Source organism: Prenolepis imparis, unplaced genomic scaffold (genome assembly GCF_030444845.1).
Source record: "Prenolepis imparis isolate NDT839.2.m4 unplaced genomic scaffold, iyPreImpa1.0 SCAF_1, whole genome shotgun sequence".
Classification (NCBI taxonomy): Eukaryota; Metazoa; Arthropoda; class Insecta; order Hymenoptera; family Formicidae; genus Prenolepis; species Prenolepis imparis.
The window spans coordinates 21,850,388-21,976,425 of record NW_028141159.1 but is presented as its reverse complement, the minus strand read 5'-3'; the positions used below and the strand labels follow the sequence as shown (position 1 = coordinate 21,976,425).

The window sequence follows — 126,038 nt, the reverse complement described above, 5'->3', positions numbered from 1 at the left end:
CATGTAATTACTTTTGCAATGAATGATTGATGATAATTTATTTTTATCAAAACGTCGAAATAGTTAGATCAAAGATTTGCCTGTCATTTTTGTTACGAATGATAATATGTGATATTTACGATTGTGTTTAGCAGAAAGAAAAGATAAAAAAATAGATCAATGAAGTTTATATACGTTGACAATCAAAACTCGAATTTTTAATTAACGTCAAGTAGTTAATCGCGTTTACACGTGTTAAGTATATGATGTAACGATAGATATTAGGACTAATTATGGCCGAGTCTCTTGGACCAAAATCGATTGTTTCGCTAAGAAGACCGATATAATAACGACATTAAAAATTACTAAATTTATCAAATAAACTTAGTTTATCAAATTAATTTACAGCAGCTGCCAACGCATCGAGCATTAGCAACTTCCTTGCCAGGTTCGATTTTAATCCTTTCATTGCTTGAAAATATTTTAAACTCGCGTAATATTGCAATATTGAAATATTGCATATATGTATATGTATATAAAATATAAATAATATAATAATATGATACATAAATATTAAATATAAATAATCTATTGTAAATTTTTTTAATGTGTTAATATAAAATCTCTGGAATATTTTATATGTATTATACATTACACGATTATTTAATTCAGTGCGAACATAATTATTTTAAACTTAACAGTCAATAAACTGTCTATCTGTTAGCTATAATTGTATATTTATAATATGTATATACTTTGTCCGCGATTAATATTTTTTGACAGAAATCAGCTGATTACTGTCAAAAAATATTAATTGAATTTAAAGTATTAAAACATATTAGTTTATTTAATTCTATTTTGGACAAACTGTCAACCTGTTAAAAAAAAAAAAATAAAGCAATTGTTCTCGTTAGACCATAACTTTAATACTTTGTTAATCTTATAATATTCGTTGTTACGCGTGAAGTAAGAAATTATTTTACAACAAAAATGAGTTTCGAAATTTCAGAGAAAAATATAACCTACTGAATTAAACTCGCTAATGTAACGATAAACATTAATTTTATATATTTCTTTAACTTTATATACTGCTTAAAAATTTTGTGTATTTTTGCAACAAAAATTCAAAATTCGCTAATATATTAAGTAGGCTGCAAAAATAATTATATATTAAAAAAAAATGTAATAATATTTCGGGCTAAACATACAGTTTTTCTGATTCTTTATTCGTAGCAATTTTTTTTTGTATAGTGAGAAATTAAAAAATTTAAAAGTACTATACAAATAAAGCACTTTGCATCTTTTGAAGAAACAACCAAAGATAACGAGAATATATATATGTACAGGTATATATATATATATATATATATATATATATATATATATATATATATGTTTGCACACACAAACAAGAATTTCGGATTACAACGGGTCCTTCAAATTCTGACTCTTAGAAAACTTCCTTTTCTATATCATAAGAGATCATAGAAGTGTGTGTACTATATTAGTACATAATATTATAAATCAAATCACTACTCACCGGCACGATGCGCAGCGAAGTTGTAGCACACAATGTCAATCTGTAAAATATAATAAATGTATCTAAATTAAAATATCTAAAATAATAATATCTATATATATTATATTATTAATAATATAAAATATAATAATATAAAATACTATCCTCGATAATATCTAAAATAATTTAATATTTCGAAAATTAATTATTGAACGCAATTAAATTTTTTATTTATTTAAACAGATATTTTTAAAAATGTCAAAAAAATTTTTATAGAACTTTTTATGATGTAAATCAAAATTTGATTTTCTTATACATAAATAATCCACATTATTATAAATTTTTTAAACAATGTTGAGTAAATGTGCAATGTAAAGATTTTTTTAAAGCTCACACATTCTATATATTTCATGATAGAAAATGAATCTGTCACTCGAAAATATTGCCGTTCTTGTCTCATTTTATAAATAAAAAAATAGAACAAAAATGACAATTCTGTCAAAAAAGCAGATTTATATATAAAATCTGAGTTTCAAAAAATCGGAGAAGACTCTTATATTAGACATTTAATAATCACTTTAATATATTTAACAATGCTTTTTCGATTATAAAAATTTATTTATTATAAGATTTTATTTTATTTTTTAGAGAAAGAATTACTCGGACAATTGTGTGTGTCATATTGACACAATATATTTTATTAGATCTGTTACCTTCATTCCCTTAAATTAATATTTGAGACGAATATATGTATATTTCAAATGATTATACATATGATGATACATTTCTCGGCACTCATTACTTTTACTCTCGCAGGCAATATTTATTCTCGGCGTTTTTATTTGTTTCGAAATTGCGGGGAAACTATTGCGGAACTATCGGGTTACCGACGCGATGAATTGTATACGAATAATATAAAACCACCGTTCCATGTTTCTTTCGACACTTTCGAAACTATAAGCGTTTAACTTGCAGACATTTATTTTCAATAATCTAAAATCGTAATTCTCTCTATGCGATGACGCCAGAGATTTTTACGACCGATAATATCGTATCGTAATATTTATGATTACAGTGATCACAGTATTAATTAGAGATTCTGTTTCTTCGACACTCGTATTTTCTAAATTGACTTGACATACATGTATGTGTACATAAAACGTATGAATATAAAACGTATGAATACATGCGTGTGACTACGTATCATGTTACATCGAACACGAGATAAGCGATTCTTTTGAAAAAGAAAACAGAAAGAGCAAAATTGAAACGGTGCGTTCAAGCACCGTATACTATCTTTTTTAAACATTCAGTCACACAATCCGATAAAGTAAGATATATTACGAGATTTTTAAACGCTGCACAACTCACGTTTTATACGTGTGTGAAATGGATAATAACTTTTTCATCTCTGGAGATTATTTAATTAGTCATAAATATTTTGCATACGCAAATTATTGATTACGCGTATTAATGTTTATCATATTTATACGTTATTCGAAATACGTTCAAAAATATAATCGTAATATAAATTATTATAACGATTATAATTGATTGAATATTACATTAATTATAAAACCGATTTCATTTCCTCGATGTTCGTAATGTTTGACGGCGATTAAATATTTGCCGAGTACATACCTCTTAAATATTACAATGTAGAAATTGTATTTTGCACATATACAAATATTTATATTATTATAAAATATTCTTATGAAGTATTTCAAAATATAAAAACCAAAATATTTTACATTCATTATTATACAACAATGTAAAATTTGAATCATTACCGCGAAGATAAATGGATAATCTCACAAATAATAAATGAAAAGTTAATAAATTCAAAATTATATTTACCTTATCGTTTCGCCATTGCCTCCGACCTCTCTCTCTCTCTCTCTCTCTCTCTCTCTCTCTCTCTCTCTCTCTCTCTCTCTCTCTCTCTCTCTCTCTCTCTCTCCGCGCCGTTCTTTTTTGGTTGTGGCACTCACTCGAAACACTTGCATTCGCGTTACTTTTTTTCGTCCGCGACGCGCGGCGACGCCCGGGCTTTAATTATCACAATCTTCGACGCGTTTCGATAAAACGCGAGAAACGCGAGAGCTTATTCGCGCGCGACCGATGCTCCATTCTCGCGTCGCCGCTGTTTTCAAGGCTAACTTCTCGGAGAGCCTTATCGAACGAAGATGGCGACTTTCCTCGCGACGCACTCTGAAGTCGCCGATTCATCGCCGGGCCACGAAAGTACGAGTATCAATTAGTGTCTTTACGCCGTTAATTATCGTATAAATCCGATCGCGTGTACCGACATCACGATCACGATCGCACGCGCGAAATTGATCTCGTCGGCCGGGAATAAATCGCGTAACGGTTCGTTTATTACTGATGCCAGTTACGGAACGTGCAACACATCGCGACAAGACGAGCAAGTTGGAACGGAGGGGGTCGGCATCCCCCTCCACTCCAACTTGGCGATCTTGTCGCGACGCGTTGCACGTTCCGTAACTGGCGCAGTAAACGTACGCGAGATTCTCGGCCGACGAGATCGTATTTATGCGATAATTAACGGCGTAAGGACACTAATTAATACTCGTACTTACGTGGACCGGCGATGAGCTAACGACCGTTGATCACGAACAATGCGGAAATGCGTAAGAGGGCGGCATTCTACATAGATTGTGTTCCGAAATATATTCATCAAAGTGCAGCACTTGACCGACCAATCAGAGACCGAGGATCTCTTTCTCCTGATTGGTCAATCAAGCTCTTCGCCCTAGGTGAATATATTTCTGAACACAATCCAGCTGCACTCTTGTACACCTTCACATCGTTCGTAATCAACGGTCGCACGCTCGTCGCCGGTCTACGAAAGTACGAGTATTAATTAGTGATAGTGTCTTTACGCCGTTAATTATCGTACAAATCCGATCGCGTCGCGTGTACCGACATCGTGATCGCGGTCGCACGTACGAAATTCATCTCGTCGGCCGCAAATCTCGCGTAACGCGTTCGTTTTCTAGTCGCAATTTCGAGACGCGCAGTACGCCAAGGTCGAAGTCGGGGTGGGGGGGGAAGGGTGGGGGGAAGGGTGGGGGGAGCGGCGTACGTGCGAGCTCGCCTCGCCGACCCCTTCCCCCTCCCCCCTCCCCCCTCCATTCCAACTTGGCCGTCTTGTCGAGACGTGTTGCGCGTCCCGGAACTGGGACCAGTAATAAACGAACCGTTACGCGATATTCTCGGCGGACGAGATCAATTTCGCGCGTGCGATCGTGATCGTGATGTCGGTACACGCGACGCGATCGGATTTATACGATAATTAACGGCGTAAAGATACGAATTGATACTCGTACTTTCGTGGCCCGGTGATGAATCGGCGACTTCAGAGTGCGTCGCGAGGAAAGTCGCCATCTTCGTTCGATAAGGCTCTCCGAGAAGTTAGCCCTGAAAACAGCGGCGACGTGAAAATGGAGCATCGGTCGCGCGCGAATAAGCTCTCGCGTTTCTCGCGTTTTATCGAAACGCGTCGAAGATTGTGATAATTAAAGCCCGGGCGTCGCCGCGCGTCGCGGACGAAAAAAAGTAACGCGAATGCAAGTGTTTCGAGTGAGTGCCACAACCAAAAAAGAACGGCGCGGAGAGAGAGGGAGAGAGAAAGAGAGAGAGAGAGAGAGGTCGGAGGCATCGGGCAACGGCGAAACAACGATAGGGTAAATATAATTTAGAATTTATTTAATTTTTCATTTGTTATTTGTGAAATCATCCATTTATCTTCGCGGTAATAATCCAAATTTTACATTATTGTATAATAATGAATGTAAAATATCCTAGATTTTATATTTAAAAAAATACTTAATAAGAATATTTTATAATAATATAAATATTTGTATATGTGTAAAATACAATTTCTACATTGTAATATTTAAGAGATATGTACTCGGCAAATATTTAATCGCCGTCAAATATTACGAACATCGCGGAAATGAAATCGGTTTTAATTAATGTAATATTCAATCAATTATAATCGCTATAATAATTTATATTACGATTATATTTTTGAGCGTATTTCGAATAACGTATAAATATGATAAACATTAATACGCGTAATCAATAATTTGCGTATGCAAAATATTAATGACTAATTAAATAATCTCGAGAGATGAAAAAGTTATTATCCATTTCACACACGTATAAAACGCGACAAATTGTGGAGCGTTTAAAAATTCTCGTAATATATATCTTACTTTATTTTATCGGATTGTGTGGCTAAATGATTCTTTTTCGAAAGAGTCGCTTATCTCGTGTTCGATGTAACATGATACGTAGTCACATATACACGAATTAGCTCGCTCGCTGTTCGCACATATATATGTACTTATACATATATAAAGTGGTCGAGCTCGGCTACCGAGAGTCCCCCCCCCCCCCTTCCACCCTCCGCCTCGCACGAGTCGAACTTTTTTAGAATAGATAATAAAATTCTCCAGTTTAGTCTAAACTATCGCGAGATTCAGATTGCACTTTCAGCGATTCTCATCCTGATTATAACCGTCGTATTATTTACGCAATCGAGTGCGTAATAGTATCGAGAGTGATCAATCAAGTTTCTAATGAATATAGCAACGGAGTTTCAATAACTATAGTGACTAAAACTATATTACACTGGAACAACAGTAGTTCCGCGATAGTTTCTCCGCAGTTTTGAAAGAAATAAAATTGCCGAGAATAAATATTGCCTGCGAAAGTAAAAGTAATAAGAGTGCCCAGAAATGTATCGGGAAACCGAAAAAAGTGATATTGTGATAAAAGTGTGCATGTCGCGTAAGAACAGAATTATATTCATCATTGGAATTAATCGCTACAGTTATAATTACACGGTATGATACAATTATAAGGATTACTTGTCTCTCAATACATTCAAATCATTATTTTATTTTATTGAGAATAAATATCGTCTACAAGTAAAAGTATGCAATATCAGGTGTATCGAAAAAAATATCGGGCGATTATTGTAGTAGACGAAATATTATGTCTATTTTGCTCGCATTTTTTTCTGCGCTTTCTTTCTCTCTCTTCCTCTCTCTCTTTTTCTCTTATCTCTTTTTCTTTTTCTTTCTTTTCTCTCTTTCTTTTTTTTTTCTTTTTTTTATTCTCTTTCTATTTCGCTAAATTATTTGAATATACATATATTCGTCTCAAATACTAATTCAAGGGAATGAAAAAGTAACAGATTTAATACAATATATTGTGTCAATATGACACACAATTCTCTCTCTAAATAATAAAATAAAATCTTAAATAAATAAATTTTTATAATCGAAAAAGTATTGTTAAATATATTAATAAAGTGATTATTAAATGTTTAATATAAAAGTCTCTTCTCCGATTTTTTGAAACTCATATTTTATATACAAATCTGCTTGAAAGAATTGTCATTTTTGCTCTATTTTTTATTTATAAAATGGGACGAGAACGGTAACATTTTCGAGTGACAGATTCGTTTTCTATCATGAAATATATAGAATATGTGAGCTCCAAAAAAATCTTTACATTGTGCACATTTACTCAACATTGTTTAAAAAATTTATAATGTGCATTATTTATATATAAAGAAAATCAAATTTTTATTTACATCATAAAAAGTCCATAAAATTTTTTTGACATTTTCTTAAATATCTGTTTAAATAAATGAAAAATTTAATTGCATTCAATAATTAATTTTCGAAATATTAAATTATTTTAGATATTATTTTAATTTAGATACATTTATTATATTTTACAGATCGACATTGTGTGCAACAACAACTTCGCTGTGCATCGTACCGGTGAGTAATAATGATTTGATTCATAATATTATGTACTATAGTACACACACCTCTACGACCTCTTATGATATAGAAAAGGAAGTTTTCTAAGAGTCAGAATTTGAGGGACCCGTTGTAATCCGAAATTCTTGCTCGTGTGTGCGAACATATATGTATATATGTATATCTATACATATATATATTCTGGTTATCTTTGATTATTTTACATCAAAAGATGCAAAGTGCTTTATTTGTGTAGTACTTTAAAATTTTTTAATTTCTCATTATACAAAAAAAATTTGCTAAAAATAAAGAATCAGAAAAACTTTATGTTTAGCCCGAAATATTATTACATTTTTTAAAAATATGTAATTATTTTTGCAGCCTACTTAATATATTAGCGAATTTTGAATTTTTGTTGCAAAAATGCACAAAATTTTTAAGCAGTATATAAAGTTAAAGAAATATATCAAATTAATGTTTATCGTTACATTAGCGAGATAGTTTAATTCAGTAGCTTATATTTTTCTCTGAAGTTTCGAAATCTCATTTTTGTTGTAAAATAATTTCTTACTTCACGTAACAACAAATATTATAAGATTAACAAAGTATTTATGGTTCAACGAAAACAATTGCTTTATTTTTTCTTTTTGAAACTAGAACAACACAAGCGCGCGCTAAAATAATAGTATGTAATATAAAAATGTAATAAAATAATAATATATATTTGAAATAAAATGTTATAGTACTTTAAACTCGATTATAATTTTTTGACAGTTATCAGCTGATTTTTGTCAAAAAATATTCGAGTTTAAAGTATTGTAACATATTCTTTATAACATTATTATTTTAATTTTTATAAAATTTTTGTTTTAAAATTTAATTAACAAATTAATGTTTTAATCAACTGATTTCTGTCAAAAAATATTAATAAAGCGTTAATTTGTTAGTTAAATTTTAAAATAATATATATATATATATGTTATAAAAATTAAAATAGTAATATGTTATAAATAATATGTTATAATACTTTATATCCGCGATTAATATTTTTTGACAGAAATTAGCTGATAACTGTCAAAAATATTAATCGAGTTTAGGGAATTATAACATTATAACACATTATTTGAAACATTGTTTTAAATGTTATAACCTATAATTATTTAAAAATTTATATAGCAAATTAACATCTTAGTAATATTTTTTGACATGCATCAGCTGATTAAAGCGTTAATTTACTAATTAAATTTTAAAATATGTTATAATAATTAAAATAATGTATTTTAAATAAAATATTATAGTACTTTAAACTCGATTAATATTTTTTGACTGTTATCAGCTGATTTCTGTATCATTCTTTTTTATAAATTCGAGGAATAACGCACGCGTAGTGCGCGCTTGTGTTGTTCTAGTCCCTTTCTAAAAAAAAACATTAAGTCGATTCTCGCAAGTATTGTTGCCTCTTTTTCGCGATGTTGATTAACTACCTCGATTTGCGTTGTGCGTTATATTCATATTCATCGAGAAGCTGTCATCGCGAGGGTTAGCAGTTTAACAGTTTGTCCAAAATAGAATTAAATAAAATAATATGTTTTTAAATAATATGTTTTAATACTTTAAATTCGAATAATATTTTTGACAGTTATCAGCTGATTTTTGTCAAATAATATTAAATGCGGACAAAGTATATATTATATTTACAACATATTATTATAATTAAAATAGTAATATTTTGTAAGTAATATAATATGTTAGAATACTTTATATCCGCGATTAATATTTTTTGACAGAAATCAGCTGATAACTGTCAAAAATATTATTCGAGTTAAAAATATTATAATATATTATTTAAAACATAATATTATTTTATTTAATTTTATTTTGGACAAACTCAAACTGCTAACCCTTGTGATGACCTACTCGATGTTATGTAATGCACAACGCGAATCGAGATTGCTAATCAGCATCGTGGAAAAGCGACAACAGTATCAATAACATGCTTTTTTTAGAAAAGGATAATTTTTTTAATATGAATAATCATTAATTTAAAACTGAACTAATGAAATTCTTAAAGTATAATTAACGAACAATCGTCAACCGAACATAATAAAAAATTAATATAAAATGCTTTTTTTATATATCATATAAAATTCAAATAATAAAATAAAATAAAATTCTAGAGTTAATTTTATATCTATATCAAATGTTAGTATGATGTATTATTGTTTCGTTAATGCTGAAGGAGAGCTTCGTTCTCTCCGATTTTGCCGAAACTTTATACAATATTGTGTATTTTTGTGCGTAAAACACGAATCTATAAATTAAAATCCGGTTCCCCCAAGGGAGAGGAACTTACTGTAACTTTTTTCTTACTTGAGAGCGCCAATTTTAATTTACAGATTCGTGTTTTACGCACAAAAAGACACAATATTGTAAAGTTTTGACAAAATCGGAAAGGACAGAGCTCTTCTTCAGTATTACCGGAGACATTGATGAAACACAAATTCTTTCTCGTGTAAATTATATTCACAAACTGAAATTATTATTAAACGAGCAGTCTTTCAGTATAAAACTTTATGAAACTGTAATTTCAAAAATAACAAATTGTATAAGCAGCTTTGCGTTGTTGATTAACTAAGAGCAATCGCAAAGAAGACAATCCCTCGGATTCGCATGGAATTTAATAAAGATAGAATATCTGTTTGATTTAAATATCTGCACTCTTATAGACACATGCATACAAAACCCCATAAAACCCCTATTTCGGAAAAAATATACTTTTATAGAACAAGCAGAGCCCTCGTCATTTCCCGCGAGTTTTCCCTCAAGTCTATTCCCGGGGATATATTCGCCGTTGATAAAATCGCGCTCCCTCGGAATTACCAGCCCCAATCTGCCGCGAAATAAGGGTTGACGCGGAGGAGGGTGACGCGGAGGGTCTCGAGGATCCCCGCCGAGGGGTTGGTGAATTCGCCTGCGCGAAGCTTTCCGCGGTTTGGAGGCTCGCCACAGGATGGCGACGCTTCTCCTCGAGCGACAGGAAGTGCGCCTTCGACCCCTGCGCCTGGGCCAAGGACGAATCGGCCAATCGTGGCGGGAACGGCGAGTCCGAAGTCCGGGTAATTTCCTTCGCGAATTCAAGGGCGGCGCGACCGCCATTTTCGCCGACTTCGATCGGTGACTTGTCCGCGATTCTGTGGCCGATCGCTACAAGATCATCGAATCTGATTAATTTTTTTATATCCTTTATGACTTTGAAATACTTATTGATTTCCATTTCTTTCACGTTAATGAATTCTAAAAGATTTCGATAGGTTTAATTTAATTATAAAAATTGAACTCCTATTTTGTGTAAGTAATAAAGAAACAGGTTCCTAGAGGGTTGAAAGAAGAGCTTTTGTAAAACTATAGACTGAATAACTTGAAATAGAAAGCGATTAATTAAAATATTAAAATTGATGTTAGATTGAAAATTGAGATCCAAAGTAGGAGAAAATTTTCGATTCGCGAGTACGCATCGTAATTAAAATATCATAATCGATTAATGCAACTAATAAGTGCATATGAGATTGCATGAGATACATTTGTGTCGAGCAATAATAATATTAATTTGATAATTAAAATAAAAATTATTAATTAATAACGAGATCACCGAATCTGATTTATTTTCATATTCTTTACGACTTTAAAATACTTTTTTGATTTCTATTTCTTTCACGTTGATGAATTCCAGAAGATTTCGATAGATTTAATTTATAGAAACTGAGTTCCTATTTTGTGTAAGCAGTAAACAAACAGTTTGCCACTTATTAAAGAGTTAAAAGAAGAGCTTTTGACAAAATTATAGATTGAATAACTTAAATAAGCGACTGCTTAAAGTATTAAAATAGATGTTAGATTAAACATTCAAAGAGATCCAAAGTAGGAGAAAATTTTCGATTCGAATATGCATCATATATTAATTAAAATAACGTACTCGATTAATGCCAGTAAGTGCACATGATATTGCATGAAATGCATTTGTGGGGGGGGGGGGGGGCGAACAATAACAATATTAATTTGATAATCAAAATAAAAATTATTTATAAAAATGAAAAAACTATTATATTAATTAATCATAATTATAAATCATTTATTAATTTATTAATAAAAAACTATATTATATTAATTAATCATAAAAAATATTAACAAAGAATCACGCAGGTTTGTGAGTCGTTTGCGATTTTTTTCAAAAGCTCGTGCATGATTCGATGCATCTATATCCTCCGATCGTATATTTAATATCCCACTTGATCTCCTTACAAGAAGAGAGACGTCGTAAAATTTAAATGAGACATAACACTCGACGTACGACGAGATGTTATCCGCACAGCCTCCGCTGGATGTCTCTGCACTTTTATATTAAACTTTCACCATTGCTTTTTTATTTATCTTCGCGTCTTCGTCCCGACGAATTTCTCGAAAACGTCGAAATGCGTCGACACGTGAAATCTCCGTGAAATCTCCCTTTCGTCCTTTCAATTATGCAGATCCGTCCTGCACCGACAGCGAAAGAAGAAATGATTTACATATCGCGAAAATATGCATGCCACAGGGATGTAAATCCATAAGCGATGCCGATGACGACGTTGAAGTTTCGCATGAAAGGGAAAAAAAGAGGAATCGAAAGGAGATCGCGAACAAAGGTACATCGAGCGAGAGAAGATTGTGGCAAAGGCTCATCCTCTGGGAGGAAGCCCTCCAATTAGCATGAACGCGGAGACGATAGATTTAAACTTTAAACAATTCAGCCGAAACCGCAAACCGGATCGAGTGGGATTCGAGAAGTTGCAGCGAATGAGCGAGATACTTTTTCTACGGATGTTTTTCCTCGTTGCTTCTCTTCTCCAACTGAATGCACAAGTGTTTCAAACTTTTTTATCTTTCTTTCTCGCAAGTGCGGATACATATTAAATAGAATTTAATGGTATAAAATATGTTAAAGTTTATCTATCACACATAATGCGATAAATAAAAAGACTTAAACATATACTTTATATCATTAAATTCTATTTAATATATGTATTTGAGAAGTTGCAAAAAAAAGAAGATAAAAGTATGTTGTATATGAACAAATTATTCTCTCTTTTTTGACATAAGCAATTAAAATACAAACGGTTTGTAAACTTTAAATCTACAAATATTCCCCTCTAATCTTGGAGATAAATATAAAAAATAAGAAGATTTTAATCCTCTTACGTAATCATTGTTAATGTTAAATTAATTTCGGAAAGTAAAGGTAATCCAAAGAAATATTATTTAATTAAGCGTCTATTCCGGTAAAACGAGATAATAACATATTAGCTTTATTAGCTTATCAATTTCGTAATTCTTCTGACATTTCAATTAATTTGTCCGTAAAAATTACAAAATGTTTACACAGTCACAATTCAGATTTATCTCAATTTTTGATGATTTAGTTTGCGATGCAAATACGAGTGAATTAAGAAGGAGTAAAACTTTATTAATCACATAAAAGCCGACATATACAAAGATCTGGAAGAGCTTCGAGATTTTCAAGAAATTCGGCTGCTTGACATCTGAGCATTCTTTTGATTCTATGCAACAAAAAGAAACATCTCAAAACTTTCTTTTATATTTTTAATATATGTATTATATATAAATATATATATTATCTATATCTCACATATTATCTTTAGATTTATCACAAACATTACTTTTTCGTATAAAAACGCAGTCATTTAGGTATCTATTATAGAAACCAGCAATGCAAATATCTTGATAACTCAAAAATGTCATTACATTAAAAGCATAGTACTGAAACCGATATACTATATAATGTTTTGGGTTGCAGAATATGTAAATTTTTACTTAATAAGCATTTATTAAAAATAGTCTTCTATTAGATTATATAATATTACAAATATTGTCTTAGATTTTTTTCTCTTGAGCAATTGATTTTCTTTCGAACGTGACCGGAAATTGAGATCTGACAGATCTCAAAACTGACATATCCACCTAAAACTACAGGAACATGATATACGTATATATGTAGAATAGAATAGAAATCATGATATAAAAGGGAGATTAAAATAAAAATAAAACGCACAGACTTAGATCACACATGGTATGAAAAAAGAATTCCGCTATTTATATAAAAGACGAGGAAACTCTTAAAGAAAAGAGCATTTTCGGGCCATTCTCGAGCCATTTGCACCAGGTCCGGGAAGTATAGGGGGTGTGTCGATTGAAAGGAAACTCTGTACCCTCCCTCTATCAATTCTAATCAGAATTATCACGCGTCATCGATCTTCCGTAGAACGGAGGGGCGGGGGAGGAAGGAGGCGACCCCGGTTCGATCCCGAAACGCTCCCTCCCTCTCCCCCGCGCGTAACGATCGGAGCTGTCAGGCGCGAAACGTGAGTCGCGCGCGCGACTCGTCGTCGTCGTCGATTGTTATTATTAGCGCGAGCAAGCGCGGTTGAGAATCGCCAAGCACAGACAACTGAACGGGACACCATGGCCGGCGGTATGCGATCCTGCTGCCGCGACGGCTGCCAGCATCGACGGCGTCTGCGTGGCGACAGCTGGGCGTGCCATCTTGCACGTCTGCGTCCGGCTGCCCATGGTACCAGGCGAGCATAAACCGCCCGAACAGAGGCCCGGACGTGGAGTCTCGTGTTTAGAGCTCGCCAACTGTCTCATCATCATCGTCGAGGAGAGAGGCGAGCCGAGCCGGCTCACCTCCTCGTCACCAGCTGACACCAGCCGTGCATGCGCGCCCGGTTTCGCTTACGAAACGTGAGAATTCGGAAATCCATATATGTAGGATGCACGGATGTCCGCAGGAAGGGGGAGAGCAAGAGCCCCCTCTTGCCCCCTCCTGGAATCAGCAAAAAATTGAGCATTTACTCTCTCTTTGAGTAAATAGTTTGGAACTTACTTGCACATTTAATATAAAAAAATAACAACATAAAAAAAATTAAAAAGGGAACGAAAAATTTTAAAAATTCCCTTTCCTCCTGGAAAAAATCCTGCAGACACCAATGTATATACATATATGATATAATAATCGATCAGTCATATTTTCGTCGCTATAAATTGCATTTTGCGGAAATTATTATTCGTCGTCGTAGTATCAATCTGAGATGAGTGGGATAGAGAGCATTTCGTGGAAACGAGATAGATAGTTTGGATCTGATAGAGACGTACAACGTCATTAGGGAATATGTCTACCTCTTTCTCTCGCGGGAAGAAAGGAAGCGCCGAGGGCTGACAAGAAGAAGAAGAAAAAAAGAGCATGTGACCTCCTCGTGGAATCATTATAAGATCAAACCGGTGCTGCCACTCGGGTCGGGAGAGAGTCACACTCTCTCTCTACCGTGTACCGTGTACGGTAGAAATGAGGAGAGGGCCTGTGTTAGAGCGAGGTCGCAGGAACGGCAAGAGGTCGTCGAAAGCGATCGACTGGGACCTACGAATATGGCTATTAAGGTCTCGCGAGAACCGTCAAACAAGAAGGAAAGCCCCCCTCCCTTTCCCTCCCCTCTCGTACCTCTATTAGCTGCGTGAAACATTTTTAATGTTGACGAAAAAATTTAGACATATAAAAAAATTGGAATTTTCTTTCCAAGATTGATAATCTTGTGAAAAATTCAAAGAAACTCTAAACTGAGAGATCGCATAATAAAAATGTTACATATATACATATACTCCCTTATATATTACTTGATTTATCTGAAAAATTGATTAAATTAAAAGAGGCAGAGTCTCTCGCGAGACTATTATTAAGATGATGTTCCTGTTAATTTTGTAACCAGCCGAGGCTCGACGCTCTCAGGAATATCGCTAAATATACACTCGCGAACGTGCGATTGAACTCCGAAGCGAAAGGTAGCCTCGCTAATATATGGAACGGCAGCTTGGTGAAAAATTGACGCGAAGAGACCGAAAATATTAGTCTTTCCCCCGTTCGCTAGAATTCGAGAGAGAGAATTCGCATCGACAGTTTCACTTTACGAACCGTCGTCGTTCGCCCGCGAGCTGCGAGATGGAAAATTAATTCCCGGCGCATACTAGAAAAAAAAGACGCATATACATATATCGCGAACCCCCGCGCGATCGATACCCATCGACAAAGAAATTCGCGACCCATTTCACCGCGAACCAACGAACAAACAAACGGCGATTTTCGATCGTTGCGCGCATAAATTACAACCCGGAAATTTGCGAGAAAAAAAAAAGAGAGAAAGAGAGGAACGAAGAGTCGAAGACGAGAAGCCGCGAGACTCTCGAAGAGAGAGAGAGGCCGGTTTACATATCGGTTTACGATATTTTTACGCGACCGCCGACGACGACGACGAGGACGAGATTTTCCCCGGCGGCTGCAATTTTATCAAACGTGTCGGTGCAGCAGCAGCAACGGGGTGTCAGTGACCCCGTGGCCAGGGAGGTCGGTTGCTGCACCACGGCAGGTATATAGGAGAACGCGAAACCGCGGCCGCTTGCGCGCGAGTGTAGATATCGATTTGCCATCCGTGTCTGCGTTCGATGCAGGAAGAAAAAAGGAACGGAGTCTCGGGGCCGGCCTCTCCTTGACGTTCGCCGATATCGGCCCCCGCAAAAGTCCACCGTTTATTCACTCCGACGAGAGTGAGCCGCTTCCTCTCTCTCCTTCTGTCGAGAAATGTCTCCTTCACGCGGCTCCTTCTCGTCGTCGAACTCGCGCGAACTCGATCGAGGATTCGCTCGATAAACAAAAGATATCCCGCCTGTCGCGAATTTAAGAATCTATAACAGAAACGGACGATGGATGATGGGAAAACGCTTATATGAGCATCCTTCATTATTATTATTACACTGTTTAACAAAAAAAAACACCGGAACGAGAATAGTCGTTTCTTAATAGTTTTTTGAACGCTGAACACGAAACCAAATTCGGATTCTACAAGATTCTACAAGATCCTTACGGAGACCTTCGATCGGGATTAAGTCGAGCACGGAAGACGACTGTCGAACATGGAAAATATAAAGGTCCTTCCTTCTTCCTTCCCCAGAAAGTTCAATAGCTATAAAAATCCTGGAAACGCGATGTCGCCGCACGGCGCGTGCAATAACCATAAACCGGAACTTCCGCTTCGTTTCACTCGCTGAATTACTATAACGCGTCGTGTCGTTCACCATCTCGTGTCCACCCTGAGATAAGTAAACCATCTACTGACTCGCCAAGATATATTCACGATATTTGGCGACAAATCGAAACGAGCTCAATGTTATATCTTGAAGTAGCTGGTGGAAAACAAATTTCACTTATTTCTTCATAATTTAAAAAGTGTCTATTTAAATCGCGACGTTTAAACTTCTTTTTCTTTCTATACCCAGTCGATGAGATTCGGAACCACCGAAAAATCAGGGGCTCTTAGGTTGATACAAGGGAGAATAATGAAAATTTAAAGGAATTCTATAGATCGATGAACTCGCTGTGCAAGAACAAAGACGGCCTTGCTAGCTCATGCGAACCGAGGAAAGTCTTAATGAAGTTTCATGGGAAGAAGGAATCGTCTTTCTCTTTCTCTCTCTCTCTTTGTCGTTCGCCGACTTGTTCGCGGCGACTTGTGCGATTGAGATTTCTGCAAGCAGGTGGTCCCCCATAATAAATCGTATTGTAAGCGAGAGATCCCTCCGGGCAGCCACCTGCGAATCGATATCGACGACGACCGGTCCAAGGTGGCCCCCGCATGCAAATTCGGGGAGAGTGAGAGAGAGGAAGGGCAGTCTAGTCTCTCTCTTCCTGTCCTCTCTTTCATCTTCCATCTCGCCTTTTTTTCTCCCCGATCTCCCGGAGTGTCGGCTTTGCGAGGACAGAGAGACTTCTTTCCGGCCGGTTATAGAGTGTCACCACGATGAGAAACGCCTTTCGCATCCTTTTCCTCTTTCGGGCTCCTCGCACTTGCCGAGATTAATTCGTTAACGGATTAAAGAGAGTCTTATCGGGTTTTATTACCTCGCTTATTTTAGCGTTAAACGCGATTAAGTTCTTCTTTCTTCTCGGATTTATTTATTTTACGTGAAAATCGTTTATAACATTTTGTCTTTTCACACCAAGTGTATATATAATGAATAAGCAATTAGGAAAATTAAGCTTTTCTTTCTCGAATTAGATGCTCTTATTTGTTTGATCGCGATGAATGTATAGTATACAGTTTTACATAAAATATCTATGTATTATTGAAATTACAGATATGTAATCGTACACTCGCGCATCTTTAATATTGACAGTAATTACCATAGTACCTGTGAGAATAATATTTTATTGATTTATTCATAATTAGGCATTGATAATCCCCGAGGCGTTACAGGAATTAAAATGTACATTTGCCTGTAAATGAATTAATTGTAAATCCGACATACGCGAGAGAAACGCACGCGGACACATACATATATATCGACAATGTAATATTCACTCGTCGTGTACGATAATAACGACGCAAATGACTCTGATAAATCTCGAAACCGATAACCGATCGACGATTGGCAAGAAGACCTTTTAACTTTGTCTATCACAACGAAATTTTTGCTGACAATTAGTACAATAGATTACTATAAGATCATTAGATTAGTATGAAAACTTTATCTTTTTACCTGCCAATTTTAGCAATAGAGAAATATTTCCGAGAAAAGAAATATCAGAATTTGTATATTCCTGTCAATTTATTCATTAATATATATATTTCAATCGAAATATTATAATTAAATTATATTTCCATATTTAATCATTTTAAATCTCTGTTAATGTTATATTAATGTGATTTTAATATACTTTTCTTAAATCGGGATTAATTCCATCCGAAAGATATTTTATATTTAGATATCAATCACATGTAAAATCTCCGATTTAAAAGATTAAATGAAAAATTGTCTTTAAAAATATTTTATTTTTTGAATAAATAAGAAAAAAATGTTATTTTTTTTCCTTTGAGCTCAATGGCACGACATTTTCGATCGCACACGACGCGAACCTTATTATATTGTGATGAGAAAACAACAACACACTGATCTTATACAAAATTCTGATTCGTTTAATGTCCGAAAATTACGCAATTAATTATGCGCGTCTTCACATCTGTTACTGACAATGAGTAATTCATTTTCTATGTCTCGAAATTTACTCTTAAAAAAATATGTAAAATTACTTACTCGAAAGTATCGAAGTTAATTGTTATCACTTTTCCGCGATGCTTATTCTTTAATGTGTGTATGTGATTTTATTCATATACGCGAATTTGATTTGTTATATAAATCGTGCATTAATTCGATTTGTTTATTTGAAACTTTTTTTTATAAGTCTTATAAAAGTTTGAATTATAGAAAAATAGTTATTCTATTGTATGTATATCTTCTCATTATTATATGCATCGAAAATAAACCTTAATATGTACAATAACAATTTTTGGAAATATTAGTTATTTTGACGCTACAATTTGGATTCTGTGTTACAGATCAACTTAAACTGACGACCCTGACAATCTGCTAGGAGGAGGAGATCTTGAGGAGGCATCGGGCATCGGCGGAGCAACCTAAAGGTGAATATTCGTTATTTGTTTATTAATTATGATATTATATATTATGGCGTACACACTCATTAATTCGGTTTATTTATTTGAATGATTTAAACAAGAGAGAGAGAGAGAGAGAGACTCAGAGAGAAAGATAATATAATTTATATATAAAGCTCTCTCTTATAAAAGTGTTTCTCTATTTTATATTAAAAATTTAATTTTAAGATTTTATAACATTATTCCATATATATATATATATATCTGTGCTTGTTATTTTATTCATTGGATGTAAAATTCGGCGTGTACAATAATAATTTGTTGATATATTAATTATCTTCGGTATTACTATAATTTGGATGTTATATTTGTGTTACAGACAACGTAGCTTCGATTTCAATAACTCCGCTGTTACACATCGGTGTCGGTGAGTGATAAACCTTTATTTAATTTTGAGGTAACGGATTTGTAGAAATTATAGATTGTAGATAGGTTCGTTGCCTCAAAATGGATGAGTTAAAACAGATTAGAGTAAATAACTTTTAATAAGTTCTTTCGATTACATTGCATCTATTGCAAAAGTAAATTATAAATTATAAAATAAATTATAAAATATAAATTAAAGAAGATTAAGAACATTTTTTTAAATTATAGATTTTCTAATTTATAGATTATCTAATTTATTGAATAAAGACCGCCATTTTTTTTAATTATATATGGTTACTAGTCTTACAATCGCGCGCCGATCTTATCCTAATTTTTTATAACTCATCCGTCTATATTCTAGAATTTTATAGTCGTATAATATATGTAGACTGTTCGCTCTAACAACAATGGCTATAATACTCCTACGTTCACCGCGGGAATTAATCAACCGCGTAAGCTGATAATCGCTGATTCTGATAATTATAGATCGCGTCTAGTGTTTCCCGATAGTTTCCGTGATCGCATCTCGAATCATAATACGACAGAGCGTTTCTCACCGCTACCTTCCTATTCGAATTCTGCTGAATAATAACAAAGTGATTTGATGATGCAATAGCTATGTATCAACAAACGCTATATCAACACAAACGAATCGAATACCGCGTGTGATAATTAATTTGTTATTACTACAATATAAATATTCGGGATATTCTGTATTCCTTGAATTTCAAAAGTTAACTAATTAATAAAGTAATTAATTGCATCGTGACTTTTCGACTCGAATAGGTAGCGAAAGCGATACGTCAACTCTCTCCTCTCCAGTCAACATACTATTATTAAATCCCTTAAACAGCACATGTCATGGATTTTAATGTAATTCTTGATCAGAGATTCTGTACAATATAAAATATAATAAAATTCCGCGTACAGATGGGGCTCAAAAGCCATATCGAAACGAACGATCGCGCATTTTCATACATCCGTTTTCAAAGAAAACGCGTTCGCGAAGGTAAGCCGCAAGAAGCGAGCGCTCTTGTGGTCGATATTAAGCCGCGTGAAGAGCCTGTGCGGCGCAAAAGGGACGAGCGACGACGGCGGCGGAAAGGAAAAGAAAAAAAAAAAAAAAAAAAAAGAATCCCGCGCGGTGGCAGCCGGTTCGGCGAGTTTTTGACCGTCTGGCGCTAACTGTCGGGGCTCTCGGTATCCACCTTCGCAGGTACCATAGTGCCGTCCCACACGTCGTCGTTCCACTCCAACCGCGCGCGGGCCCTTTCACGGACCCTTCCGTCCGTCCCCTCTCCCCCCGTCCGGATCCTCCGACCGGACGCGCAGGACGCCCACGATTCGCGACCACGAGCTCCCCGGTGTGATTTACGACGCTCGCGTGCGCGCATCATCCGCAAACTCCGAAATGATCTATTCCGCCAGTCATTATTATTCGGTTAAAATCGGTGAGCGGTTAAAAAGAACGCACGTTGTTTTTCTGGCTCTTTTGCAGGGAAATCTATTATGTAACGTATAGAAAAAGTATATATAGAAGTATAGGAGAGAGAGAGAGACAGAGAGAGCGGAAATAAATAAAATTACAATAATAGAAATTTATTATTAATAATTAACATTAACTCTACTATTTTTATCTTAATTATTAAAGTTTAACAATGAAAAAGTAAGATTAATAGAAACTATTCAAAATTAAGAAAAAAATATTTAATATACATATATGTTTTATTAATATATGTTTCAATTATATATATTTCACTATTAATCAAAATTTGATATTATTTATAATTTCAATTTACTAAAAGATTTAAACGTATATAAATATTTTATTTAAAATATTTATGCAATAGTATAAATCATTAATCATATATTTGTTTAAATTATTAATTAAATATTTATATAATTAATATAATTATATAAAAATATTTTTTATCTATAATAAAACATTTACATATATGTACATAGTTATATATATGTGAGATATAAATTTATAGCAACATTTTGTTAAAGAAATATCTGAGTTTTTGATTAAGAGTCTTGTTCATTTTTTATAAATTTATCATAAAAGTAAAAAAGTGTTAATTTCGAATTGGAATAATTCGAATTTTAATAGTTATACGTGTTATCTCCCTCTCTTTCTTCTTTCTTCTTCTATTTGTGTGCGTATGTAAGAACTTCTTTCAAAAACTAGCAATGCAAAATAAATAGAAATTTTTTAAAAACTATATCTTGTAAATATATATGATTATTACTGATTATTACTGAACAGTTAAATTTTATTACTACAATCAGTGGGACATATCTAAACAATAAGACATAGAAACAAGTATATGAGCATTTTCATTCGGATTTAATTCAGTTTAAAAGAGTTATATTTGAAGATTTACAATATTCGTTGAAACTTGTTAATGTTTCTGTGATTGTATATAGAAGATATGAATGCGAACAAGCATATGCATAACACGAAATTCACATTGCCAAATAAATATTGATAAATACTGCAACACACATTTCATAAATTTAATTAATTGAACGATAAATATGATATCACAAGTACAATTTTTAATTGCTAATGAACATGCTATACTATATTATATGCAGTGCGCTCCGAAAATGAAAGCGATTCTCTTATTCGTCAATCTAGACACGATGCGCAAAGTAGCGATCATTTCTCGAAGTGATTTTGATTATTCGATTGAAACGAAGGCAATGCGTTACGTAAAGTTTTTAAATTCGATTTTTAACATCGCAATTTGTCATATAATTGTATGAAATTTAATCGACAAGTATGAATATTAAAATAGAAAAATCGTGATTGAAATATTGTGATCCTCATGATACGTCTCACGATTTATCGGTGACATGCCGAATTTTCTGACATAAATAGTCCACGTGGAGTCATCGTGCAATGATCAAAGTCGCTCGATTCTCGATCCAATAGAAAAGTCGACTCGCAAAATATCTCTTATTGACGAAACATCGCGTTTTATTGGCGTTTCCGATTCTCTATTCGTATCTTTTTCGCGTCCTTCTTGCATTGTCTCTACTTTTTTTAAAGACGCTCGAGCGATGTCTATCTGTCATCGAGGTTTCTTATCGCGGTGATTTATGACTCTATTTACTGACTCACACACAAATTTATTTTATTCACTTTATTTACTCACACACGCGATTATATTGTCGGTGTAGTCTCGAGCATTCGCGTTTTGGATTTTCCATTCGCATCCTTCTCTTATTTTTTTCGCGTCCTCACGTATCTCTATTTCCTTATAAGGCTCGAGCTCGAATTCAAGCATCGCGAGGCTTTGACGAAATTCGATACGTAGATAAAATCTAAAAAAGATAATTTTTTCACAACTTTCAGTTGCTTAGACGTCGCAAATCACACTTTGAGGTGCGAAACTACATTTCGAGTTGTCATTGAGTTTCTTATCGCGTGCAAGTGATTTATGTCTTAATTCAGCTACTCACACAAATTTATTTCATTCATTTTAGTTACTTAAATACGCGATTATAACGTCGATGCAGTTTCGAGCATTTTCAATAAGCGTATTAGGAAATTAATGTATACACATCATTGTCCTTAAATTCTCAACAGTAAAATAATATTTTAATTGACGTATATTAATATTAATCCGCTAATGATTTTTATTCGTTTGTATTTTTGAAACATCCTATATTTTTTTAGAAAATATTAATAATTAAGTAATTTAAATGATTTATTAATAATATTGTTAATTTTAATAATATTAATATTAATAATATTATTAATAATTTGAAGACTAAGTATTTATATAAGTAACTCGTAAGTGATGTTACATAATATCTAAGATATGATATTTGCTATATTTTTCTGAACCACTCTATGCAAACAAGTGCATAATATAAAATTATTAATAAATATTGCAGCACAGTGTCAATCGCGTCGATTTAATTAATTGAATGATAAGTACGATATCGCAACTGCGATCCGTTTTAATTATTAACGAGTTATATTAACACTATTTATACATTTTGCTGAGAGAATAAAAACAATTTTGTCACTTCTGTCAATCTGGATACAACGCGCAAAATCACTTCTCAAAGTGATCTTGATTATTCGATTGAAATAAAGTGACGCGGTAATTGCGTAAAATTTACAACGCTTATTCTATTAATCATGCATTCCATTATTTATTTAACATTCGTTTTTAACATCGCAATTTATTGTCACGATCGTATAAAATTTAATCGACAAATAGTTGTATGAATATTAAAATTGCTATTTGAAAAGAGAATAGAGAGATATGGTAAAGATTTCCTTAGCATATATATTTTAATCCATGTGAGAAAGCATCGATCGATGATCAATAATCATAATCGTTCTATTTCCACGGTTCATAGAAAAATTGTAGTTTGGAAGATTCGTCGATCCGCGAACATGTTTTGCCATTTATTAACCTGTATGTATATATACATATATATATCAATGTTTTAAATTATTATATTAATAATATAATATACTTAAAATTTTGTTATATATTTAATATAATATATTACACACATACACACATATATATAGATTGTGCATATAAATTTTAATAATTTAAATAACTAAAAATTTAACTATTAATTATTATATATATATACATATATGTAATATTTAAATGTGTTCGCAAATTTGTCACTTTTTGTGTAATGCTGATTCGCATCGTAAAATTCTTCGTCCGATCGAAGAAATACTCGAAGCTCTGGCGGCTTCCAGCTGTTCGATAAATCAGATATGCCCGATATGTATGCTAGGTAATGTTAATGCGCGAGAAATGTATGAATCTCGTGTTGCAGCTATAGAGAGCGTGAGGTCATTCGGATTTCCGTGTCGTGTGTGTGTGTGTGTGTGTGTGTGTGTATGTACATACGTGATGTGTTCCCGGTTTAACAGGGTTTATTAGCGCGCCAAACTGTGTGTGATTCTGGATTCTCTCTTCTCGCGAAATAAATCTCAGTTATTTCGGTCCCACTGGTGCGTCGTTGTCTGCCTTCCCGGACTTGTCGCTCTGCGTAGGAGGAAACTCGCATAAATTTCCTCGTTAACCCCCTTCTTTAATCGTCGTTAGCGACTAACCGATTTCCGGAATCGCGGGAAGATGTTGCGTAGACAATTAAACGACCGCTATAAACGACGATTTATGTAACTTTGATCATCAATGCATAAATATTTTAATCGCAGTGATTATAGGAATTCGTCCTCGGAAAATTTATTGTCGTATCAATAATATTTTCGATTTTAATGACACTATATACAATATCTATGACAGATTTAATTTAAATTCGTTTTACTATCTATATAGCCTTCAGGCTAAATGTATTTATTATACGATTTGAAATGAAGAAAGAGTGGATGTTCTGTATCTCTGATAAAAAAAAAAAAGAAAATCGTCCGGTTAATTAATTAATCTTGCTAATTAATTATAGATATATATAGATCTTTCTCCAAAATATACGATTTAGAACACCGAGGATGCAAAATGTAAATTGCAATCCGGGAGCTAACCAGTAAAGCGATTTAGAATAACCGTCGAAAGAGAGAAGTGTCTTCTGTCGTGCAATTTACAAGTAAAGGAAAAAGGTAAAGGCAATCTCGCATGTGTGCTCGCTACGGCGAGCCAGAGATTGCTCAGTTTACTGGCGAACATGCGCGGAATCCCGGATGAGACTCAGGATTACAGAAAGAAAAAAAAAAACGATGTTCGTACTACTGTTTACTGATGGGTTCACAGCGATGCAGTTCCTTCTGCACTTCTGGTGCGAGCAAACTTATCGCGCAAACTACTGAAATTTACATCGCGATATAATTTTTTTAACGAGATTAAACTCACATCTTTGATAAAAAGCTTACACCGCAAACTTATATCTTTGATATAAAAAAAGAAATAAATGAAGAGAACAATTACAAATCGTACTTTTACAGCGTAGAGTATCAGATATCTTATTGATCTACCTCGCACCAACACTTACAAAGTGCAATGTGACAGTTTTTTTAGTCATATTTTTAAAAATAAATATGCGAAAGTCATGAAGAGATTAATGCTACACATAATTTGATGTATATACATAATCTTTGTTTTTTTTAAATACTTTGAAAGTAAATTCTTCAGTTCAACATTTTTTATAATTTAATAATAAATTTTCTGTGTGTCATATAATTATACATATACATAATATAATAAATACAAAATATTATAATTAATTAATATATATTTTAAAATTTCTGTAGATAATTTCTATAAAGTATCACATATACATATAAACACGGACACATCTCGTAACTCTTCAGCATGTTTAAATCAAATTGTTTGTTCGTTGAATTGTTACAACAGTTTTGTTGCAATTGATGAGCGTCCTGGTCTCTTCACGAGTTCATCGTCATTCATTCCTTATACAACCCTCATTTCACGTCAACCCCCTAACTGCGTTGTACGTCATTGAGCTTTACGCCGATCTAAGGATAATCCGACAAGCGGGAAAGGGAGGAAGCGGAGGGAAAGGTGTGTGCTCGACTCTCAGTATTTATCGACTGATGTGAGTCGTTTGGCGCCGGCGCTTATGCCATTCCCATTTTCACTCTCCTGCACCCTTGCATCTCTATGTCTCGATATATACTGTCGCGCTCAAAGTGCCCGTGCACACGAATGCGTGAATGAACGCTGCCTTACGACAGTCAACAAGCGCGAATATACAAGTGACAATTTCGCAAAAAGAAGTAATTATCGTTTTACAATAGCTTTTCCATTTTATACAATCTTGACGTCTTAGTATATTACAGCTCGGCGATATAAGATATATAGAAACTTATTAGGAAAAAACATATTAGCCATCATAGCTAAATTTTAGCTGTCCCTATATTGCACCTGAAAGTTACCATGCCTAAATTTTAGCTATGACAGCTAAAATTAAGGCATAATAATTAAATTTCAAGTAATATAGAGACAGATAAAGTCTAGCTATGGTGGCTAATATATTTATCCGTGAAACGATCTGCAAAAATTCGAGAAAAGTTAAATGTCGGTCGATGATATTCGGAGAGAGACCGGATATTTGTCAGATAGAAAGTATCACCAGCCGCGCTTGTCACTCTCTCGCAGGTCTCCTTTATACCCTTTTCCGGATTCCTTTCAGAGGCGATTTGCATCTAATGAAGCTACTTTGTTCTCGTTGCCATTCCGCTCCCCTCAGTTTGCTCCTACGAGACTCGTAAATGTCGAAAATTTATAAAAAGATGATCCACGAAGGATTGAGACGATAGAGAAAGATAAAAGAAAGGAAAGAAATGACACGAATGCTCCGAAAACTGTTCGCGTCCACGTTTGACGGGTTAATCGACAAACTGTTTCTATAACACGCGCAAGAAATAAGGTAGCTCGCGACACTCGTTTAAAGTTACGCCATTGAGTCTGGAGAGCAGCTGGATGCAGGAGACTCATTAAAACCTCGCGCAGCGTCGAGCACCGTGGTTTTTCCTCCGCAAAAAAGAGAGAAGTTTCAGGCTTGGAGAAGCCGTGGAAGAGAGTGTCGCTGATGGTCTCGATAAGGTTCTCAAGCGCGTCATGGAAAACACGCGACACGTGTGATATTCCACATATTAATCCTGTGACATTTGTCTGCTGCGTTTCTAATATAAACACACATGGGCTTTTACTTTCTCTTGAAAATACATCAAATCTTATCTTTCAAAGAATGTAGCTTTTTGATTGAAATAAATCTCTTCAAGATTCTTGAATTAAAAGAATAGTTTATTATATATATATGTATATATATATATATATATATATATAAAATTGTATTCAAAAATAAATCCCTTATTTGCACAATTCTTTAATTTATCTTAAGTAAGAACTAATATTTTGTTTATAAACCGAGAAAAATTATGAATATTGATAATCACAGATATTGTTTTAAATATAGTGAAATAATATAGATTTTTCTTTTTTATTTATTTTATTCTTCACATTTTATAGAAGAAAAATAATAGCATCACATTTATGTAACATATATTAAATATATCGTTAAATATATATTATGATTTCTATAGCTGTGAGAAAAATAGGCTGCTTTCTTCTTGGCCGTAAAGTCAAAAGATTATTTTGTTTAATTACAAATTTAATTAATGTTATATTTTATCCCCCTCCCCTTGTTATCATTGATCAATAATTATATAGGCGACATTTGTTTATAAAATAAGCAGCGAAAAATCTATCTGATAATAAGCGCGGTGATGGGTTTTCCACGGTTGTCAAAAGAGGGAAATCACGCGTTCACCGCCATCTTCATACGCCATTGGTTATGATAATCGCCCCCGTTCGCGACTGCTCGTTAGCAGCTCGTTAACCTTACTCGCCAAAGAACCCTTAATTATTGCGATCTGAATCACGAGGGAATAACGAAGGCCCGACCGCCCGCGACGACTGAACATCCGGAAACACTTCGCTTCCGAGAGAAAATCTCGCAGTCTTCTAAAATTTCCCCTCCGCTGCATTCGTTAATTTTTATCTGACTTTTTGACTTCACGATACGCGACACTATACCTAGACGCTAGAAGTAATTTTTGAGCGAAATTACTTGTAATAAATATTTGACGCGCAAAGCGCGATATTAAATAGATGCGACGCGATAGATATTAAATGTGCTATCAATGTTTAAAAGAAATAAAAATACTTTATTCGTAACTATTACATTTTTGCTCTGTAAATATATTTTAATTTCGATTATATAAAGAATACTAATTGTAAGATAAATTCTTGAGATCACGAATTACGAATTAAGTTTAACAAAAAACAGCTTTTCTTCAAACTTATGAAAAAGAAAGAAAGAGAGCAGTTAATCTTTCTAGTTTTCTTGTACGGGAATACAATTTCACTTCCAAATTGCAATAGATCCGATATTCAATCGTAATAATCAAGTGAATTTAATCTTCATCAATTTTAATCGTCACACCAAACACATCTCTTGAATTTTGAAATCTAGTAATATAATTAATTTTGAATGAAATAAAAGTTTTATTCTATTAAATAAATATTATTCGAATTTTTAATTCTTAAAAAGAATTCTTGGTGAACATTAAAGTTAATTAGTTTAGATATATAACTTTAATTCCATTCCAAATGAAGTATATATCGTTTAAATTTTGTCTTGACAAGTTTGTTCTAACTAAAATAGATTATCGTGATTAAATATTAGATTTATCGCGAAAATATTGTAAATTAAATCATCGCGAACAAAATCTACAATCTACCGGACACATACATACACACATTTTACAATCTTTTTCATTCAAACTTAAGTGGTTTTCAGACAGTTGAATACAAGTCAAAAATTCATATTTTTTAAGTTATTGAATCGAATATTAAAACTGACAAATACAATATAGAATGGATCCAATATATGGCCAGAAGATTTAGAATTAATATAAACTCAATATTCGGTTTTTTTTGTATAAAAATCTTATTAATTTTAATCTTTATATGATAAATTTCTCTCGAGAGTTAAAAGCTCTGACGGTATATTTAATTTTGAAAAAAAAAATTTTTTTTAAATTACGTTAAAATCCGTGATCTTATCCTCAAGTTTTTCAAAATTGCAAAAATGGAGTATTTTTTAAGTCACACAAAGAAATGATTATTCTCTTCCTTGAACTCTCTTTATGGGACGATTTATTAAACTGTCAAATATATCGAACTCGTTCAGTCCTATTGCATCGAATAAAATACACTTACAATGAACAAAGCTAAAAAAAATCTTTATCCCCCTTTCCGATTAACTCGAAACTGCATTCTCAAAGCGGAAACGGATACAGGAGCAGGAGGTAGAGATGCGTCGATGTGCAAGAGAGAAAGAGAGAGACGAACTCGTCTCGCGCCTCTCGACCGTATTAATAACTTTACACGCTGCTGAGCAATATCGATCCGGAAGCCTCCTCCCCCCTCCTTTCCGAAGAGTCGTCCTGGCGCAGGATAATAGGTGCTTCTCCCTCCCCCTTCCCTTCCGACAAACTTACGCGCGTGCACACACATACACACATATGTTACACATATGTATGCCGCCGAATCGACCGTCGAAAGCTCAACCAGTTTTCGGCTTTGGAACAATTTCGAGCCGGCTGCTCGCGCTACCACGTGCCAATATTTACCAGGGCACCACGAGAATGGATTTCCGCTCTTGTGCGGGAGAGATCTCGCGGTCAGAAGTCGGAGACGACGAGAGAAGAACAGAGTCTGCCCAGGAGTGAAGGGGGCAAGAGGGAGAGAGGGGAATGAGGGGAGAGAAGAGGGAGAGAGAGAGAGCACGTTGCGCGGTTAGCAGGATAAGCGGAAGAGCGTTTGGCGATGCTCGCCAAGGACAATGGAACCCTCGGCGAAGGATCAGAGGAGCAGGACGTCGGGCTGGTACTGCTGAAAGCTGCTACCCGCCGCTTTCGTGCGCGTTGCTGATTGGAGGAACAGGGGGGTGGCTCCGGGGATCGCTCGTCGTATGATACGTCGACCTTAGGTCGACCGACTTTTAATTAATTCCGCGGAAGCGGCCTCGGCGGTCGCTGAAATCGAATTACGAGGTTTCTTTTTCTCTTATATCGCGGCACGCGATTGTCAAATCTCTCGCGCGTCCCGTCGAAAATATATTTCGATATTCTGAAACGGCTAAAGAATTCAACAGTCGGTCGACGATCGATGTCCGACAGAGAGAGAACACACAGATATCAAGATACTTTTTACACAGAGAGAATTTTCTTTTAGAGTTTACCCTGAAAATCATGGTAATCGTAGAACAATATGAAAAGAATTTTATGAGAGTTTCTCTGATTAATATTTATCACAATAAAAAATAATAATATTCATCACAATAAAATATAAAATATATTTGATTAATTTTACTAAAAGTATAATTCTTTCCATACCATATTGTTCCATTATTACCATAATTTTGAGGGTAAATTCTAAGAGAAAATTATCACTGTGTATAAATAAATCAAAATTTTGGAGGAAGGATACAGAATATATATGTATATTTTATTAACATATGATTTTTTGATATCAATATTCTAAGATATACGAAAAAAAAAGATAAATATAAGATAAATATAAAAAATTCTAAGAATCAAAGTAAATAATATGCACATGAATAAAATGCCAAGATCAATCGAATTAATTTTCACGGTGCAAATATTTATTTTGATACTTGTCAAAATGTGTGCAGTAAGTTTCTCATTTAAATAACTATATGATATCTATTTCTCTTTAAATCGAAATTTTTCTAAATTTGTCTAAAATTTATCTAATATAATTAATAAGCTAATTATCCTTCGTCTGGAAGCGCAAGAGAATGCGACATCTGTCATTGTTAGATATGCATTTGACATAATCATTCCGTCATTCTGAAAATGCGTAGGAGCACCCCTCTTGTAGGTACCCGAGTATAACAGAGACCCTTTCCCCGGTTCGCGTACTACAACGCAAAACGTGCGATCCCCTCGCTCCTTATTCTAATGAATCCGGTTAGTCTTAAATATGGTCGGGAATCTCCCCTTTTAATGGTTCCCGGATCGGAGGGATTCCCCGGAGTCACGCGATACCGGCCCCCGCGACGGCGGCACCGCACTGCATGATCTATCCCCCGTATAAGGGGGCAGGGAAAGGGGGTCGGACCGCGAAAAGCCACTCATGCTTGAACGTAATCGGAGAGACGCGCTGCTAATTATCAGCTTGCGAATGTGTTATCATCCGACTTTGATTTCTAAATGCAATTCTTGAGATAAAAATATAAATGCAAAACTTAATATTTACCGCATAGTAAAATTGAAAAAATCGTGTCAATGACAGTTCATTTTTTTCATCGTTAAATTCTTCGTATATTTTATTGAAACGAGAGTATAGAAATTATTTTTTTATTTAAAGCACTGACTTAAAAATTACATATACATATAAAAAATTATGTATACTAAATATATATAAGATAAAATAAGAAATGTCGACATTTTACATGCAACAATAAAAAAAATGCTATAGATGATAATTGAACGTCTATAGAGTATCTACATATATTTATAAAATATGGAGAATGAGTTCTCTGGTCTTCTCTCTTTTATTAGATTTCCGCAACGATTAATTTCACAAAAAATAATACAAACACACAAGTTTCCACTGCCAGAAGTTATCTCCTCTCGTTATCGCATTGAAAGGCGTATCGTCCGACATGCAGCTGCAACAAGCTGCAACGAGAAGCTCGAACTTGTATATCGGACGACGAGCCGAGCAAAAACGGGAACACATTGCAACGCGTCATTCCGAAATTCCTCTTTCGGGGCGGCATCGTCCTATAAAATAATAGCGCGTAATAATTTATCATCCGCGGTTCGCGTCGATATATCGCTCGACGCGTTTATTGCAGGGTTTTTCGCCGGGCGAAATTTATGCAGCCGCTCTCGAAAATTGCAATAGCCTCGTATATATGTATTATATATCCGCGCGTCAAATATAATTTACATTTGGGAGGGGCGGAAGGAGGATTCGTGCCGACAGGACGTGATTCTTCGATCCGACGTTATGATGGACCGATAATAGGGATAATACAGAGATATAGGGTGGCCAATCATCCCGAATTTTTTGGGACATCCCGAATTTCGACTCTTATCAGAAGCTTCCTGAAAGAATCTTAGACGGGACGCTATTTGTTCCTATTTTTCACATAAATAATATAAAATAATGGATCATATAAGAGTGATTATATAAATATCTTTGAGGAAAAAAAACATTACGCGTTTAATAGCATTATGCGTCTCGATATTTATTTATAATATAAATTGATTTAATTGCGCGAATTAGAATTACCGAGATTTTTGACAATATTGGCCGAATTTTAGACATGGAATTAAAAAAAAAATGTGCATAAGTTAAAATCGTGAAATTAAAAAAAAAATGTGCATAAGTTAAAATCGCAATTTCGTTCTCGCGAGACTCAAGATTTTGTCGACGACAAGTATCTTCTATCTCCCTGACGATAAAATGCTTAGCTAGTGAAAAAAGACTGCGATTGCATATACACCGTTGTTAACGGCCAGTAGTGCCATATTTCGCTGAAACGATACTGCGGCTGCAAGTGGATGCGAAAGCGTCAAGTCGATAAGAGGAGGCGGATATGCGAAATATATACATATATGCGTTTGTATTCGTGTGCAATTTTCTAGTACGTGGAGCTATCGATCGTTCAGCGACTTTGCTTGGCCAACGGATAAGGATATATGTATATCGCGCTGATATCACGATAAATAAATTACACGCCTTTTCTTTTATTCTCCATTCGATCGTTATTAATCGAGCTTGTTGCATAACGCTTTTCGAAGAACAATAGAAATGATCTACGCTGAATTTCAATCTTATTATTATTCGACAGATGAACGAATCAATTTTACTGATTTAATTTTGTCAATTTTTTTATTATAATGTAAATTTTGCAATTTTTATTACATATTTTTATTATTTATTTTTATCATTTATTATTATATATTATAATATATTATATATTATAATATATAATAATAAATGATAAAAATAAATAATAAAAATTAAAAAAATAAAAATTGCATAATAATTGCATTAAAATAAAGTTTGTTTTGAAATAAAGATTTAATACAAAAATTAAACTAAAGATTTAAAACAAAGATTAATAATTTAATAAAACATATAAAGTGTACCCTGTGTATACAAATTCTACTTTGTATAATTTTTCCATCATTTTAATTTTTAGATTCAATTTTATTGTTAGATTCAAATTGTCTAGAATTGAAATACTTAGATACGCGTATTCATATTTCTTTCCCTTTATTTCTAATTAAAAATTTTATTCCGATTATACGTTTTTAGGGGAGGGGCGGAAAATTACCTTCGTCGCCTCGAAAGGTGAATAAAAATTAATTCGTCAATTCTATTACAAGACGAATGTCACTATGGTTTGCGCAAGGAGATGTACCCTTTACTCTTTAATCCTTGCAAATTATCGGATATTTAAAACATATACTTATAAAATAAATTAATAGAAATCTCATTAAAATATATAATAGATGTGTAATAAATGTGTGTTTAAAAATATATGTTTAAGCGCGATAATAGCACAAAAAATGCCTGAAAAATAAATTTCCCGCTGGATACATCAAGAAGAGACCAGTCACCATATTGTAGTGAATCGAGGAGTCGAAAAATCAGGCAATAAAGAAGCCGGTAGGCGCGGCACTTTGTGAGGTCGTTTATACCTGACATAAAATAACGTCTCTCTTTCTCCTTCTCTTTCTCTCTCTTTTTCTCTCTCTCCCTCTACCAACTCATTCACGTCGGTCCGAACGTTTTCCTGCTGTGGAAATATAAGGACATCCTTTCCCCGCCTGTCTTTAATCAACTCGCTCGCATCGGGAGACGCACACATGTTTTACATATATAAACTTCCTCTTAAGTGCATGAGCGTAGACAGAACACGGAGGATGTTCCTACTGCGTCCTTCCTATTGGAGGACATTTCTTCAATTCATTGTGCCTGTGTTTTGTGAATAAGATGAATTGTACCTAAAACATCGCGTTATGTACGAGATACGTGATAAGATTAGACAAATGTTGGATTCTAATCTAAAAGTTGATGAATTTATGATTGATTTAATTACCCAGATCTAAAAAAAAAAGCTCAAGAATAATCGTAGTTTTTTGACGGTGAATACAATTTTAGTTTCTGAAAAATGTTTTATCATGATTTTCAAAAAATTTCAAAGGAGAAGAGGATTATATATTTTAATGCCATTTTTATTACACTATATATACATATAACTGCAGTCTGTTATTTTTATAATGAGACAGAAAAGGATTATTCCTTCTAAAATTAAGTATATTTGTTAAAACTTTCAATCCTCAAAAGAAAATCGTGAAGACTAAAATTATAATTAGATTTTTGTTTGTCAAATATTGAGTTTATAAAATCACAAAAAAGTTATGATAAATTATTTACTTCATGGCCGCTATATTAAATCCATTACATTGCATCTATCGGCACACACTGGAATCGTGTTCAATAATTTGAAAATTCCTAATATGTATATGAATTTTTGAAAAAATATAGAAACTTTTTAGTTTTGACGTTTTCACTATATTGATTTCTATAATTTTGAATCTGTTTTGATACTTACATTTAACGACCTGCAAATTCTTCAAGTTTTAATAAATCAAAATGAAAAATATTAGATCTTTCACGGTTTAATTTAGCAGTTTTTCCGGAATAAAACAAATATTCATGATAAAACATTTTACAATATTTTTAATTTTAAATAAAATAATACGTTTCAGCATGACAAAATAGTATTGTCAAAATACTATTATTTTAACATAATTGTAATCTCAAATTTCTCAGAATTGTGACATAAAAGAGTATTTTAGAAGATTTGTATTCGCAATTTAAAATAACTGTAGAAAAAAATAATTATTGTCTTTTTCTTCGGAATAATTAAAAAAACTATTTCGATTGAATTAAGGATGAATAAATCATTATCCACTCTATTATTTCTAAAAATAAAGACAACATACAACAAAAGTGATAAACCCGCATTATTAAATTACTTATTCTAAATATTCAATCGTATTGTTATATTCTTTTATATATATATTTTAATATAAAATATAAAATATAATATATAATATAAAAAATTAATAGACATAAGAAATTTTACACATGAATAATTGCACGTTGCTTCGTTATTGTTTATCGCGAATCGCGGCAATAAATGAAGAATACCGTCATGCGATGTGAACGATAAAGCACAAAAATTCCACGCATAAAAAAATACCGAACATATCCTCATGTTTAATCATCTCGTAGAGATACATTTTCCCGACGAATTCCGGTGCATTCGATAAAAATCTACAACGGGAGCGTCCTCTCGTCGAGCGAGTATACCTCGCTCTCGGGATTATCGATGAGGAACGAGGGAGGCCGGAATTCACCATTAAAATTAATGAAAGCGAGACATGAATGGAAACACACGGATTGCGTGGAATACATATCCTAGAAAACCTCGCTGCTGGTACTCCCCTTAAAATTTCCATGCTTGTCTTTCGAATCATCGATGTTACGAACATGCCTGGTAAATGCATATTTTACTACGTATCACGCGCTACTAAATCCTATACAGCTCGTTTCATAAAGCATAAAAAATAAATTATAAAAATCATATAAAGTGCTTAAAAAATTATTGTAAGATAAATTTAGCACGAGAAAATTTCTTTTTATTAAAATTAATTAATTAAAATCATATTATTAATTATTTTATTGTATATTGTATTATATTATATTAAATTATATTAATTATAAAATTATAATATTATAATTAATATTATAAAATTATAAAATAAAATCGTACAAAAAATAATTAACGTAATTTATATAATTTGATAATAAAAAACTGAAACTAGATTTGATAGATCGTAGAATACAGATGTTATGAATAATACCGCGGCGAATAAACGTGTTCTCTAATACGAATTAAGATCAGAGAGCAAAACGGCTTCTCGCGTTATTTACAAGCTTGACGTTAGTTATGTCCGGCGAGGGTGAATGACGCGCATTAATTTATGAAAATCTCCGGTTACAACAAGCGAGAATTGCACGTGCGCGTCTTCGCCCCTCCTTCCCTTCCTCTTCTCTTCTAGTAATATACAAGCGTATAGTCGTGCATAACTAGAACGATTTCCTTGGCCGACTGCCAGAGAATGTATTCCACCTCTTTTAAGGAGGTTGCACGAATTTTCTTTTTTATGGACTCCTCTCCGCAGATGTAGGACGCTTGTACAATGAATAGATATAAAAAATGAGACTATATCGACCACGGACGACTGATTTAAAACTGAAAATTCGCGAGTTATGGCGATTCGGAGCATCGCTGTATATATAAAAAGAACATTTAATAGAACATAATTCAACAGAAACTTTAATTTACTATGTTGTACACGAGCTAATTTAATGTCTTTAAGCGTATTGTTAAAACTTTCAATTTTTAAAAGGAAACTGAAGATTAAGGTTAACAAGATTTTCATAATTAAAGTCTTTTTAGGTCTTAAACCATGCAAAAACGTTGTAGTTAATTATTTACTCCATGACCGCCATATTCAATCCATCGTATTACATGTATCAATTTTAACATCGTAGTCGGTAACTATTTTGACAAATCTGTATATTTATTATGAGAAAAATCTAAAAATTTTTTATATCTTTGCTGCATTCATTTCGCTATTTTGAATTAGTCTGACATTAGATTTGTATTTACAAAGATCTGAAAAATTTTTAGAATTAAATAAACAATTGAAAAAATATTTGTATAATTGTGATCTTCAATAATTCAATTTGTAGCTTTACTTGAGATAAATACTATCTTTCCTAAATTTGAAAAGTTATTTTTGAAATGTGACACCTCGTTTAAGTTTATTTCAAACACAGATACTTTACTCCAATATGTCACGCAAATTGTATTTGCAACACAAAGATTATTTTCGCAATCGTACGTTTGTCTATATAAATACACGTTGTTCAATAATTACGAAGCTAAATTATACAATGCTAGAGTATGCAATGTATTTAAAAGACTGACAAGAAGACATGTTAACAATGTGAAAACAATGCTAAAAAATTAATAATGAGAAGGCAATGTTATAAAAACACTTGCTTATAAGTATATTTCTGTCACAACGCAATTATGCTACTAATTGCATCGTCATCGAAAACGACGGAGCGCCTTCGTTATCGAGACTAAATTTTTAATTGCATTTAAATTCCGTCAGATATAAAGTCACCACGATACGATAAAGCCGATGAAATTAAGGTGTCATTTAGAAACGTCGTTGCCAACATCATAATCAACGAAATATGAATATCCTCGCAGGAATCTCCCGCACGAAAAATAGCGGTGAAAATAAAAAAGAAAGACAGGTGGAAAAGAAAAAGAAGAGACTGCATTTAAACGAAATATAGGTATGTATATATCACTAGCGGATTCTGATGTCGATAATAGGAAGGGTTTCGGCAAAATTATTTGGTTTGATATTTTCTTCTTTTGGTATCGTGCTTAGCTTTTCTTCTAGAATCAACAATGATGAAACTTCTGATCCCATTTTTACTTTTTTTTAAAATTTTATATATATTTTTAAAAATTTTTTACACTTAAAAAAATATTTTTTCCTTTATTATTTATAATTGTCCTCGAGTTCTGTTTAATTGACTTAAACATCTTAATAGACGGTGTCAAAGCATAATTGATTTTTTTTTAAGTTTGGAAGGGAGGGATTTTAACGTCAAACTCTTCCTCTAAGATCCGCCAGTGATGTATATATACATATATATCGTTTCAGGGCTGCGATATTCTTTCCTCGTTCGACTTTCGTGCACGGCGCCGTGGAGAACCGGTTTTTTTTTCCCTTTTCTTTTCATCCACCCAGTTTGCATACGCCATTATGCGGCGTCCGGTACTCCCGGACGAGCGTAGAAAATTCTCTAACTAATGGCGCACATCAAACGATGCGGTAATACGTCCTGCACGCGTGCATACATACGTATGTATACTCGCGATCGCGGACGAGCAAGCAGGCAGATCGGGCTGGAGATACGGTTGCACGGCAATTGCATTTAAGGCAAGGACACACGTAATCACAATTACGTGAACGCTCGTATATTATATCGTGCGCGCCTCGACGAGGCTCTCCGATGCTCTCCGAGCAAGTTTTGGTCCCGCAAGCGCGAACAACTTCAAACTCGCGTTATATACTCGCGATCTCTCTCCCTCTTTCTCTCTGTGCACTGTTGCAGGTTTGAATTGCGGAAATTTATCCGGTTGCGATGAAACCGCGTAATATATGCAAAACAAATGCAAAACAAATGATTCGAATAACTTTGACAGGAAGAGTAATTCAACCATCGCGTTTGACTATTGTTGCATGCAGCGATGGAAAATGATGTAGTAATAAATATATGCGTGAATAAAATATTTGGTATACAAATTTTTCCGTTATTTTAATTCAGTTACTAATTCGAGATTAAAAATTATATATAATGTGAAATGCTAAAACATAATCAAAATATTTCTATTAAAGTTTTCAGAGATTTTGATAAGTCCAAATTTATCTATATTAATTAATTTGTATTAATTTAGAATTATAATAAATCTTTTTTTAAAGCAAAGTAAGACTAAAACTTCTTTCTTTGCATAAACAATGAAATCTTCGTCTTATTAAATTTAACTTATTATGTATTAAAAACAATAAATTAATTGAAAAAAGATTAGTAAGATTAGATTAGATCAGCAATTTGTGTTAATTCTTTCTTTAGGATTTCTTTTTATAATTAGCTTTACTTTATTGCAAATTGTAGACGAGAATATGTTACTGCATGTAAATAATAAATATTAAAAACAAAAATATTACGATTAACGAATCAATGACAAGTCTAGAAATGATTATTATGCATAAGTGTAAATAATTCTAATTCTCAATTTATATTTTCTCCTGTGTTTGCGCTCTTTCCATTATATTATGTTTATATTTGTCAGGTATTGTAGGTTTGTAATTCAAGGACAATCGATTGCAGCGCAACATTTGATTTCTATATACTATAATTTTCAGCGTTTAAAATCACATATTCGTACATCGCTAAAATTATTGAAATTTCCCTAAATAGTTATCGAAGATATATTTTAGTCTATTACATATGCTACATCTATTACATATATTAGTATATACATATATGTTGCAAAATTTACAAATATCTTCTCTTTACAAAAGAACCCATGATATGAACAAAAAAGATTATTCCATACTATATTGTAAAATTAATTAAAAGATTTTGTATGCGTACGAGTTTGTGATTAGTTCTGCAACCAACGCAAATTTTTCCTCGAAAATTATAATAAACGAATCGTGTCTATTGGTTTTCTGCAAGCAATTAATTAATTAATGCAAGAGAATTAAAATCAATATCGAATTAAAAATATATAATTATGTTCTAGTGTAAACATATATATTTAATTCACATTAAGTAATAATTCTAAACCAATTCCGGAACTTTATGTGAGATGCCTTGCCTTGACTTCCGGATGTCACAATCCCGCATGCGCCGAGATATTTGTTCAAAGGGAGAAAGAAGGAAGGAGAAAGGGGGAAGGGGCGAATCTTCTCGCGCAGAATGACTCGCGCAATTATCAAGCACAAACATAATTGACATTCATTGAGGAAGGAAGAGGAAAAATATTATCGTCATTGCAGAGATCCGCGTCACTCTATCCAGTTTCTCGTCGGATCTGACATCGGTGACCCTTGACTTTGTCCACATCGGCTTCCAACGTGTTATCGACTTTGCATCGACGAGAACTGCTCGTAGTTTTAGTAGGAGACTCGCGGTAATTTAACTCGTTGCTGAAAGAGAGAAAAAAGAGAGAGAGAAAGTCATTTATTCGGCGTTCTGATCAAGATCTCTCAAGCACAAATCAGAGCAGATGGACTACAACAGTAAATTTAATATTATAAATAGCGAGCACCGAGAAATGCTTGAAATTGAACAAATATATTTATTAGAAATAGTAAATAATAATATTATTTATTATATATTATTATTACAATGATATAATATATATTATTATATATTTTTATAAGAAATAGAATCAATATTGAGAGAGAAAGAGGAAGAGATAGTCCTCAACGTCACTCGTAAATATATCTTGGATGCTGGATTCTACTCAAAAACGATTGACGTTAGTTGCACTATGCGTTCCTTCGTTATGTGTGTATATGTGAAGGAGCGATAAATTATTTTTTAAACTGCCGATAGTCGACGTGACAATTCAAGGAACGTCGCACGCGTCATAAAACACGCTCTGCGAGATCTTTGCAAAATGGTTCTTGGTTCTCGTCTCTGTCTCTCTCTTTCACTCTCTCACCGTCGAGAGATTCTTTTCCCGCGGAAGTTTCTTTCCGGTCGCGTCGAGATTAATATCCTGCGGTTTTCGAAAAGAGTAAATTACGGCGAATCTCTCACTGACGATTATTTAGAGTCGTTCGGTAAAAAAATGCACATCACGATCCTACCTTGAACCTATATATCTCTTGTGCAAGCACCTCGTAAATACATGTTACGCGAGCGGTTATAAATATTCATCTGTTCATTCGAGAACACGGCGTACTTTTTGTTCGCCATCGATTACTATCGGAAAATATAATTCAAAACGTCGGAATCCTGAATAAAGTGTGACGAACTGATTTCATGAAGAGAGATCCAATCGATCTCTCACTCATTGTCAGTCAAACTATAAGGGAAACTCATTCAAATTATTAAAGGACTTAATTTTTCTAGAATAATGCGTAGAATATTTGATAGATATCAATAATTGCGAGAAATATTTAAGAAATAATTTTTCTCGAATTAATTAATTGTTTTTTAAATCTCGATTAAAAATTCTAGAACGATGTAAATAAGACATAGTGAATTCGCGTTATTTTTATACAAGTAATTTTTGTGTCGCGTGTAAAATTGTCCTGAATGCAAGGCACGTCCTCAAAAACCACTTTCGAGACATCGGGAAAAAATTCTACACCAGTGAAACTTGGTCCCGCGCGTCCACTTGAGTCTCCTCGTCGAGTGATCTATTATCTTCGAGTAGCCTGATAATCGCATTGACATGAGAACGATACCGAATCTACCGGGTGGCCCTAGGTGACGTCATAAAGTTACGAGCGCGTTGATTGGAAACGGAGAAGATTGAACGTTAATGAAAAATATACATCTAAGTACTGAGGTACCAATCGAGTAAATTAAAGAAAACAGGAAAAAAAGAAAATTAAATGACCACAAATCATTTAAAAATCATCTTAGCCCTCTCAGATATTTTTGTCTGCGACTCGTATTATATATGCAATTTTTCTCCTTTTTCGTGATTTTCGAAACTGCGAGAGAGAAAGAAAGAGAGAGAGAACGGCAACTCGATAGGGTCTTGGCATACCATCCCTCTACTTGTATCTGCACCTTTTTCATAGTTTCTTTGTAGACTGAAAGTTAAGTTTTATTCCGGTTTTTCATGGCGAGATAATACTCTCGATGGTTTTGCTATTGCTTGCCGAGAAGTAACGATCGAATGGATCCAACATATATTTTTCTGATCTAAAAGAATCATTAGTTTCCTCATTAAGTCCCCGTGAATTGTTCCATTATTACAGGCTTTTTGCGAGAATATTATGCTGTTATCATATTTATATTAATTATGTAAATATATTAAATTTTAATTATTATAAAAAAATTAGTAATAAGTAAATTTAATTATGAAATTCAAATTCAAATATATATTAGGTTTAATTTTAAATTAAAATATAAGACACGGAAAAAGAGTATTCTCGATAAAAAACCGATGTGCTCCGACAAATACAAAAAATATCGACAGTAGGATGTCGAGCTCTATTGAAGTTTTCGCACTTTTTTTAGATGAAGACCGAAATATGCGATTGTGATCGTAAGAATTGATCGAAGAAGAGCTGAATGAACGAATAAGGGGGAATATAAATTTTACAAGCGTCATATCGATTTATTCGCGGAGCTTTTTCTCTCTCGGATTGGAATAATTAGATTATCGAGATATACCTATATTCACGAGACGATATATAAGATGGAGGTCGATGCCATCAAGAAACATGGATAAAATAGATTCGCGAATTCTCGAGAGGCGGAAATCTCGACTTGGCCTGCTTCGTCGCGTTTCAATAAAGATAGAATATCGTATATAACATCGACTCTCCTTCGTTAAATTTATTAAAAGAGAATTCGTCGGCGAGAGAGATGTTCGCGCAAGAGAAAAGGCGAAAAGGCTTTCACGGAAGGAAGAATAATGGATCCTAACAAGCTGTCGTAAAGAGCGAATCGCTTTCTTTCTTTTTTTCTTTTCTTTTTTTACAAATCTTCTTACCAACGTCGTCGCATCGCGAGGGTGCGAAGCCAACCCCTGCATCGCTTGTATTTATTTGTCGCCCGAGCGAGGGTTATTTCCTCTCGTGCGAGGGTCTCGAGATTTATTTACAACGACTCATTGAAGACTTACAATTAGAACTGGTTCGCGAATCAGGGATGCTCAGTTCCCATTATCCGCATTTTATTACGAGCAATTAATTAATTATGTACAATTGTATATACGCTGGAATTTATTAAGTGATTTCTTCATGTTTGTAACGCGCTTAAAAAATTTCTATTTTCTTTTTCAAATCCTAATATGTGATCACTGCAAATGTGTATAACAAAATCAGAGATATGCAAAATGAATGTCCAAGCTCATTTAAAATAGGAAATGGAAAATAGGCATTTAAAAATTTTTTAAAATATTTACACATTTTTATATTTTTTATACTTAAATTCTTTTTTTTTTTAATATAAACTTGAATTACAAAAATTAAATACATAAATATTTACATGTGGGATTACAAAAAATGTTTGCCTATATTGTTCACAAACATTCAGTTATTATATATTCTTTTAAAATAACACTTTGCTTGCAATGCTTTTTAAAAGTGGAACATGCTTCCAGAAAAACAAGTTTATTAAAGAGGAAATTCCCCACTTTTCTTCTATAAGGTTTTATAATTAAAATCAGTAATGCTAGAATGAAAATGTGGTATCAGTGGCATCCTCGCATTGTATATTACATATTATTGATATTTCGATTAATTTTTAATTTGCAAGAAAAATGCATTTGTAATAAAAAATGGGTATAATTAAAATAGAAAATAGTTTTTGAAAAAATATATTCTAAAATAATAATACAAAATAGGCATTTTACATTTTGTACGCATCTAATTTCAAATAATGCACATCTCTGCTGTCTATAAATATTTATACTCGTTTATTATCATATTCCAAGAGAGGAAAGAAGTTTATCCCGCGCTCGCGCGGATGGAAAAATGACTCCGATCTGCAGTTTAAACTATCATCCCGATCACCATAATTCATATGGCGTATTAATTAGTTCTAGGTTACGGTTTACATCTTCAAAGACTTACATAATATCCGTGTGTGTATAAAACGTAAAGTTATATCACGTGTCGCGATCACGCAAGGATGACAACGATGGGAAGTGACGAGGTTTCTCAGCGCCTGCTTGCAATTACGCGACATTGTGTATCCGGAATCGTATCTATTCCCACCTTATAGAGAGCGACGAGAAGGAATATTCGATCGGATACAGAGTGATTATAATGCGAGACCGGGGCGACTGTCTCTGCGTGTCGAGCATGTATATATGTGTGTGCGTGTAACTAGCAGAAAAAGTGGCCTAACTTCCAGCCCGGTCCCGAGGGTACCTACTGACACATGTCACTCACACCCGAATCCGCGAATTTCCCCACGATCTGTCCCAATCCCCTCTCGACGAGGAGGTCAAAAACGGAAAAGGGAAAGAAACAAGGTTTCTCACGCGAACGCGATCTCGATCGGGAGACAATGAATAATAAAAATTCGACCAAAGTGAAAGAGAAGAATTTCGCAGATTAATAATGGCCCTAAAACTCGAGGCACAATTATAAATAATGCTTTTGAATGAAAAATTATTTTAAAAAGCCTTCTCTGAAATTATTAAAAATTAGCTCATGACTGGTTTTATATAATTAATTTTAACTTAATAATTAAAATTGAATTTAAAAATCAAAATTAAAATTATAAATAAAATTAAATTTATAAATTATAATTTATTTATTATAGATTATAATTAAATTAAGTTTTATAATTTAATTTGCGTTGTTATGCGATCGAATTCTGGATTAAATCAAAGATCACTCGTTCAACAGCTTCTAAAAGCCTAACTATTATATATTTTCTTCTTTCGTTCGCTCTTCGCACTTTTAACGCTTCGTTTAATGATCTCAATCAAGTTCTTCTCGCATTTCCTCGACATTCCTAACAACAACGTCTCTCTCTCTCTTTCTTTCGTTGTCCGTCATCTCCCGCATAATTTCACAGCGATTGCTCTCCACCTCCGGGCGACCTTATGGCACTCGTTACTCTTCCCAGGATATACTCCGTCCCTCTTCGAGAAAAGACTCGCGGTCAGATTCGCCTCCAAGTACGTAATCGCCGAGAGATGCCGCGAAACCTGCTGGTTCGCCTCTCGCGTCTTGATGGGCGCGTTCATTGAGACCTCATTCGTATGCATACCCGGTCGCGTAACAGGCATAGCGTAAAGCGGCATTTATTATTGCCGCTCTCGGCTCGAAAGTTACGATCGACGACGAAGAACTCGGCCGATCCTTACGTTGGTAAACCACCGAGGTAGATGTTGATTCGCTGCCGCGGAAAATATGCTTTTTTTTTTCTTTTAAAAAGAGCTTAAAATAATCTCTATCAATGATTTTTTTTTGTCTCGTTCAAAGACCATTCTGTATTGTATATACATACATCAGTAAATTGTTATATATTTTTAACATGGTCAGCTATATTTTATAATATTTATTTTTTTATAATTTTCTTTAATGTATAAATATCTATTATTTTTATATTTTTATTATTTTATATTTTTAATCTATATTTTTATAATTTTTTAATATTTGTATATATCTTTGAAATCAATATAATTATTCCTTTCTTACATATATGTATTTGCCTCTATATTATAGAAAATAAAGATATTATTTAAAGGTCAAGTTAATTCTACAGAGAAATTATGTGTCGAATTGAAGCAAATTATGATAAAAAATTGTACTTTTTCCTTCTAAACATACACATTTCTCCTAGCTTGCGTAATTACTCATTGTTTTGTTATAATCAGTTTGTGTGACCGAGTCAAAATTTTGCTTTCAGCAAGTCAACTTTCTTATGTTTATGAATTCTGGGAGATTTCGTTAGATTTAATTTATATGTATACAGGGAAGAAAATATTAGTTATCATAGGGCTAAATTTTAAATATTTCTATATTACATCTGAAATTAAATTATCATGCCTAAATTTTAGCTATATGGCAATATTTTTTTAGCTATAGTTTAGTAGACAATTTCTTCTTAAATATATAGTTAAAAATATTAGCTATCATAGCTAAAATTTAGATATAGTAACCAAATTTCAGGTGTAATATAGAGACATCTAAAATTTAGCTAATATTTTTTTTCAGTGCAGGAAATGAGCTTCTCTTTGTATTTTAAATAGGCAGGTGATTTTAAGGAGGATTTTTCGCCAAAACGATTATAAATAGTTTCAAAAGTAATTTGACTGCTTCGAGTATTGCAAAGTAGATATTAGATTGAGAATTGAGATTAAAAGTAGGAGGGAAATTTCATCAATCTTCAATGAGACGCGTAAAGATTCAACCGGCACGAAATCGTTCTTTTTATATCCGAAATTCCGACATTTCGCGACACGCAAAGATGGTTTACGAAGTTCCGAGAAACCGCAGCCGGACGTTAATGAACCGATTGAACGGACGCCGCCTTTCGCGTCCCTTCGTGTGTGGTGGCAAACGTATATATCTCCTCTTCCTTCACGTTTCCTTCTCCTTTCCGCGTTCCTCGGCGGAGATTTATTAACGCTCGCCGAGAACGGAGATATGTATGCGCGAGTCGCGCGGAGTTACAATCCGCGTGAAAGACACGCGAGGGGAAAGTACGTATTATATGTATATCCCGCGTATGTATATTTGCACACAATGGCGAGCGGGGCTTATGAAAAATATACGGATTGAGCGAGAGCAGTTCTTTTTTTTTTTTTTTTTTTTTTCTTTTTCTTTCAACCGGTCATTGATGGTCCCGCGCCGCTCTAAATCACCGCTCGAGGGGACAGGGGGGACCCGAACGATCGCTGATTTACGTAATGCGCCTCCATGGCCGCGATTGGTGACTATTAAGGACAAAGAACGCGCGTCGGCAAAATACAATCACGCACGGAGAGTATTTTCTTTTAGAATTTATACCCTGAAAATCATGGTAATCGTGGGACAATATGGTATGGAAAGAATTTAATTTAATTTAATTTAATTTATTATTTTACTAAATGCATAGTAAAATTAATCAAACATATTTTATATTTTATTGTAAATGATATTATTTTTATTGTGATAAATATTAATCAGAGAAATTCTAAGAGAAAATTCTCTCAGTGTGTATATGCAATGTGCAGCGTGATTTTAGGCTGACGTTTGTTATCGATAATAATTTTGAAGTTGAATATTGAATAGTATCTCTTGAATTTGAATAGTATCTCCAACTCTTGCAACGATAGTGTGTTCGGAATATTTCTCAATAATTACACACATGGACATTTATTTTTTGAAATTAAAAATAAATAATTCAATTAAAAATATTATATTAAATATTGTATTAATTTTATATTTCCTTTTTTTATTATTAGAATGATTGTTATCGATAATAATTGTAAAGGAAGCGACTTTGAATAGTATCCGACTCTTGCAATGAAAAAGTGTGTTCGGGAAATTTTTCAGTAATCACACACATGCGCATTTATTTTTCGAAATTAAAAATAAATAAATATTAAATAAAATATTGTATTCATGATATATCTCCCTTTTTATCAGAACCTATTGTTATCCATAAAAATTGTAAAGGAATCGACTTGAATAGTATCCGACTCTTGTAACGATAGTTCGGAAGATTTTTCAATAATCATACATATGCGTACTTATTTTTCGAAAAAATACAATTAAAAATATTGTATTAATGATATATCTTCCTTTTTATTAGAATTATTTATTATTATTATTATTAATGTTATTATAATTATTATTGATAACAATCACGTACAACAACAACAATTGTAAAGGAAGCAACTTGTGAATAGTATCCGACTCTTGCAATAATAGCATGTTCGGGATATTTCTCAGTAATCACACACATACGCATTTATTTTTCGAAATTAAAAATAAATAAAAATTCAATTAAAAATATTGCTTAATGATATATCTCCTTTTTTACTAGAATCACACATATATTAAAGGAGATTTCCTGCGTATAATTTATAACTAATATCTTGAAACACGCGGTGTATCTGCATCGGGATGCATGTATATTTCTAGATCGTTTAATCACGAGAGTTAATTCCGGGCAGCTAATAGCTGTTCATAGGACCCGGTGATTTATATCCCGCGTGAGATTAATTGAAAGGCATATATTGTATATATAAGGGCAAAAATCGTACGTAGTCTACTTTTCATCGGGTCGTTGTACTGTATCATTAGCGTTATAAGGCAGAGCGATTCGAGACAAAAACATTTGCGAGAGAATCCCATCTCGTAAGAAATAAGCGTTACTATTTCTTATCAGATTGAATTCTCTCGCAAGTGTTTCTGTCTTATAATCCATCGACTTGCAGAAGAATTATCCTCGCTGCGTGCGATTTATTACGTCAAACGAACCATCCGGGGAAATTTTTGTAATGATGACAAGTATAGAAAGAGACAGAGAGAGAGAGGGGGGCCGCTTGTTTATATCGCCATCTCGCTCTCGTAGAATATTCCCCCCTTCCGCCCCCTCCCCTAATTTAATCCAAAATTCCCCGTTCGCCCCCTCTTTCCCCTGCTCCTGCGCAGAAGAACGCGCAATTACAAATTCCCACAGTGAACCGATGGGGTTCTCCCCTTCCCCCCTCCGCGTCCCCCTTCAATCCGGCAACCTCCTTTTTCCTCTTTCACCGCGGTCGGACTTTCTTGAAGAGCTCTCATTCTCATTCTCACTCTCACTCTCTCTCTCTCTTATACAAACACACTCTTTCTCTGTCTCTCACAAATCCTCGATTCGCATCCTCGCCCTATCTTTCCTCTCTATCCTTCTCTCCCCTCGCTTCTCTCTCTCTCTCGCCTGATACATCCGGTCTTTCTCGTTGTGCGCGCGAGTACTTAATCCCGCGTGAATGGAAAAGGGGGCGAAAGGAGTGAGAGAGAAATATATCTGGCACGTACGTGTACTTAACGGCCCGGAGGAAGGTGACGGCACGCAAAAGAGAAGGAGGGGAGAAGGAGGATAAATGGACGCACTGTGAGTTCTGGTGTGGTGATAACAAGCGAAAAAAAACATTCACACACATAAATATAGGATATTCGACATTATAATCGACGCGAATAATCGAAAGTTAAACTCTTTGGCGAGAAAGATAACTTTTCGTGTGTTTGTGAGCAAGGAAGGAAGGATGGAGGGAAGGGAAATCCCTCTTGCGGAACGGATATGGGCGGAATTCAAATCTCGGAAACTTGTTCTACGTGAGGGGATGTCCCTGTAGTCGAATGTCAATAAAAGTGCTTTAATTTAGCGCGCAGTATTCGAGCTCGAGCGAGAACAGGTGTTATTGTTTCCGCGAAATACGATGCGAATTAAGCTTTTTGAACGAGGGACACATCACAGTGCGCTTCGTAAAAAAAAAACATTGGATCCCATTTTTTGGTGCCATTTCCGTCAAGCTTATAATAAACAATTTTTTGTATTAATTTAATTGGAATGAGCAAATAAATCTTTTTTATAAATTATTGAAATAGTACAAAATAAATGATTATTACTTACTATTATTATTATTTATTTGTATTATTGAAATGATACAAGTAAATTATTGAAATAATACATAGCCGCATTTTGCGATACCAATTTGTATTCTTTCAGGATCTAGTCTAATTTTGAAAGAGAATTTTCTGAATAAGTTTCTTAACTTTTTAATAAGATAAAATTATATGGCTTTTTAAAATGCAAATTATAATAAATTCGATTATGAATATTATATTTTGGCTTCTTCTTTTCTATTTCTATATAGGAGAAAAAATTAAGAAAAATATTAGAGCTACTTCTTATAAATATTGGATTAGAAAAATACTAAAAAGAAGTAAATGATTTTTACCAACAGATATATATTTCACATTTCAAAACAAATATTTTGTATCTATATTCTATAAAAAAATTAATTTTCTTATTTATAAGAAAATACAATCTACTATAAACATAAAGAAAGTATCAACAGTTGAACATTGAAGAGCAATTTTCTTCAGAAACTTATTTAAAGATCTCAAACAAAATTTATATAGCACTTTAGTATTAGAGGAGTATTTTTAATAAAAACAATTTACACAAGATTTTGACGTGTAAACGTTTAAGAGAAAATTTTGACAAAAGTTTACCGCGTCGTAGAATAAAATCCTTTGAAAAAACACCATGAATTCTTTATCCACGTGGAATAAAATTCTTAAAAAATGCAATTTTTCCAATTTTTTCTCCTGATTTTATCGATTATCTAAAACATGAAATAATCGATCGTGCGTTAAAGCAAAAATGAAAGATGAAGGGAGGAGCGTAACCGGGACAGAGGTGAAAACGAGGCGAAAAAGAAAGGAAGAACGATGGAAATTGTGTTGGTGAAAGAAGATAAAGAGAGAAAGAGAATCAGCGCCGAGAGCTAAAAAAAGAGAAGCACAGAAATCACAGTCTCTCCCACTCGAATGCGCGGTTCTTATGAATCGAGGGGAGGGCGTAACCCAGATTACTGCTCACCGGACTATAATATTACGCGAACAGATCGGTCGACGTATAACGGGTGACAAAATTAAAAAGCACTACCGTTCTCTTCCACTTTTGAGTTCTTCATATTAATTTCACTCCACCTCGACTCATGCGTTAATATCCTTAATTAAGAAAAAAATGCGCATATATATTATTAGTGTTATATTTCTTATTATAATTAATTTATCACATTCGCATATTAATTATTATTTATTATAATATTTATTATGTATTTTTTATATTTGTTATTTATATTTATTATTTATTTTAAATTTATATTTATGATTTATTTATTATTGTTTATATTTATTATTTATATTTATTATTTATAGTTGTTATTTCTATTTATAATATCGTATATTTTATTATTTACGATCTACATGAACAATACATTTTAGTTTAGAGTAAAGATACACTTAAAACAAAAAAAATAATTCCTCGCTTTGTTTGAAACGTATTCTTTCGCTTTCAATCACCCGATAGATATTCCCTAAGGATAACCACGGAACGGGACGAAACGACATGCCCCTTCTCTCCGTGCTCTCTCTCTCTCTCTCCCTCTTTCTTTCTCTCTCCGTCCCCCCTACTCTCGGTGGGTCTCTTCCTCCTCGGGTTCGGGCAGTGTCAGAATTCTGGCGCAGTACGAAGGGATGGGAACCCTTCATGGTCCGAATTCCCAACCCCGACACGACCTTGCGCTCGGATACCACATACCTGTGCACGAGCTGCGCATGTGTATGTGTATATACGAGCGTAACCGCGTGCATCCCGCGCGCCCGCACGCGCACGCTCCTAGACGTGCGGATCTGTGTGTTGCTGTTGCACGAATGCATCGCCAGCTATGCGCGTCCGGTGGACGAGCATTCCGCTGCTTACTTATTACGACTGTTATGGCGAAAACTCTCTCGCACGAGGTATCCTTCGTATATTGATAATTCCAATGAGAACAAGGAAGTGAATCGATTTTTGCCGAAAAGCGGATTTCGATACCCGAAAATTGATATATAATTTTATATATATATAATATATAATAATTTTTTTATATTTCTTCAAATTTTATTTTTTTTTTTAACAATGCGAAAATTATTTTTCTAATTAGTTTTCGATTATTCTTATATCATTTTTTCTTGATCTGCGGACGAAGAGAAAGAATGTATCAATCATATATCGAAATCATATATATTTTATATTTATATTTGATTATATATACGGATTTTTTTTTGTATTTGATTGAAATGTGAAAATGATGAAATAATGAAAAATTTGGAGGCTATTATTAAATTTTTTCAATTTATATATATCTTTATTTCTTCTAAAATTATATTTATATAATAAAAACCTATATACACACACAAAATTATATTTCTAATAAATATAATCTGTTATATGTGCTTTATTTAAAAAATACATCAATATCTGCTGTGGTTTTCATAAATGAGAAAATTAATATATGTCTATTATATATAATATTATATCATCAATGATATAAAATATGAAACAATACTAATTATAAATCCAATTTCTGGAATATATTTAAAGCGCGAGATTTATATATATCTCAGCAACTTAATACAATATAAAATCGATACTCTAAATATTTTAAATTATATTAAATTATATATCATACTCAATACTCATTGTGTGACATATAATGTCACTTGCGCGACGATCAAAGCGAAAACGCGTGTTATTTCTGCCAGCCGCGCTAGCCGCAACACTTCCCATTCAAATGAAACGCGCAGTACTGCGTCACAAGCACACTTGGAGGTTTAGCGGCACGTGTGTATATATGTTTACACATGGCCTCTCTCGATGTGCGGTCACGTATACATATACAAGCAACGAGTCAGGTCACACGCCTGACCTAGATAGGAGGTTCGTACGAGAAGCGAAACGCGCAATTGAAAAGAGAGCCGCTCTAGATTTCGCCGCGTTTATCATTTCCTCGTTGATTAATCGACGATATTATACGGTTCGAGATCGTATCGAGGTTTTCGAACATCGGCGCTAATTTATTCGATCGAAACCCTAGTTTCGCGTTCCTTCTAAAACGATCTTACGGAATAATCTGGTTTCTCTGCTGTATATTGTAAATTGCAGCATCGCGGCATCAAAGTATAAAGGGGAAATGCTGGAGTTTGATAATGACGCAGTTGAAACTAGGTATTAATTGTGCATATCACACTTTTTACAGCTCTTGGATGTATCAAAAATAAAGAATTTATATGTAGAAAAGAGCCGGTAAGCGTATTACAACTTTTACTCGATGGAAAAGGAGGAATTGCTGCGCTTCTGTGAAAAAAAAAAATAACACTTTTAAACGTATCTTTACTGTCACTTAAAATCTATTATTCGCCACTTGGCGGACAGTACTAATTAAAAAAATGGCGTGAGAGAGGGAATAATAGACGAAGAAAGAGAGTTCAGCTACAATCGAGACAAAGAGACAAGATTGATTAGCGGGGAGTCTTATTCGAGGGGTGGCTACAGGAGACAAAACAGATCGAAAACACCATGGGACTCTCCTCGGAGTTTAGTTTCTATTTGAGCACCCTCTCGTACGCCCGAGTGCCTTACTAATTCCATTAAATGACTACGCTTCTGCCTTTCCATATACTAGACCGAAATTAGCGCGCAATTATTTCCCTGACACAACACGCCCACGTGTACATACATATATCGACGCGGTAATTTTCTCAAAGGTTGTAAAATGGATTCATTCCATTTATCGAATAAAAGTCAAACCCGAATTGAAATGTTTTCCTTTTCATCTCAATTTTAATTCAATATCTTTTTCGATACTTTAAGCACCTTCTTTCGAAACTATTTAATTTATAGCTATTTATAATTTAATTTTTAATTATCTTTGTCGAACATTCTTTTTTTAAATCTTTAAATGGGAAACATATTTGTTTACTGTCTATTTAAGATATAAAGAAAGAGCTTATATTCTATATTAATTCTATATTAGTTTTTAAAGCGATTGTAAAATAGATTTATTCTATATCTCGAGTGAAAGTCGCATTCTTATACGATTTGATATAAAAATAATGTTTGAATGGAAATTTTTTCCTTCTATATTTCGTCTCAGTTTTAATCCAATACTTATTTCGATACTTTAAGCATCTTCTTTTGAAGCTATTTAATTTATAACTATTTAATTTAATTTATAATTTTCTTTGAATCTAAAATTTCTTTTCTAAATCTTTGAGTGAGAAACGTATTCGTTAACTGTCTATTTAATATGAAGAAGAAGCTCAAATTCTGTATTAATAAATTTATCACGAAATCCTTTAAAATCTCTATAAATGTAAGAAAATTGAGGATGAAAATAGCAGCAAAATTTCGATTTCGGAATTCTTTCAAAAATATACGCGCGATATAAAATTCCGCACACGTTTTGTGAGCCAGTTAGGCTACCATCGGTTACCATTTTATCGACGAAATTTAGTGTATTTTCTACGTGCCACATCGCCAAATCTCCGTCTCTATTATATCCGTATGTCTTGTAGTTTCAAACGCTTGTCTTAAAAAATTAAAGAACCAACTCCCTCAGTCATAAGATATCATTGTGAATTTCTGCAATTTTTTAATAAAAAAAAACCTTTATTTTTCAAACAACTGTATACTTTTAATGGCGTATCGTTTAATTTAATTTAATTTTAAAAGACTATATTTAATATCACACGGTTTTATTGAATATTAATTATATGTCATTCGAAAATTTGTAGAAAAAAAATTATTTTTTAATATACTTTATATATGCAAAATTCTACGATAAAGTTTAATGTTATTGAAGCGCTAAAAAAATTAATTTCCGCCGAAGAGATGAAAAAAATTTCCATCGTATATTATATACGCAAACGCAAGAGAACGAGATGAGAGAGAGAGAGGGACAATAAACGGAAACGTCATTGCCGCGTCCAACGTAATGAATTGCAATGACGTAATATGCATAACATCGACGAGAATGACAAGTTCCGTCGAAGCTCATCTTGCGAACTACTATCGTGATTATTCTCGAGCCTTTTGCTTCTATATATTTTCAATTTTAATTTTTCCAGGGGGATTTCCTTTCTTTACGAATTCTACTCTCTTAAACTGAATTAGCGGAATGTCACCGATTAATACAGCGGTACAAGGTTTCATTAATAAGTATTTCACTGATATTCGGTATCAAAACTCATACTTTATTACTTTGTTTTATGTCGCACTGATTATGATCATGAGATTTCACTAAAAAATCAGTAATAATCGTACATATTTGCAAGATGTTTAAAAGAGCTTTTAATGCTTCTGCTATTTATTTAAAATTACCATTTTGGGAGGGAGGGGAAACCTACACATATGTATGTATATCCGAAATGTACTTATATATGTATAACTTATTGTTAGTTTCAAATTCAGAATTACATACGCGTATTACATTTTTTCACTCTTAAGATATGATAAATCCACAAAAATGAACAAGATTTTTCAAACTCAGATATTTCTGTAATAATATAAAATATTATTTCATATATAATATTATAATAAAGACGCATTTTAAAATATCGATTGAAACAATCACTATCACTGATTTTTTTCATTGAGATTTCATTGATTTGCTATACGTGTGAGATTATTAGTGACTATTCACTATTTTCCAACGATAATACACTGATTTTCTAAGAGATTCTAAAGAGTAGAGATAAATTTAAGTTATTCAAGAATCAAGATATCTCTTTCTATCTCAAATAATAAGCGAACAGTTTCCGATTTAGAGATTCTAAAGAGGAGTTTTCGGCAAAACTTTAGACAGTTTCCAAAGAGAGTTTACTATTTAAAACGTCAAAATAGATGACAATTGACAGATGACAGATTGACAACAATTGAGATGGAAAATAACAGAAAGATTTTGCCTCTCTCTTGGATATCGCCTATAAAAAAAAGAGAGATGCAGCGCTTTAAGATCTCGCTTCAGTACCTTAACGCGATATCGCGCAATCTCTCTCCGCAGTCGGGACAGTCTCATAAATCGATACGCGCATCGCGCGATTAATCGGTTCGTTAAATCGATCCGGCTTGTATCAACATAAAAAATCGACGCTCTCTTTTTCTCTTTATTTTTTTTCTCCCGTTTAATCACGTTGACGCGTATCGCGGCATTTGAGTCGGGACAATAATCGAAAATGCGCGCGTTATCGCTGTTTTTTTCCAAATAACAGCATTGACGTTCACGGAGAGCGGCCCACCCACGTGGCCCGTTTGCGTCACAACGTTCCGTAATTGGCAGCAAATGGGCTCGGTAAATGGGCTTTAATTCCATTTGCGCAATCAACGGCCCGTAAACGTAACGTCGGCTAACGTCGAGAGAGAGAGAGAGAGCCGGCATCGACAGTCGATGCCTGTCAGAGAGGCGTCGATGTCGAACGTCGACTCTGCGCGTTGGATAACAATATTACCCGGCCGCTTTTTGCGGCTTGCAGCATTCAATTAACGCACTTTCAATCCGATTTTCGCGACGGCAGGAGATTCGCGTCGGGTCCTTTTTAAATGGCGACCTTAAAGACACATTTTCTTCCCTTTGTGATATATTTTCATCTTTTTTTGTAATAAAAATGATTTATAAAGCGTACAGAATATTTATTAAAATATAATGGTTGTGTGTAAATAATAAAATTTTATTTAGCGATTATTATAGATTCGTAAAATAAAATTAGGGAGGGAGGGGAATATCAAGAATTAAATAAATATATCAATTAAATTAAAGAGAGCATTTTAATTTTTTAAAATATAAAATAAAATTATTATAATATAAAATAATCTATATTAATATGAAATATTTTAATATATCTATAATATAAAATATAATATATAAAATATATAATAAATATTATATATAATTTTCTCTTAGAATTTACCCTGAAAATCATGGTAATTATGTTTGATTAATTTTACTATGCAGTTTAGTAAAATTAATCAAACATGTTTTATATTTTATTGTGATAGATTATTTTTATTGTGATAAATATTAATCAGAGAAATTCTCATAAAATGTTTTCCATATTATCCCACGATTATCATGATTTTCAGGATAAATTCTAAGAGAAAATTCTCTCTATGAATATATAATAAAATATATTATAAAATAAAATAAATAAAATTTATAATGTTACAATATTTAAAATTTTCTTAAATTAATATTTCCGATCGCGCGTACATTTAGTAATATTAATGTAGATAAGAAAAAGATTAATGGGGATTATATCGCAGTTGTTTTCCGAATGTGAAAAAGGCGCTTTCCTTTCGCGGCGCTAAAAATTATTCCCTCTCTAATAAAAACAAATTGAAATATTAAATATGGAAAATGCAGCGTAACGAGCACTTTCGCATCCATGTAGTCACACGTTTGACTGTGGTATAAAAAAAATTGTGCTTGAAAGCGCTCCGTTTCTCGTATATCTCGTTGTTTAATATTCCGTCGAGTCTCGTCATGGATTTGGATATCGACACGAACGTGTTAACCAACTTGTTATACCGCTCGGTAGGGGAAAAAAATGCGCTCGATGCGAGAACGAATCGACATGTAAACTTTCTCTTCGCGTTGGGAATCGTTCATAAAGTATGAGAACCCGGTCGACATTTTTCTCCTACTTTCAATCTCAATCTTTTATGTCAATCTTATGTCTGTATAATCTCTGATATTTCTCTGATATTTTAAACGTCAGAGCACTTTATTTTTGAATCTATTTAATGTGGTTTTTATCGTTTTTTTTATGGATTTTAGAGAATTTTGATAGGTATAATTTATATAGAAATTAAGATTTTATATCTCAAACAGGCAGTGAATTTCTTATTTAATGGTTTGAAGGTTTAAAAAAGTAGCTTGCGGCAAAACTAAATTAAATATTAATTAGCCCGTCTCTTTTAAATTATATAAATTAAATAGTTACAAAAGAAAGTGATCTCTGACTGTATTTTAAGTATCAAAATATATACAAGATAGATGCTAGATTAAAAATTAATATTTTAAGTACAGAAGAAAATTTTTGATTCCAGCGAGATTTAATCGCCTTCGTCTACACCGAGAGATTAAAAATTCGATTTCTCGTTACTCATTCATAATTGACGCGTCGCACTGTAATTGGCCATTTGCTGTAATATCGTGTTCGGAAATCGATTGTTCGTTGCGTGCGATAGCAACCGACATCGGCCGAGTCGAAATTTTTCTTCTACTTTCGATCTCAATTTTCAATCTGACATCTACTTTACTATTTCAAGCAGTTAAATCATCTTCTTTTGAAATTATATATTAAATCCAGTTTTGTCGAAAACCTTCTCTTTTAAAAACCTCTTATTGTTAGTAGAATAGTTTACTTGTCATCTATTTGAGGAACAAAGTAGGAGAGAATTCGATTTCTATATAAATTAAAAATATCGAAATCTCTTCTAGAATTAGAAGAAGAGAAAATTGAACAAGAGTAAAATTTCGATTCGAGGATTCTCTCAAGCTCTTTCAAATTAAAATTTTGCATTTATTTTCTCTCACAATCTTTTTTCATCTTTATATAAATTCTAAAGAATTTTTCGAGAAATTTAATTTATTTAGGAATTATGTGTCTTGTATCTATACTTAGTATAACACTCAAAAAAATGGTTTTGCAATTGTAGCAAAAATTTTTTAGGTGCAAAAAATTAACTGAGGTAGACAAATGATTAGCACATATTGCAATATCGTATATATTTTGCACGTAATCAATCTAAATGACAGAGACAGAACTAAAAAATTCCATCTGTGACAAACGATATTCTATCAGATACAAAAAATAGCGATAATTTTTATTGCGACATCTAGAAATTTTTTTGCGTGAAAGATACAATCCTTAAATAGACAGTAAATCATACTGAACAGTTTTCCATTTGGAGATTTAAGAGAGGAGCTTTCGGCAAAACTATAAGCAGAAACAAAAGGATAACTTGACTGAAGTACTCAAAATTAGATTGACAATTGAGGTCAAAAGATAAAGGAAAAATTTCGAATCCGGGTTCATTCTTAGGGGACGAAATATCGAATGAACACATAAATTCGTCGTCGAGCGATACATACGTTGGTTAATTAATTAAAATCTCGTTAAACGAACTCTATCGGGGCTTGAAATTGAGTTTGATGTACCGAAACATCGTTATATCAATTTATCCATGTGCAGCCCGACGAGAACGATTTAATGAAATTTCCATCCTAGCGGAAAGAGTTCGTGTCGCGTATTATTATTCCCGTTCGAAAAATGAGAGCATCAGCATTTGCATTTTTAGTTTCGTCTTTTCTTCCCTTATCTCACTCGAACGCGCTAAATTAATTGCTGCGCTAAGAGCGATTCAATAATACAGTGCGTAATTTATGAAAGTTTAAGCAATATTTCATACACTTCGATCAACGATAATCCTCGATCTAGTTCTCCCTCGAAACCGAGAATGCGTTGAGAAATGCATGCATAAGTAGGGGCGCCAAAATGGCTTCATGTTGGTATACAGAATCTCTTACGCCCGGTATATAATGATACTGCGATTTCCCGCGTGATCGAATCTCCTAAATATCCAATTAGGAGAATGAGGAGAGAGACTCGATAGCCGATAATTTCGACCTCGCGATGGGAGCTTTTACTGTGCACTTACTAGTCGCGTAATCTGCGTGACCGTGTTATGTATCAATTCCTTCCTTTTGTATATTACTAATTTCTCCATTTTCTTTTAATTTGTACTAAGAATATAATACTAAGATAGAAATACCTATATATTACTAAGAATATCTATTTTCAATTTACAAAAAGAAAGAGAAATAGAGAAAAACTGACGAATTTACATGAAAGAAAATATTTTGAGATTCTCATAAAAAACTTGCCTTCGACTAAAGGGAAAGAATAAATCTAATTCTTTGTCTTTTAATTTTTTCACTCTATAATATTTCACATATAATGTATAAAATATATAATATTTAAAAATATTTAAAATACATATATTTAAAATTTATTTATTATTTGTATTTATTACTTATAATATATGTATATATTTATTATTTGATTTTTAAGTATATTTACATCAATATATTTAAGAATGTTGGATTGATTCTTTAAATAAAATAGATTTATACGATTTAAAAAGATTATTTCTATCTTCTATAATTTTTTTAAGTGATTTATCTTTTCAGATCAAATTTTTTTCTTCTACTCTCGACTTTAATTTTCAATCTAACATTTACTTTCATATTTTAAACAATTAGATTATTCTTTTTTTAAAGTAATCTATATATTTTTCCCGAAAACTTCTTTTTTAAACTTTCCTGCCTATTTAATTGTAAGATACAAAGAGCTTTCTATGTAAATTAAATCTATCAAAATCCTAATCATATTTACTTTATTGTTCTGTTAAATCTCTTTAAATTTCTCATAAAATTGTATCTTATTCATGTTATTAATATATATATATATATATTATGAATAAAATAAAATAATTAAGTTATCTAATCGTATCGTTCGAAAATGATGCAACATGTCGAGAAGAGTTGCGTATCTGTCTCGCATTTTTTTTTCACTGATAAACTCAAGGAGTCACCCGAGAAGTCATCTCGTCCAATCCGGGTTTTAATAATAGCTCATGCGTATATATTAAAACTCAACAGGTCTAACGACAAAAGCGAGACGCAGTCTAAATTACTTCATGAGAGAAAGAGAGAGAGTGGTTCCTTTTTGATCCGAAAAAGCAGTTCAATTCCCTCCTCCTCCCTCTCCCTCCATCGGCTGGCACCGATCGCGCTCTGTCTGCAGGGGCTTTTAAAAGTCCGATCGAATCGCGCCGCAAAGAGGATATAAATGCGACTGACAGGCAAGCAAGTTCAAGAGGACGATCCTCCAAGAGTCGGTGTTGGAGGAGGAGGAGGAGGGAGACGCTGAAGGCGCAGGAAGGAAGCGGAAGGGGCGGGGGAAAGATGAGGAGAGAGGGCCTATTCACGACTGCGCTGGTAAATGGGTTAAACGGTAGGTCAAGAGAAAGAGAGAGAAGGAGAGGAGAGGCCAATTTAAATCACCGCCAATTCCCCGCGGTTCAATTCGGTTCAGCGGGATCATTTTGAAACCTACCTATCGTCGTCGCTTCCGTCTTCCGCTTTCCTCGTCTCCCTTCCTCCTCCTCCTCTCTTGTCTTGTAGTGACAATCTAATGATAAATCGACTTTGACGCTTGCATCGTCCGTCTCGACGTTCGCGCGAATTTATTCGAGATGACAGAGAAGTGAAAAAATACTCACCGCAAAAGTGCCGAGCTGCCTGTGCCGATACAGTTTTGATTACAGGTGACAACAGCTTTATTGTCGCACAAATGTAATTTATGCATAAATACTGTCCGTCGAAATGAGAGAGAGAGAGAGAGAGAGAAATGCATAATTTTCAAAAAATTTTTATCGTTTATTATTTCCACGAGAGTATCTCGGAAAGCAATTGTAACAAATGACAAAAATAATAGATGACAAATATAAAAGATACAGATGACAAAAATATATTATAGCATTATCGAAACACATATCGATTTATTCGACTGATAATTATGATCGATTGCTTTTGATCGACTTGAAATAATTATCGTTATTAGCTTTTTAGGAATGGAATATAATGCGATAAGATTTATATTTTGAATTCTCGAAATCAAGTGAGCTATACGTTAAGAAAATACTGAATAAAATAAATACAAATATTATATTTTGGAATACATTTTGATTAGAAGATTATCAATCTGTGCCTTTTGTCCTCGAAACAATTAGAAATGTTAATATCCACAGATGATACATGCAGGATAGAATATAATTATGATTATATATTACAATTAATGAATTATATACATTAATGATAATATATTATGATTATATATTATAATTAGTGAATCTCTCTCTCTCTCTCTCTCTCTCTCTCTCTCTCTCTCTCTCTCTCTCTCTCTCTCTCTCTCTCTCTCTCCAATATTTCTCTTGTATATCTCTAATAAGTACTATAATAATACACTGAGAGAATTTTCTCTTAGAATTTACCCTGAAAATCATGGTAATCGTGGGACTGGTATGGAAAGAATTTTATGAGAATTTCTGATTATTATTTATCACAATAAAAATAATATCTATCACAATAAAATATAAAACATGTTTGATTAATTTTACTGAATTGCATAGTAAAATTAAACGTATCAAACATAATCAAACATATTTTATATTTTATTGTAATAGATATTATTTTTATTGTGATAAATATTAATCAAAGAAATTCTCATAAAATTCTTTCTATACTATATTGTCCCACGATTACCATGATTTTCAGGGTAAATTCTAAGAGAAAATTCTCTCTGTGTAATTATGTTAATTATTCTAAAAATAGAAAAATTTATATTAAAGACATATACATACATGCATGTTAAGATTACACGCGTTTTCAATATCGTCGCGAAAAATCAAATAAAAGGGCACACACACACACACACACACACACACACACACACACAGAGGGCGAATAAAGGATACGGGAAGGATCGAACTGAAACTCTCTCGCGCTTGGCAGCCAGCCAGCCTCGATTCGCATCGTCATCGTGTACTTTCGCGGTAGCGGGACTGTACTTGTAACAGAGATCTCGTCCGGGAACACTCCGTTAAATTGGCGCTCCGACGGTCTAACGATTCGCGTGGAAAAGGCGGAAGAAAATCGAAGAAACTATGACATTTCGTGAGAACGAAACGGAGAGATCTTCGTTACTTATTCTCCGAAAATGCGAGCAAAATCTTTTTTCATCTTTTCACTATAAAAAGATTCTTGAGATACGTTCTTTTTATGCAACGATAAAATTGAGCGCTTCAAAGTAATTATTTCGTTCAATCTCGATTTTCGATCTGACATCTATTTTGATTCCATCTTTATCCTGAATTTTCCTACGTTTTTGTACAGATTTCGAAGAGTTTAATTTATATAAGAATTGAACTTCTAGTTTCTATTTCAAATAGACAGTTTCCCACTTGGAAGTTTAGAAGAAGATCTTTCGGCAAAACTAAATTAAATAGTTTCGAAATAGAGTGATCTTTGACAATTTCTCTGTTAAACCTCCAATTGTAAAACTATTCTTATATAAGTTGAACCTCTGAAAATCCTCTAGAATTTGTCAGCATGAGAAAAGGTTGAGATATTGAAAATAAAAGCAAAATTTCGACTTGAATATTATTCTAAATTTAGAATTGACAGCGAGATTTCACGTTAGATGGAAAATTATTAATTTTTACTTCCTTAAATCATATTTAATATTCTTCTCCGCTGAAGCGGCAGAAAATTTATTATATATACTTAATCCGAGTCAAAATTTTTCTCCTAAACTTTTGTTCTCTCAATTTGCAATCTAACGTCTACTTTGATATCAGAGAAAGTCAGATTATTTTCTTTCAAAATTATTTAAGCTATAGTTTTGCTTTCTCCTTTTAAATCTGTGTATGAGAAACTGCTTGTTTAAATCTATCGAAATCATCTGGAATCCATAAACGCATGAAAAAATCGAGTTCGAAAATAGGAGCAAAGTTTCAGAATCAAATTTTAAAAAATCAGTTATATAATTTCATTATTTAATTATGCCGACTATTGAAGATATTTTAGGTGAAATGGAAGGCTAAAAAGAACTCGAAGGCAATCATTTAAATAATAAAAAATAAAAATAAAAAAGTATGCAAAAAATTAAAAATATAATTTAAAAATAAAGAAAATTAAAAATAAAATATAAAAAATTTTAAAAAAGTAAAAATAGGTTTAGAAGTTTCATCGTCGTAGATCTTGGAGTAAAAAGAGCTAAGCATAATACCAAAAGAAAAATATCAAGCCAAATTATTTTGCCAAAATGCCTCTCATTATCGACATCAGAATCCGCTAGTGAGAGATGACATTTATCGCGTTGAATGTATTTGTAGACAGAATGAGAACTGAAAATTGCGCGTTGTAAACGATGGTTCAACGTCGGTACCTTGTTTACCTTCGACGTACCATGTTAAACGAAGCATTTAGCGCGCGTGCCGGGAACCGCAGGCAGTCGCGATTTATTTGTTTCCTTTCGGCTTCGCGCGTTTGCGGCGAAACCACGCGTCGCGAGATAACCATCGTGTTCAAGAGAGGTTGCGCATCGTCTACGTCTGGGCGTGGCTCCTTCTAGACATATATCATTTATTTACCATTTTCCCGCGGCTGATAATGCGCGACGAAGAGCCTGCTCTTGATTAAAAGTATAATAGCAATTATCGCATAAGATCTCTATGTGAGCAAGAATGTTATTTCCGGGACTCCTGAATTTGACAGGTCATTTTCATGGAATTTTTTATCGGAAGAAGAACAAATCATAATGCGCTATAATTTTTGAGATGTCGATTTTCAAAAGTCGCATTAATTTCTGATTAATTAAAATTAGATTTATTAAAAAGAATTTGATGAAAATGACTTCTTGCTAAAAATTTTGAAACATCGATATCTCGAAAATTATTGATCATAGTTTGACATTCGTTTCTTAAAAGATCTATCAAACACTTCGGGGTCCCGGAAATAATATTCTCCCTTCCATATTCTTAGAAAATAATTTTCCGACATCCGCCTGTATAGGTATGAACATTTTCAATTTGTGTTATAATTTGTATAAACTTTCTACACATAGGATATAAATATGTGTGAATCATGTAGAGCGCACGATCATTATACAATTCGTTTTATAATAATTCGAATGTTACGCAATAAACAAGCACGTCACCGACACGTCGTAGGAAAATTAATTGTATCGCACTATTCCACCGCACGCGCTCAATACATATATGTCGGTGAAATTATTACGAATAGTAATATTGTATGTGCGCTCTGATATATTAATGCACCGTTCTTCTCTTTATTTACGTCGATAATTTTCCCGCATGGCGAACAGATATTAATTATTTGCGTCCGTTCGTTTCCACTCGACGGCGAAAAATCATCATTGTGAACGTATGTATATATAATTCGAATAAATCGTACGTTTGTGTGAGAAAGACTAGTTTTACGGGTTATTATCTATTTTTGAGGTGAAAAACTCGATTCTTATATAAATAAAATTTATTTAAATCCTTTGAATCCATAAGCGTATAAGAAAATTAAAGTTGAAAATAAGAGAAAAATGGAAATGCATGATTCATTCGCGATATCGTAATGAAAACCGAGGAAAAAATAAAGATGACTAATGCTTTTCCTATAGAACGATGAAAATAAATTTATCTCGTCTTTGCGTAATATGTGTGTGTGTGTGTGTGTGTGTGTGTGTGTGTGTGTGTGTGTGTGTGTGTGTGTGTGTATCGTCCGGCGATGATAATGATAACCCTGGTTCTCGGCAACACGCGTCGTAACACATGATAACACCTTCTAAAGACGGCCAGAGGCAAATTTAGCCGCGTTGATAATTTCATGCATCATCGGCGATGCGCGAGGTGCCGACACCAAACGCACTCGGTTGCATCTCCGAAGATACATACATATACATATATATCATTCCGTTCGCGGTGGAAACGCGGAGCTATCGCCACGAATGATCATTTAAATAAATGGTACCGTCTGGAAGAACCACGCCTATTCGGGTCGCGAATTAATTGAATAACCGCGAGCGAGAGAAGCGCGATATTAATTTATTACTGATACGATCGACAAATACGAAAATTCGCGAAAGAAGGCATTCTTATTTTTTCTCGAACAGGAAAATAGATATGCAAAACGCTCCGTCAACTTTTCGATTATCTAAATATGTATAATTTGGATCGAGAATATAATAAGATATTGAATCGCATGATCGATTAAATTAAGGTAAATATGTGAGCTTTATGATTAAACGTCTAATTCGTTCTACTTTAATTAAAATTGCATTTATTATACTAAAGAAGTATGACATCTATATATTATAAAGTAAGATTCCAATCTCGATTCTTACAATAGAAGAGAGTTAACAAAAGATAGATAAATAGATAGATAGAAACCAGACATTTGAAAAATTGTGCGAGATATGTATATGTTTTTACTTATAAATCAATTTAAGCGCTACATGAATGAAGTTTTTAAATTGATAAAAAAATGATACTATATGATAGTAGGATTACACAAAGACGAAAAAGAGAGAAAAGTAAAACTCGATTGTTGCTTTGCTTTTCACAAAATTAATCATGCTATTCGCGCGAGCGGCGAAATGTTTCTTCCGACCGCGTTCTTTACGTAGCAAGATTTATTATAAGATCGCGGAAGTATATATATATATATATATATATATATATATATATACATACGAATCATTTATCATTAATGAACAGACAGAGTGTTGCGTGCTTACGCATGATCCTTGTCCATTGGACAAAGTAAAAAGTATTAATATTCTCTTTCTTTCTTTCTCGCCCGTACGATCTAGTTTCTTTCGCGTATATATATATATATATATATACAGGGCATTTAAATCGAGACGAAATATAAAAAAAAATAATAAAGCAAAATAAAAAAGATATTTCGAACAAAAATTGTAAAGAGGGTTTTAAAAGGGACGTGTGGTTTATTTTTTAGGCGTCATCAATTTACATGTCATGAGTATTAAGTATTACATCAAACCGCTCGTGTAATTAAACTCTTTTCGTCTATGAGACTGGATTATCTTTATCAGTATAGTTATTTAATATACAGGATGTAGACAGAGACCGTATTTTTTATCAAAAAAATAAGCATCTTCTTTAAATACATAGTCTTCGAGATTATCTTATTTTTTTAAATATTATAATATTATAATAATACTACATACATTTGCTGTGTTTTTTTATTCTTCATATAATAATTTCGATAATTCTGTTATAATTAGCTCGAATATTTACATTTGTATAAAATAAAACACTTGAGGAAATTTTATTCGAGTTGACAAATTCCTTTGACAATAAAGTAACTTTCCGACTCTGATATAAACAAAGTGGACGTTATTTATGTAATTTTTAGTTTATTTCGTATTCAACCGTGAAATACTCATTTCGTCATGTTCATAGCAATATGGGAGTATCATAGTAAATATCGAAAAATAAGATTCATCTCGAAAACGATGCACTTCTAGAAACTTTATCAAAGGAAAAATGCCTGTTTTTTTCACGAGGAATACGATTATATACATCCCACCATATGGAATACCTTGTCCTGTGTTAAATTGCACATCGATATCGACATTGAATTATATCAAAGGCATATTAATCATGCTTAGAAATTAAAATATAATATCGAACGCGATAAAGGGATTAAGCAGACGCGCTATTCGCGGTACACATCTTCCTCTGCATTTCTGCACGATTGTATCTCGCGAACAAGCAGTCTCTGTAAAGGCCAGACGCGGGAGACAAAGGGCGAGGAATGATTCGAGAGGTATAGCATAGCGCGAGATTCTCGGGAGGGAATTATACTTGCATGAGAGCGAGTCCCTCCCCTGCGGCCCTCCGGCCTGAATGGTAATTAAAGCGTGCGAGACTTTCTTACAATGCTCTTAATTCCCAAGAGCACATCGACGAGGAGCACAAGAGACTCGCCGCCGACGAATTTGTTGTCCGTTTTACAGAGAAACGTGATCTGTGATTTTGTTTTTCTTCTTCTTCGTGTGTGATTTTGAAATAATGTAAATGTCATGCTTTACATTTTTTGGGGGGAAAAATAATGCATTCTCGTGTCCCAAATATTCATGTTCAAGACAATGTTTTTCTTTTATCGCATTTGCGACAAGATTTGTGAAATAAAACTACCTCGATTGACGATGTTAGAATAACACTAGTTTACACAAATTTTTTTTTTATTATTTGAAATTAGACAAGGTGTTTCTTATAGATTTTTGCTGAAAGCCAATTTTTATCAGCACGTCAGGTTTCCGAAATAATTGAAGTTTAATATGCAAAAAGTGGCTTTTTTGTGATGTTTCAGATTTTTTATAAAAAAGGTAAATTTTTTTGTAAATAAGGGGACAAGTGCTCTATATGAGAAGTAATTCCCAGATTTAATTTTTCATAAGATGGCTAAAAAGTAAGATATCGAAATGAAAAAAATGCATTTTATAGAGGCTGAACAATACATTCATAACATTTGATTAGAATTTCCAAATAATGTTAACCTTTTTTACAACAAAAAATCTTAAATATCGCAATAAAAGCTTTCTTTGCATATTAAATCTCAATTATTTCGGAAACCTGACGTGCTGATGAAAATTGACTTGCGGCATCGTTTTCAGCATCCAAAAATCTATAAGAGAAACACCTTATCTGTTTAAAATAATTTTTGGCTGTATATAAACTAGTGTAATCGTAATAATTTGACGTCAATTCACAACTGATTCGAGCGTGTACGATATAAATGCTCCGACTTCCTGCCTTGAGTTTGCAGTAAATAATACGAGTACGATTTGATGTGCGCTGGAAAAAAATGTTCGTGACTGCATATACACACTAAGAGAATTTTCTCTAGAGTTTACCCTGAAAATCATGGTAATCGTGGGACAATATGATATGGAAAGAATTTTATGAGAATTTCTCTGATATTTATCACTAAAAATAATAATATCTATCACAATAAAATATCAAACAGGTTTGATTAATTTTACTAAACTGCAAAATTACTAACTATATACTAAAATTAATCAAACATATTTTATATTTTATTGTAATAGATATTATTTTTATTGTGATAAATATTAATCAAAGAAATTCTCATAAAATTCTTTCTATACTATGTTGTCCCACGATTACTATGATTTTCAGGGTAAATTCTAATAGAAAATTCTCCATGCACGCATGCGCTATGATATATGCGTAACACAAGGAAAAATGCAGGACTATTTCGCGGCCACCACGACTCGCTGGAAAAGCCGGAAGTCGAATTTGTTTTTATTTCTGACGTACAGACGCACATACGGGAAACTCGTATACCGATCAACAGGTGATCAGTTGAATATTGGATTGGGACGACGTTTTTCGCAAGAAACACACACGATTGCTAGCTTCGTAACCCGCGATTTCGTGGCTTTCCGAAATCCCCGTTGACTGAATTTCGCAACGAGAAATATCTAAAATCGAACCATTTGCCGCGTAATGTAAAAATTGGCATAGTATTATGCGACTAAACGATTCGCCAAACTCTCGATTAAGCTTGTTTATTCGTTTATATTTATAAATTATTATTTGAGAGAGTCATTTGTTATTTCTCTTTAAATTATTATTATTTTTTATTTAATTATTTAATTATTATTCTTACTAGATTTATATTTTTAAGGTATTTTTTAAAACGAAAATATAAGACTCATCGTCCATTGTCATCAGCGATTGCCATAAATATTTTATAGTTATAGAAATTAATGTAAGAAAATAAAAAAAGGAAAGATATGTAAGAAAATTAAAATAAAAAGTAATTCTTTAAGATGCTTTATACAAATATTTTTATAAACGAAAAATATTAATTCAAAATGAAAATAAATTAAAATTGTAGGAAGCTCCAAAAAATAATCCCACACCTAAATCAATTCAGATCGCACGCAAACACGTGTTCAACGCAGAAATATCAGCCGCGAACAGCCTCGCGTTATAAATCACATTCATGGTGATGTGGCCAAGTATCCTCGAAACTCTATAAATAAACGGCGGCATAATAAATAAACACGCAAAATAAACAATTCGGAAAGCTCAAGATTACCTAGTTTCATCAAATTGTTCCGGTCAATCGAACCTTTTCCCGTCCTCCTTTATTGATGGGATGCTTTTCGCCAGGCGCGAAACGTATTCCAGGAAAATCTCAAAGGGTTTGGAGTTCCCCCTCCCTTTCTTCATCATGGACCGGATATAAATCATGATGACGCCCGCAGGAGTTTGTCTACTCTCTTCTCTTTCTTTTTCTTTCTCCAAGTCACTCTTCCGTCAGTAGTATGCATGTCGTATGCGAGCTAAGCCTACATCCTCCATCTATAGCCGACCAATGCGAAAGTAGTAGACTGTCGAGACTCGTGAGATATGTACTTGTTGATTTATTGGCAGCTAAAGTCGCAGAGAGCGACTCCGTCCCTAGTGGAAATAACGAGCAAAGAGACGCTTCACACATGCTTTATTTCCTTTTCTTTTGCCTCCTCTGATCCCGTCTCCGAGCAAATAGGGAATGAAGAATATCGGCACGCGCGAACTTTACGGACTTTAAAAAGCGAATCCGATTGGGGTTCCGAGAGAAGCGGATAATCTCTTGCACTCCCAAGATTAAGACAAAATTGTTGAAACATGAAGTTGAGTCTAGAAAATATCTTCTTCTTTTACTTTTCTAAAAAATATCTATTTTTATAAAGATATATACAAAGAGATCTCTCTCTCGATACACAATTTCAAGTATGATTACTTTTGTTATCGAGAGGTAAATATTGAAAAATAGAGAGTTGACATAAGTTTTAATCTGTAAATTATTATTTGTAAATTATTGTTGATATTTTTTTGTTTAAATTTTGCATGTGTTCTGATATTCGCAGCATATGAAGTTAATAAACAGAACAGAAATCTATGAGACTCTTGAATTGAAATTGATAAGATCAGACAAGTTCTAAATCATCCTAAATCACACTCGGAGAGGGGGAAAGGCGATAGGATATTTATTTAATATTTATTTATATAAAATAATTTATAAAAATTTTTATGATACGAGGTATATAAGATATATTTTATAGTTCATTAAAATATTAAATTGCAGTTGAAAGAAATTGAAGTTAAATAAAAATATGTAAAGAGATTAAAGTTTAATTAAATGAAATAAAATCGAATAATATTTATAAAATTTTGTTATATATTAAACTTTGAAGAAAGGTTTAACTTATTAGCTTAAAATCTTTGCGCATATCTACGAGCAAAAAAACTGATAAATAAAATTACACTCAATGAAAGCAATCGAAGGAGGAAACTTCGACGATCAGTCTCGCCTGTCACATTTGACTACGAGCATAATCGGATTCGGAGCCAACGACGCGATGGCCCAATCGAGCGAATGAGTATAGAGTAGAATAGAGAAAGAAAAAGAGAATCAAAGACGGAGAAAGATCGCTGAAAGCGGTGTTCGGTTCCTGGCGTCGATCCCTTGATGTTGCGGTGTACGTGCGAGCTTCGCGATGCTATGATCCGATAAGCATCCTTCGCTCGCCCTCCTCGTTCTCCTACCTGCCCTTCATCCTCCCCAAGTCTCTCCCGGATCGACCGAACGATTCCTCGCGCACGCCGATATATATATATATATATATGTGTGTTTATATATGTATGTGTATGTGTCTCCTTCTCGACCTCACCGCGGTCGTAAATGCGGCGAGACCTCGCTCTGTCCTCGTCTCTCCTCTTTTGATGTGCGGCTTGCAGACCTCCTGCCGCTGCGGAACTATCTCTCTCTCTCTCTCATTCTGTCTTTGTTGCACCGCTGTCGCCTAAGGATCTCGAGGGTCGTACCGTCAAGTTCCACTCCCGTCGGGCCGGTTCCCTCCTTTCGAGATTCGAGGGAGCCTGGGCTCTCTTCCCGCAGCGGAGGGTCATTCGGCTTTCCCTTTCCTTCTCTAAGTCGCTCGTTCGTTTTCTCCTTCACTCCGCGCCCTCAACCTTGTCCTTCTTGCTCTTTCTCTCTCTGTCGAAAAAAAAAGAGATGGAGCTTTCTCTCTTTCTCTTGTACGCATCGCGCATCCTCGTCTCTCGAATGGGACACGACAATAGGGAAGATCTCTCGTGCATCTTCGTCTCTCTTCGGAGTGTAGGTATGCGTTTTACTCTGATTCTAGCTCTGGATTCGCTTGTGCAAAGTCTATCTTTGTCACCTTGTGTGATGGAGCGATTGTAAAATTATTTTTTCTTTTTTTTTTCCATAAATTCGCACTCTTTATTCTTCTTTTTTTTTGCAATGGCATTCTTTTTCTTGGAATATTTGTCATTTTGATTGTTTTCCAACATGTGTTTTTTCCCTCGTCACTTTCCTGTATTCTTCTTCGGAAATTGTCTCTGTCGGTCAGCCAGATAAAACTTCTCTCTTTCTCCTTCCTCTATTTATTCTCGACCAATTCTTTCTTTGTCGAACCTACCGGATATATCTGAAGTTCATCCACGTCCGTCTCTCTCGCGTTCCTTCTTGTTCCATTCTTGCAAGCGCTCTCTCCCTTTCTCTCTCGCTTACGCATTCATTTGGACGTGTATGTATGTATGTACGTGCCAACCTCGGACTCGTCGAAATACGCACGCGTGTCTCCACGGGCGACGCTCATGATAGCGTTAGATATACGTACAATGTACAATACACATATACATATATACATTACACACACACACATACAAGTAGCTTCTCATGGTCGCGTAAACGCGGTGACATGCACGAGGGACGGCCAAACCCCTTTCGAGACCTTCGTCGCCGATCTCGATGTCGCCGTGTATGTGTCGAAGTCCCCTTCGCGCGAACTGTTGCGACTCTCTAACAAACCCGTCCTAAACTTTTCTCCCAGTGATTATGCAAGAGTTGCCTATCGGATGATCAAGCCGAAAAAGACGAGATGTCGCATGTTTAATCCTAATATAAGTAATATTTCATATATAATATACACTAGCGGATCCTGACTTCGATAATAGGAGGGGTTTCGGCTAAATTATTCTTTTGATATAGCCTAGTTTTTACTCCAGGATCAACAACATGAAACTTCTGATCTCATTTTTACTTTTTTTATTTTTTATATATATATTTTATATTTTTTCAAAATTTTTTACACCTTTATTATTTATAATCGTCCTCGAGTTCTGTTTAATCTAAACATCTTCAATAAGTTGCATTAAATCATGAAATCAGCACAACTGATTTCTTTTTTAATTTGGAAGGAAAGGGTTTTAAACCCAACTCTCCCCCCTATAGGATCCGCCAGTAATAATATACATATACGTATCAAAGCGAGATATTTTTTTCTTTTAATTGCAAAATTGTTTTATGACATAATGGATTGTGATTAAATTATAATAAAAGCATACAATATGCTACACACATAAACTTTCCATAATAAAAAATGCAGTAATTATTTTATACTTAATTATTACATATAAAATGCTAAGTAATTATTTTATATCTTGTTATATATATATAAAACATATTATACATTTTTATTATAATTTAATCACAATGCAGTACGCCATGCAACAATTTTATAATATATACTACATATGTATATATGTATGTAACTCTCTCTCTCTCTTTTATTCTCACAGTTATAATTATTTAGAAGAAGATAAAAGTCACGCGAGATGAGATATAATTTTAATATACGACGCGCTCAGTTTTCAATTCAACTTCAGATTCATCGATCGGATTCATCCGTCTTACGTTTGTGAGTACAACTGTGCCGGGAATTTTTAGTCCGCGAAAGAGATATATTGCTCTTTAATCAGATTCCATTCGATGTTTCAAATCGAAAATCGAAAGGACGGTCTCGCGTCGAGTTTCCCGGAATAATTCTAAAAATATATTCGCCGAGCGTCAATAATTCGTCTCGCCGCCACTTCTCTTGACAATCAGCTGATATCCTCTCGATCCAATCTCGCGAAAGGAAATCTCCCGTGCGATCAATTGACAATCGACCACGCTATAAATTTCCATCCCGTCAACTTTCGTCCCCACCCTCCATCTCTCTTACTTTCTTTGTTAATTCACGATCATATATTTCACACGTCCAGATTTCACGCGATTCGATCTTTTTTCTTCACCGCATCATCGCGTATACGTATATATCTATACATATATCCGCTGTAAAACGATTTCCCGTTCCTTTTACGGCGGATGCACAAAGTGGGGTACCCGCACGCTTTACATATCCGTGAGAGATCGCAGATTAGAACGACGATACTTACTACATAGAGACAGAGCGAAACAGCGTCGCGAAACGTTCACCAAGAATGCCATCGTTCATACAGGGTATTAAAAAAGAAACATTTATATAGATAGTATATACAGTATTGAGTAAAAAAGTCTTGGTAAACACAGGTCGAAAACTCGATCGTTTCAGAAGTATGAACAATTTTATCTATTACTATCATGATGGCTGGACTTATTGTTAGTGGCTTTTATATGTCACATATGAATATTTATCTCGGCGTTTACAAACCTTATTTACGGAAGATGTTTCATCTGTCCTCTTTCCATTACAATACATGCTTGACATTATCTTCTTACAGAGTTGCAAACTGTCTCGAAAGTTTCGGGGCTTCGTCGGATTATTTGACAAGGACGTTTCGGTCACATAAGTCTTCCTAGTCATTTATCGACGAAGAATACACTATGCTTTTCGAATATCGCCATAAGAATAAGGGATTTAAAATCATAATCCGACAAAGGCCTGAAATTTTCGAGAGTTTGCAATATAATATAATCTATATCTCTGAAACGATTGTTTTCGACCTATGTTTAAGACTTTTTTACTTAATACTGTATGTATTATCTACATCTACCATACGAACGTTGAATGGTTTTTTTAACATCCTGTATAGATCTGTTAGAAAAGTATAATGTAACAACACTGACAAATTTGTAATCACGCGGAATGTAAAGTATAATCCTGCCTAAAAGCAGTCCAAGTTTCGATTTGTTCGTGTGTCATTATATAACATTTTTCGTAAATGTGTATTAGTAGACTTTTGTCATTTTTGTTACGGAACGACGAAATATTGAATAAAGATATGCGATAAAGTTTTGTGTTAAGTTGACAGAGAAGATTGTTATGATAAAATGGAAAGAGGATTTGGTGATGCTTTATCACGTATTTAGGTTTTTTTCTTACCAGCGTGCGATTTATCTTCGTCCGATCTTCCGAAAATATTTGTTGCGAGAAACCCGAGCACGTGATAAAACTTGATCACTAAATGTTTCTTTAACTCTTCCTATCTACCTAATGCTTCCTTAACTCTTATCGCATATCTTTGTCTGATATTTATATAGAGTCTAGTTTAGATATATCAGGAATTACAAATATGTATATTTCGTCTACTTATTTTCCTTTTTAAAGTGTGATATCTTAATCGTGATGTCAATCAACAGGAACTTGCAATATTCGAGTCTGAGGCAAAAATTAAACACGCGATATTAATATATTACAGTGTATTAATAATATAATAACGCATAAGGTATACGCAAAATCGACGAATCCCTTTCTAAAAAAGGAATGTTATTGACTTGTCGCTTTTCCGTGATACTGATTAACTGTCTTGATTCACGTTGTGCGTTATTCATAGCATCAAGCAGCTGTCATCGCGAAGGCTAGCAGTTTCACAATTTGTTCAAAATAAAATAAAATAAAATAATATGTATTTTAAATAATATGTTATAATACTTTATCTGCGATTAATATTTTTGACAGTTATCAGCTGATTTCTGTCAAAAAATATTAATCGCAGATAAAGTATAACATATTATATAACTTACAAAATATTATTATTTTAATTATAATATTATAATATATACTTTGTTAGCGATTATATTTTTTGACATAAATAAGCTGCGACAACTGTCAAAAATATTAATCGAATTTATAAAGTATTAAAACATATTATTTAAAACTTATTATTATTTTATTTAATTTTATTTTGAACAAACTATCAAACTATCAAACTGCTAACCCTCGCGATGACAGCCTTTCGATGCTATGAATATAACGCAAATCAAGACAGCTAATCAACATCGCGAAAAAGAAGCAACAATACTTGCGAGAATCGATTTAACATGCCTTTTTTAGAAAGGCCTTTTTATGTTAAGAAGAATGATATAGAAATCAGTTGATAACAGTCAAAAATTTTAATCAGTTTAAAGAATTATAACATATTATTGTAAAATTTAATTAGCAAATTAACGCTTTAATCAGCTCATGATTTCTGTCAAAAAATATTAATGAAGCGTTAATTTGCTAATTAAACTTTAAAATAATAATAGGTTATAAAATTTAAAATAGTAATATGTTGTAAATAATATGTTATAATGCCTTATTTGCGATTAATATTTTTTGACAGAAATCAGCTGATCTGTCAAAAATTAATCGAGTTTAAGGAATTATAACATAAGAATTATAACAAGCCAGCGCGCGAATTGCCGCGAGAAAAACGGGAGAAGATCCTGTAAACTAACAGCCGCATCGCTTAATGACTACGTTAATTAATTTTGAAGCTCGAGCCCGATTAGCATAAGCGAACCCGCCGAGGCGATTCTTTCGTGTCTGCTACCTAGAAGTGTTAATTCTTGGCTAAGCTACTGCGCGACCTGGCAGTTTCTGATTGAATAGAATTGACGAGAGACACCTTACTAGGCGATACAAGTCGCGAATAATAAAAAAAAGGAAACTGCAAGAAGTTACATAATGCAAGACTAGAGGGTGAAAATAGGTTTACATCAAATTGAAATAAAATGGAAAATATATGGTACAAAATACTCGTCAAAAATTTCTATCTAAATACACACATAACATATTATATTATAGTTTATTTTGTCTCTTAGCAAACTATTTTTAACATATTTTTTTTAACTTACAATAAAATTATCACTCACCGGAAAACGATGAAGGCAGAATTGTAGTGCACCGTTGATATTAAAGTTGTTCTGTAAAAAACAATTATACATATTCAAAATAAGTGGTGCTTCTGGTGCTTAGGATAATTAATTGTTTAAAAAATAATTATTAAACAAATCGCATTTTTATCTGTGCTTTTATATTTAATAAGAAATTTACATAATTTTTTAAGATATTTTTGAAACAAATTTTATGAAAAATATGAAATAAAAATTTAATTTTTATATAAAACTTAATATCATATGTGAATAATCTAAACATTTTATAAATCTAAAAAATAATGTTGAAATATTTTATATAAGTACCTATATATTTATTATAATATATTTTTTTAAAATATTTTAAAATAAAATCTAAATAATAAAATATTTCTTTAAAATTAAATTAATAATATAAAATATTTTACATATATCGTATATTACACAATATAAAGTGGATCACTATCTCGGAAAGTAATATAAATTACTTACTCCATCGTTGTTCCACCGTTGCCCGATGACTCCCTAGGCCTCCTCCTCTTCTCTTGTTTATTTATTCAGTTGATATAACTTTTGTAGTATTCACTCGCGATAGCACGGTTAATTAATGATCGCGCGCGCACTAATCAACTAATTACGACGATCGCGCGACACTTTAAATATTATACTCCCGACACTGCACGCGATATACATTTTATTATATTGCGACTTGATAAAAAACAAAATTACGATCCACTCGACACTCGAAAATAATTAAAAGATTCAAAAATTTACATCGGTATAACGTGATATCGTGCGATATTTTGCGAATGAAGTTAATTAAGATGCGATAATTCCCTGAAAATAGACAATCAAAATTCAATATCAAAACGCGAAACATATATATATTCTAAGAAAGAGAGAGAGAGAAATCAATGTACTGTTCCTACCTTAAATAAATGAATCGCGAATTAAATAAATAATATCATTTTAACGTGTTTACGATTCCTTAATCGTTAATTCGAATAATCGCGTAAAGAATAATCGCGTTTGTTATCTCCGTGTACTTGTCGCGATCATACATATTTAGGAAGATAATACAACGAAGGAATTTGTTTCGCTACCTACACACTTGAAATTATGTAAACTCTACATAGTATTGTTTTTTACACATTTTTTTACCCTAATTTTTTAGCACACATTCGCTGTGCGAATAATAACAAAAGAGTATATAAACAAATGCGCTTCATACACCGAAATTCCCTCCCTCTCACAAGTTAAAAAGAATAAAATATTCATAACTACATATTTAACTAGAGGTAAATTCTTACCTTATTATAACCAATGAAGTTTGGAAAATGAAATTCTCGTTAATAGTCTTTTTGTACACAGAGAGAATTTTCTCTTAGAATTTACCCTGAAAATCGTGGTAATCGTGGAACAATATGGTATGGAAAGAATTTTATGAGAATTTCTCTGATTAATATTTATCACAATAAAAATAATATCTATCGCAATAAAATATAAAAGATGTTTGATTAATTCTACTAAACTGCATGGTAAAATTAATCAAACATATTTTATATCTTATTGTAATAGATATATTATTACTTTTATCGATGAACATTAATCAAAGAAATTCTCATAAAATTCTTTCCATACCATATTGTCCCACGATTACCATGATTTTCAAGGTAAATTCAAAGAGAAAACTCGCTCATTGTCAGTATATGAGACACGCAAGGAAAACAGTCGCAGTATGTTGAAGCGCGCAAGAAACAAGTGGTACCAACCATGGGCGCCCTTATAACTTTTTTCTAGGGGGGGCAGAGTGTACATATACTCAGGTGTGCGTGCGCGCGTGTGTGTGTGTGTGTGTGTGGTGTACACACACACACCACACTATTTCGATATATATTTGTTATAAATTTCAAACAAAAAATTATTTGGTTGACAATTATAAAATTATTCTAAATTGAAAAAATTAAAAGCCAAGGGGGGGCATATGCCCCTCCTTGCCCCCCCCCATGGGCGCCCATGGTACCAACCTCAAATTCGCAATATTATCTATGCAAAACGCGCGAGAAACGTCAAGTGGTACCAACCTCAAATTCGCAAAAATGTATACTTTCATGTAAATGTAACTTTAACATAAATATCATATATAAATATTAAATGACGTCAATATTTCATTGACATTTCAATAATTATTAACAATGCCTGAATAATTATTGTACAATTAATATATCGATTTATTTGCTTATCGATTACTTTTATCGATTTATTATCGATCCGCGTCGTAATTGTTTAGCGCCAAGTTGTACCCGCGCGCGATCACGTGATCACATTCTTTTACCTAACCCTACCCATCGATCTATTTATTCACAGAGGGCGTCGTCGCGCGCGTCGGTGTGCGGCCCAACTGCGATCGTTCCGTATCTACGTGTTGTTTCATCGGTTTCGGGCGAATTCTGCGTACGTGCGAGTATCGGGAGTGGCGAATTTCGGGACGGCCGAGTCTCTCGTTGCGTTAATTGATCCACGCGCAACCATAATTCGTGAATCTCGGTGTCTGTCGTTGGCTGTCCTTGTCCCCTTCGCTGGATCGCCACGACGATCGTCGGTTTTCCGAGAGACGGCTATTTTACGTTAACGTAGCATTTCTTCGTCGATGAGAAACATTACGAGCATCCGAAGCATCGAAAGATGCTTGGGGAAGCATCGAAAGATGCTTGGGGAAGCATCGAGAAAGCATCGTCAACCGACTATTAACGTAAGTGATCGCGCGCTTTTTATGCCCGCCATCTTGGTGATGTATGCTAATCTGCCCGCGCAAATCTATTTCAGTCGTAACAAGTCGGCTCGAGAGCACGTTAAAAAGCGAGGTGCACTGAAAATGCTGTCCTCGTCCGATTGTGCAGCTGCTTCAATGGAGAATGCTATCGATGTATAACCGGGAGGTGTTCGGTATGTTAGGCTGCGAATATACTGATGCCAGACTCGAAACGTGCAACACACGCCGAGTGTAGTGAAGGAGATAGAAACAGCGTCATATTTCCTCGTCCTTATTTTCTCGCGTGGTTTAGAACATAATACGACGATACACGTATCGCTCATTCAAGCGATTATCACAATTAACGAATTATATGTATTGAAACGATGATTATTTATCGAAATAATAATCTAGATATGTATTAAGTATTTTGCACAATTTATTTATTTAAAGCAAGAATTATAGAATTATATGTATTTTTTCGGGTAATCTTTCACATTCATTGTTTATTAGTCATTAATTTTTAATTTTTACTTGTATATATATTCTCATTTGGCATAATATAAGATCGCAATCTTGTTACGTATGCAATGTCAAACATACTTAATAATTTTGTTTTGTTTTCTGATTGCAGATTGCAGTATAATAAAGTGTGCCAGTGTACAACGAGCTACGCAGTTATATTTTAATCATTAGTGCGCGCGATTGTAATTAACTATGTTTTCGCGAGTGTCGTGTGAGTCAATCAAGAACGAAGGTACGAGAGAAAAAGAGGTGGTGAAGGTCCAGAGAAGCATCAGGCAACAGCGGAGCAACCATGAAGTGAGCAGTTTATTTAATTTGTTAAAATAATACAGTTGTATACAATATATAATTATTTTTGAAATATTATGTCGATGCTGCTTTATAATTTATATATATTCATTTTATTAAATTTATTATTTGTTAAAATATTACAGTTGTATACATTATATATAATTATTTTTGGAATGTTATTTCGATGTTTGTTTTATAATTTGTATATATGTATATATGTATATTTATTTTTTACAGATCAACATTATACGTACTACAACTCCGCTGCTGTACATCATTCCGGTGAGTGTTAAATTATTTTTTAATAATCTCAAGGTGGATTTGTGTGTAAAATTGTGTATTAGATATGCATAAAATCTATGTATATACATAAGAAAAAACATCAAAAAACAAAATATTATAATCTTTTAAACAATTGTCAGTATTTAAAATTCTTATATTTTTTAGTATTTGAATTTCTAATGATAAAGACAATGGTAAAAAAATTTCGTATATTACTTTTTCATAATCGTATATTATGTTTTAATAATCTCAAGGTAGGATTTTTTATTTAATAATCTCAAGGTGCATATATATTTTTATATTATTAAATGTCTTTTTTCTTTAATGAGAAAAAATTTAAAATTTTAACTTCTAAGAATTCTTTAGCATTTTTATAAAGTAAAATATGAAAATTACACACTATTCTCGTTATCACACTCATTGATACGCATTTACTGTTTTGTTCCAAAATTCTATCAACGTCAATTCAGAATAATTGATCGAAATAGGCCGCAAAGCTATAGGAACGAAATGAATCCCCGTAGGGCGTAATTTATGACTAATGAACGACCGCCGATATCTTTTTCAACATATAATTTATATCAAAGATATTCTTTCTCTCTCTCTTGTCGCTTGTGATTGTTATTACGCACATTAATGACACGCTCGCGCACGGCTAGGCTCTGACGAAATATACGGATGAACTCGTAGAACACAGTATAGATATATAAACGATGAAATAATGGTGTGACATAATCGCGCTGGACACACGCGTTGTTTCGCGATGACATCGATGTCATCTCTCGCTTTTCTACCGATTCTTTCTGTTCTGTTATTGTTTACGTCATTTTTCAGTCTATTTATATTATTTATTTAATGTAACGTTACTTTTTTTTAACATTGCTAAAATTTCTTTCTCTGTACAAATATGTCTGCGGTTTCTTAGGAAATGTTTATCCAACATTACTTATAAATCTTCTACTTTATTTTAATTTAATTTAAATATTTAGCATTCTATTACTTAATTAAATTTAAACCCTACTTGAAACAAAAGTTTAAAATTGTCTAATATTAAGAAAATCTGCAAAAATGACTGTCCGCAATTTTTTCTCTATCGTGAAAAATCTTGTTGGATGCCATAGTATAATATTCGCATTGTTTGGTGCACTGAGAGAATTTTCTCTTAAAATTTACCCTGAAAATCATAGTAATCGTGGAACAATATGGTATAGAAAGAATTTTATGAGAATTTCCTTGATTAATATTTGTCACAATAAAAATAATAATATCTATCACAATAAAATATCAAATATGTTTGATTAATTTTACTATATGCAGTTTAGTAAAATTAATCAAACATCTTTTATATTTTATTGTGATAGATATTATTTATATTGTGACAAATATTAATCAAAGAAATTCTCATAAAATTTTTTCTGTACCATATTGTTCTACGATTACCATGATTTTTAGGGTAAATTCTAAGAGAAAATTCTCTGTGTGTAAAAATAACTTATATGTATTTCAAGATTGAATATTAATATATTTTATATTAATATTAATATTAATATATCAATACTAATATATCTTAATTCAAAAGATAATGGTTCTATGTAATACAACTGTTGACAATTTATAATATACTAGAACAACAAAAGCGCGCGCCATTCCTCGATTTTATATAAAAAAGAATGATATTTTTGTATAAAGTTTGTTTAAATTTGATATTAATATTTTTTGGTAGAAATCAGCTGATTGAAGCGTTAATTTGGTAATTAAATTTTAAAATGATAATAGATTATAAAAATTAAAATAGTAATATGTTGTAAATAATAGGTATGTTATAATACCTTATCTGCGATTAATATTTTTTGACAGAAATCAGCTGATAACTGTCAAAAATATTAATCGAGTTTAAGGAATTATAACATATTATTTTAATTTTTATAACATTCTTTATGTTATAATACTTTAAACTCGAATAATATTTTTTAACAGAAATCAGCTGATAACTGTCCAGTATCGCTCAATTCTCTATTCAATGAAAGAAGAGAGAGATTTATTGACTCGCGAAACATCTCGTATCTTTCTCTATTCCTTTTCGCATCTTTTTCGGATTATCTCCAATTCCTTCATGCTCGAGTAAGCATGGCTCGAAAACTCGATATGCAGATCAAAACTGAGGCAAAACCTATATCCTTCGACGACCTTCAATTGTTTCGGTGTCGTGCGCCACTAAATAAGGTATAAACATAATAGTCGCGTACCGACCAGCTGAAACCGGGTTTCTTTCGCGCATACCTACGTGATTCATGTCTATTGACTCATACAAACTTTTTCTTTCATACATTTTAGTCACCTATACTCGCGATTGCACTCGGAAGCGTAGTTTCGAACGTTCTTTATGAAAGTTAGTTCATTCAAGGCGCGATTTGACGATTTCTGAATTATCGCGGTTTCTTGTACTATTCCTAAATATTAGAACGATGAATCTTAAATGTATGTTCAATATATTAACTGAAAAAATCCATTAGTTCAAAATAAAATTAAATAAAATAATGTTTTAAATGCTGTTATAATACTCTAAACTAATATTTTGACAGTTATCAGCTGATTTCTGTCAAAAAATATTAATCGAAGATAAAGGTATTATAATATTATTTACAACATATTTACAACATATTTAAAAAGTTTTTTTATATTGTAAATTTAATTAGCAAATTAATGCTTTAATCAGCTGATTTTTGTCAAAAAATATTAATCGAATTCAAACAAACTATATTATTTTTTTTTTAATATAATTTTTTTTATGTAAAATTTAAGAATGGTGCGCGTGTAGCACACGCTTGTGTTCTAGTAGTTGAAATCGGTTTATATAGAAATAAAGATCAAAATCCAAATCAAGCTGACGTGATGCGATTGTTTTATGTAGCAGAGAAATAAATCCTATAGATAAACAAAAGTGTGTGACATAGTCATAAATATTTTTGACATACTATTGATAGATATCAATGAATGCCAATGTGTGTACGCAAACTCATTCATTCGCTTAAAGCATCGCAAACTATAATAGTATGTGATTGATTAAATCTTCAAAAAAAACATAATCATAGTTTTATTTGTTTAAAAATAAAATAAAAAAATAAATGTAAAAGTAAGGAATAAACCCACGACTTTTTAAAAATAGAATTACATGCCACAGATATAAATTGTATTAGATCTATATACTTTTTAGTCTCGCTTATTGATTTCTCGCAATTTGAACTTCCATACTATCGGTCCAAGAAGTCTCTCTCCTACAAGCGATTTGTTCGTAAATTTATAGAGATTTATGTAGATTTATAGCGCGCTTGCGCATTCTCTCGGGGACTTGATATTCACGCCGATACCACACACAGATACCACTTGAATACGAAGGTCGTAGGTCGATGGTAGAGAGAGATCCTGGCAACGATCGTGGATAACTTTCATCGTGAATGTCGGGATCATTGTATGTACATGCGAGAAGGACGACGCCGTAGGGGTTATTACACTTTCCTCTCTCCTCTCCTTCTGGAAGCCTTCCTGGAAGTTCCCGGAGTCGGGTCGAGGGCAGGAGATGAGGAGAAGGGTAAGAATGGAGTAGCGAAAGGGGTGGGAGGGAGGGGCCTATCGTGGAGAGGAGTTGCGGCTTATAAAGCTAGGATGAAGGGAGAAAGAGAGTGAGAGATCGAGAGCTCGAGAGAAAGAGAAACAGAGAGAGAGAGAGAGATGAATAGATAAATAGCAGGAATGCGCGAACATTGGACAAATGGTAATATAAGGCGGAATGCCGAGATAAGTGATAATATGCGCCCCCGACGTGTTAGTGATTAATGATTAGATGTCGGTTGTGCAACGTCTTCACCATGATAAATAAGCGTGATCGAAAATGAAGGGTGTCGATAAGTTTATCTTGCTTCGTTTATATCTTAAGTATTTGTTCTATGAATGCATACAAATTTTATTAAAAGAGAATTGAGAATATACAATCAAAAAATATATAAGAAAATATAAAAAATAATGATATATAGTCAAAAAGGAGGGGAAAGAGAATAAAGATAATTATATTGATATACATATATATAATTATGAAAAGATGATTGTGCGTTTTATTAGAGATTTATTTCGCTGAAGAATCGTAAAAAAATAAGTGTAGCTAAACAAAAGTCTACTTTTTCAACGAATGATATATGCATGTGTTAGTCTACACTTTCTATATGTTATTTTTTTATTGAAAGAGTAGATCGAAATGTGGCACCTGAAGAATAGAAGTTTCTTTTGGAATCTTTTTAGGGAAAGCGCTATATAATTATAACAATTTGTTTTAACTATATATTTGAAAATTATACTATTTGCTATGAAAAAAGAAAAGAAGAGAAATGTAAAAGAAAAGATTTCAATCCGGTTTTCTTTTTAAGCATTCGTCAGAATTCTTAGAACCATGAATTGTGTAACATTCTCGATATCTTTCTCATTTATTTTTCATTTCTAACAATTAGTATATAAAATACAGCATAACAATGTCATAAATACATTACAAGATTTATGAATTACCTATTACTTTTTCTCTTTGCCCTATTTTTTTCTGAAATTTTTTTTTCCTGAACAAAAGGAGACGGCAATTTTTCTATATGATTGAAGGCGTCACAAGTTATAAATGGACAACAAAATAGAGCAATGTTAAAAAAAAGTGACTCTTGTGTTCCCAAGACAAATAAAAACTTTCATGGTTCAAAGAAAATATATATATTAATATATGAGGATAAAATTAAGAATCTCAAAGCGCGAGAAACAAATTGTTGAGAAAAAAACTTGAATTAAATCACGACACTTTCCAATTTGGAAAGTTATGCAACAAATTATGAAGAACGTGAAAAGAAAATTTGAGTTATCGACTTTATGGCATAAAATCAGAACACAAATATATAATATAATTAACGCAGTACAATTAATAAAAATTCAAAAATTTAAAGAGAATAATTTTTAGCAGTAGACTTTAAACGCATTTATACGCTTGTGAATAATTTGTTAGCAAATTTTTTTGTTCATTTCGGATAATTTATCAGTCTTCTTAGATTCTTCTAAAGACTAGAAAAATTTAGAGATTTTTGTTTAGTTTCAAGAAATAAAACCAAACGCAGAGTCTCTCTTTTTTACTTTTATTCTTTATTTTAAAAAAATTTAATTTTTTCAACTTTAGTGTCACACTTTATTGAATTGACTCTTATTGCGAAATTAGCATAAATGTAGTAAAATACAGGTTAACAGAAGGGTATAGAATAATTTCAATTTAAGCTGTTTTAAACAGTTCTTTGAATATAAGAACTTTTCTTTGAAAAGCAAGAGAGAGCAACATTATAAAGATTAAAAATGGCAGTCATAAATCTCTTGTCATTGATTGTCGATGGTGCCCAAATGCATGGTGGTCCAACCAGAGGAAACACCGCAACAGGAAACAATTCGGCGCACGAAAGAGGTTGGTGAAGAGAAAAAAAAGAAAATAGAGGAGAAATATCTCTCAGGGAGAGAACAAAAGTTACAAAAGCGATATGAAAAGAACTCGCCATTATCTTGTCCGATATTACAGGTATAAAAGCTCACTGAAAACTACCGACGCTGGTCAAATTCTTTACCGTATCTCATTCGTGTCATATTTTTATGTTAATTCAACGAGGAGCGACAGAGGAGCAAAATCAAACTTTGGAATCTTTTTATCTTTTCATGGCCATTTAACATCTGCACGAATGACTTATTATCTAAAAATCACAAAACTCGTGAAAAAAAAATTGATTGAAAGATAATTCGAAAGACACGAAATTACGAAATCGATTACGCGAAACCAACAATAGATCAGCGTTATATGAAAAACTGGGGAAAAAATCCTCAGTTTTAACAATTAAAAAACGATAAAACATGGAAGAAGAAAGGGGGACGAAAGCGGATCTCTTAATTTTCTTTCAAGCCACGTCGATTTTCGGATTCGATCTACTTCTTAAAGTTGCCGATCTTTATTGTATAGCTGAACAGTAAGAGAGAAAGAAAGTAATCGACTGCTTATGTCACAATAAGTATTATGTGCCGTGCCAGGAGGTGGCCCCTGACCTGAATAACCAGCCGAGAGAGAAGGATAAACAACGGTTCGGAGGCAGAGAACAGAATGCCGACTTATTGTTAGTGTCTTAAGGCCTGTGTCCACGATCCGAGAAATCGGTCCGAGTTCTCGGATCGAGTTCTCGGATCGTGGACACAAGGCTTTACGGCGTCCTGTTGCTGCATCATGTGCTATTCTCTTGACGAGAGAAAAACATAACAAATCTTAAAACCGACCCTAAAACCACTTGGATCCCTGTTTCCGATTTTTCGTTTTTAGACATGGAAAGGAGACGTCATTATGTTTTGGTGACGTTTGTCTAAAATGTCAGGTCTAGATTAAGCGAATATAATTATAAATGAACCTCAGCGAGTGAGCACATAAATAGACATTAATTATAAACTTTTCAAATTTTTTAAATGAAATTTTGCGCATAAAATAACTTTTTACAAAATTCTTAAATAGTGCTTTTTTTATATCCATTTTACTGCTATTTGTTCGCAGATAATCTTATATAACATTTTTAAATTCCCAAATATTTAGCATTCTTCTCATTTTTATTTTATTTTTTAAATACTCTTTTTTATTATAAATTATAAATAAATATCCAGGTTAGATCTTATTGAAAAATGTGAAAAGTGACAAGAATATCTCTCTGCAAAAAATATTTGATAAATGTAAGGAAAAAAAAAAAAAAGACTAAAAATCTGACTTAAAGCTTGATTACATATTTTTCTATTTTTCCTAAAATCCTTGCATTTCGCATAATAACGAGCCGAATTTTTTACGAAAAGCGTAGCGCGCGAGAGCTGTATGAGAAAAATCAATAGTTCGAGCGCAAGAGAAAGAGAAAGAGAATTGTCCGTCCCATCTTTTCCCGCCAATAATCAGGCATTTTTCACTGAATTTGTAAATATCGCAGACATCGCGCGAGTTTCGCGAAACGATCTTCGAAATAAGATCGTCGATCGCCCGGCGATAAATTTTGACCACGATGGATGACGAATGCGAAATCGGGGAAATCTTCTCGTAACACAGACCTCGTTAAGATCGCCGACGATATTTCAACCGCGGGACGACGATTAATGTCCGCGCGAAATTGTGATTGCGCGTCGCGCTCGTCGATTTACGGCCAAGGCCGTAATTTCGGGGTTTCTCTCTCTCTGACCGTTTTATATATCTCGGAAAATGTCTCCATTCTCGTAACGGACGGTCTCTGTTTATGACCGATCACCGAGAATTTATTTTCGCGCGTTCGCAGTGACATTTTCCGACAAATCGATCAATAAATTAGAGCGAGAAATCGGTCAACTATCGTCCGACATACAATTTTCCAGTTTATATAAAAGCGCAAAAGCTCAAGAGAGAATCTGAGTACGATCGATGTTCCCCCTGTTCGTTTCTCGAACGGTTCATTATCCGTTTAAATGAAATACGGATAATATAGTTTGAAAATGGAGACCGCGAAGATATATGTATATGTTCTTTCTCACTCGTGTCTCTAAATAACGCGCCACAGGTTGATAACAGGACGTGTACAATTTTCTTTCCGACTCGGAAGTAAATCATGGCGAAAAACGCGAACCGATAAGACGATATCTTGCAAAAAGTGTACATAAATATGCTAAATATACAGTGTCCCAAACTGGGTAGTTTGGGAGTTGGGACACTGTATATTAAAATAAATAAATTCTTCTTTTAAGAAAAAAAATTCTCTGGTCAATTTCGAGTTATTTAGCGAAAATATGAGAGAGGTCATTTTCATCATTATTTTTTGTAAGTTTTTGCTGTAATATATCTTTGTATAAAGTTAAGCTTTAATTAAAAATTCTATTAAACTATCTGAAATTATAAATGTGATTTTTATCTGAAATTAATTGAATAATACAATTATTAATATTTCAACTATATAAAGTTTAGTTTACAAAAAGTCTTTTTTTTTTTTAATCGCTTATAAGTCGTGAATTATTGATGTCTTGACATTTTCGCTGAAAAAAATCACTTCGAGAATTGACCAAAAAATCTGTTATTAAAGAATATCCGGTGATTCTGGGACGTTCCAGAATATATCTCTATTATTGTATTTGACATTCATAAAAAATGTATTATATTCAGCTATTCTAGTTTTCTTATATAACATTTTTTACATATGTCTTGTTTGAAAAAGATATCTACAACTAATGATTTTCCAAAATACCTCAAAGTATCTCACTTTAGAAAAGATTCTTTATTAAGCATCTATTCTTTAGTAAATATATTTAAATAAAATTCGGCATTTTCGATGCCATTATGGGGAAATCTACAATATATAAAAAACGAAATTAAACAGCGAGATATTTTTTTTACATTAATTATGATAGTCGATGATGAAAAAATCAGAATCAATATCTTCTAAAAACAGATCAAAAGATGATTTGGGAGGAGGGAGGGGGCTATAATATAACGTAGGTCTAATGACCCTAAAATCCGAAAACCCGATATTTTTTCACGACCTCCTTAAATTCTTATCATCCAAGATTTTCAGCGCGTATACACAGAGAGAATTTTCTCTTAGAATTTATCCTGAAAATTATGGTAATCGTGGGACAATATGGCATGGAAAGAATTTTATGAAAATTTCTATTAATATTTATCACAATAAAAATAATAATATTTATCACAATAAAATATAAAATATGTTTGATTAATGCAGTTTAGTAAAATTAAACATATTTAATATTTTATTGTGATAGATATTATTAATTTTATTGTGATAAATATTAATCAGATAAATTCTCATAACAATCTTTTCATATCATATTGTCCCACGATTATCATGATTTTCAGGATAAATTCTAAGAGAAAATTCTCTCAATGTACGATGCAGGTTCTCCGAGAGCGCACTTGCCACCTGGCGATGAAGTATCTCTTTCTCTCTCTGTCTTTCTTCCCGCTTCTCTGTTCTGCGTCTTTCGCAGTTACGCGACAAAAACTAGTCGCATACTTAGCTAAATGCTCTCTCGTTTCTCGTCCTTGGTCCTCATTCTTTTTTACGAGAACGAGGCTCGGTTGCCACCGCTTGCTACCGTTTTCTCACTGTGTGCTCTCGCGTTTCTGTTCACCCGGATTCCAATAGAAAGCAAGAAATGCATGATATCAAGACACTGTAGGGTCTCACGTCAATAAGTGACGCACAAGAAACAGCGAGACGCACTAGGTTGTTCAAAAATTAATGCTCCTCTTGGTCATCCTGTATATATCCGTACTCGATATACACACACATATGTGTGTTTACATACATGTATATATGTATATATTCAACGAAGAGAACACATACAATGTTTATTTCCAGATTCATAAAGATACGCATAAATCCGATTCTATTTTGCGGCTCAATTTCGCGAGTTGAGATCGCAATATTGATTATATCAATCATATTCTGCTACGGAAGTATTTTTAGAGAGAGGAAAGGACCTCTTCGCGATATTCTATTTATCTAGCGCTATTGATTTGCCTGTCTACATCGGTATTGTCCTTCGGATAAAAATCACCAAGGCGTCGCGACTCGATATATGTATATAATTTGACACAAGAAAGAATCGAAACTTCTCTCTCCTTCGATACTGCTATTATAAATAGAAACACGTGACTGAACATCCTCTTAAAATGTTAATCGTCTCTTCGAAAAATCGTTCACAATTGCGTTTAAAAATATATTTCGGGAACATTTGACAGATAAATCTATAATTTGTCATAAAATGCTACATCAAATCGGATTGGTTTGACAAATAAATATCTAGGATGAAAAAACTTAAGTCGGAGATAACTGATCAAATAAAAAAAATCATAACAATTTTCAATATTTCAGAGATATGCAAATACTCGTAAAATTCAAGTCGCAATTGATTATTCTCCAGTTACAATAAATTTAAATAATTCTTTTCGATCGTAATTTTTGTGAATATTCAATATATCCTGGTTTATTTAAATCTTTCATTAAAACTAATTATTCAATTTTTATATAGAAATAATTATTTCCGAGGCTTCTTCTTTTAAACGTTATTTAAAAGAAATTTTGAGTGAATAAAATAATCAGGAAATTTATACAATCTTACTTTTCGTCACGAATCAAAGATCAAATACGTGGAAATTTTGCACGATATTTTTTTTAAGTAACTTTTGATTTTTTTCCAAATTACTCAAATATCAGAAGCTGTCTGCGCTTAGATAGCTCAACGTCGAATCTCATCGCTACATCATTATATCCTCGCGAACGTCGCGAGTTCGCGACTCTTCCCCGAAGACGACGTCCCTAATCGACGTCTTCAGGGGGATAATAAGGCTGCGAAAGAGAGTCGCGCGAGTTACGAGAACGAATAAAATGGGAACGGCGCACCGTTATGCCATATGGTGTGCCGCGACTATGAATAGTCGCATATATGAGTCGCGACTATGAGAATTATGACGTCACTTCGTCACGCGCCATCAAGCGTCACAATCGCCGATCGCACTTCCGTCCGCCGTTAAACGGCGGGGCACGTGAGGACGACGTCCTCTCAAGGTGAGACCGGCCGGTCGGGGCCGGCGATTGTAAACGAGGCCAATTATCGTCGTATATAAAACCGACGGATAAGGATGCATCGATCTCTCGCTCCCCCGGGGAGAGCCGATCCCCCGGGAGACGACGCGGAGATAGCATCTAATTACGGGTTATCGCATCAATGACCGACAATCTTCGGTTATCCGCGGCTCGTTAGTGATTCTCTCTCTCTCTCTCTCTTTCTTGTCACAAGAGAGAGAGAGAGAGAGAGAGAGAGAGAGAGAGAGAGAGAGAGAGAGAGAGAGAGAGAGAGAGAGAGAGAGAGAAGTTGGAGCGTCGCGACGCCGCCGTCAAAATGGAGACTCGCGCACCCCTAACATATATCTTTCCTTATTTTGACGTATACATGTCTAGTGCGACTTTTCTTATCCATTTTTGCATTGGATAGTTCATTAAGTCATTCTGAGTTTGATAATTATTCCGACGTGTAAATAAAAATAACAAAAAATTTTTTAATTATTAACTCGAGAAATTGTGTACATAGATCATTTCGGAAGAGAGGCTACTTGGACGAATAATTAAATGATTATTTAGGTTAAGAAATAATAAAAATGTCAACATTTATTGACACATTTTTACTAGTGTGAAGTGAAAGAATTAGATGGAACAAACATTAGTTTTAAATTATTTAATGTATATATTATATGTAATATTTTTGCTTTTTCTTTAAATAGCATATATCATTGTGAATTCCAGATCCTTTTTAGTGATAAAATGTAAAATGTAAATTAAAATAAGCTTCTTTAAAAAGACATTGAAGTGTGATGTAACTCTGAATTACAGTAGCACGATAAAAATTTATATTTTTATCCGAAAAGATATCAAATATAAGATAAATATTTAACGATTACAATGATGAATGCTTTATAGATGATTTTGTTTGATATAATTGCTGTTTTATACTTTATAATTTTACTAGTTTTTATATGAAATAATGTGAATCAATTAGACTTTTTTTAAGTACTTATTACGGATCATAATTCTCAAAACGCTTCATCGTTTTCTGAAGATGCTATTATACATCTAGTGAGAATAACACAAATAATTTGTACAAGAGCATTATAAATAACAAAATTGCAAGTAATGATCCGTTTCTAGTTGCGAATCAGATATATAAATTCAGTATTATTTTAATATATTCAAAATTATTTATAAACAAGGGAAATAGAACAAAAATTGAAGCATTTTGACAGATATACAAGTAGCGCAAAGTGTTCAAAAGAAAGATATTTTAGATAACCATTGGGATGACATTTGAATATTTCGGTGGCATTGAAATTATTGATACATTGACGTTGAAGAATAAATTTATAAAATTACTTTTACGGAAGAAACTAAATTCTGCGCGAGCAATACCTGACGAATCACGATGATTTCGAATTCGAGGAACTCAAGAACGAAAGCTGCATGATGTTTGTTCGATTCTTTTGCTTGCATCTTTCTCTCTCCCCCTCTCTCTCGTTTGTTCAGTTCTCTTAATCGCGAAGAAAGACCGCCGCGTCATTGCGTTATTCTCATCCCCACAATGGACAGGCGTGTGTCTAATTAGCAGTTGCCAGCGGCATTCACGGTAGAAAGTGCTTGGAGAAAGAAGGAAAGAAATTCCTCTTTCTCATGTATTAGGAACAAGCGATACGATGGAGATTACGCGCTGCTGCCTGAAATGACACTATAGTATCTCTCACGGAGGAAACATTGAAAATAATGAAAAATAGCACGTGCGATCGTAATATATAATATTTTTAATAAAATCATATACAAATATTTATATAGGTACATATATATTTTACTTATGACTATACTATCTTTATAACATTTTAATCTACACATCTTTCGTTTATAATAATTATAATTTTATAATTATTCGCTTATAATTATCATAATTATAATATATAATCATGTTTAATAATATATGTTTAATAATATACGTATAATATAAATTATAATATATAATATTACATTTTAAATCACATATATTATTTATAATTTAATTCAATTTCTATTTCACGTCTTATTTTTTCTTGTAAAATATAAATTCATACCAAATAAAAACAAGAAACAACACGATTAGTTCAATGTAGGTTGATGCATATGCATTTCTGGTAAATGTAAAAGTTTATGCGCAATATGGGGTATTGATGTTGCAGTAAAACGATTAATGAGTGGCTGAGAGAATCTTCTATAGGAATATAGAAATTAATTAATATAATCATATAATTACGCATACATGTAATTGCGAATTTGCTTCTGATGAATCTCAGAGAGCGAATGCGAGCTTTTTTCAATTTGTTATTTTTTTTAATATAAGAACGACTCTCTAAATTTTCAAAATATTAGATTGCTTAAACACATAATTTTCGGTTTATTATCAAACATGATAAAATTTGTAAATGAATTTTGCGGTAAAATGTAATAAAAAATTCTCTCCGTGCACTGAAAAGATATTTGTTAACTTGACTAAACCTTTCAACTAGATAACTATTTTGTTAATTTAACATATATTATTATTTAAGTCAAATATATGTTTTGTGTGTTAGATTTAATATGTTATATTTAATTTAAATATTTCTATATGTTAATTAACAAAATAATATTTAGTTGAAAGGTTTAGTCAAGTTAACAAATTTTTCTTTCAGTGTATGTGAGAAAAAATATTCTGAAGGCTTTTGTTTTAAGAACGCGGCTTATTTGCGGTCGCGATCACGCATTCGTCGGATTCGCTCCGCGAGGGGTGGTTCCTTGATGAGCGGATGAAGGGATCGGAGGTTCACTCTCTTTCCCGAACCGCATGACTGGTGTTTCGGGACACAATAGGGTGTGTCGATACGTCTATACGTACACTAGATCGACTCGTGCCCGTGAAAAACATTAATAAATGGCGTATCGAGTCTCTCATAGAGAAATTAACAGGCAATCTCTTGAACGCGCGGAGGACCTTTTGTGTGGTTTGGGATACTTTGGAGAAGCAAATCAATGCTAATCCTTTCCATCAGCAAGAAACCTGCCTGAGTTTTATTCACATTCAAAATTTACAAGTTACAATTATTTTGGATGGGTGTTTTTTTTATAAAGTACGAAATTTATAAAAATCATTATCAATAAGTTTCTCTACCTCGATAACAAGGAATAACAAAGAGCAGTTTTTTCCAAACGTTATCAAGGTAATTGATGATGCAATCATCATTGATATGTAGTTGCAATCTGTAAATTTAAATAAAAGCTTTAAATGCATAGAGCTCGCGCATTTTTGGGAAAAAAAATGATAGGAATAATCGACGTCACGAGAAAAAAACGCGGACATTATCGTTAGCTAAAGAGAGATAGACTCGGTTTGATTTACAGCTTAAATAGACGGCTCTTCGCGATGCTCGCGCTTCGGAATTCCAGGGGGTCGGAGGGGCAAAAGGACGGGGAGGGAGAGGAAGAAAGAGAGAAAGATCGACAGGAACGGCGAATGAATGAGAGTAGCGCCGCGCTGGCGTGGCTCTAGAAAGAGAGATATATCGAGTGGGACTGAGAGAGAAAGAGAAAGAGTGAGAGAGAGAGAGAGAAAGATACGAGAAAGCAAAAAGGAGAGGATTATCACCGGATTGGTTATAAGTGGGGTCCACACAGCTACGTAAGCGAAATCTCACGACATTTCGAGTACACGTTTGAGAAGGAGACCTTGTCTTTCGCAAATTCCTCGGCAGTTGATCATCGATATTTTTCTCCGCGCAAATTATTTATAATAATCATATTTTTATTTTTTTTTCCTCGAATTCGCGATATTTAAGGTGTGAAATTATCAGTTTTTATATGTGAAAATGTTTATGAGCGATTCTTGATTATATTATATAATATATGTCATTCAGAGATATGCAAAATGGGTGTCCAAACACATTTGGAATAGAAAATGCAAAATTGTTGAAACCTTTCCATTTGAAAATGCAAAATTTTAAATTTTAAAATAAAAATAATTTTTTAAAATTACATAAAAATGTCATTTCAAATATAAATAAATATAAAAATATTTATTTATATTTAAATTCTTATTTTTTGTTATTTATATTTCTCACTCTCACTATTATTTCCTATAAATTCTTCTATTTCTTTTAATATAAACTTGAATTACAAAAATTGAATTAAATAAACATTTACATATGGGATTACAGAAAATGTTTGCCTATATTGTTTGCAGACATTCTTTTAAAATAACATTTTGATTTTGTAATGCTTTTTAAAAGTGGAACATGCTTTCAGAAAAATAAGTTTTTCAAAGAGGAAGTTCCCCATTTTCTTTCTACAAAGTTTCATAACTAGAACCACTGATGCGAGAATGAGGACGTGTATCAGTGGCACATTACTAAATGCATTTGCAATAGAAAAAATGTTTAATGAAAACCATTTAAATGGGAATGTAAAGTAGTTGTTGGAAAAATATATTTTAAATGCAAAATACAAAATAGGCATTTTTATTTTGTATTTCCATTTTAAATGCATCTATTTCAAACAATGCATATCTCTGGTGTCACTTCAAGAAACGGATCGCGAGATGACAAGGATCGTAAGATCTGTATTTTGTGGCGTATTTGAGAAATTTCACTCTCCAACAATTAAGAGTACAAGTAATAAATAAACAATTTTAAAATCCATTCACGATTTTCGTGCCGAATTTAAAAAGGTGCGATAAGAATCGCGGGATGTGACTAGAAACTGCAAACGCAATTGTATTCGAAAAAGTAGCTGAGGCTCGAGAAACATCAAGCAATCTAATGCAATTTATTGCACGAATAAAGAGGGAAGGAAATAAATATATAGAAGCCGATTGTTTTATTGTTGTGTAAAGTATCCGCAATCATTTCGTCGCCATATGAGGAGACTTAAAGGCCTTAACACTTGGTTTTCACGAGTCTCCGGTATCGCTGAGTAATCCTATCCCGGATCATAATCTAGTCGCTCGACTGACTGGTAGCGCGAGTAGTAGCTGTCGTATTCAATAAAAAAAATCATTAACATTTCGCACACACATAACTCGATTATTATATACCGAATATTTCATAACGTCAGACATTTTTATAGATTTTGAGTCGCGATTTTTCTTCCGCTGTCTCTAATAGATTCCTATAGATAAATCATAGAGAGATATTTTACGTTCAAAATTTAATTGGAAATTGAGATGTATATTAACTCTCTGTCAACAATCTGGGTCTTTTAAGATACAACTGAATTTTTATTATTTCCAAATTGCTTTTCAAAATTTTTTGTAGAAACAATTAGGTTTGACATTTGGCTTTCTTCTATAAAATTCTATTAAAATCTATTGGATATTGTAATAGAGATATTAACAAATAATCCAGAATTTTTTAAGATTTTTTGAAAGTCTAGAACATATAAATAATATAGAGTAAACTTAAAAGACAGCGTTAATAAAAAAAAATGATTGTTGACGGGAGGGTTAAATTTTTCAAAAATATTACGAACTAAACTTCCTCGTTAAAACTCAAGTAAAGAAACATCTTTCGAATTTTAATGTGCATTTTTTTCTAAGGAGATTTCTAATTATCGCGTTAAAATTACATAAGGACGAAAGTTGCATGTCGACTGATGCGCAATTTTGTCTCGAGAAAGTTTTATTATCGCGTGATTTTCACGAGTGCGCGCATGCCACGTACAAAAGTCTCATTCAATTTAAATTCATTCTACTAACTTCCCTCTTGCGTATATACAGTATATATATATATATATATATATATATATGTGTGTACGTACACCCCTCGCGCCGCGATATATCTGTCTCTATAGGTATCCCTTCACCCTTGCGATGCCATTGTAACTCCGTCGACCCGTGCCGAGGCGTCTAATATCCGTCCGGCTTGTATGCGTGCGACTACCTGAGGATCCCTAGTAAGTAAATTCTTGGCCCGTGCCACGTTGGTCCTAGAAGTCCTAAGGAAAATACCCAGCGAAATCGGTGACAGCTGCGTTTTGAGTGCATCAGCTTCGTGAAAGAAAATTAATATCTCATTGCTTTCTACAAAATATTTATTTAAAATAAGTACATCGTGGATTTTTTTCAACAAAAGTGAAGAGAATAAAAATTAATTAATTATAAGCTATAATAAAAATTTTATAATGCGACATTGAGTATTTAAATATAATGCAAAATAAGATTATATAAAAATAAAATTAAATATATATAAAATATAATAAAATATAATATAAAATATATAATAAATATAAATATATAATAATATATGTAATTAAATATATAAATTTAATATATTTAAAAAAAAGTTACATATGTAATTCTTTACTGTCTTGTTTGAGGAACCAATTTTTTATTTGCCATCTCGGCAGCGTCCCTGCTTAAGATTAGGGAAGAGAGAGTTACACACATTCGACAGCTCGCAGGTACCAAAAGCGCTTTCCGGGGTCCAGATTACGTCGATTCGGCTCTTACACACACGTGCCTTATCCAATACATCCTATATAATATATATATGTCGCGCGTACGGATGCATTTAACCGGGACGGACGTAAGAGTTGGTGAACGAGCTAAGGAGAGGTGTAGTATATACATATATAGTATAGGAAAAGCTCGCGTTTGCGTGTACAACAAGCTGCGAGCGTGCGTCATTGGCGCGTGTCACCGGAGGCAGCTGCCGGTTCGTCCGCTCATTGTGTTGGGAAAAAAAGAGAGAAGAAGGAAAACGGTTCCCTCCTTCTCTCCCGAGGGAGAGGTGGCTCGCGCTGGTATATATCGCGTACATAATGGCCAAATTATATAGAGCGAATTTCGAGTGTGCGCGAGAGGCGCTCAAAGCGGGGTAGGAATCATCGGCTTCTCAACTTCGTACTATAATTTCGAGCATTGCGTAAGACAAACCGTCTATTTCACGTCTACGTTTGTAATTGACGACAGCAACGCATGTGAAGTATAGAGTCACGATGAAAAAGAAGCTGAAGCTAAAGCTGTACGAAATATTTTATTCTCTCTCTCTCTTTCTTTCAGAAAAAAATATTTAGATATTGAAAAAAATTTAAGGAATATTTAATTGAAATTTGAGAAAATTAATTTAGAATTCGAAATATTATTTGAAGGAAGAAATATCAATTGTATATGATATCTCAAGAATTATTGTGAATAAAATAATATTTAAAAAATGAGACTTATCGCAAAATACAGTTCTGCGAATAATAAATAACTGAGAGGAGAATAACCCGTTTTTTTCTAAGACAATCAGACATAATAAGATTATGTTTCTACGACGAATAAAATGTGTCACGAAGAGGTTGTGGAAACTATATTTGTATTTAATAAATAAAAAAAAATAAAATAAACGCAATAATTGAATCGCGCTACTAATAAGTGCGTCTGCATGAAAATCTTCTTTGTTGATTGTGTAGAAAAATTTCTGAAATCTAATTGAAATTTATTTTATGCCGAAGGCATCATAAAACAGCAATTATATGGGTACAAAACAGCAATTGTATGGATATAAAATAGCAATTATGTCGAACCCCCCCTTTGACTTTTGTAGCGAGCAAGTGTCATCAACAAAATATGTTACCATTTGGAATCCATCATTGAATGGTACTTCAGTATACACAGTGGTTTGATCTGTGAAAGAAAAATTATTAGATAAGCTGTTAAGCTTAATTCTAATAATATGCTTATTAAAAAAATACAAACAAAATCGTTTATAAATATTTTTTATGAGATCGATTATATGTCAAATATTTTATCGTACATTTGACATTTCTTTCTGGATACAAATATAAATTTTTATCTCATCGATATAAAACAGAAAGTGCATGCTTTTCATTTTTGTTTTGATGCTAGATCGAGAATTCATATTGAGAATAAAAATAAAATTTCTAATTTTGGTATTATAATACAATATACTTATTTGAAACTTGTAGGCATTCTTATAGAAATTTATACTCGGAAAATCTTGGGAAATTATCGCCCGCATAAAAAACTTTGTGGGAATTATCTAATCAGATTTCCCAAAAGAATCATGGATGCCAGTTAAGAAATCTATAAGGATTCAGGTCAAAAGTATAAGTTTCTATAGAAATACGATTATAAATTCAGGCAAATTCCTATTTGCTTTTTCTAATCTTTTCTCAATTTTTTCGATTTCCATTCAATATTACAATACAAGTTCAGATTGACATTCATAACGATCATGTTAGCATTGATTGATATTTATAAAATTTTTGTTGAAAGCTGTGGATTTATCACATAAAGCCAGTTAACTTAATTAAATGTTTTAAATTCTCAGTAGAGAGAGAATCTTAAAATTTTTAAATTTTTAAATGATAAGAGCAGATATTATTATTCTTTATTTTATAATTAAATAGTTGCGCTTTACGGATTTTATATCCAGTCCGTGATGAAATGCAATCGCATAGCGCTAGACAAAGAAATCAATATATCTTTTAACTTTATTCTATTAAGAAAATTTAAGCTGATATAAAATGGGATCGACTTCTCATCCGGTTTCATAAATATAATTTTATTTAATCCAATCAGAAAAAGATGCGAATTTTCGCATTTTAGATTGACAATATCTATCTTTATAAAAATAAAAATAAATATTCTTAATTGGCATCGTAACATGATATATTTATTCGAGACAAATTTGTCACGTGACAAATTTTTCTAATTGAAATTTTTGGGGGGAAATCTTGAATGAATTTTATATCCGAAGGCACGAGAAAGCACTTCTCGATATCTCTCTTTTATTATCGTGCGTTTCAAATCAATCTTTTATCAGCGATAGTGCATTTTGATTGTTGATGATTGTTGACAGATATTTGACAATTAATTTTATTATGCGAGGAAATTTTAATTGATAATGCTCCTCAATCACGATTATCGATTTATCAATTATACTAATGATTACACGAAGAGTCAAAGAACAATTAATTTCTATACATCGCGATATTTTTGACATACGTTAACGAGCGTTAATGAACGACTTTATCTAACGAATAGGTACACAAATACGAAATCGTTAAATATTTATAAAAATTCCAATAATTAACCGAATTGAACATAATTAAAACAAACGAAAAATACCATTTTATTTCATATTAAAAAAATTCGAATTCTGGTCCTCCCTATCAACACAACAGTCCATCTATCTCGAGATTATTTTATTACATCAGAGAGATTAGTTCAATTTTTTAAAACAATTTTTTAAATAAAAAAACAAGGTGTATACTCCCGGGAAAAATCTTGAAAACCTATAGGTACCCCGGTATTCTTAGAGAACTTTGTTCAACCTTGAAAAATCAGGGAATTCTCATGGAATTTGATTTGAATTCAGGAAATTTTTTAAAAAATTATCCTTTTGTTAATGTTATTTTGATTTAGCACTTAAGAAACAAATGTCTATAATATATATTTTGGCAATATTTAAGTATTTATTAAAATTTTGTGATTTTTTTTGATTGACAATCTATTTTCAGTATCAAAATCTTATATAAATTATGAATTTCATAGAAAATTGTTCAAATTTCTAATAGATAATATTTAAACAAATTAGTACTCCTTATTTATTTAATAAACAATTAAATAATTAATTAATAATTAATTTTAATAAAAAATTAATTTAAATAAATTAGTATTCTCTGAGACGTTTATAATAAATTATTTTTTGTTTTATATTTTTATTTTTATCAGGGAATTTTTTTACAAAATTTGACTAGACACCCTGAAAAACCTTAACATCGTTTTTCAGAATCTTTCAGATAATTACGGTATTGTCGTGCGAAAAGGCACGTGCCGCCGACAATCTCGCGTTCCGTTTCGTGCCGGCTTTCCGTTCCCTCTTGAATGTGAGTGTAATACACCCGTGCAAGGCCGCAGCGGCGTGCCGCACGCTGTAGATACGATCGATCGCCTCTGGAGCCACGAACGCGGCAATTTAGGCTACGGTACCCCGGCACTCTATCATAATAGTTTCCTGGAAAGTTACGTCTATACGCGCGGCTTAATCCTGACACGCGGCTCTAGTCGGCCCGCCGTGGCTTTTCTTCCTCTCGTCCTGTCAGTTCAGAAAGCCCAATCTTTCCGCAAATGCGGAAGACAGTTGTCAAAATCTTTATCGGAGAGAAATATCAACTTTTTATTTTCGATGTGACATTTACCGAATTTGATTTTCGTCAAAATGTAAATGTCAATTTAAAAAAAAATAATAAGATCTCTATTAACTGCTCGAATATTGGTTTCTATTGCGATTTTCTGTATTAAGAATAAATGAAGAATGAAGAAATGGAGGTTTTCGAAATTGTCATTATATGAAAAATGTATTACTTTTTATAAACGTGAAAGAACAAAAGAATCGCCAAAGATAATTATAACAACCTTGTAAATTCATTCTAGAAAAGACTTGATACATATATCTTTCCTTCTCTTCTCTTTCTCTCTCTCTCTCTCCTTTCATGCGTGACTTTTGCTCGATCGAGCAACAGGTGGTGGGTTTGACCTTCGCGGAAGGTGTTTATTCTCTGCGCAGATTGAAAAGTTCTCTCGATATCCTTTTGATTTTATCAAGACGTAGTATCTCTCATTCACGTTGTGCCCCTGCCATTATTTCCGCGTCAATTAATTTTTATCGAGATTATAACTATCAGACCAATCGCGTGACTCATCCACGTGTGATCGGTGCCCTAGGGAGTTTTAAAATTAAAATTAGAGCGAAAATTATAATAATAAAACCGTTCGAGAAAAGATAATCGATAAAAGGAACAAAATTATTTTCACCTGTTTTCGACGTTATTCATATATAGACTTTTGCACGTTCGTTCGTTTATCGAGCATTCACACATCGTTTCACACACTGTAATATATTGTATATTGTGCCGACATATGAAAACAAATTGATTTTTTTTTTTTTTTTTTTTTTTTGACGACTCGCTGCACTCGACACATCCGCGTGTATCGGTTCTATTTTATGTACACAATTAAAAATTCAATGGATGCGCGAAAATTTTACTGTATTTTACGCGATAAATTTAGAGACTTCGCGCGAGAACAATTTTTGTATCTGTGACAATAATAATTAATATATAATCGACAAACGATGGCAATTACTTTTCAATCTTTTCGTCCAAACTTTTCATTTCACTCGGCGAGTATCTGGTTCGCATCATATATGACACAGATAATGAAAGTTACTTTTTTTAATAATAAAATATATTTTTTTACAACAAAATATATGTATAAATCTTCTGCGTTTAATGAAATTGTGTCCGAATACAGTTAAATTCCTAAAATAAGAGTAAAGAAGTCGAGACAGGAAAAACGTGTATTAGGTCGCTCCTTCTTTGAGACCTTTGTTACTTTTGTTAAGATCGTCTGTGACGATTTGAGAATAAGACGCAAACGATTTTGTCAACGTTGCAAATAATTATTCGCGTGATAATAATCAAGTAAATAAAAAGTTAAGAATAAAAACTATATCTATATGATTCAACTGAGAAAGAATCATAGCTCGTATAAACTTGATTGACAATAGGATATTTTATACTTTGGTTTAAAACGTTTGCTGTATATTTTCATTATGTCAAAGGCCAACAATTGTTTTGCCAAAAACGATATATTGTTGCGAACGAATTAAGAAGCAATAATTTTGTGCAAAAAAGGAGCATCTATTTATTTTATGAATCAGATTGAGTTTTGTTCTATTCTGATAAGTCAATTCCATAATGAGACAATTTTTTAAGCATTTTTAAACGGAATCTTCGGATATATCAAATCATATATCTTTATACAAATCTTTATTCTCTGTATTGTATATTTCTTTTTTCTTCTCTAAAGAATTCGCGTTTATATTCCGGAATACATATTCTTGAAAAATTCTTTTTATTTTCTTAAAAAAAGATAATTTTCTGAACAATTTGTGCTATATAAAATAATTGTTTAGAAATGAATATATAAGAATAGCGTCGAAACCTTTGAAATTTCTATAAAATCGTCTTCTTCGTTTATGTATCTTTTTCTCGGGAATCCCTATTATCAATTTTTTATTTTGTTCACGAAATAAGTAAATTATGACTTTGATTGAAGAGATCGTAATTTTATCAAAAGTTGTTAAAGTCGCCAAAAAAAGTTGACATTTTGAAATTATAATAACAATTCAGAAAGGACTCAGTAAACAGCATCGAAAAATGTAGCTAAATATATGAGAGAAAAAAGTGAAAAGCAATTACTCGGACATGTTAAGAAAAAAATAACATAAAGTAGCTGTGTCATATAATTTTGCAACTGCACTCTTAAGTCGTTTTCAATTCATTAAGAAATTAGTCCGAATTATCTATTCGCAACTCGACTTTAATGTCAAAATTCAGAAACTAGATTCTTTTGGTATAACCTTCGCTCTGCTATTTAATCCCACTGATGATTCATTCATTGTCAGGATTCATTGGAAGATCGTGAAAGCGAGCGAAGTGGCTTGTCGTTTTATCGATAAAAAGAGGTCCAAAGGTAAACCAGCTAATGACTAACCGAGCTAATGACTCTCTTATCGCCGGAAAGAAACTTATTTGTCGATGGTCGGTAGCCGGCTGTGTCCTTGATCACTGATAAGCCTGCAGTGTACGAGTTTCTTTCTTATTCCTCTTGGATTGCAGTCTCACATCTCGAAGCGTGCGCGCGCGCTTCTTATCTGCGATACAACGCGAGGTGATCGTGACACGAGTCGGCAGATAAGGTGCATGCCTTTCAAAATGGCCGTCCTCGGGGTCGTGCCCTTGCGAACGAATCTCAGAGACCCGGTCGTGAACAGATTAGAGGAAAGAGAGATACCAAAAAATAAGCCTCCCCAAAAATTCATACCTTTATATTCCTCTGCAATTAAATGCTGCATTTTATTAGAGCTGATTGAGAAAGAACTTGGCTGGTTTATTTATGCTACAGTTTATGCATTAATTGCTCGTTTTTGTGCTAAATAAGCTTGCACCAAGATCTTGAAGAAAATTAACCTCTGTGATTGTCCTTGCGTCTAATCGCATATTCGAAATAGCTGTATCTTCTTGATATAATATTACATTATTATATACGCTTGTTTCTAAATCTGTTTTATTCTTTTTTATTGCTTCTCTCATAATATAATCAAGAAAATTAGATTAAGATATTCTGTAAACTGATACACCTTAAGGTTTACATCTTGCCATATGATGTCAATTGAAGAAATATGAAAGTATTAAATATTATTGACTCATAATTCTTTTATAAATGTATGAAAATGCCTTCCTCTTTGAAAACTTTAGTTTTAAAAAATAAAAAATAAAGTGTGTTCCTAAAAATATTTAATTGATAAATAAATTGTTGAAAATGTAATTTTTTTTAAATTTAATATGTTTGTTCAATTTTAACAATTTATAATACTTTTTCATATCTTTACCACATTTCTGCAATTTTTATATGTCGATATGCAGCGGGAATTAATTATTCAATTTGGCGTTTTTAAAAAAAGCCATGTTGTCGAGAAAAAGTTTGAAACAAAATTGCTAAAACTTAGATGGGAAATCGTTACAAGTGCGTTTTCGAATATATTTTTATTATCATAAAAACTCAAATTATAACTTTGCAGCAAAGAAATATTTCTATAATGTGATATAAAAACATGCAGCTATCGAAAAACTTATTTGCCTCATCTATCCGACTCACAGATTGGTCAGAAAAAAATTATAAAGAAAAGTGTGTATCAATTAAGTGTACTATTAATTAAGCCTTTCATATTTATATCGGTCAAAATAAAGAAACGCAATGTGGTGGAGAAATTATGAGCGAAATTATTCAATTTCACACTTAAACACGATAATCAAATTACGTATAATCGCCTATCTCATATCGTGCATCTGTTAAATTCGCTCTCTCGCGTCTCTTTTCGCTTTCTATTCCCTCTTCTAGTAAAAGCCTCTCATCGAGACATTTTAAGCCTCACGTAATCACGAGTTATTAAACTCTCGACACCGTGACGTGTGTTCGCCAAGGTACGATCTCGATTTACACGACAGACCTGCGCTTCTTTGTACCACAATAATTTCGCGCGTTAACTTCAAATTTCCTAGCGATCTTATCGCGCAAGACCTTTACGCGAGAATTCGATGAATGATGCGATAAAAATTTTCATCGAGGAATGCTGCTTCGCTTCCGGGGCCAGGTGCAACTCGTGTATACATATATTTATATACGAGGCCTCCTGGTCAGGTCCTGCCGATCAGACATCGTCGCGGCATCGTTACCCGTCCTGAAGCGGGTCAAAAATTCGGCACTCGAACCTGGTCTCGGGATGAGCACGATATGTTGTGCTGTTGCCGGCGTCTCGAGGGCAGGTGGAGCTATTTGGAGAACAGCCCACTCGAGAGCCCACACCGTTCTCCGTTTTCTCTCTCTCATTCTCTCCCGCTCGCTCATTTCTCATCCTCCCCCTCGCACGTTCTTCCACCCTCGTTCCATTTCTCCTCTCCGTTCGTCTTTGTCTCCCTCCCTCTGTCTGTCTCGTTTCTCTCTCCTCGGCCGGTTTATTCGGTACCGCGGTGGCCCGCAAGCTCCGGCAACGTTAGGAGACTCGAGGAAGGACCATCTGGTCCTATATATCGTCACGCCAGCTGCGATAATCCTACCGAGGGCTTTCAAAAATATATACGAAGGTCGTGCTGAATTAGCTGGAGGAAAAGCGTGACGCGTTTTTTTTCTCTTTATTCAGGTTTTCTTTCTCTATATTTCTTCAAAAATTGTTTTCCACTTTCTCATGAAATTTCGATGGATAATGGTTTCCATATTATTGTCGAAGTGCATCTTAAAGTGATTCTTGAAACTTACTATCTCGATTTACATCCTTCAGAACATCCATAAGATGATTCTTATTCTATGACCATGTTTCATGGATGACGATGTTTCTTTTATGTCGCAATCGATGGGATAATAGAAATATTGGTTACACAAGGTATCGTGTATCTCGATGGAGACTCTTCTGACATATGATTTTCTTTGTGGAATTCAGTCTCTAGCTGAAAAGCCTAAAACTGAAATTTATTAATTTAACGACAGATAATTAATATATATAAATTATGGAAATTTTATTAATATACATAATTTTTTTTATGGAAATTATTTCTTATCAGATATATAAGATCATTGTTTGGATCATTATTCAATTATATATAAGTTCAATTATATAAGTAATTTTAAATGTAATGAGTAATATAAATAAACAAATAAAAATATTGCGCAAAACAAAAATATCTGAATAAAGAACAATTAAAAAGAAAATTAAATAATTGAACTACGGCCAGATTGCATCAACATTATTTTAGCTTTAAGTGAGGCTTATTAATATAAGTGAGAATTAAATATGTATATACCTATCTTTATCTTTCTTTCTAAATAAATAAAGACAAACACATTAAAGTCGCTTAAAATCAAAATGACGTTGGTGCAATCAGACCTAAAACATTTAAAATATCTATGTTGGTATATAAATGATTAGAAAAAAGAGAGAAATAATTGATATAACGTTTACATGAATTAATTTATCTTATCCATCATCAAAATTGATTGTTATACATTATGAAATTGTCGTTGTCATTAGTTATTTCATGTAATAATGAATTGAAACCTTATTCCGTCACGACTATCTATGCTTTGTATTTTATAATTACAGTTATGAATGAAAACAATATCTTTCAAGATCAACATTAACAAAAGTTGTAGAGTTTCTAAAAAACATTACAAAATTGCAACAGATTTAAATTAAATTTTAGAGATAAATACTTTAGTAGATTTTACTAGTGTTAAATATAATATTGATACCTAGAGTTTTGGAATTCTGTAGAAAATAAGAAAAAAATATAATTCACCTTGAAAAACATCAGCCCAACAACGATAATTAAATCATTATGACAATGTTTCTGCAACATTATCATATTTTTATGTAGTGTTGTCATTTTTCATTCTAAAAATAATGCAAATTTAACAACTAGACTAGGTTCTGCCGAAATGTGAATTCTATAAGTAAAACAGAAGAAGTAAGAATTTTAAGTCCTACTTATGTTTTTCAGTAAAATTTGTAAAATATACCTGAAAAAAATATATACATATATATGAAATTTGTTATTAGAGACGAGCGCGAGAAAATAAGAAACAAAGGGTTGGATCTATATCAGCATTTTCTTAGTATGCAGTTTAGAAACTTAAAAGATTTAAGCGTTAAATAATTTATCCAGATCGGTCCATCTCTCCCCAAATCACTACATATCCACGCCCACGAGATTTGCCAGATCAAACGAATACGGGATTACGAGTCCGAGGAGGCACTTTTCGTTAAAAGAAAGAGAGAGAGAGAGAGAGAGAGGGCAAAAAAAATATATACAGCTCTTTCCAATTCGTCTAATTCCCCGCCGCCCCCTTCTTCGTATCTCCGCCTAGAACCTTGTATTTCGGCGTCTGACAGCGATGGAGGGTATGTTCCGACGTACGTACAATGTATGTATTGGTATGCTGGAACACGGGGCGCCGGCAACCGTGTCGGGGTATTGATTTACAATGCTTACTCCGCTCTCTATAGTGACTCCCATAACTATAGGCATTTCCCTCTCTTCCCCCCCTCTCTCTTTCTCTTCCGCTCGTACTTCGTTCTTTCGCTCATTTCCTCGTCGCTCTTCTCTGTAGCGATTACCAATACTAATACACACTATATTGATATATAAATGTTGGTTTCTCTCCTTTTCCCTTTCACGGGTTTAAAAACGACGAAAACGATGCGTGACGATCTTGGCTTGTAAATTTCTAAAAGGTGGTGTCAAAGGATTTGGAATTGACATCGTTAAAAATTCTTGTTTTCAATAACAATATATACATCGTATATATTTCTTTAACAACGAGATATTTTTCAACTTTTCAATAGTTGATGCGAGACTTGAAAGAATGGCAAAAGATTATTTATTGTTATATATATTTATGTGACTTATCTGTGACTTCATGTTATAAATTATACATAAAAAATCTAAAATTTACATTATTTGAATAACAATATTTTCTAGTCTTGAGGAAAAGTGTCACGCTTTACTTTACTTGGTGCTCTTCAAATTTTATTTTTAAAAAATTAAATAAATATTGATATTTCTTAAACGTTAAAGAATTTTTTTGATCATTATTTCGTACTTCTATATCACGATTGTAACAATTTTGTGTACTTCTATGAGTACCATTATCTAAAATCTAATGTATTAATTCAATTGGTAAACACAGTGACAATAAAGTGAAACAAAGAACTTTTCTTTTGTTATAATTTTTCTCACTTTATTACAAGCATGTATGAATAAAAAGACATACGTATATCCGCGAAATATTAAATTATACAAGTATTTTTAAGTGTAGAGATTAATTATTTATTAGAGACAATTAATGTATCACGGAGCTTATTCTTATTTAATTCACTCGATTCTACGATACGATCTTTTTTTGCGTGTTCTCAATCCGAATTATATTTAAATCGAAAAATCGAACGATAAAGCATCGGACGAAATATATTTGACTTTAAGTATCTTTAAAAAATAATTATTGTCCGTAAAGATTTTACAACGAAACGATCATTTATAATTCGGATTCCTGTCGCTTCGAGTCTTGCTTGATTAAATGAATAAACTATGCGAAAAATACGAGCCTTATCGTTGGGATATATGTATGTGTAGTTACATATTAATTGTAGAAATCCATTATTCATTAATCATATTATCGTAGTATCGGTTTTAAAGAAAATTCTTATTTTGTAGAGATGTAAAATACATATATTACTAAATAAAATGTCCAAATGCTCTCTTTTGTCCGGTTCATTGTATATAAAATTTACTTTATATTTTATACAACGTAGATATTCCTGATCTTCAATAGATTTTGGCGGACTAATAATAAACTTTAAGCGCGTACTGTGTGATTTTGTAAGATCACAGCGATAATAAACAAAACGGAAAAACATGTGCCCTAATATATTTGTGTCTGGTACTATATTCGCTTTTCAATTTTTGACATTTTTGAATACTACGCATAAAGATCAATGTCTGTTTAAGACATTAAGAATATTGCTTTATGAACTTTCATTAATTAGTAACAACAAACAAATAAGGTTAAAAAAAGATTCTTTTTGAAGATTACTTATTTGGGATCATAATTTTGACATACAATTAAAATCAATCAATCAATGTCATTGAGCCTGGCTCCAAGACTAATAGAATATTTACGGAAAAGAGTTTCTTTTAAATCATTTTCTGTATAATTGATTTTTGTACAATAAAAACTTTAGCATTTGCTTTAACAAGTCTGAATAGGTATTTTTTGTACGATTCCCTAAAGAAAACATCTTAACCCTCATTTATTTGCTTTCTATATAGAGCATCTATAGAGAACTCTAATATAAGAATCTATAGGAAACAGATAAATAAGCAGTCTATATTGTATAATATAGCAAAAGTAATACATAATATAACACAATATATACTATGCAACACTTGTTAACAGTTACATTTGACTTACATTGCTACTATTCTGTCATAATTAATAAATAACAAAATTAATATAATAGTCTTAAAACAGAATTATTATTAAAGAATGACTCAATAATAAAATATAAATACAGTAATCTGTGTATTATATACAAAACTAAATATATTTATATATACAAAATACGTTAATAGCTATATTTTATGTTTGCTGTTCCACCGAACAATATTAAATTCAGAGATATACGATTTTCTGGAGATAAAATAATTTATTACTTCTTGTGCGATTTTGAAGGGTTTCTTTATAGATCAAATTTGAGAAAGAATCCTGAAGAGCAATAGAAAATTATCAGCAGAAACGACAAAAGTACTGCATTCTTCTTCATTTTCCCTTCTGAATATCCGATAATCAATGAATAATAGCTTGTAGTTCACATGGAAATAAAGAAGCACTTTGCGGATTCTATTTTTAGTAAGACATTTGTAACAGATATATTCTGAAAATTATTGATGGAATACAAGAATTCTTAATTTTCATATTTTCCATCTATTCATTATAAAGCGTCTATGCTCATCAATTCAGAACTAATTTGCACAAAAATTTCAATCTTTATTCTCAAAAAATAATTTTAGATAGAAAAAATTTAGCAATAACAATAGACCTTTGAAAGCAATATGTTACACACATACATAAAATTTCTGCAGGTTTCAACATACGATTAATTAATAATATGAATTGATTACGTTAATTATTTTTAATTATTAACATTTATAATTATATTTATAAACTGTTAATACGATAATTTGATTGTATTGTTGCTAACAATATTATTTCTTTCGAATCGCACTGATAATGGGAATGAAGAGTGATTTAAACAACTCTTAAGAAATAATATAAATAAATAATGGAGACAGATCGTCGAGAAGGATCATGAAACGTAGCAACTTGTAATAATCAAAACGCGACGGCATGGCGCAGCAAGATGTCACCTGTTGAATCGTCTTGTTTAACCGAGTTTCTCTCGGAAATTGAATGCTCTACAGCAAGAATAAGCATGACAGCAAAAGGATAAAGGAAATGAAATTTAAAAAATTGATAAAAAAACTTCTTCCTCTTGTCTCTCTCATAAAAATTATTTTTTAAAATCAGATAATAAGATTTTATTATTGTGTCATTCTTTAATAATAATTCTGTTTTGAGACTATTATATTAATTTTGTTATTTATTAATTATAACAGAATAGTAGCAATATAATTCGAATTGCATTTTCACACATTTCTCTTTCTCATTTTTCTCAGATAAACACTTCAGCGACAACTATCACTGTAAAAAAAAATATGTAAAGTTACCATGTAATATGTAATAGAAATGTTATAAATTTCTGTTATTTATTGTATAATTTGACACTTATATTAGATTCGTGTAATTCTACAATATTTTTTTACAGTATACATATAAATAGCGATTATGCAATAGTACTTACCGTATTATCCAGTTTTGAGTATACAAATATAGATCGTGTAAAGTAAACAGTAAAAAAGCCGCGAGATATATTAAGAGGGGCGAGAGAGGGAAAACCGGAGAGGATTACGCACGCGTGCACACGCGTGTCGGCACGTACACGCACGAGTGAGCGTTTATACGCTTTTCTTCCTTCACCACTATATCCTCTCCTCGGGGGTAGACATCCCGAAATCCCGCCATCTCGCCGTCTGCCCGCACGTTTCGTCCCGGAAAGTGCCGGACAATTTATGCCCAATTACGTTCTAATTACCGTAATAGCACAGATGGTACCCGGGGTTAAGTAACTGTTGCGGCATCGCTTCGATCGCTATTATCGAATACGAAGATGTTAGGAAAGGTAACAAAACCGGCATAGATCTATCTCTTATAGGACATAAGCCAATAATTACTGCGCTAATTAATTAATTTACTTTTCGGATACGCATAATTTGTACACTCGCTTATGTGTGCTAAATTGAGGTCTTAAGATTCTTTTTTCGGGTAACTTCCTTTGACTGAATAATAATCTGAGTATCTTTTGTTTATATAAAATTATGAGTTATTCTATAGGTTTTTAAATCTGTTCTTATCTTTATTGGTTCTTTTGCAGTGCGATTGGAAAAATTAAGTTAGAATGTTTCGTAAATAAATATGTTATGTCAATACATCGATATAATCTGACATTCTGCTATAAAATGTCAATTCAAGGAGTAAATATCTGATATTTGTTGAAGATCGTTCATATTTAAAAAAATACAAAGAACATTTAAAAATTTGCTCTCTTATATATTTTTAAAAATAAAAATAAAATAAATTCAATATTTATATTGTAAACTCGATAAACTTGTATATATAATTCAATAATTTATGATCGATGAATTGTGAAATGATAACTTGTGAAATGATCTTAACAAATCTTAAACAAAAAATAAATAATAAAATATTATACTATAAAAATAAGTTAAACATATTCTCGACAAAATCTTCTATATACAGCTCATTATAGCTAAAGGATAAGTTTTCTGCAGCACGATGAACGCGATAACAGAAAATAATTGCTCTCATTATGGTCTCCACGCGTATTTCTAATTTTTCCTGTAAACACGTTCGTTTTTTCCAAGTGCAAAAATAAATGCATCGTTATATGGCTTTTTCGCAGGATAACTGACAAGTTGTACGCGATAAATTACATGAATGGCACAAATAAACGAAATGACAGCGTGATGATATAGGATGTATTGTAAATCACTCTAACGATTCTCTTAATATCGTTAGAGTCCGAAAACATCGTATTTTCTATTATATAGTTTTCACTTTCTTTATTTGTTTCTCTTTTATTTTCTTCCTTTCTTCTTCGTAATATTAATTCTTTTCTTTCAAATGCACATATTGAACACAGCTGTTACAGTAAAAAAATGTTTTGTTTTTTTTTTGCTAAATATTTTATTTAAATAAGAACTATCCAAGCAATATGTTTTTACTCTACGATTGTAAATTAATCGGAATCATGTGGCATTAATTCTGTTTAGTGTTGATCATGCGACATTTGATGGAAAACATTAACTTTTCATCGAACACCTCGATTACTGGTAAATTTCGCGAAAATAAACGCAGTAATGAACTTTATACGAAGGGTCGCGACGGCAAGTGGCACCCTAGCGCTCGCCCTTCGACAATCGTCGATGTTTAATGAGACAATCGAGAAGCGGGAAAGGGGGAGGGCAGGGGGAGGACTCCAGCGACGCTCGATTACTGAAAAATTTAGCCTACAGCTATACGCGGGGGAAACTGATTTCGCTTAGCACGACACACAGCGCAAAATAATTAAAATATATCTATTGTAATTTTATAGAAATTTTTTATAGAGAAAAAAAATATATATATATTAGAAATTATATGTAAAGAGTCTATTTTTTCTGCAATTCTTCTTTTAAACTTGTTTCTCTTTCTCTTTCTCTCTGCACATATATGTATATTTATACAGGATAGGGCATTTTTTATATTAAAATAAATAAAAAAAGTTTTTTAGATTATTTAGAGACATTTTAGACATTGAAAAATGACTTTTGATTTAAGAAATGGTTTTAAATCTCCTAAAGTCACTTCCAAATCTCGCCTCTATGTATATAAGAAAGAGTTTGGTCCATTTTACATCTCCCTTAAAATTATACCTACAACCTTATAATTTATTTTTCTTTACAGATGATAAAATTCATGTAAATTAAGATAACAAATTACAAGATTACAAATGCTCTAAATATTTACTATTTATCTAATATACATTTTAAAAAGTATTTAAAAGTATTTATTCGGTAATTAAAAAAGCGGTGCGAGAAAGGGAGCGAACTTCGCGGATGAGAGCATCGAAACGATAATTATCCGGGAATCTCTCGTCTGTTCATTATTCGGAATTTTATTCATTAATTCATCGACTTTATTGGCGCGCCAAGCGCGCGAACGTAAGATATATACAGCGCGATTCCGCATCCCGGAGGAAACGCCGAGGAAATCGCGAAAACGACTCCCGTGGGGATGAAGAGCCGCATCGAGTCGTTATCGAGTCGCGTTATACGCCGAATTAAAGGGGTACGGTGAAACGCTATGGGGTCGTGCTCGAGGCCACGCCTCGTTCTCCGGTTCTCTATATTATTTCTCTCTCTCTCTCTCTCTCTCTCTCTCTCTCTCTCTCTCTCTCTCTCTCTCTCTCTCTCTCTCTCTCTCTCTCTCTCTCTCTCATTCTCTCTCTTTCTCTCTCACCCGGACAACGCGGACAAAACGGTCGAACTCGAGCTATGCACTTTGTGCCGAGGCGTCGGCGTCTCTCTTCGTTTCATTAAATATTCATTCCGCGACGAGATTGGAGAAGAGCGGAGACTAAGTATCGAGTTTTTCAAAATATAAAATTGTATGAAGAGATCTCTCACGAAGAATTAAATTATTATTGCTTTTTCTGCCTGTCGATAATTTATTTCCAATATAAACATTTTTTTTTAACAAATAATTATTTCGAAGATTTTTTTTCAATAATTTTGTGCAATGTTTCCCATATTTTCTATAAAAAAAAAATTTTTTTTGCATAATTTAACATATAATTACAATTTTAATACTGCACTTAAATGTATATGCATTACACGATGTCTGCCAATTTGCTGAAAATAGCGGAGGAATTTATAAAAACGGAGATTCGGAAATAAATCGCAAGTCTCGTGCATCTGAATTAATTATTTAAAATCGCGCTTCGACTTTCGAGCAGAGGATATTTTTGAATACGGGGACATATGGGCGAGACAGTCAGCGTCGTGATAAATACGCAGGCTTTCATCTCTTTATTAATCAAACTCCAGATCTGCCCGGACCAGTTTCATGATTGCGTAATTATGCACTTGCGATGCGAAGTAATAATATATCCCACCCGACACGTTCTATCTCCTCATTATGCATCCGCAAGATTTATATATCCTCTTAAGTATCAAAAGATGAGATGTTCGCTCTCGTCAATAATGTGCGGTGATCAACGCAGCATAATCGTCGTTAATAATCGTCAAATTTTTTCGATGTAGCATCTCTCTCATAATAAAATCCGAAATTATTATATTTTCAGAAACGAAATAATCTCGAAAACAATTTATAAAGTAAAAATTAATATAAATATATATATATGAAAATAAATCTTATATATACTTTTCGAAAAAATGAGGATTTTTTTTATTCGAAAACAACATGTGCGGATCACACAAACTCACAGATATCAAAGTAATAGAATGGTAAATAAATTATCTCACCGAGATCGTCGTTGTTGTCTCGCGAACTGTTTTTATACAAGATAATGTTACAGTTTTTTGTATCGGACTTGACTAAAATCTCATATTTCATCTGACATCTTTTCCATCATTCAAATTACATACGATAAATTGATCGAATCGTAATATTATTATCGTAATTCAATGAGTAACAATAATACGAAAATTCTATCCAAGCCAAAATTTTTCTTCTACTTTTGATCTCAATTTTCATTTGATACTTTTAAACCTTCAAATCGCTTTCCTTTGAAACTATATTCAATCTATAATTTTGCTGAAAACTTTTTTAAATCTTTAAGTGAGAATCTGTTTGTTTAGTAATTATTTATCTGAGGTACGAAATAGAGGCTTCTCTTTTCTATATAAATTAAATAAATTAAAAGATATAAATATATACATAATCTAATAAATATATAAATTATAATAAATAAATTATATAAATTAAATTTTCTATATAAATTATACCTATCAAAAAACTGATCAGCCATTATCTACAAATATGAGAAAATTGAGATTGAAAAGAGCAAAATTTTGACTCGAGTATATTCAAATATATAAATAAAATACTTACCAGCTTTTATGTCATTTAGAAGCTGCGATCCAAGTTGATTTCTGATTTCTCGAAGCTTATTCTAATTTTTTACTTCTATTTCACTGACACACAAACTCGTACAAGTCGAACAACAAAACGTAGTTGAAATAGTATCATAAATTAATTAATATGATACAATCATCGCGCAAAGTTTCAATCCTCCAATATTCATAACATGCATAATTTATACATTATCAGCGAACACAAAACACAATAATTTATACAATATTCCGAAATGCGGAACGATATGACAAAAGAACGATATAAAAAAATCTTCTAATATGTTACCAATAACTTAACTTCAGATTTCTATATAGATATACGAGGAAATGTCAAAAAGTAAAGGGACATTTAAAAAATCAAAAGCTTTAACTTTTAAATTCCTGGAAAATCTTTTTGATCTCGTGCGCAGTCACTCTTGAATCCCCTTGTCATCCGAAACTTTTTCTAACTCTTCTTTCAATGTGTGACAAGAAGGTGAAAATAATCTCTGTATAGAAATGAGTCTCCTTATCCTAATGTTCCAAATATGCTTCTTTGAAATTTCTAAACCATTTTGTTCGTGCAAATCCGTCAATTTACGTGGAACCCAACCAGGACAGACTTTACAAAAATTTAATGACTCACAGATGCTGATTGAAATTACTGAGCCGTGCAAATGGCGTTTTCTTTAAAAGCGAAATCAAAAATTAGAAATCTGAGAAATCGATCTACAAAACCGACATATTCCGCATTGTTGAAACATCGATCGAACATTGTTTAATTCATAAATTCATAATATTGTTTTTTAATCGAAAAACTGCAATTAATCGCGATCTCGATTAACGCGATATTACCTGCGATTCTAGGAATTCTCGATATTTTTTCTATGTTTATTTATTTCCATTTATTCTTGATGAAAAAGATAAAATTTCGACAAGTTATTTTTGTAAAAATAACTCGTCACCAAATCTAAAAAAATAACTTTTTATTAACTTTTAAAAGAGATTGGATGTTCATTGTTCACATTATAAAATATTGAATGCACAGAAATCGCGCCGATAAATAGACTCAGAATATATAAAAGTTAAGATGATAAAATAGTGACTATATCGATATTTGTTACTCGTTGCTTGAATTACAAAGTCATTATCGGAAAGAGATATAACCACAGCATTACAAGTAACATAAGTAAGTAAATTACTTCTTAATTCTGTGAAAGACGAATGAGACATCCGCGGAACAAGGCGCTGTAATCATTGGTCGTACGATAATCGAAATGACCTATTCACATAAGATCGACAATGGATGACGCATCGGAATTCGTGACATTCGTAGTATATCGACGACATTCACCGACTGACGTGATACGGCATGTTGATCGAAATGCTTCATTCGACGTTTTCGAATACGTTTCTTTTAGTGCTTATTCTACTTCGACAGGATTTTTCATTTAAAATAAGAAGTCTCGTCATTACATTTTTTATCATTTAGTCGACGCTATTTAAATTATATATTTTTTGTTGCACCTAAAAAACGCGGATAATGATTCAACGCGATATTATTATGATTCCGAGTCAAAATTTTACTTCTATTTTTTTTTAATTTTCTCATATTAATAAATTTTAGAAAATTTCGATAGGTTTACATTTTATAGAAATTGAGATCTCACTTTTTTTATTTTAAGAGGCAGTGAACAAATAGTCTCCCACTTAGAGATTTAATAAAAGAGAAGTCTTGGATAAAATTATATATATAAATTTATAGAGTTCCAAAAGAGAATAATTTGACTACTTAAAGCACTTAAAATATTGAAATAGATGTTAAATACAAAATTTAGAGGGAGATTTTAGATTAAAAATAGAAGAAAAATTTTAACTCGCACCTTTTATTTCTTGCTTACTTATTTCAATCTGTTTTGAAAATTTGATGCATGATCTAACGACATTAAAACGTATTAAGAAATTTACGAAGCCAGCGATATCACTTCGTAAGACAATCGATTAGTTAAAAATACAATAAACCAATCACTAAACATATGATTGTTTCCGAGTAGACGACAAAAAATTATGGAAAGAAGAATAACGCGATTAAAGTTTTCCTGATTTTTTATAATATGACGTTAGAGAAAATCATATTAATTTTCTCCGAAAGTGGTCTTTTCTCTCAGATTTCGGTGTTCTTAAAATATTCTGCATATGTATATTTCACACATATGTACACACATCTATACGTTTTTTCATATCCTATTTTCACACCTTATTGCGTCTGGATTCAAAAATCGTACTCGATCGGAAACATTCCTTCGGTCAGTCATATTAATTGGACGCTGCAGTTAAGCGCAGTAGCACGCTTGCTTAGTCCCCGATTAATGGCTAATGGATAAAGCGGACGAGTTATGCTAATAAGCGTGCGCGCCAAAGCGCGCATGCGTTCATGAATATTCACGCTCTACATCTGATTACGTCACTGATTGCCGGCGTTCGAAAGTGTTTGCAAACCCGTATCGATGATCCTGCCAATATACATCCGTTCTCTCCACCCGCGGCGTTTTATCCCGCAAAAACCACAGAGATGCGATTTAACTCAAATCTCGAAAGAAATTACTCGATCGATCAACTTTTTTTTATTATTTAAAACGTATTCCATTAATTTTATTTTATTAATGAATTTATTAATATTACACAATGTAATACTTAACAGTTAAAAAGAAAGTAAAAGAAACGTACTTTTCACGCGGAACTTTAATGTTTCAGAGGCAACATTTCGAATTTGTATTATTATTAGTGATTGATGAAATAATTTTTTATTTTATTCATCAAAATAGTAATTGCATTGCGATCTTAAGGTATAATTCCGATAATTTTGATGATACGATTTAACAAATATTTTTAGCTATATTTCTTTTTGCAACAAAACACATAAGTAAATTTTATATTGTGAGAAATTAAATAATCTAAGTATTCAATTTCAAAAATTGAAAAACTTATATTTAATTAAAGAATTTCCCTCTCCTAATGTATTTACTTTAACATATGTTGTAAAGATTACGACTCTGAATGAAAGATTTAGCTTATTCATTGTTTAACAAATAAAAGTTTAAAGGCTCATTCTTTAATAAATAAAAAAAATTAAAAACTGACAAACAAGATCTATAATTGTATAATTAGTGTCATATATGGATTTGAAACGCAAAACGAGATTCAATCTACATCACCCGATGCTTTCAATGCCTATAATTATATAGTTCAATATGGATTTCAAACTTTCCGTAACGAGGTTTAATGTACATATCCGACGCTCAAAAGCCATCCTTTTTTAAAAATATTTTCCTTTGAAATTTTGAAACAATGTCAGATTATCGCATTTAACGCGAGAAGTTGCAAATCTCGCATGTAGAGCCGCTCATCTTAAAAATATCTTTAGAGATGTAAATAAAACTGTCCACATGTAAATAAAACTGTCAAATATCCTCTATTAGAAGATATTTCATTTTTTTCTGCTCCCTGTGTGCGTTTAAAAATGACAGCTGATTAGTTTCGGCAACTTTCCGTGAGACACTCTGTATAACAGATGACAGTAAAAAGAAACATGACTGCGTGTATGATTATCTTAATCGCCGTTTGTATTTATTGCAATTTAATTTACTGTAATAGCATTCACGTATCACGCCATAACTAAAAATGCCAATCCTTTAATACATATATAATGATAGTAAATTTAAATTACTATTAATGTCACCAGTAAGATCATATTTCTCCATCCTAGATATCTAAAAAGAGATATATAACATGAAGATGCGTCGAAAGAGAATGATTTTGCATCTTGCCTAAACAAGATATTTATAAATCGCATTTATTTTATGTTCTATTATTACACAAATAAGAATTATTAGATACATATCTTTCTAAAAATCATCATCTTCAGAGAGACATAAATAAAAGTACTTAAAATGCATAATAAAGAATTTTAATTTAATTAAAAATTTGTATACGCAGTTTCTCGACGCTTTTTACAGCACACATGTAAACGTTTTACGCGCGCAATTAATTTTCGCGTAGCCGCGATTAAACCAGGTAGGGGGAAAGGGGGGGGAGGGGGATGAAAACCGGGAAGGTGAGGGTAAATAATTGTCTCCCCCGGTAGAGCGGGACGCGCGAAAATAGAAAATCCGATTGGCCGTGGCGAAAGAGAGCGGAACAAAAGGCTCATGCAGAATTCAGTGTCGGCCGCTCCTCTATAATCGGAGCGTGGTATCGACCGGTTATACCTCTACCTACCCGACAGGCCAGGCTTGCCGGGGTAGGTAGGCAAGCAGGTACACCTGCCTCGGAGTGTATGTGTATGTGTGCGTGTGCAAGTGTGTTGCTTTCCCTTATTACGTTACGGCTATTGTGCGCCAGCACAAGCGACGAGCGGCCTCTCTCTCGCCTTCAGGTATTTCGAGCCCCTCGGGGGGGACCACCTTGTTAATCTCGCTCTCACCCGAGGTCCGTTCGCCATCTTTACGCCCGGGAGCGGCCCGAGATCTTGCGGTCGATACGGACGGCCGAACCTGCGATAACGCGCCATTAAGACGCGCCACTTCGCATGTATGATTGGAAGGTAGGATCTCGCCGAAAGTTTAATAGATTCATCCCGTGTAATGCGCGTAATTTTGTGCGAAAAAGGCCTGCCTGCGCTTTGACGGAATTCATCGTGATGATTCTCGGTTCTCGGATGATCAGAAGCATCTGCTATCGAAACGCAGGCATTTGCACGATTGACGGTTTTGATGATTGAGAAATTTTGTTACTGCTTAATTTACTCAAGATTATTATTTTTTGTATCTTTTCGAAGATATCTACAAAAATATTTTTATAAAATATACCAGGATGTCTTAGATGACTTATCGGACTACCTGTTAAGAGAGATTCCTAAGGTTATTTTGAGACGATTTTTCCTCAACGAAAATGTCGAGGCAGGTCATCATCTTTGCATGTTCTCTGTTTTTGCCATCATGTATCTTTGTAGCTGTCTTAAATTAAAATTCTATTAAATTAAATTCGAATTGAAATTAACTGAAGAATATGGTTTTGTTAATATATTTTAGTTTGCGAAAAACTTTCTATTTTCAATCGCTTATATAACTCGAAAATTATTGGTACCTCAACCTTTTCACTGACAATGAGGAAAAATCGTTTCCAAATAACCCCAAGAATCTGCCATTAACGGATGGTCCGGTAAATCTGGAGCACCATATGTATATAATATATATAATATTTATATAATATATAATAATAAAAAAATCGGAAAAAATTGAAAGATATGTCGTATATTAAAAGTATTTTAGTAACATGTTCGCAATGGCGCACCTATACTTTCTCGGTAGATGAAGATTGAGAGACCAAATTGTGCGTTGGTTCTCTGTTTTCCGATACTCGAGAACCAATTGTATTATTCTAGCGCGCGAAAATACTTCATTCCTTCTCGACGGCATTGAAACGTTGAAGTGTTCCCGAATTAGAGACCGTTTTTTACTCATCACCACGACCGACTAAGCGAGGAGATGCGTCACGATCGTACCTGGAGACGTTCCAAAAGACACTAACTATAGCACATACTCCGGTGCAACATTGTTAAGAAAGATCGGAGGCTAATCGCGTTGCAGGTTTTCGTGCGGTCCAGAGTAAGTTACTCTCACGCGAGAGCCGCCATTTTTTCGGGATTCGCTTAGCTCTTCTCTCACATCTCCGCCGTCATGCATATATGTATATATAAGAAACTTCAAGAAAAATTAAAGAAAAATCTACTTGAACATTCTCAATTACGCACGGTGTCCGAAAAAATTATTCGGAAGTGTCTTAGGAATATAATAGAGAATTTAAAAAATTACAAGAAGCTGAAGCCATTAAATGTTTTATACAGAAAATTTTATTCCACGAGAATTTTCAAAACTCAAGAAAAAAGTATGTATACATATACATACAATGTCCTGAATGAACAAAAAAGGTAAATTTTTACGTATATACTTGTAAATCTGTTTTATCTGTTTGATTCCCAACACACATTCAATTCTTCGACAAATGAGTTTCGAGAATTCTCTTCGAATAATATTTTCTGTATTAAATATTTAATGGTTTTGCCTCTCGAAAATTTTCTATTTGTATTCCTAAGATACTCCCAAATAATTTTCTCGGACACCGTAACACAATTGGGGACTAGAAAAGAATGTTCTCTCGTGGGTTTTTCTCGAAGTTTCTTTTGAAAATAAAGTTTCATCGGGATCTTACAAGATCTTAGATCAAGATAGAAAATATCCCGTGATATTCCTCGCAAGACTGCGAATAGTTAAGCCTCGCGCGCGTGATAATGACACAATTTCGTATAAAAATTGACACCGCTTAACTCGCATTCGTCGGAAAAAAGGCATAGTAATAAGGAGAGGCGTAAAGAGAGAAGTCCCGGGATTCGAGCGGATGAGAGCGGAAGTCGGAATGTGGGGCGGTGATGGGCCGCTTCCGGTGGTCCCCGTGTACAGCTCGTAAGCCAAGTCAGTCGGACTGTGACTGTCTGTCAGCGAAACCGCAGACAGCCCGTCTGTCTCATCATTCCATTAAGCGATACGATGCGACGCGCGGCTCTGTATACATATATGCCGGTATAGAGGAAGCCTGTGTCTCTTGACACCGAGAAATAACCTTGGAAACTAGACTCTACGCCGGTTTCGAGGACGGTTGGCTATACTTATGAGGGTGGTTATTCAATACTTATATATCTTCCGCCACCTTCTACATATTAGAATTTAAAAAAATATATATACAGGGTGTCTCAAACTTTATATTCAACCTTTAATGGGAGATTCCTAAGGTTATTTGGATTTTTCCTCAATGAAAATGTCGAGGGAGGTCATCATTTTTTTGCAACTAAATTTGTAACTAAATCTAATCTAGCTTAACTAAGTCTAAATTAAAACTCTATTAAATTAAATTCGACCTGAAATTAGTTGAAAAATGTAGTTTTCTTAATATTTTGTTTCCACGAGGCTTAGTTTGCGAAAAACCCTAAGTCAATCCCTTATATAACTCGAAAATTATTGGTGCCTCGACATTTTCACCGAGGAAAAATCATTTCCAAGTAATCCCAAGAATCTGCCATTAACGGATGATCCGGTAAATCTGGGACATCCTGTATATATAATATATAATTTTTTTCAAGTAGAAGAATTTAGTAAAATGACACATATTGAACAATTCTATCGCATATGGTACATTTCTGCCTCTTCGGCTCGAATAAAATCATTGATCAAAGAGTTGCGGTGAGTTGAATATCTGAAGAAAGAGGAGATAGCGCGAGGAAGGAACGCGACAAGATGACAGAAAGACGTATCTGAAGTTACGAGGCTGGAAGGAGTCCGCGCGGCTCATTGCACGACGAGGTCACGTGAGCGAGCCGGGTCACTTAACTCTCTCGTTCACTCGCGTGCACTTCGTTTCGGCTTTCCGGTATGCATGCGCGCGTGTCCGTCCATCCGTGTGTTTGTGTTCGTCGTACGGGAGGGAGACGCATCGCTGCTCTAGCTCCGGAGAGCTCCGGAGGGAGAGGAAGAGAGCCGCGCGAGAAAAGGAGAAAAGAGAGAGCGAAAAGGAAAGAAAAAAAGAAGCTCGCGCGAGGTCGCGAGAAAAAGAGAAGGAAGAAGCGATGCCGCAAGGAGAAGATGAGCGAGCGGAGGCTAGAAAAAGAACGACAAGCTGCAAAGAGAGAGACCCCCTTCTCGTGTACATAAAAGCCATGTAATTACAAGCGTCTCTCTCTCTCTCTCTCTCTCTCTCTCTCTCTCTCTCTCTCTCTCTCTCTCTCTCTCTCTCTCTCTCACTCTCGGTTTGTCTTCCATGTCTCTCCCTCTTCGCGCTTCGTTTCTCCTCGTCTCGCTCGCAGCTTCGCGATGGGGGAGCCGCGGCTGTGAAAGAGAAAGAGAGAATGAGACAGTGAGAGAGAGAGGGAGAGGACGATCGCCCGGGTGCCACTCATAGAAGCGTAACAATGGCTTTCCATGCCGGCTCAACCAACCAGACGACTGTCTGACGATCATGACGAATCGTTCCTGTGGGATTAGTGGGATCGAGTTTTGGTGGGTTTGCTCTCTCTGATCTTTTCCCGATTCTATTGTTCTAATCGGATCTTTTGTTGCCTCGAGATGCGAGTAACTTCATCTTACTTCCTGCTGCATCGATGCTTTTTAAAACAAATCGTTTTTCTTCTTCTGTCGTATCTATATGACTCTATTCTCAAATTCTGAAGGTTTATACGATGATGATTTACTGATAGTTTACAACTATGTATGCTGTACAGGAAGAGGAAGACGGAATCATTGTTGCTCTTATGATAAAAATAATGAGAGACTTGACTGATTTTACTGCACTTTGTATTGTCTTTAGAAAAGTAGAGTAAATCCGCAATGTACAACAAATAAATATATGCTATTTTAAGAATATTTTACATTACGAGAATATGTCACTCGAGATAAATCATGATTTCAGAGATACAATCGCCATGATTTTCTTAAATACGGAGATATCGGATTCTAATATAGATGTATAAACAAACAGGCACTCCAAAAACAATCCTCTATCGTATTTTCAATTTTTCACGATGAGCTATTGTGTCTGAAATTCCTGCTTGAGGAATGTCCTCTTGTCATTTTAATACTTTCTTCATGCGGTTGATCGACATACATTTTTTGAACATCTCTTCCCGTCTGATTCTCGATATCTAGACAATCTTGAAAGTAGCAAACAAAACAAGGCAAAAATTACTCCATGAAAAGACGCCACTAATAGAGTGACGATGAAATCGCATGCAAATCATATCTGATGCGTTTTCTGGAAACAATGATAATATTATTTTATTTGACGTTGTTTACGATTGAACGAATGTGAATATATGTAGATAAAGACTTCGCACATACTTCACAATTGACTAGAAGATGCAAACGTTAATAGAGATGTGAAAATTAGATACAGAAGGACCGTAAAACTCTGGTTCCAAGTGCAAATCGCTCAAGTAACAGCTGACAATCAGCTGTTTTTGAGTAAAAAGCAGTTTGATCAACTTAGTATATAATTTCTGATAAATTACAAAATAAATTTCTGGTAAAAATGTTAACAGAATTTTACTATTGTGCAAAATAACACTCCTCACTAATTAAGAAAGTATAATATAAATGATTTACAATAAAATAATATAATTTTTTGAGAATAATTGACGAAAAGAGTTAATAAACTCCATTTTTTCATTTTACTAATATAATAATTTTCACATCTCATATAAATATAGCAGAAATATCAAGAATTTAGCGTTGTATTAAATCTATTATTATTCTCTGTTATTATTATTCAATTAGACTATGATTGTGACCTATCATACGCGTTTCGTTCTTTATTATTAGGTATGTATCAAAAAGTATTTTATACTTAGGCGTTACTTTTACGCTTCGATGTTCTGATTGAAAGAATTTCGAAGGGGATTGCAATCACGTAACGAGAATCCACATCCACTAGAATTTACAGTAAGACTACAGTATATATACAGAATATCTTGACGATGCAATCTCTACAAGTTTCGCACGCGTTCACTTCGCGTAATAAAAAGGCGCAAAACTCGAAACTCGTGCAAACGAACGTATAGCATCTGAAAGACCGAAATATATGGCTTTAAAGTTTCCGCATACGTAAAAGGAAGGTAGAGTCACGTTCTTCCCGCGAACTTTTCATCGAGTCGACAAGACACTCGACGCACAAAGCCAAATACGACGAAAAAACTGTCGCAAAAATTCGATCCCTTTCATCCAGAATTGTATCTTTTCTTCGATTCTTGATCGACAGTTAAATCAATAGAAAATAACTTTTAATATCTAATAAGCCTAAGGAGAGATTCGGCGAAAAATATTTCGCGGGGGGAAAAAAAGAGATCGACTTAAGGGAGAAATCGCAAGATTTCAAGGTCCGGTTAATGGGACGTCAAATCTTCGAGTTGGTCGAAATTTTCGGCCATCGCCGAGAGATCTCGAATGAAAGCGTTTCGCACGCAAACGCGATTCTCTCTCTCTCCGCTAACGCAGAGAGTCCGGCTAAAAATAAAAGTACAAAGTTCGGATTGGGCCGCGTCGCGTTTAGCGGCCTCGTTGACTGTCTTTTTTCGCGGGCACGCTTGGCAAACTTCGCATATCTAATGAGTCTCTCTCTCTTTCACACACGCGCGCGCACGCACACACACACACACACACACACGAGGAATATTAGCCTCTCCCTCGTTTAAATATTCGAGCCGACACTCGGCTCGTTGTCGTTCGCCTGCACGTCGAACTCTCGGCCCGTGAATCCTGCAACAAACGGAGCTCATCGCATCGCACGCGGTGAAAGCCAGGAAGACCGTCGAGGAACGAGCGAGATGGAAACAGAAGTTTCTTTATCGCATCTCTCTGATGAGGTGCCGCTCGGAGAAAGAGCATTAGAGAGAGAGAGTGCATTCGTCGCGAAAAGAAGTACCCGATGTAAAATATGAGACATAAAGAATAAGAGTGAGGCTAGCAGTGAAATTTAGAGAGAGAAAGAGAAAATACAAAAAAAATTTTTCTTTAAATAAGATCGGTCAAATGGAGAATTGACATAGCGAAGAATGTATGTATGTATGTGTTACGTATAGTTTATTAATAGGATGAGAGATCGGTTTGATGACATAAATAGCTGCGTTCACAAATAGTTCATATATGCGGCAGAAAATTAATATCTCGATGATTCCGTGTTATATAATAAACACAATTACTGTCATTGTCGCAGTTACAAACAGAAAGGAGGACGGATATTCCTCGTCTGACGAAAACCGCTAAATGTCTAATATTGATAAAAATAATAAACAAGATTAATTATTCCAAGTAACCTAGGTTTTCCACGATTTTTCCGTACAAACTATCGGATACGGAAGAGGCGTGTATTATAAACTTTTTCTGAAAGATTACTCCAAAGCCTCGCAGCGCGTAAAGATACAAAAGAGAAAGAAAGACACCAGTCTACTCTCTCTTTCACGGCCAAACGTAGGAGCGAGAAGGAGCGACATCGCACATCAGAGAGATGGATGGAAAGGGGAAAGAAACGCGGAGAGTAGAGAGAAAGAAGCCGCTCTCTTATACCGCCAGCGAAGCGGCGAGAGAAAGGGAGAAAGAAAAAGAGAGAAAGAGAGACGACCAATACGAGCAAAGTGAAACAGAGAAGCGAATGTAATACGAGAGAGAGCCGAGGAGAGGGCTGGCAAAAGAGCCGAAGGTCTCGCGCTCTCTTGGCGTAGCTGCAAACAGATAATACGCGCGCGCGCGCATCTGTATGTGTGTGTCTGTGTTCGCCTGGCTCTGTGTATAAGTGTGCGCGCGTGGAAGCGCCGACGTGCCCGCTGACGCTTAGAGATCCGTGGAATATCGTAAAGCTGCCTCTCTCTCCGAAGTGCGCACCGATGCGCCGCGTTTATTTCCTAAACCCACCGCGTTGCATCTTCGCTTGTATGAATTTTTCCCACCCTTTTCGAAATTCTGTATTTTAATGACAAGAGCGGTTCATTATGCAGAAAAAAACGCGAATGTAGGATAAAACTGAGACTCGCGCGATTAGATTTGAGTCAATGATATAAAATCTGAAATTACGTAATTATAAAAAAATATAAAAAAATGTTTTCTCAGCGAA

At 33.3% G+C, this 126,038-nt stretch overlaps 1 long non-coding RNA gene across 1 annotated transcript; it reads left to right on the top strand.

Moving 5' to 3' along the window:
* Window positions 1–4,938: 4,938 nt before the first annotated feature.
* LOC145939818 (uncharacterized) lies at window positions 4,939–79,286 on the top strand. Its single transcript, XR_014425909.1, has 6 exons — window positions 4,939–5,205; window positions 7,278–7,320; window positions 18,798–18,881; window positions 19,234–19,281; window positions 78,821–79,008; window positions 79,240–79,286. It is a non-coding gene; the product is annotated as an uncharacterized LOC145939818 (long non-coding RNA).
* The last annotated feature ends 46,752 nt before the right edge of the window (window positions 79,287–126,038 follow it).